The 142,479-nt window shown below is 45.5% G+C and overlaps 6 protein-coding genes across 10 annotated transcripts in view; 2 read left to right on the forward strand and 4 right to left on the reverse strand.

Moving 5' to 3' along the window:
• Positions 1–27,085: 27,085 nt before the first annotated feature.
• Positions 27,086–39,927, reverse strand: LOC129328348 (cholinesterase-like). 3 transcript variants are annotated; one of them, XM_054977350.1, is made up of 4 exons: positions 39,816–39,927; positions 36,437–37,906; positions 31,649–31,812; positions 27,086–28,299 (listed from the first exon to the last, which is right to left on the reverse strand). In XM_054977350.1, the coding sequence occupies exons 2-4, from the start codon at positions 37,896–37,898 to the stop codon at positions 28,243–28,245; spliced, it is 1,683 nt and encodes a 560-aa protein (XP_054833325.1). In that variant the 5' UTR covers positions 37,899–37,906; positions 39,816–39,927; the 3' UTR covers positions 27,086–28,242. The 3 variants fall into 3 exon arrangements, with proteins under 3 accessions (XP_054833325.1, XP_054833327.1, XP_054833326.1); XM_054977352.1 differs by having other exon boundaries at positions 36,433–37,906; XM_054977351.1 differs by lacking the exon at positions 39,816–39,927 and adding an exon at positions 39,031–39,331.
• A 3,983-nt stretch (positions 39,928–43,910) lies between these two features.
• LOC129326974 (cholinesterase-like) lies at positions 43,911–60,999 on the reverse strand. The gene is made up of 4 exons (XM_054975322.1): positions 60,865–60,999; positions 51,225–52,704; positions 48,019–48,179; positions 43,911–45,205 (listed from the first exon to the last, which is right to left on the reverse strand). The coding sequence occupies exons 2-4, from the start codon at positions 52,694–52,696 to the stop codon at positions 45,195–45,197; spliced, it is 1,644 nt and encodes a 547-aa protein (XP_054831297.1). The 5' UTR covers positions 52,697–52,704; positions 60,865–60,999; the 3' UTR covers positions 43,911–45,194.
• A 7,299-nt stretch (positions 61,000–68,298) lies between these two features.
• LOC129326965 (cholinesterase-like) lies at positions 68,299–76,178 on the reverse strand. Of its 2 annotated transcripts, none has more exons than XM_054975309.1 (4): positions 76,071–76,178; positions 71,498–72,992; positions 69,032–69,195; positions 68,299–68,406 (listed from the first exon to the last, which is right to left on the reverse strand). In XM_054975309.1, exons 2-3 carry the CDS (start codon positions 72,982–72,984, stop codon positions 69,036–69,038), a joined length of 1,647 nt encoding a protein of 548 aa, XP_054831284.1. In that variant the 5' UTR covers positions 72,985–72,992; positions 76,071–76,178; the 3' UTR covers positions 68,299–68,406; positions 69,032–69,035. The 2 variants fall into 2 exon arrangements, with proteins under 2 accessions (XP_054831284.1, XP_054831285.1); XM_054975310.1 differs by having other exon boundaries at positions 71,498–73,012; positions 76,071–76,170.
• A 2,659-nt stretch (positions 76,179–78,837) lies between these two features.
• LOC129328184 (acetylcholinesterase-like) lies at positions 78,838–93,053 on the reverse strand. 2 transcript variants are annotated; one of them, XM_054977043.1, is made up of 5 exons: positions 92,832–93,053; positions 87,241–87,669; positions 83,098–84,601; positions 81,957–82,102; positions 78,838–79,125 (listed from the first exon to the last, which is right to left on the reverse strand). In XM_054977043.1, exons 2-5 carry the CDS (start codon positions 87,251–87,253, stop codon positions 79,106–79,108), a joined length of 1,683 nt encoding a protein of 560 aa, XP_054833018.1. In that variant the 5' UTR covers positions 87,254–87,669; positions 92,832–93,053; the 3' UTR covers positions 78,838–79,105. The 2 variants fall into 2 exon arrangements, with proteins under 2 accessions (XP_054833018.1, XP_054833020.1); XM_054977045.1 differs by lacking the exon at positions 92,832–93,053 and adding an exon at positions 89,231–89,274.
• Positions 93,054–94,881: 1,828 nt separating this feature from the next.
• Positions 94,882–105,307, forward strand: RPP21 (ribonuclease P/MRP subunit p21). Its single transcript, XM_054977820.1, has 6 exons — positions 94,882–94,957; positions 97,074–97,176; positions 97,978–98,078; positions 100,602–100,684; positions 101,558–101,704; positions 104,427–105,307. Exons 2-6 carry the CDS (start codon positions 97,129–97,131, stop codon positions 104,576–104,578), a joined length of 531 nt encoding a protein of 176 aa, XP_054833795.1. The 5' UTR covers positions 94,882–94,957; positions 97,074–97,128; the 3' UTR covers positions 104,579–105,307.
• Positions 105,308–138,339: 33,032 nt separating this feature from the next.
• LOC129328581 (cholinesterase-like) overlaps positions 138,340–142,479 on the forward strand; it is a 10,335-nt gene continuing 6,195 nt past the window's right edge. The window contains exons 1-2 of the mRNA XM_054977734.1: positions 138,340–138,424; positions 141,077–142,479. The exon at positions 141,077–142,479 is cut by the window's right edge and continues 101 nt beyond it. Coding sequence (XP_054833709.1) covers positions 141,085–142,479 — 1,395 coding nt within the window. The 5' untranslated portion in view covers positions 138,340–138,424; positions 141,077–141,084. The remainder of the gene's footprint in view (positions 138,425–141,076) is intronic.

The raw sequence follows: 142,479 nt of genomic DNA on the forward strand, positions 1-142,479 counted from the left end.
ACCTTTCCTGGAGATTAAAACCTAGTCAGGAGTCTGCTTGGGAGGATGAATCCCTAGGCAATACGATAAAGGCTTAACCACTCATGATAAATAGTCAAATCTGGGTATGAAACTTGACATAAGTGAAAGCAAATTTGATCCAAGCAGGTGTGTGAGACTGGCATCATCACTTTAATGGGAGAAAACTATAGGCAGGCTGCTGCATTATCTTATTTCCAGTGTTCCAGCATATATTTTAAGGAGTCATGAATTGTGTCCTGTGCTCTGATGGCTTGCCTGGTTTGGACTACAGATGGGCATGAACCGCATTACGAACTTCAAAAACCCACAAAATTGGCGATCGTGCGATCACGATCTCGTGGTTCATGATTGTCCATGGCAAACGAACCAGCATTTGGGAGAGGCCTGGTTTGGTGCATTCAGCCCCAATTCGGGAAGCCAGACAGTCAGGTTCCAGCAATCAATTCCCCTGGCAACAGAGCCAGGGGAATGCCTGATCTCTGTCTGCGCTCCTTCTGTTGCCCTGGAAACCCGAATGGAAGCCCAGCCTTCTCAGAGGAAGGAGGGGCTTCAGAGGAGGAGACTTGAAGCAGCTGTGCTAGCTGACATAAAGCTCTCAGAGTATAAGAGCCTGAGGGAGGGGCCCTTTCAGCATGGCTTCAACAAGTTCTCTGAGCTGCTACTGTGTTGCCTGCACTTGCTCCTTGGAACTGTTTCTCTGACCTCCATCCCGGCTTGTCTTTGACTACCCCCTTGATTTACGGACTTTGCTCATTCCTAGCCTTGCCAACTGGTCCTTGTTACCTGTCAGCAGTGGTTTGCAGACCTGGCAGCTGCCTGAAGCAGGACACAAAGACATGGCCCCTGGAGGTGATGGCATTGTGCTGGCCATGGGAGCATTCCTGCACTTTGTTTGAGGCCAATTTGGGCCCCAAATGGGCTGAATCGGCCCCACACAGAGCACGGGATTGCTCCCACGGCTAATGCAATGATGTCACTTCCCATGGTGATGTTATCGCGCAAGTGCTGGAGTGTATGCTCAAAGCCAGGGCATAAAGAGGACCTTGCTAGCAGCATGAGGTAAGTGCCAGTGCTGCCACACACACACCCACGGGAGGGTATAGGGACTTGGCAACTCTAGTGCTAGGTGCCTGAAGTTTTTGAGTTGTAACCAGGGCTTTTTTTCTGGGAAAAGAGGTGGTGGAACTCAGCTCCCAGGACTGCACAATGATGTCACTTTGGGTCAGCTGGAACAAGGGGGGAGTTTTTTAAAGTTTAAATCACCATCAGCTAAAATGGTCACATGGCCAGTGGCCCCGCCCCCTGATCTTCAGACAGAGGGGAGTTTAGATTGCCCTCCATGCTGCTGGAGTGGCGTGGAGGGCAATCTAAACTCCCCTCTGTCTGGAGATCAGGGGGTAGGGTCTCCAGCCATGTGACCATTTTCAAGAAGTGCCGGAACTCCATTCCACCACGTTCCTGCTGAAAAAAAGCCCTGGTTGTAACACATTACTTGCTTGTACCTAATGGACTGATTGATTGAGCAATACAGATTTCTCAAGCCTCAGCTTAAATAGGCTGAGGGGTGATCTGGCTCAGCTACATTTGCTGGCAGGTGTTGGCACTCAGGATCCTGTGAGGAAGTGAGGGAGTAATGGACAGTGGAAAAGAAGGCAAGGCAAGGGTCAGAGAATGGAAATCTATGTAGATAAGAGGGGACTTAATGTGAAGTTCAACACGAGAACTAAATTGAATTGTGAAAAATTAATTCCAGATGAATATTAGAAAAACTCACAGTCAGGCTCAGATTTTGTTTATAATCTAAAATCTAATTCCAAGCTCAGGAATTGGGTGAAGGATTATATTTTTATTTTTTGAGTATCATGCAAGATTACAGTTAAATTTCACAGGCAAAGCTTGCTTTCTTTACCACCATTCAAATAAGTACATCTACATGTGTGCATGTACTGCTGCATCCCCCATAACAGGGATTCTAAGCCATTGTTTAATCCAATTTTAGAATCCTGGCTTCTAAAGGGAAGCTAATTTCATTTAACCCGTATGCATAAGTTACAGGTAGCCAGAGTTCATTTCCAATGGGGATCATGTTCTGCACAACAACCTGGCAACATTCCAGTTTAATGCCTGCCAGAATTCTAGCTTAACACTCACAAAGAAAACTACTACAGCGGTGCCCTTCTGAGCATGCCAAATTCCAGGGAAATTCCAGATTTCTGATTTAATATATGCTTTATTTCAATCATATTCCTCGCGTTCCCAGTGATTGCAGAAATCATGACTGGTACAGCAGGTGACGTTCACATTGTAGCCGATTCTGTGGTTGATCATTTTTCGCTTACAATCTGCAAGTCTGTAGGCACATCCCTCCATCCTGTACTGCATGACACCTTCTGCAGAGTGGGGGAGTAAAAAAAAGCAAAGACAGGCATGGCGATTCTTTGGATCTTATTGCAAAGCATACTAATAATGTGATATGATTAAATACAGCTCTTTGGGGCGAATTTATTTTTAGTCTTAATAAGTTAACAACAACGACAACATTCAATTTATATACCACCCTCAAAGACAACATAACACCCACACAGAGCTGTTTAGAAAGCATTTTATTATCAGGACTCACTTTGAGGGGGAATGCACCAGAACAGTGTTCCAGCAGTTCCCTCAAATCAGGTGGCCCCACCTACCTGACTTTAGGGCCATTAAGGCCTTGATTGGGGCCAAAATGGCCCGAATCCAGGCCATAACAGCACCAACCTGATCCCGGCTGTTTCGTCCCCAAACCAGGCTGAAACGGGCCCAAAATGGCCATTTTGGGCCCATTTTGGCATGAATAAGGGCCAAAATGGCCCAGATCAGGGCCAAAGCTGCCGATGTTGGGTCAGTGCTGTGTGGGGAAACCTTTCCCACCCAGCACCAACCCAGTCCCAGCTGTTTTGGCCCCGGGCCAAAATGGGCCAAAAATGGCCATTTTGGGCCCATTTCGGCCTGAATCGGGGCCGAAACAGCCAGGATTGGGTTGGTGCTGGGTGGAAGAAGCCTCCCCCACCAGGCAGCAACCCAGTCCTGGCCATTTCAGTCCCAATTCAGGCTGAAATGGGCCCCAAATTACCATTTTGGCCCATTTTGGTGCTGAAACAGCCTGGATCAGGTTGGTGCCTGGCAAAGGAAGCCTCCCCTGCTGGACACTGACCCAGTCCCAGCCATTTCATCCCTGATTCTGGCAAAATGCCCCCCAAATGGCCATTTCTGGCCATTTTGGCCCCAGTCCCGCTGGGATCGGGACCTGACCAGCTGGAATCGGGTCAGTGCCAGGTGGGGGGAACCCGCCCCTTCTCGGCACTGACCTTGTCCTGGCTGTTCCAGTCCTGATACGGGCCCAAACGGGGCCCAAACGGCCATTTTTGGCCATTTGGGGTCCGTTTCAGCCAGGATCAGGACCAAAACTGCCAGGACTGGGTCGGTGCCTGGCAGGGGACCCCTCCCCTGCTTAGCACTGATCCAATCTGGGCCATTTTGAGCCATTTTGGGCCTGTTTTGGCCTGGATTGGGGCCAAAAGGTCGCTAATTGGGCCACTGTCAGGTAGGGGAACACTCCCCCGTCTGGCAGCAGCCAAATCCTTCCCATTTCGGCCCAATCAAGGGGGTGTGGCATATGCTGATAAGTTATGCTAATGAGTTCCTGCAGCTCTTTTTCTACGAAATGACCTGTTTATTATTATCCTCACAACAATCACCCTGTGGGTTGTGTGCTGGCCCCACATCTCTTCAACCTTTTCATAAATGGTCTCAATTTCTCAGTCCTATTAATGGTTATCCACCTAAATTAGGAGGTCTAGCTGTGCCATTATTACTTTACACCGATGACACAACCATTCTGTCATGTACAAGAGTGGGCTTACAAAGATACCTGGACGCTTTTTATGATTATTGCCAACTTAACTATCTATCAACTACTCTAAATCTAAAGCTGTTGTCTTTTTAAAAAGCTGGCACCCACAGAAATGGTTCATTGGTAGCTCCCCAACTGAGCAAACCAAAAGTTTTAAATAGCTGGGTATTACATTTAACTGCAATCTTAGCTGGGTGACACATCGCAAGAGGACGATAAATCTGGCTATGTGCACAGCTTCTCAAACAATTTTATTTTACTAGGGGTAATCAATGTGACCCGGCAGCCATAAGAGTTTTTAAAGCAAAAACTTTAGCACAAGTTCTCTACGGTATACCTATTTGGATCTTGGCTTTTAATTGGAAGGTGGAGGATATACAAGCAGTATTTTTTAGACAAATTTTGGGCGTCCCTAACTGTGTTTCTTATTTTGCCCTGTGTGCTGAACTGGGTCAATCTTTGATTGAGACAAGGGCATGGACAGATACTTTTAAATTCTGGCTCAAAATATATTTTAAAGCTGAGCCTGTTAGTTAAGTTAGTAAAAGGGACCAATATTGTGTGTGGTCAGTGGGCATGCTGAGTAAATTTAAGCATATTGGATTAGCTGTGGATGATTTACTTACATCTGATGAGGACTACATCTTCAGTTGCGTTAAGCAGTGATTGCTAGTTTGGGAGCTACAGAAGCTATATTCAGCCCAACCCTATATTTGCTCCTCTGCTGCATTAGGTTTGACTATGCATTCTGACAGAATCCCTCAGTACTTTTACGATCTCGAGATTCCTGGTTGTCATAGGGCCTTTATGTTGGCCCGACTAAACGCCTTCCCTTCTAATGTTCTCCAGGGGAGATATCATCGAGTTCCCTTTTTGGAAAGACATTGTCCTTGTGGAGCCAACTGTCCAGATTCCATTCAGCATATAATGCTGGAATGCCACCTGTATGATAAGTTACGTGGAGGACTGTTTGAGAGGCTACCAATGTCCATTGAATCCCGGAACAATCTATCTCTCTGTCGTCTTCTGTTGAGTGATAATGATGACACAGTGATTTCTGGAGTAGTTGAAGAGTTTTTAGTGGGAGTTCTTAAGATTAGTTTAAGTTCTGTATAAGTGCCTAGCCACTTGGTATATAATGTAATTTTACAGTGATTTGTTTGTATTTTTAGGGTTTTATTATGCCATTAAAGGTATTTCACTTGACTTAACTTGAATCACCCTGTGAGGTGGGCAGGGCTGAGAGAGCTCTAAAAGAGCTGTGACTGACCCAAGGTCACCCAGCTGGCTGCAAGCAGAAGATTAGGGAATCAAACCTGGTTCTCCAGATTAGAATCCTGCCACTCTTAAATTAACCACTACACCAAACTTATTCTCTTAGTATTAAGTTTGTATTAAGGGCCAAACTAGACATTACAGATGATACAGTAAAATGTATGAATTGGGGAATTCACCTTAAAATCTCTCTGTTCAGCATCGGAGGACTGGAGTGGAGTATAATTCAGGCTTCCCTCCTGTGCCATTTTTTGCCAGAGGGAACAGCCATGGGAGCCTGGTTACCCTTTGTCTGGCCCCATATATCCTAGGAATGACACATGGCTCCAGAGAAAGTGGCAAACAGGGCATCCCACAGCCTTTTCCACTGGTGGAAATGGTGTGGGAGGGAAGCATGACGTCCTCCCCCCCCCCCATGCTGTGGAGCTGACTGAATCAACTGATCGCTTTTAAGGTTAGTCCCTCAGTTCATATATGTGGCTGCAAGTTGAGTGGGCTCCCAACTTGACTTGTGTCTCGTGTAATGTCTAGTATGGCTCAAAATCGTGACACAAAAGACTTTTCCACACCAAGTTTTTGCTGCAACTCAGCTTCTTATGCTGATTCTGTGAATGTGGGCAGATCTTGAGAGGGAGGGCAGGAAGGGATACCTCAGTGCTTAATTCTTGTAGCCCGTTCTTACATGCCCAGGGTAAGGCCGCCACCTTGGAGTCAGACAGCAATTTCCCCCAGGCCTGTTTGGCTAGGGAACCTGATGATGTGTTTTGCTACCTTCTGGGCATGGAGTAAGGGTCACTGGAGGCATGGCGGGGGGGGGGGGGAGAGAGAGATTTGTGAATTTCCTGCATTGTGCAGGGGGTTGGACTAGATGACCCTAGAAGTCCCTTCCAACCTTATGATTCTGTTCTTAACTGCATTGATTTCCCCCCTCTCTTACGCACAGTATCACTTGCAGGTCCATCACTCGCCCAGGCTTTCCCCCCTAGTTTTTCCCATGTTCTTTTTCAGACTACCTTAGATCCAGTCTGGAGGGGGGAAAGAGGAAACTTCAAAGAAAAAAAAACTGGGAGATCAATGACAAGCTGTGTAAGTGATGGGGCAAAGCAGGTGCAGCTAAGAAGCTGAGCTGGAGCAAAAACTTGGTGTGGGAAGCCAAGAACACATATTACTTTATTTTATAATGTTGCAATTACAATACTCTCTGTACTTGAAAAATTAATTTTTGTATGCTGGGGATCTTGCAAAGAGCTGAGCAGAGTTCAACATACATTGTTTTGGTCCATGAAGTTTAGCTTTTGGACTAACAAAATGCCACCTACATTTATGGGACTAGGGTTCAAAATTCAGCAAGTACAGGTTATTCTGGGGACCTAGAGAGCCAAGTAAGGTGAAACTAAGCTATAAATCAGGCTGCTCTCTCTGAAAAATAAAAAGCCTTCTGGGGCAGCTGCTTGTCCTAGTCCTCATGGCCTTCCTTTGTAATACGGTGAACCCCTTTGATTAGATTCAATCAGTCTTTATAGGCATATAACAAACAAAATAAGATGGTACAGAAAAAGAAGAACAAAATATATCCACAGTGACATCCACAGTTATTTCTGAAACTTCTCCTGACGCAGCTTTATAGCAAGTTGTAAAAACTTTGCTACCTTCTTAGTTTTATCGGAGGAGAACAATGAACACCTATTGGGCAGACTCAATGAGGGAGAAAGATGCTAGGGAAGGGCGTCACCCACTCTTTCTCCCCCTCCTCCAGTTTCGCTGCAGTTTAGCAACAACTGGAGTTTCTAACCCCAGATCTCCCATTAAAATTCTAGCACTGCTTTGGAATTTAAGAGCAGAACCACAAGTGACAAAAGGCACAGAATGGACGCTTGTCTGCTTCCCTCAAGTTTTGATGGGAAATGTAGGCATCCTGGTCTCGCAGCTTGGCTCTCTGACTGCTGTCCAGTGGACTTTTCAACTGTCACTTGTCCAACATTCCGCCAAGCTGCCTACATTTCCCATCAAAACTTGAGGGAAGCTGGCAAGTGTCCAATCTGTGCCTTTTGTCACTTGTGGTTCTGCTCTAAGAGAAGTCAGAGGGGAAGGGTGGCTATTTCTCTGCAGGATCGCAGAATCGTAGAATCATAGAGATGGAAGGGGCCGTACAGACCATCTAGTCCAACCCCCTGCCCAGTGCAGGATCAACCTAAAGCGTCTCTGACAAGTATTCAGAAGAGCCCAAATGAGCAGGCTCTATGCGGAGAAAAGAAGAAAGGGATTAAAACTGCTGAAAGAAAGAGCAGGACCTCCCAGCAATATTTGTTGTATTTGAAGCGGTCTATATCACAATGCATGGCCATCACACACTGTTAGAACTTACTGTAATAGATGTTGATTGAAATGCACGTGCTGCCAGGGTCAGTATTACATTCAGTAATTTTGTCACGGCAGCCTTTATGAGGAATCTCCCGTATACAGTACCTGCATTTTATTCCACAGACTGTAAAGGAAGCAACATAGAAGTGATATTCCAGATAATAAGGTTAGAGACAGAGAGGTGAACTACATGATTTTCCCCGTTTATGTTTCAGGTACGTAACCATGTTGGTCTGCAGTAGAACAGCAGGGTTTGGGTTCAGTGGCACCTTAGAGACCAACAGGATTTTCAGGGTGTGAGCCCTGATTCTTGAAAGCTTACAAGTGTATTTGTTTTTGTTTTTTATTTCATTGGGTGTGTGTGCAAAGGTAGATGCCAGGACTGCTTTAGAAACAAGGGAAATTTTGCAGGGATAGATAGAAAGAGCATTTCCTTAATGGCCAGTCTGCCCCTGGCTATATTGTAGCAATGGGAGGGAAGCGGGGAATATAGCTCCCACGTAGAAGCATCTTTGCTGAGGCTGCTTTGTGAAGTAGCTGGGAGATGAAGGGTCAAGGCACATTTCCTCATGCCTCATGTTGTCTGAAAGTAAACCTTGCTGTTTTAGATGCCCTCTGTCCAAATCCGTCTTTCCGGTAGGGTTGCCAAATCCCAGTTAGGAAATTACTGGAGATTTGGGGGTCTGAGCCTGGGGAGAGTGGAGTTTGGGGTGGGGAGGGAGTTCAGCAGGGCTGTGATGCCATAGAGCCCACCCTCCAAAGTTGCCATTTACTTCAGGGGAAGGGATCTCTGTAGTCTGGAGAGCAGTTGAAATTCTGAAGGATCCCCAGGCCTTACCTGGATGTTGGCAACCTTACTTTCAACTCAGAATTGGCACTTGCGCGGAGTGGAGAAAATTGGTTCAAAGGCTACCTGTTGCCTAAGACATAACATTAAAAATAGAACCTGTGGGATCAAGTTCATATATTTTGAGTATGATCCCGTCTAAATTTTTCATTAATGAAAGGGGAGGTGTAATTTCCACCCATTTCCCCTTCATGATGCAGCCCACAATTCACCCCTCATGCTGTTCCAGAGATTCCTCTGTCCCGCAGGAGCTGCATTTGAGGGAGATCAGTGGGCTGCAGTGAGGGGATGAGATGTTCTGTCCTGCTGTTTTGTACTGCAGACCAACATGGCTACGAAAAAGGACCAACTGTTCAGGGATGAAAAACCCCACCCTAAAGCCGCTTCCATCACCCCAACAGCAATTTTCTTACAAATCCCTTCCTGCCCTGCAGCAAAGACATACCTACAAGTGCAAAGGTGAGCACCGTAAAGATGGCAGCACAGAGACTTCTCATGGTACCCGAGGCTGAGTCTGTGGTGCGGCAGGTGTGGAGTGCATCATGCTCAAAAGGGAGGGATGCTAACCTTCATAACTAGGAAGTGAGTGGGCAGGATTTATCCGTCTGTGCTGGAAGAGAATCAGAACATCCTGACCACAGTTATATGCACCAGTTGTCCCCACCTCCTGCTATTTGCCGTGGAAGCGAAGGTTGACTTTGGCAGGCTAAGTCATCAAAGTGACAGGTCCAAAATTGGCCACCTGCTCCAGGATGCTGATGGGATTTGCAGTGTGAAAAAGGAAGGGAAGCTGACCATACTGGCACAGAATAGCTCCACAACATCCTTCTGCTATTTGCAATGGTAGCAAAGGATAACTCATGAGGAGCTAGGAAAATGGTCGAAAGAATCACCTCTGTGACAAAACAAGGGGGAGGGTTAACTTATCCTGATCTATCCAAGTCTGTGTGGTGTAGTGGTTAGAAGTTTGGACTAGGATCAAGAAGATCCAGATTTGAATCTCCACTCTGCCACAGAAGGTTGCTGGCTGACCTTGGGCCAGTCACATGATCTCAGCCAGACCTACCTTGGAGGGTTATCGTAAGGATAAAGTTGGAGGAAAGGATAATGATGGGGAGAAAGGCAGAGTGTGACATCTGTTATAGATCTAATTTTGGCTAGAGGTTGAAAAAAAGATTATCTCTCTTGCTGTTGCTGGGAGATGGATGGGTGTGTGCAACCCTGTTAATTCTTTTGCACCTTTTGGCAGTTTTTAACACCCATCAATCATGATATTCTTTTGGATCACCTTTCAGGACTGGGAATGCAAGGCACTGCTCAGTGGCATTTCTGGTACTGCCTCAAAGGTCGATTTTAGAGTGTAGTGCTGGGGGACTGCTGCTCCAACTCCTTTGGGTTCTTTGGGGTCCTACAACAAGGTTTCATCTTGTCCCTCATGCTTTTCTACATCTACATAAAGCTACCAGGAGAGGTCTTCTGGAGATCTGGGCTAAGTTGCTATCAATGTGTAAATGACACTCTGCTCTATCTCTCACTTCCATCAGATCCCAGGACAGCTGCAGAAGCTGCAAACAGGCACTCGGAGGCAGTTTTGGAATGGATGAGGGCTAATACACCAAAACGTAATCCTGACAAAAGAGGTACTATTGGTGACAGGAAGGTAGTCCCAGTAATTGGGATATCTCTTGTTCTGAATGGGGTTGCACTTTCCCTAAAGAAGCAGGCTCATAGCTTGGGGGTGCTGCTGGACCTGGGCCTCCTGTTGGATAAACAGGTGGCAGCGATGGCCAGTGGTACTTGCATCAGCTCAGCTGGTGAGCCAGCTACAGTCTTTCTTTGGTGGGAAAGATCTTGCCACTGTCACTGCGGTGCATACCCTGGTAAGGTCTAGATTAGATTATTGCAATGCACTTGTGTGGCTCAGCCCCTTGGCCCACATTCACCAGCTGGGCCAGGAGCCCTTTGGCATATTTCTCTTTAAAAAAAATATTTATCAGTGCAAAACAAAAAAAGAAACAAACAAGAAAAACAATGCTAGCAACAAAAACAGAGACACTGTTGGCAAATCTATACATATGCTTCTGTAAAAGGTTTCCATATATCTAAAAAGTAAATCCATACGCAATTGCTATCTGTAGGCAGTATGTTCAAAGTAAGTTTATAAATTCCTCAATGCAATTAGTTACAGGAAGTGGGCTTTTGTTTTTCCACTGTTGTAGTATAAGTCTTTTAGTGACTCTAAAGGCATAGAGGGTCGGTTTCTGTTGATCGTTGGTTAGGTTCCACTTCCAAGAAACAGGCAAACAGTTTAAAAGTACATTAACATCCTCAGTCCTCTCAGCACCAGAGATGGAGACCAGGCTCCAGGAGGGGCCTCAAAGACGTCCTGTGGCTGGGTCAGGCAGGCTGCCGCAGCAGAAAATATCCTCTTGTGCTAGCAATGAGCGGGTGGTGGAAGAAGTGGGGATGTGGCTTGCAGCACCAATGCTGCCACCGCTGTAGCCAGGGGGAGGCAATCAGTATGCGGATAACAGGAAGGCCCCAGGTTCAGCCTTTTTGGCTTTGGTGAGGACGTGTCCCGGCGAGACGGGGCCACAGGGGAGCTCAGTGAGGGCCAGGCAGGAGCAGCTGTGGCTATGGACAAACCCAAAGGCCTGTAGCACTCTACCAGAGGGCAGGAAATGAAGTTACCCAGTTGGCCCCCAGACTTGTCCTTTTACCAGAGATGGCTCCCCAAAGGGGGTGGTTGGAGAGCCCTTTAAAAGGCAGAGCTGGGAGAGGCCAGGGAGGCTGCTGGTGAAATAACTGATCACAAGGGAGATCCAGGTGCAAGCAGAACCCCTCCCCTCTCCCATTTCTGACAGCCATCCCTTGCCCCAGGCTGGAGAAGGTACCCCAGGAGGGGTTGCTGTCCCAGACTCCAACCCCAACACAGTAGAGTCAGACTAGGGCTGCCCTTGAAGACTGTCTGAAAGCATTGGCACAGAATGCTATGGCCATGTTGTTGACTGGAGTGGGTCATAAGAACCATACCACTCCAGTCTTGCTCTCTATTTGCTTCCAGGCTCAATTCAAGATGCTAATATTAAGGTTGCCGGTTTCCCGGAGGGGGCAGGATATCCCTTTCTCCCACCCTCTGCCCCCTGCCACCATTCACCTAGCTAGCGGGGGTAGGGGTCAGGAATGGGCCTCCTGGGGCACGCTCCCAGTGCAGCGCAACAATGTTACTCCCAGGAGTGCAGTCATTGTGCAGGCCATGGGCGTGCTCCTGTGCTTTGTGCCAGGCCAAATTGGGCCCTAAACAGGCTGATTCTCTAAGAATTGCATACGTGCCAGGACCATGCACAAAGCACACACATGATGACTCCCTAAAGGTGATTTCTGGGTAAACTTCCTCTCACCAGACCTGGTAACCCTAGCTAGTATTGACATTTAAAACCCTATACAGCTTGGGACTAGCATACCTTATTGACTGCCTTCTCCCATATGGAGCTACGCATCCACTCCAGTCATCTTTAATGGCCTTGAGTGCCCTGCTGTCTGAGGCTACACAGGTGGCAACCCAACAAAAGGCCTTCTCAGTCATGGTGCTTTGGAACTCCCTCCCCACGGAATTTCATCTCTCTCTATCATTGTCTTCTGCCAATAGGTGGAAGACTTTTTTCGTTTTATTTGGCATACCTTCAGTAACCTGGCTTTGGTGTTGTGTGTGCCTCTGTGTTTATATGTTTGTACTGAATTGTTAATAGTGTATTGGTCCAGGTCTTGTGCAATGCTGTCATTTCCAGTGTAACTATGTGGGATGCAGAGGTGTGTGTATAGCCATTTGCCTGGCCTGATTGCTGATTGTGGGTGATCTCTGGCCAGCCTGCCTCTTCCTGCTGATCACCAGCAATTGGTGGGCAGAGAGGTACCCACCATCAAATGTGTAGTTTAAAAAAATTCTGTGAAATCAACATGCGCTTCTTCAAGTATGTGCCTTTTCCTTGGAGACCACACAGCCCACCCATATAGATTCTGCGTTTGTGAGAAGGAGTTTTCAGGGCAGGGGATGTGACATGGCTCGAGCTTTAGCACCTCTCCCCTCTTCCTCCTAGGTAAGCAGATGAAAGGAATTGAATGTCACATGAGGACCTCTTAATGATCACCACATGTCCTTTCCTTTACCATTTAGACTTTAATCTCATGCAAGATATTCTCAGCTGGACACAGACATCATTAAGGCTGAAACATACTGATCTGCAAAATTAATTCATCAAGGGGAGCCTTTGGTGATAAGCCTCCCAGGGTAGAAAATACTTTCCATAAATAGACAATTATTTCAGATAGCATTCAGCAAGTGATGTACTCGTAGGCTGCATTAGGTAATGACACCCTGAAGAAGTGTGCAATTTTTTAAAAAAAATAAGAAGGGTATTAGGACTGTGGCTTCTGATGTTATGGACTACCTCTTCTACTTTTTGTGTATTGGCTGGGCCGGATCATGTTTTTCAAACGAATTGATTGGAAACTTAATTCTGGGAAATCTCCAGGCCTCACTTAGACATTAGCAACCCTTCAAGAAAATGAAAAAAATAAAATAAAAAAGCAGTAATAACCAAACAGCAGTTAGACAGTAATGGGATATCATATATACAAAAACCAAAAAGGTTTCAGATTTGCTCATTTTGTTCGTTAATGAGACCTATTTGCATTTGTTCTTTCCTGCCTTCAATTTGATTTTTTATTTGTGTCTTCGTTTACCTTGTTATTCATAGGAAAGTATTTTCTGTGACTTGTGACACCGTAAAGACTTAATTAATACGTGGTGGCTTTCATGAGCCAGAAGCCACAAAACCTTCTACCACAATCACAGCGCCATCTTGAGTATTCAGATGCTTAGAACCCAAGCTTAGCATTCTAAACATTGACTTCAGTAGACTTAAAAGGGTCTACTGTATAGGACTGCACTGTAAATGTGTTAGTGTTCAACTCTTCATTATTTTGTCTGAAGTAGGCTAACACGGCTACAATACCTGTCTCCTCCACACAAAAAACCATTTCTGGCTTTTCCTGTTCCCATACTATCCAACTATAGATAATGTTTGTGCACTCCATTCACAATTCAATCCTACGTAAATTTACTGAGGTCTAAGTTCATTGAAAGTCATTGAGGCACCAAAAAACTCATACTATATTTTAATTGTGTTGCACTGCAAATAGGAAAGTAATGAAACAGTCACATAGACTGTGCTAAAACTAGTACAAATAAAGGGTGGGGAGGGAAAAAACTAGGTCTCTCAACATATCTAAATTCCCTCTGCTTGCATGCGTCTTTATTTATTTACTTCGTTTATGCCCTGCCTTTCGGATTACGCTCCTCTGACGAAAGGTCTTGAGCAAAACAATACAGTTACAAATATAAAAGACAAAGCAATAAAGATTAAGATAGAAAATTACAGACAACTTAAAGAGACAACAAGGGCTAAAAATTTATTTCTAGGTTAATATCCGCCAGTAGGAAAGAAATCATGTGAGATTCAAGAGGCAGATGATATTTACTCTGGATTGCTTACCATCCAGAGGTCTCTGAGAGGGGTCCATCGGTCACAGAATAAAACAAGGTGATCTATTACATGAGATATGCAGCTGCAATCATGGTCAGAGTATTTACGTGTGTTATATTATATGTCAAGTCGCCTCCGACCTATGCAACTCTATAAATGAAAGACCTCTAAAACATCCTATCATTAACAGACTTGCTCAGATCCTGCATGCTGGAGGATGTGGCTTTTTTTATTGAGGCCGTTTTCACATGTCTTTAAAATAGTGCGGTACTCATGGAAGGCTGCTGGCTTCCTCGTGCGATTTTTGAAGCCATCCATTTACAAAATGCCACAGAAGCACTATCATCACTGCCTGCCTCTGTTTTGTAAACGGAGGAAGCTGGCAGCCTTGCGTGAGTATCGCACTCAGGGCTTTTTTTCAGCTGGAACGCAGCAGAACGGTGTTCCGGAACCTCTTGAAAATGGTCACATGGATGGTGGCCTCACCCCCTGATCTCCAGACAGAGGAGAGTTTTGATTGCGCTGGAGCAGCGCGGAGGGCAATCTAAACTCTCCTCTGTCTGGAGATCAGGGGGCGGGGCCACCAGCCATGTGATCATTTTCACCAAGGGCAACTCACTGAGTTCCACCACCTCTTTTCCCAGAAAAAAGCCGTGTATGTATATTTGCATGCATGCGTATGTGTATGCATGCACCCAGCGAGTCTTGATAAATCACCCTCTAAACTGAACAGCTGGCAAGACAGAGAGAGAAATCCTAAGCAGAGTTACTCCAGTCTAAGCCTATTAACTTCAATGGGTTTAGACTGGAGTAACTCTGCTTAAGATTTCACTGTTGATCTACCAAGCATAAAAGCGTGCCTATGGCCAGGAGCTGTAAGGAGGCTTAAATATAAGGGAAGGGTCAAAGAGGGTGGAATCCCCAGTGCAAAGATAGAACATACGCACCTTGCACAATCCTGTGTGCTGCTGTGATCAAACGCAATTATCCTTTTTTTAACCAGCCTTACATCTTCAATATAGCCTATATCTCTGATCAAAGCAGGAGAGAAGCCAAGGAATTCTAATCGATTGTTCACGTATTTTCCCCATGCACGTCTAAAGGAATCTTGCTTAAGTAGCTGTAGAAGGCCTCCCAATTATTGAGTATTGAGAAAAGGGCCTTCAGTCATAAGTTGAAAGCATCTGTCCAGGCTCTAGACTCCAGAGAGCACTGTGCAAATTTGACTCGGAATGTGGTCCCTGCTACACAATTTGACGCACCTGCTACCCAGCATAAAAGTTGAAGAAGTGGACGATCAGTGGTCTCAGAGCTGCTGTAGCGTAGTGGTTAAGTGGTCAGGATGTGAATCAGCACTCTGCTGGTTTGAATCTTACTACTGCCATGAGCTCTGCAGGGGACCTTGGGTGAGCTACTCCTCTCAGCCCCACCTCCCCAGCTGTATTGTGGGGATAATAATAACACTGAATTTGTTCACCTCTCTGAGTGGGCACGAATCTGTCCAAAAGAGTAGTACAAAAGCCCATTGTTGTTGTTAATCCACTCCCTGCCCCAAATAAATTCTGTGGGATAACTTGAGCATTGAAAACCTTGATGGCTGCAGGAATGTATCACCCTCCTTTGGAATAGAAAAAACATATGAAAGCCTTTATATTTGCCCCAGCAATCTTTGCTGTTGAATGAATATGGGCTTTCGAGGTAAGACTGTAGGTAAACGCTACACCTAGATATTTAAAATGGGTACCTGTTCTATTTTTTCCCATTAATAGTCCGCAACCTCTGTCTGATACAAGATTTTTTTGAAAAGATCGTTTTTTTAGATTTTTCATAATTCACTAGTAATCCTTTCTGAGAACAGTACTTGATAAACATTTTCCATACTTTATGCAATCCAGCTTCTGATCTGGATAACAGCATAGCATCGTCTCCACAGAGCAACTCTGCAATCTCTCGATTAGCTAATGGAGGAACATGGAATCCTAGTTTTTGCAAATAACGGATCATGTCATTCACATAAAGGTTGAACAGTAGAGGGGTTTCAAGAGAACCCTGTTTAACACCTTGCATGAGAGGAATAGGTGATAGTTGCCCTTCTGTACTACAGCAAATCTGTACAGTTGGGTTCTCATACAGTCTGTAAATTAACCACAGAAGCCTTTTATCTATCACTGTCTTAGCCAATTTTGCCCATAGGCATTCTGGTGGGACTGAGTCATAATCTGCACAGAGATCCATAAATGCTGCATAGAGATGACCTTTAGGAGAAGAATATTTCTCAGCTAGATGATTCGAAATGAGACAATGGTCAAGGACTGATACACCCCTTCCAAACCTTACTTGTTTGGGATACTTTATAGAATCCATTTCTATTTCCACTGGGGACCCAAATCATTCCCCCATCACTCTCCTCTTCTCCATTTTATCCTGACACCAACCCTGTGAGACACCAACTCTCACAGACACCTGACTGTGAGAGTGTGACTGGCCCAAGGTCACCCAGCAAGCTTCCATGGCAAGTAGAGATTCAAAGCTGGGTCTCCCAGATCCTAGTCCCACACTCAAACCACTACACCATGCCTCTACATGAATGCCAGCAACTGATCACATACATGCAGCCCATTCACAAACAATTACATGAAGCAAAGCAAATTTTAGAATCCAGAATCCTTAAAAGCACACAGTAAGTTTAAACCAACTCTATCTAATAGCAGCGACAAAAGAAAACTGGGTTGCCACTTTGTCTTAAATCAGTCCACTATTCAAAACCTTCCCAAAGCCAGTGAAGTGGTGCTACAATGGGCAGAAAATGGAAAAGGTAATTAGGACTGTTTGGCCAGAACATCAGCTAGTTAATCTGGTTGGATGGAGTTCCTGGTGTTCAAACCTGGAACTCCTAGTTCAACACCCTAACCAGTACACCACACTATCTCTGCGAGTAAAGTTCTATCTGCATATTCCATAAATTGTATTAAAGTTGCTGTGACTGGATGCTTTCAGTGGTGTCAAGTGTTTTCACCAGCACCTCTTCCTGTACTTTTCAGAGCAATTAGCTTCTAGACCTTAGCAGATGACATGTTTTTTGCTGTGAAGTTTCATCAGCTGATATCTGCCCATCATACTTCATGATCTAAAACAGCCTTTGCAAGGACAAGAAAGCCTTTTTTTCAGTTTTAGAATACAAAAGCAAAGGAATTAAAATTTCAAACCATGCAGTTATGAATATCATGTTCATTAATGACAAAATCAACACAAAGTAAGATTTACAAAACTGGAGCAAAGACACATGGGAGGCTTTGAAGGGGCATAAAACAGTCTTCTTGGAGCTCACTTTCAATCTGATAGCAGTAAATCAGTGACGAAGGAGGAGCAAGCCCAGATAGTAGACATTAAGTGGGAGCATAAAAAGATCCTGACTGACACTGCGTCTGATGTTCAGCCCACTCCAGAATGGCCAAAGCCCTTCTCACAGTCTGTTCTTTGTTTTTCCTCACACTTGGAGGTAAGTCCCAGTTTCAAGAAAATGAAAGATTTGAAATTTAAAAGGAAACTTGAAAAGCTACCAATCAGCTCATGGCATAACGAACCAATTTCTCCTTTCAGGGCCACCGTACATTTAATTTTCATGTAAGGAAAACCCATATTTTGGGTCCTGCAGCACTTCCCTCTATGGGACAGGAGTTCATCAAATCCCATGACAGCCCTAAATGACCCCCCAAAATGCTCCTCTTGGGGGACAGGGGACAGTATGAAGAAGGAGATCTGGGGTGGCTGGGAGGGCATCAATCCTTCCTGCTGGTAGTGGAAATTTTACATCGAATCCAAGCCCATGTAGTCAATACATGTGTATATTCGGAAGAACACGTGTGTTGATTGGGAAGCTTTAGCTCAGTGTGTCCATTCTTTGTATGCACAAAGACCCAGGTTCATACCCTGGCATTTCCAAGATTTCCAGGATGGTGAGAAAGATTTTTCTCTGCTTGACCTATCTTCCAGTTAGGTTAGACAATACTGAGCTAGAAGGACCAGCGGCCAGATTCCATATAAAGTAGCTTCAGATAATATCCATGTTTCCATGTGCTATGAAACAATCATTGGTGTCATTGATCAAGACTACAGCAATGCTCCTGGAGGCACAAATTTCATTTATAGTGTTTGTCAAGGGTTTGACTAACACATCAGTATCTTGTTATACTGTCCCTGAAGTAGCCCCTCCAGACTATGAGATTTATGATATTTTAATCTGGGCACAGTCCAATGGCTTATTCCATATTGGTTTGCAGCAGCCAGAAGAACAAGAACTCAATCAGATAAAGAGGCCTCTAGCTCACAAAAGTGCATGGCATAACGTGTGTCTTTTAAGGGGCTAAAAACTTTTTGTCTTATATTCTTTGATGAATCTGTTTGAACAGAAGCTTTCTGGTCTACCTTTTCCCTATTCTGTCTTCGTTGGCTTTGGAAACATGAATCTCTTTCTGTCCCTAGATAATTGTTCACACACCAGATAGTAAAAGAAGCAAATCTGGGCCTCTCATGCACTATTTGAATGTTGCTGAATTCTATTAAAGTGGGACAAAATCCGCAAGACAAACTGAATCAGCAAATTCTGGCTAGGTTTTACATTTTCATTAGACCCTGATTTAAATGAAAAGGCCATTTTATGCCTTACGGATGTAGAACAACACAGCTAAGACATACATTAGGCTAACTGGCCTGTAATTTCCTTAAGTGATGTCATTGTGCTGGTAGCGGGCACGCTCCTACACATCACAGGAGCCAATTTTGGCCCCAAATAAGCTGAATTGGTCTGCACAAAGCACAGGATCACACCTGCTGCCCACACAATGATGTCACATCCCAGAAGTGACATCACATCCCAGAAGTGACATCATCGTGCCAGGAAGGTATAGGGACCTGTCAACCCTAAACGGAGATCAGATTAGCTGTACTTATTTTTTAAAATGTTGCTTTGGCAGCTACTGCTACCACAGCACAAGATTTTCACTGCATGACTGAAGGTAAACTATGTATACAAGAAAATATTTTTAAATAATATGTTCATTTTAAAAGGCTTTGTTAAACAGCTTTTGTCTGAAATGCTGGAATTTACTGGTAGAATTAAGCATGACCTCACTCCCTGATATTTTGTGGTTGGCTCTACCTCCTGTGGCAGTAGGATTGCCAGGTCCCCTTACCCTCCTGGCAGGGCAAGGGGGCCTGGCACTTACATTCTGCAGGTTGTCTCTGTTCTCCTCGCGTGAGCACGGTCTCTTGCTGGTGAAATGATGTCACTTCCAGGAAGTAACATCATCACACAAGATGGGGAGTGTGCACATGCTCTCAGGGTGGCATGATGACATCAGTGATGTCATCGCACTGGCCCCAGGCCGGGAACACACCCAGAAGGCCTATTCTTGGCCTTCCCCCCCCCCAGCTAGGTAAGTGGTGGTGGGGTGAAAGATGGGAGCAGGGGAACCCTCACTCCCACTATGGGAATGGGAACCCTATGCGTCAGCCATTTTGTGGTTGACCTTGCCTCTTGTGGCAGCCATCTTGTGGTTGCACCCACCACCCTGGCCATTTCCACACGGCTTACCTTGTTCCGGAAAACAGCGAAACCTCGTGCAAGAAGATGCTGTTATCGCGTCTTCTTGCGCAATAACAACGTCTTCTCGTGTGATTTCGTGCAAGATTTCACTGTTTTCCAGAACAAAATAAGCCATGTGGCAACGGCCCCTGTCTCAGAATTCTAAAGGTGCCAACAAGTTCAAAAAGATTGAGGGGTGGGCCATTCTTGTAAATGATCCTGTTCAGAGTGCTGTAGAGCAGAAGACAGTGGAGAGGAGGAGGATCCTGTGTTACAATCCCTTCTCCTCTCCTCGATGATGCCTAGCAGGCCCTCTAGAGGTAGGAGACAGTCGCAAAGGAGGAGCCAGTGGTGGGCCAGGGCAGGCGGCCACAACTGCAAAAAAAGTATAATGGAATGGGAGGCAATAAGTTTCTTATTTTCACATGTGATAGATGCTGCAGCTTAGTTATTCATATGCAACCTCTGTGTTATGTCTCACCTTGCAGCCAGTGACCTGCATTGTAAACAATGTTACCTGGATATCCCCTGGATTGGCTGCCTCTCAAAAGCCACTGAATGTGTGGCCAAAGCTGGTGAAAAATGTGTGACTGTTATTATTTTGAACAGTAAGTTGCTAATGAAACAAATGGTGTGGGGTACGTGGAGAGAGTGTTCTGCTTCTTCCAGGGACCAAATCGAGAAATGGAGGAGCCTTCAATAATGCAATATAACACCGACAAAAGTGAACCACAAATGAAGGCAAAAACAATGAACCAATCAACAGCAATATATTACGCCATATGAATGAATCCAATGAACGAGTAAGATAATTGCCATAAATGCCATGGTCAAAAAACAGTTAACCCTTCTGTGTCTTATATGGCCAATACAAGTATAGAGTGAGCGCTCGGTCGCCATTAGGGACGCCATTACGGACCTTTTGATTGTTTGGTGCTGAAAGATTTCGTATGTTTGTGGTGGAGTTGTTAACTGCCCCCGAAGAGGTTTCAACAAAACATCAGGAACTTTGCTGGCCCTGAATATCGGGCTGGCGGGCTACATCCTCTGGGTGTCCCGGTCTGCAATCGACCACCTAAAAGGAAACAAACAGAACAAGGAAGAGAGAAAAGATTAGTGGAATTGTACTGTTCAGAGAACTGAGTTACTTACCTGCTTACCTGGACTTTCTTGCAGCTTTTGAATTTGTAGATTTTCTTGTACCTTTTGAATTGATAGTGTCCTGTTCTTTTCATTCTATACTGGTATATATAAGCATATAAGACACAGAACGGTTGTGAACTGTTTTTTGACGGTGGCAATTTATGGCAATTATCTTACTTGTTCATTGGATTCATTCATATGGTGTAATATATTGCTGTTGATTGGTTCATTGTTTTTGCCTTCATTTGTGGTCCACTTTTGTTGGTGTTGTCCTTCAGGGACCAGTCTACATGGCCGGTCCTACACAAACAGTTGAATTCTTCTCTAAAATGGCATCAGCAGCCACGGGTTAGACCCATGGCTCAATGTAATGTCTAGTTGGTCTCAGCATCATTATGTCAAAGTGATGGGAGGGGGCATTATCCTGTTACACGTGCCCCACCTCTCCAAGCAGAACTTGAAAGGCTCGTTCCTTTTGGAGGAAAGAGTACTGGAGAGCCTCATCATTTATGGGAGATCTGTTCTTGGGAATACTGTAAGTAGTGAAATCCACAAATGCAGATGTCTACTCAGTAGACATTCCCCACAAAATTTAACCATTTCCTGATTGCAATGATAGTGTGGTGGTGGCGCTAAAAACTGGAGACTGAGTCATGTGATCAAAGTATGACTAGCAAATCAGCGAAATCACAAGTCACAAATCTGCAAGCAGCAAGGTGACTTGTATCTTTTTGTAGTATATACTTTAGTTCAAATGTACAGACACAACAACAGTGGAGATAGGCAGCCACTCCTGCAAAGCAGAAGATCCACTCTACTGCATCAGATTCTCAGAAAGTGAGAGAGATCCTGTATTCATTCCTGGCTTCAGCCACCTCACCGCAGTGGACCATTGCTTCTTTCTCTGTCTTCTTCAGCATCTCAGCATTGCACTTCCTTTTCACACCTGTCTGCTCCTTCGCTCCAACTAGGCTGGAAGCTGACCTCCCCCAGAGCCAAGGGACACTTGAATATATCCTGACATTTGAGACCTGCCTAGATTTATCGCCATTCCCTTCGTCTTGTAGGAGGCACTGAAGCCACAGGGATCGGCAGCCAAACCCACAACAATATGTTATTTTATAGAACCACAGGGTGTTTGATAGGCAAGAGGGGGTCACGTCCCTCCACATTGATCTTCCAAAATGCTTCATGGGCTACTTGGTGGTTCTGGCTTTCGTCCTGCATTTTCCAGAGTTCATTGAGGAAGGTGGGAAATGATACCTTCTGATGTTGTCAGTTCTTTGATTTTCTCTCTCTACCTGCAGAAGGCATAATAAAGTACAAGATACAAGGCTGTAATGTCAACAGTGGGGCTGCTTGCGGAAGGATAAGAAGAAACAAAGTGACTGGCGAGTCCTTCTATACCATGTGTTGCCAGTCAGAAAACTATTGCAATAAATAGAAAAAGTCGCTCTGCCTCTTTAGCCCATCGTTTTGCTTATCCATTCCCTTTCTCTCCATTCACCTTTCAGCCCCATGGTGGCTAAGGGGATACCATGATTCCTTCAGAAACTAGGCAGTCACACAATGCTGGGTGCAGAATCCTGCTTTCTGAGAACCATTTTTAATGTCAGTTTTTGTCCCCTAAGGTTGACTTCCACAAGACAAATTTCACAGGGTTTGATATTTTGGTGAACCTGGATCCAACGTTCTCCTCTTCTCCTCAGACACACGATTTTTGCTCCAGTTGGGAGTGGGACTACAGCAGTGCACAGGGGCTTTGGCCTCCCCCTGTGCTGTTACCCCAAACAGAAACAGTCTGTGGGGGAGAGGGAATATTTGGACTGGTTTGAAGCTTCATTGCCTTTCTGCATTTGGCAACCAATGTCATTAACATGACCGATATTTAGAATCTCTGCCAATATAACTTCCAGTTCTGCTTTGGTTTTTATAACCTGTTTCTTCTAAAAGAAGACCAGAAATGTTGGTTCTTTTTGGAAAGAAAGACTCATGTGTTACTTGACTAACCAACTGTTTCTTTAGTATTAAATAGAAATACTCATGGGAAAAGGGAGACATGCCATATCTGCAAAAGACAACTTTAACAGATTACAAGGGTAATATTTTTATTTATTTATTTAAGATATTTCTATGCCAACCCTGCAGCTTGAAATTAAAACATCGCAATACAAAAAACAAGCCATTTTAAAAAGCCATTGGACATATCAGCACAAAAACTATCCATAAAACAGAATCCGAACATTAGGGTCAAACCACACGAGATGAAATATATTTGAATTACTCTCGAATTACATTCAGATTACAAAAGACACTCGAATTACTCGTGTAATTCGAGTGTATTTTGTCTAGTGTGGTGAGACCCTTAAACTGCTGGAAAGATAAACCTCCTAAATAAAAGCCTAGGTAATTTATGTTTTGGCCCAGCACCTGTAAAAAAGTACAGTAGGTGCCAAGAGAGCCTCAAGGGAGAGAGTATTCTAGAGGCAAGATGCCACCACAAAAAATGTCCTATCTCTATTCGCCACCTGCCTCACATCTGAAGGCAGGGGAACAGGGAACAGGGCCTGAGAGGCAGATCTTAAATGGAGGACTGAATACTACAGAAGGAGCTAGATCCTCAGTTACCCTGTCCCCAAGGCATTCAGGACCTTAAAGAAAAGAACCACCACTTTGAATTGTTTCCAGAAGGTGATGAGTAGCCAGTGCAGATCTTTCAGTATGGGGTGATACAATTCCTGTAATCAACCCCTATCAATAGCCTCGCCACCATATTTTGGACCAGTTGAAGTTTCCAGACAATTTTCAAAGGCAGCCCCACTAGAATGCTTCATAGCAATCTAAGTTGGATTTGATCAGAACATGGATCACTGTGGCTAGATCATGCTTTTTAAGGAATCAGCTGCATGGGTCTGGTGAACCATTTGGAGCTGATAAAAGTTGCTATGCATCACAGATGAGATCTAGGCCTCTAGTTTCAGCCCAGGATCCAGCAGCGCCCCCAAGCTACAAACTTGCTTTTTCAGGGGGGATGCAACCCCCTCAAGGACAGGCTAAATTCTCAGTCTTCAAGCGGCTTTGTCATTGGACAACAACACAACAATTAGACAATCCACAACAACCAACAACACCTCAGTCTTTTCTGGGCTTAGTTTCAGCTTATTGGCCCTCATCCAGCTCATTACCATCTCCAGGCACCTTATAAGGACATCTACAGGACCACAGATTAAGCTATTAAGGAGAAGTAGAACTGGTTGCCATCTTCATATAGTGGCATCTTAATCCAAAGCCCCTGAGGATCTCTTCCAGCAGTTTCATGTAGATGTTAAATAGCATGGGGGACAAGATGGAACCATATGGGCACCATAGCATAAATGCAATGGGGCCAAGTAGCAGTCCCCCAGCACAGCCTTCTGGAATCAATTGGTAAAGTAAGAAGGGAACCACCAAATCATGGTGTTCCCTACTTCCAATCCAGACAGCCTCTTCAGAAGGCTACCATGGTTGATGGCATTGAAAGCCACTGAAAAGTCCAGGAAAATCAACAAGGATGGATTCTCTCTGCCACTCTCCCAGTGAAGGTAATCCATCAAGGCAACCAAGGCCATTTCTGTCCCAAACCCAGGGCTAAAGCCAGATTTAAATGGGTCCAGATAATCCACTTCTTCCAAAACCATCCAAAGTTTTGTAGCAACTAGCCTCTTGAGCACTTTGTCCAAGAATGGAATGTTAGCTATCAGGCAGCAGTTGTTCAGGTCATCTGGATCCAGAGATGTCTTCTTCAGGTAAGACCTCACAACTTACTCTTTCAAAATGTTTGGAACTACATCTTCTCAGAGAGAGGCATTTATTACCTCCTGGATCTAGTCAACCAGCCCAGCACGATGCTATTAGCCATGAAGGGAAAGAGTAGAGTTGCCAGGTCTCCCTGGCAACCAATGGGAGGGGGAACAATACTTAGTGGACTTCTTCTTCATGTACACACTCTGCGTGTTGTCACATGGACTGCGGGAATGCCTTCACACTTCATGCAGGGCCAATTCTTTAAGAATTGGCCTATTTGGGGCTGAAATGGGACCTGTGCAAAACGCTGGAACACTCACATGGGCAGTTTGATAAAGTCACTTCAGGAAGTGACATCATCATGCCCAGCCAGGAGCACTGGTGCCACACATTTGTCCAGGATGCCTGCCAGTGGCGGACAATTGCCAGGGGGGTTGCTCACCACTGGCAGGTACCTGGGAACCCTAGGCAAGAGTTAAGACTGGATGTGGTAGGTTACACCTTCAAATCACCTTGTGAACGTCATCAGGCCTTACCATCTAGAAGTCATCCATGCAACTAGGACCAGAGTGTGGTCCAATATCATCCTGAGATTGACCCAATCCAACTGTGCTATCTAAATCATGAGGAATTGGAGCAATTTCATTTGAAAAATCTATCACAAAGAAATCACAGCAGGCTTGTATGTGTTCCAGGTCAATACCCTCCGGGGCATGAAATAAGAGCCCCTTCAAAATCCAGAAATGCTCTGCTGGATGACATGCAGATGCAATGGTGGCAGAAAAGTGAGCTCACTTCACTGCCGTCACTGTCAAAGATGTGCTGTCGGTCACATTTGGTTTGGGCTTTTCTCTATTTGCACTTTAATCTTCAACTAGATTGTTTCATCATCTGTTGCTCCACAGAAGACCAAAGGGCATTCCAGATTCCATGGAAGAAGAGGGGGCACACAGGGGCAATTGTGTGCACAGCCCAGGTCACCTTCGTATTCTACAGGTCAACCAGGGTTGCACCAGGAGTGCCTGGCTTGCTGACTGGAAAATACACAGGAAATCCTCTGGATCCATCAGTCTCCTGAGGCAACCATCTCTTAATTGTCCCCCACCCTTGCCAAGGGTTCCAGGTTTCTGTTAGTCTAAATCTCACTGAATAATGGTTAGTCTATGACGGGCAAAGTGGAAAATTCCCCCAGGACCAAACCACACATTTTATCCCCAAAGATAACCAAATCAAATGTATGACTCACTATGCATAGTTGTTAGAATGTTTTGAAACAGACCCATGGTTATCATGGAAACCTAAGTCATCTTGACACCCTCTGACCAGTTTAGGGACTCTGGTTCAGATGGCTCAGAGGAAGAGCCAGTGGAGCCAAGGCCAGGGAACCAGGAAGGCCAGAAGGATCAGAGAGAGACCGACACTGCACACCACACTCCAGCAGCGCCAGAGAGCCCACCCTGCCAGATTCTGCTAGGGAGACCTTGCCACCAGCATCTGAGATAACCCACAGGCCTCCACCAGATAAGACTCAAGACCAGGCCTGTGGCCTCCCAGTACCCACTCCACAAAAGCAGCATTGGCAGAAGAACTGGGCGGAGAGAGAACAAAGGAGGCAAAGTGCCAGACTAGCAGCACGCAATCCCCACCTGGATCCCGAACAGGGCTCTGAGAGTAGTGCTGTTTTGCTGGATCCCGGCCCAGGGGCAGCTCGGCTTCAGGACCCTCCATGCCTGTCAGCAAGTGCAGCTGAGCCAGATTAACTCCCAGCCTATTTCGGTTGAGAACTGGGAAGGCTGCATGGCTGGATCAACCGGTCTGCAAGACATAAGCCCTGTGCTCCATGCCTCCAGGACTAGTGGAGCCTCCCTCCCAGCCTCACTAGTCTAGCCTGAAGCCTACTCCAGGCAGGCTCACCTACCTGCTGCCTGCCAAGTGCAGGACAGCCATGAAGTATGGAGCTGCTCCTGCTAGTGCAGCCTCTGCATGTGCAGACTCCAAGGACAATAAACCTCACAGTCCTCAATGCCAAGTCTGAGATTGCCTCTGTCACTTGGGCAGGACAACTGTTGGTCAGGAGGATGGGCAGTCCAGCAACAGAATCCCTATTCTGTCCTGGGCCAGCTACACATACATGCAAAATTGGGGGTCTGGCTAAGAAAACATCTGGTGAATATATAGAATTCCCCCATGCATAGAGTGGGGGAACAAGAGAATTGATTGATGGCACCTTTCTTTTGTTTCTCTTGCTCCTTCTGTTGCTGAGCAGACAGCATGTACGTGGACACTAGTTTAAATCCTGGTAATTGTTCTCCATGCCACATAGACCTCCACCGTTTGAACATGCTATTTAAAATGCGTGCCAGGGCAAGGGAGGTGGTCAGTTGCTGCCCTGCTATTTCCTCTGGAGGGTGCAGGTAGCAATTTTCCACAGGTGTTTTGCCATCTTCTGGGCACGGAGCAGGGGTCACTGGGGCAGTCAGGGTGGGGGATAGTTGGGAATTTCCTGCATTGTGCAAGGGGGTGGACTAGATGACCCTAGAGATCCCTTCCAACCCTATGATTCTATGATTCTAAATGCAGCAAGCTGTCACCTTTGTAACCAGGCGTTGCATAGCGGGAGATGTGGGCAGTAGGCGGAGTCTTAGTACAGCAACGTGGTAGGGAAGCTGGGAGTACTGGCCCTCTTGACAGGTAATTCATAAAAAAAACTAGTTGGTGACAACATACGAAAGGAGAAGCAAGAGACAAAGTAAGCTCCCCCAAGGGTCCAGCAGGCTGGGAGAGTGACACATCATCTGGCAGAGACTCTGGCGGCTGCAGGTGCCTCAGTGCCTCAGAGGACCAAATGAAATGGTGCTTGCAGGTTAGCAGGGCCATTAAACCCCAGTCACTTAATTCTATTAAACCCCTCTGGTGGGGGTGCAGGTGGGAACATGGCATTGGGGGTTGAGCTCCCATGGTCTCTGGAGTGCCCCCAGATCATGCCAGGAATGATGTCCTGGTGCAATGTGAAGGCGACAGGTTGTGCCGGGGCCCAATTGAGCAGAAATTGGCTCCCAGTTTAGTATTTGGGGTTAATTTTTACTCAATTGGCCCAGCACCACCATTACTTCTGCGTCATGCTGGGAATTATGTCATTTCTGGCGTGATGGGGAGTGTGCTGGAGCCCCCAAGGCGAGTTTCCCTCAGTGCAACTCTCCCCCACAACCCTCTATCCCCCATTTTCTTCCCATAGGACTTGGCAGCCCTAACTTCCTGACTTGCCACCTCACAACCAAGGGGTTAAGAAGGCAGATGTGATCAGACAGACATATGATGTAGTACGAACGGCTTAAGCTAAACTAAGAGCCAACAATTCCATGAAAAGAGGTTGGAACTGACACCACACAGGGATTCAGTGGTACGCTTGTAACAGTGTGTGAGAAAGCAATTTTCCTCTCATAATCCCTGAAGGAATTGTCTTTATTTTCACCCTTCTCTTCCTCCAAGGAGCTCGAGTCACTGCACTTGGGAGTTCACAGGTGGTGTTCCATTCCAGTGTTGCTTAGGCCCACGTCCTCTTAGCTTCTTGGACAGAGTTGCACTGTGAGACTTCAGACCACTTTTTTGTAATAAAGTCTAGAAGTAGAACACAAATTGCACCAGGATACAGGAGCTCGGTTGTTACTAGAGGCAGACTGTGCAAGATATTAAAAGCACGTTGTAGAGAGTAACCCATTAAAAAAATGGCCCACTAGGCCAGTGATGCTGTGATCCTCACAAATAATATGCTTGAAAATCAAACTGACCATGATCACAAATAACCTCTGTTAAGTTCTGGTCTTGTTCCTCTCATCTTCTGGGAACAAACCTGCAAAATAAAAGCAGCTATTCAAGGCCACACAACCAAATGCTTACAAATCCCCAAAGAAAGAGGGGTTTATGGCAATGCTACTTATCCAATACTAAAGTGTTGCAATAGGTGACTTGGCACGCCTTGGACTTTGAGGAGCACCAAATGTCTCTCTGTGTCTACTACTCCCTTGATAAGTAAACTGCTTTTCTTTGTCTAAGAGCCAAGCTACAAGTGACGCCTGACACAGGTTGGACACTTGTCAGCTTCCCTCAAGTTTTGGTGGGAAATGTAGGCGTCCTGGTTTTACAGCTTGGCTCTCCATTACAGCTGCAAGACCAGGATGCCTACATTTCCCACCAAAACTTGAGGGAAGCTGACAAGTGTCCAACCTGTGTCAGGCGTCACTTGTAGCTTGGCTCTAAGGTAAGAACACCACCTGACTTCTCCACTCTCTCTGTTTCCTTTGAGAGATTCTCTCTCTTGCCTCATGGCCTCCAAACAGAGAGGTTGTATATACTTCTCTCTCCCCTGCAGTGTGGAATTTCCCTCTCAGAGCCAAACTACAAGTGACGTCTTACACAGGTTGGACACTAGTCGGCTTCCCTCAAGTTTTGATGGGAAATGTAGGCATCCTGGTCTTGCAGCTGTAAGGGAGAGCCAAGCTGTAAAACCAGGGTTCCTACATTTCCCATCAAAACTTGAGGGAAGCCGACTAGTGTCCAACCTGTGTAAGACGTCACTTGTAGTTTGGCTCTCACACTCATGCCGCCTCAATGCTGAACTAGTCAGCCATGGTATAAGGGAAGTAAGGCCTTAGGCTAGGAATCTTTCTTTCTTCTACAAGATATTGCTGTGAGTGTAATCTATCTCAATAAACTGTAAGTTCTATCTTTTCAACAATTTGATTGCTTGAAGGTTAATTACTAGGGGCATTCATCTAGAAATTTTTTGTTATGGTTCAGATCTGGGGCTGTTCAGTGAAATGTTTGACATGACTGGGTAGTTTTCAGGTGGGGCTTTGCCAAGACAGGGTCCAAATGCGTTAGTTTTTTTCCATTCTCATGATTTTCATGGCCATTCTTTTTAATGGGGAAAGGGAGGTAGAACCAACTGAAGGCTCTGGGGCAGCTGTTTTTCCTCTTAATGGCACCAAATTGTACAGAACACAGACCCCAAAGTAGGTGCCTCTCTGCACAGCCACACTTAAGTTCTCTCTACTAATTCCTAAAATGGCTGTCAAGCAGCAGCCAGCAGGAGAGCTCCAGCCAACCACCAGCATTTTAAAAAAAATTAAACCTTGTCTGTATTCATTTCATTTCTCTCCTCTTACAATGACTAACACTATTTTTGTTACCTTTCCACTGAAAACTTTGTGGATTTTTTTTCTTTTCTTGTTGTGGTTTGTTGTTTGTTTCCTTTCAGAAAGTGTGGAAGACTTCCATTGCAGACTCCACACACACACACACACACCAGCCATAATTGTACTTCTATTATTCTCATGGAGGGAATTGGGCGGGGGGCGGGGGGCTGAGTTGTCATTTTTCAACCAAATGTCACCAAAATTGCAGCGAAGTGTCTTCTGCCTGCCCTTCAAAGAACTCTCAAGTTTCAAGCAAATTGGGCAAAGGGTTTGAATTCCACAGGCCTCTGAACAAGCCAAGGCTTTTCTACTATCACATGAATAACCCTGTATAGTAATAATGTAACAGCTTCTAAAAAATTAATTGCACCTATTTGCTGAAACATCCCCCATGATCCCCTCTCCTTCCCTAAAAGACTGGCGGAGCTGTGGGTGATTTATAAAAAGAAAATTTTATGGGCCTGAGTCCTGCTGGATAGGAATAACACAATATCTTTTAACAAACGTTACTTTTAAAAACACCTTGTACTTGCAGAGCCCACAATCCCTTTTCCCTCCCCATCTAAAAGGAAGTTTTCTTCTGTTCCTAAACTAGATGGTCTAGGCCATCACAATCTCTTTGCTTTTGGAAGCTAAGCAGAGTCAGCCCTGGTTAATACTTGGATGGGAGACCACCAAGGAAGTCTAGGGTCGCTACACAGAGGCAGGCAATGGCAAACTACCTCTGGTCTCCTCTTGCCTTAAAAACTCTCTGGGGTCACCCTAAGTCAGCTGCAACCTGGCACTTTACATGCACATGATAATTTCTGCAGGCGATTGGCGCCTTTCCATCAACAAATGAAAAGAGTAACTGACTAGCACTGCATCAAAGAGTGGAAATACGCGTTGTGAATAACCTGGGGATGCTCAAGGGCAGGATTTTATGTGCGGTCCTCAATTCACATGCAGGCTGCGTCTTGCTTGGAGTCAGCACACATGCATGCCACATTCACAGGAGCTCACTTTGTGTGATTGCTTTGCAAGCGTGTGATTGCATTTACAAGTGATCGCATTTGCAAGTGAATCGGGAGGGCAGAGCTCCAATTCAACTCTGTTTTCACAGCGAGAACTCCCAGGGATAGACACTGTAGAGCAAGAACTTTAGGCTCCTCTGACTCGCCAATTTGCATTTCTTTAAGGTGTGAGAAAGTGTCAAGACCTGCATTTCAATGAATGGATGTGGAGGTGGGGGAATCTGGCAGTTGTAAACAGCCTGGGGTACTTTTAGCAGTTGAGGAAGAACTGATATTGAACGTGTGAATGTATTCACGCAGATCAAATTGAAGTGTGACAGTGGGAATGAGTGCATAGAAAGTTGGAGAGGTGAAATGAGGTTCACTTGAGCATCCCTCATCCTTCATAACGTGTATTCCCACCCAAAGTCCTGCAACTGTCCTGCTTCTCCTTCAGACATGAGAAACTGCTCATGCCAATAGTATCCTGCCCCGGAAAGACAAGTTTTTTACAATTTAAAATAAAGCAGGTAGGTGTTTGGGGGAGTGTTTTGTTTTTTATGGAAGGAACAGGCAGTTAAATATCTGTAGTATGCATAGGTAGAGAATGATATCATGTGGAAACATGAAAAAAACCTGCACCCGTCAGGTGTCTGACATGGGAAATCCTTGCTGTGAAAGCAGCCTTGGTTGCTTCAATGAGCTCTGTTCCAGTATGCGACACAATTTAGTTCTTAGACAGGGCACAAGGAGTCACAGTGGCCTAGCCCTGAGCACAAGCATGTGCAGAGCTGCTGAGCATGATGCTGTGACCAAGATGAACTTCGCCAGGGAAAATGTAGATGATCTGATCAGGAACTAATTGAACAAATTTGAGCAAGGTAAGTATCATGCTCACATCAAAGTTCTCAGCATGCTGACTTAAGACCCATCGACTGTAATGAGACTTAAGTCACTATTCAAGTTTGCTAGAATGTGCCCACACTTCCGTACATCAAGTGCTTGAACTCACTCTGTCGTGTCTCATCCAAAAAATGCTTTGCCAGGAAATCACAGTGCTGAGCAGGAGACGGCTGCAAAACTTGGGGGACTTCTGTGCTGATGCAAAAGAAATTCTGCTCTGTGGCATTGTAGAGCGGCCACTGTAATTCACCGGAAATAGACCCAGTAGGATTCCTGTGGAGGAAATAAAGGAATTGTTATCCAGCCACAGACTGTATTTCTAGGAGGTGGTTGTAGCAGAGAGGTTCAACTTTTTCATCCTTCACAATAAAGTTACCAACTCACCATTCTTTTAAACCCAAATTCTTCTTCTGGCCATTTACCTTGAAATTACCCAAGACATACATCTACATATTTTGAAATTAATTAGTATGTGTTAACTGTTTACTCCTGAGAATGAAGGCGACACCAGCCAAGTTATGGAAGCTAGGCTGTATGTAGCCAAAATGGTGTTAGAAATAAATTCTAATGGAGGCTGTGAGATGGGCGAGAGGTGATCACACTGCCCATACTGTGGGGATTCATTACGAGCTGAGGGAGAAAAAGGACTCCAATGTGCTTTAAAAACAAGATTGCAGCTTTACTGATCACAAAATATGTGGGATCATCAAGCAGGAGCTACACTCACATCCAAGCATCCAAGCATGCTCACATTCACATGCACAATCACCCAGATGGTTGGCTAAACTGCTTGGCACTGATAGATCAGGAGAGATCTGCAAGGGAAGGTCTCTGATAAAAATCCAAAGGGCTGGCCAAGCCTTTCCATGCTGATTGATCAAGAGAGAGCTTGAAGGGAGGATCTCTGCCTCACTTCAGGCATCTCTAGATTTTATAGTTCAGTCTTTCTGCCTTTGCCTTCCTATCAGGGAGTAGCAATCTAGACATCAAAGGGACAGCACCACAGCAGTGAAAAGGGTCCTGGCTTATCTATCTCTCTGGCTTTATAGCCTCCACCTTCTGAAACTAAGAGACATCACACGGTCCTCCACTTCCAACAGGCATCCTCTCTCAGGTGGGCAGCTAATGGTTTACTGAGGGGCTGTGGACAATGAAAACACAAAGAAGAAGCCTAGAGCAACAGACTTGGGACAGACCTGAGAAGGCATGGGATGCCACAGCCTGCCGACTTACCAGCAGGCCAGTTTGCGGGGCAGCAGGAAGGGTGGCTGGCGGAAGCTCATGGTGGTGGCCTGGCTTGGCCCAGGCAGCTCCTTCCTGGTCCATGTGACCTGGCAGGAGCCTATCACCCGTTGGAGCCCAGCCAGCCAATCAGAGACAGCTGACCTGGCCAGGGTGTGTGCCCTGTGCCTTCTTGTGAGCAGCCACCCCTCACTGCCTTGCATTTTGCCATGAGCCAGTGATCCCACTCAGCCCTCCTTCCTTCAATAGTGTTACTTGCATGCAGTTTCTTTTGGGGTTGCTTTGGTTGTTGGTTATTTACACTGTCACAACTTTAATGATGGTTAACATAGCCTGCATGCTCTGTTTACCAATAATGGGGATATTTTTATGGGATCTGGGGAGCGGAGCAAGGCAGTGACAAGCCCATCTCAGGGGCTGTCTGATCATGCTCACTCCCTGGTGACAGGGGAACCACACAGAGGCATACGCCCATGTGCATTCCTGCTTACTGTCATTCCATGGTGCTTCCCCTCAGCTGGTGCCCTGAGGGGGTGAAGGGGTGATCGGCTGACAGGCAGATCAGCTGATAGGGAATCCATGCCCTATGCAGCACCAATGCTCTGTTAAGCTGTAAACAATAAAGTTGTGGCCTTTTATGTTGGAATAAATCACTGTAGCCTAATTTGAACAGAAAGAGTGAGGAGTACTTGCAGATGGAAAGGAGGCTTGATACTTTGTATGGTGTCAGTTTGTTTATCTGTTGCTATTGAACTGGCCCCTCCCTGCTGTGAATGAATATTCCTTTTGTGTCAGTTAAAAAAGGTCTGTTACTGTAACTCTCTATCTTATGTACAAGTCATGAACAAGTTTTCTCTCATAGTTCACTGTTTGCTTTGCTGTATGTAGTTATTAAATGAAGTTCAATATTATCTGAACAAATACGTCTGCAGAATGATATTACTTCTCACTGGAGTCAACTATTGACTCTGATATATGTATATGTATATGTATATGTATATGTATATGTATATGTATATGTATATGTATATGTATATGTATATGTATATGTATATGTATATGTATATACATATACACACACACACTCCACATATATATATATATATATATATAAAAAAGTGGAGAGTGTGTATATATATATATACTCTCTTATATATATATAAGTGGAGAGTATATATATGAAGATGGAATATCCTGCACCTGGTGAGTGAAGGGATATTGCCCCATAATGAGGATTGACTAGGATATTTATATATGTCTCACTCACATTTTATATCTCTGCACATGGTCTCTGAGTCTCCTTTCTCTGCCTCAGTCCCCTCCTCAGGCTGACAATGCAAAGAGCTCATATGATGATGATGATAACAACCCTCGATTTATATACCGCCCTTCAGGACAACTTAATGCCCACTAAGAGCAGTTTACAAAGTATGTTATTATTATGTTCACGACAATCACCCTGTGAGGTGGGTGGGGCTGAGAGAGCTCTAGAAGAATTGTGACTGACCCAAGGTCACCCAGCAAGCTTCAGGCAGAGGAGTGGAGAACCAAACCCGGTTCTCCATATCAGAGTCCCACACTCTTAACCACTCTTTGGTAGTGACGACAGCAAAGAATGAATATTTCTCTGCACCATTGCATCTGCATAAGGTAGACTTGTGAAACTCTTCTGTGAGGCCTAGAAACTATTGGATTCCAGCCTACAGGAGGAGATGGACTACTCTTCAGCCTACTGTGATAATTTTGCTCAACACTTCACTGATAAAATCTCTCAACTACTCCAGCATTAGCAGTGAAAAGATCAGATGGTCCCATGGTGCCAACTTGTCCAGTTGTTTGGGATACCATTCAGTTTATGCGATCTGAGGATGTGGACAGGATTCTTGGAAGTTTGAGACTTTACTAACAGCTTATACAACCTTTGGCCCTCCTAGCTGCTTAAACCTACAGTGGGGGGCAGATGGACTGGGCCCAGGAAACAGTAAATGCCTCCCTGAGAGGGAATGGGGGGTCACCCCTGCCTTGAAATGGGCAGTGTTGTATCCATTCCTAAAGAAACCTATTCTGGATGATAGTTGAATGAGTACCATCCAGTATCAAATGTACCATTCTTGAGCAAGGTGATTGAACGAGTAGTGGCTGGGCAACTTCAGGGATTTCTGAATAAACTGAATCGTTCCATTCCCATCTCATTTCAGGCACGGTCATGAGATTGAACCAGCTTTGGTCGCCCTGGTGGATGGCCTGCTCCAGAAGATGGATAGGGAGAGTACAACCCTGTTATTTTTATTTTGATACCATCAGTTGTGGTATCCTCTGGACCGCCTTTCAGGGTTGGGACTGGGAGGCACTGTTTTCAGTGGTTTGGGTCCTACCTCTAAGGTAGTTTTCAGAGTGTGGTGCTGGGCTGATTCCAGGGAGGCCGTGCAAATTGTGAACATATATCTGGATGGAGTTTTGGGATGGATGAAGGCTAAAAAGACTGAAATTTAATCTCAACAATATGGAGGTGCTTATTCATGGAGGGGACTTACGGTGACCCGTAAGTCAACTCTGTCTTTAAGGCACTCTCCACCACCATTTGTGGGAAGAAGGCTTGATCCAGTAATTGGAATATCTTCTTTTCAGGATGTGGTTGTACTCCCTCTAAAGAAGCCCAGACTCTCATTAGACAAAGAGGTGACCAGGGTACCTTTCACCAGCTTTGGCTTTTCCTGGACAGAAAAGTTCTTGCCACAGTAATGCATGTTCTGGTGATCTCTCAATTAAATTAGTGCAGTTTGCTCTGTGTGGGCTTTCCCTTGAAGACTATCCAAAAGCAAGTTGATACAGAATGCTGCAGCCAGAGTGTTAACTGGAGTGGGTAATAGGGACCATATCATTCCAGTCTTGTTCTGTCTATGGAGTGGAGTGGAGATTGCCTTCAAGTCATAGCTGACTTATGGTGACTCCTGGTTGGGTTTTCATGGCAAGAGACTAGCAGAGGTGGTTTACCATTGCCTGCCTCTGCAGCCCTGGTCTTCATTGGAGGTCTCCCATCCAAGTACTAACCAAGGCTGACCTTGCTCAGCTTCTGAGATCTGATGAGATCAGGCTCACCTGGACTATCCAGGTCAGGGCTGTTCTCTCTATACTGAATCCCAGTTTGCTCATGACCCAATTCAAGGTCCTGGTATTTATCTTTAAAACCCTATAAGGCTTGGGGCCAGCATACCTCAAGGACCACTTTCTCCCATATGAATCTGTCTACTCCAATCATCTTCAGAGGCCCTGCTTTGGGTGCCCCCCGCAAGAGGATAGAAAGGCAATGCAAAAAAAGGCCTTCTTGGTTGAGCCAAGACTTTGGAACTCCTTTCCCAGAGAGATTCATCAGTGTCCTACTATTGTTGGCTTCTACCAGAGGGAAATTACAATTACAATTGATACTTACATGGAATACAGTTCCTATCACCCCTCCACTACAAGAATAAAGTCAGTCATTTAAAGGAATGGACTTAGAATGACTCTGAAGGATTGCTGAATTCAAAATGTTACAACATGCTAATGTAAAAGTTCTCCTATGTTTGGGAACAAAGCATTCATGTCTCACATTAAGTTCAAAATCCAGTCAATAAAATGGAGAGATCTATGAGAAAGAGGTTAGTGTCTTACCCACTTCTGGCAAATTCTGTCCAGTACCGCATCATCTTGTGGCTTAGCGCAATGTCAACCTCAGTCAATGATTGGTTGGTTCCCAGCACTGTCGACAAGATTCCAAACAGGTAAGGCAGCTCAACACCATGGGCTGCCCCCATCCACTCATGCCAGATGAAACCAGAGATATGGTGGTTGAAGGAGTAAACATATACAGAACTTCCAGCTTCTGCTGTCTTGGCAGCTAGTTCAACCAGTGGGCATACAAAAAAATAATCCTTTGAGAACTGGGCCAAAGCCCGACGGTAGTGTTCTGGCCCATAGCCATTTTCACTGTACTTCCGTGCTATAGCCTTGATGTCCTTTGCAATGCGCTTTTGCACTGTTCTCTTCAGCCCTTCCAGGAGCTGCTCCCAGGTCAGCTTCCCATCGCTTTCTATAGCACTTGGAACAGAATATAACACATAGACAGACCCATCATCGCCTGTGACACCAGCGAGAAGTGGCTTGGCCTGAATCAGCCCACTGTCCAGAAGATTTAGCGGATGACCAGGAAGGAATTCACCATCTATGGTGGGCAAGAAGAGGAAATCAAACTTATCAAATCTATTGTCTTTCATTTCCATTTCCTGTAGGCAGCTCACAACATTACTATTGTTTTTGTTAGGGCAGCCTAGTAGGTGACCAATCTTCAAGGTGTACTGTTTGAGCTTTTCGGGATCCTTCCAAGCCCAGGGGGCATTAGGAGCTCCACTCTGTAGCACAGCCCGAGCAAAAAGGGGCTGGCTTGTCGGTGACAGGAGGTGGAAACCCACAGAGGCTGCTCCAGCACTGTGGCCAAAGAGAGTCAGCCGAGCTGGGTCACCACCAAAGATGGCTGCATTCTCCTTCAACCATTTCACAGCCAGCTGTTGGTCCCACAAGCCCATGTTCCCTGGGGCATCTGGAGGGAAGAAGAGAAAACCCAGAACCCCCAAGCGGTAGTTCATGGAGGCCACAATGACATTCTCAGTAGCTGCTAAGAACGCTCCATTGTTCAAATCAAGAGAACCTGCACCGGCAATATATCCCCCACCATGGATCCAAACAAGGACAGGAGCGGGTGTTGTGGGTTGAGGATATGGCACCCAGATATTGAGAAACAAACAGTCCTCTGAAAATGGCTTATTAGCAACCCAAATTGTGGAATAAGGTAAGGAGTAAGACGTTTCCTGGTGACATGAGTTGCCAAAGTTGGTGGCCTCCAAAACATGGCTCCACGGCTGATGAGGCTGGGGCTTCTGGAACCGCAAGATCCCCACTGGAGGTTCGGCGTAGGGGATGCCCAGATAGGCAGTCACAGCTCCAGAACCAACCTGAAGCCGCTTGCCCTTAAGAGGCCCATTGCTGGTGACCACCACAGCTTCCTCTTCAGTGGCAGAACTGGGATCCAGTAGGAAGAGGAGGACAACGAGGTATGAGAATGGAGGAATGAGGCTGAGCATGGCAGCCGCTGAAATAAACAAGCCCCCAAAGGAGTTACATGAAACGCATCTAGGCTCGGATCCAGTACTATGTATACAAGGCCTCTTTCTAAAATCCCAACAATAAGCTGTTTATAGGAGAAAGAGAAGGAGGGCTCTGAATTTCTCACCACCACTGCACAGCCATTCATTGGGATTTTAGGGTCCCCCCCCCCACAATGTCAGTACATGAGTAGCACCAGATATGAGACAGTACAATGCCCATCTGAATGTCCGTTTGGTGATGGATATTTGAGTGGAAGCTCCACAGGGCAATTCCCCTTTCAGGAATGCCTACAACAAATCAAGTGCACAAAAGGCCAAGTTAGCAGCTGCAAAAACAGCCAAGACTGCCAAGTGCTAAATACAAAAATATGGATTATGGTATGGAAAGGTGCTAGCCTGGAATGATGGTGTACCTAAGCCTGTGGGTTGGTTCAATATGGTTGGCTGGTGCCTTGCAATTTGCAGCTAATCGCATTTACTTAGACATAACCCTTTCAGTTTAGTGGCATGTAGCGCTACCACCCCACCTACCCAGTGAATATGTTTAAGCTGCCTTGGTCTTGATAACATCAGTTGTTCAATTCATGTGGCATCTCTGCTTTCATGTTATGTTCCATTTATCACATGCCTAATACTGAATCAAACCCCTTGTCCATCAAAGTCAGTATTGTCTACTCCGATGATCACAGCTCTCTGGGGTCTCAGGTCAAGGTCTTTTTCATGGGGCGTGCTATATGATTAATTTAACTGGAGATACTGAGGATTTCACATGGGACTTTCTGCATGCCAAGCAGATGCTCTACCACTAGGGGGGCCCCAAATGTCAGTACATGAGTCACATTAGATATTAGTACAATTTGCACAAGAGTCTCCACTCTGCCAAACACGTTTCTGAGAATGCTGTGTTTCATGAAGAATGAAATTCACATTGGCAAATTATGCAAGCATCCAAAAATTCAGAACTACAGATCAATTAAATGTAGAGAGTCACCTAAATGAGATTATCAGAATTCATAGTGTGATACATTTGATTCATGAGGAATTAAAATTGTTTTTGGATAGTCATGAAATTCATTTGGGACTATCACCATTCAGAGGATACACTTACATGAATCTGCCTTTAACTGAGGCAGCCTGTTGGTCTATCAGGGTCAGGATTGTCCGTTCTGACTGGTAGCAGCTTTCCAGGATTTCAGGCAGAGGCCATTAACGTCACCTGCTACCTGATCCTTTTATCTGGAGAGACCAGGGATTGAGCCTCGGATCTTCAGCATAAAGTTACCAACTTCTGGGCAGGATCTGGAGATTTCTCAGAATTACAGCTGCTTTCCAGAGTACAAAAATCAGTTCCGCTGGACAAAATAGCTACTTTGGAGGGTGACATTTATGAGACCCACCACCAAGGTCTTCCCTCCACCTTTAAAAAATCCCTCCCTTCTCAGGTTCCATCCCCAAATCTCTAAGAATTTCCGAACACAGGGCTGGCAGCCCTAGCAGTCACAGGCAAGCATTGACCTTATCAGATTAATTCCTGACATTCCCATCTTTTCAAGTAATTCACCGGTTTTAGCCAGAGGCTGGGCTTTTTCTGCTTCCATGTCCTTCCACTGCTATTTCCACTCCTTTAAAAAACCAAAAAAAAAGTCTTCCAGATCACAACTCACATCCGTGGGACACTTCCACAACTCCCAAACAACTAAGGAACTAGCAGTGTCATCCTAGTTAGAGTAACCTTGCCTAACATTGCACAGTTGGTAAGAAGGCCTAGTGCTAATACTCAGAGCTCCTCAATTTCATTCTGGTGTTGGCTCTTCTACCGTTCCCCCAAAGACCAATTGCCAGCTCCAGTCTCCTCTTAGAGAAACATACCCTTTCTGCTCGTGACACACTCACCTCCTTTACGTCCAAATGGTGTTTTGCTGTTTTCAATGTCTCTCGCCGCTTAGACCAAAGGAAAGAGGTAAATACCAACCCTATGTGTTGCTTGCAGCTCTTTCAAATAAGAGCAAGGTTGTGCATATACGTATGTCAAAGGCAATGACCATCTGGGCTCTGCCCGCTCAAAGGGAGGAGGCTACTTCTCTTGGCAGGGTAAGAGCACATGCCACAGTTCAAAGAGGCCTTGTTTTTTTGCAGGCAATGAAGGGCCACATATATTCAAAATCTTCCTGACATTTGATCATATGGAAATAGGCTATTGCAACATGAATATAGACTATTGCAACATATGAATATAGGCTATTGCAACATGGTCAGGGCTTCATTGAGCACTATTGGTTGTTATTATTGTACAGTTACACCACAAACACATGCAAGAATATCTGTTATCATGATAGGAGAGTCAATGTGAAGTAGTGGTTAGGGAGTCAGACTAGGATCTGGGAGGCCCGGGTTCAAATCTCCACTCTGCTATGAAGCTTGTGGATGACCTGGTGCCAGTCACTCTGTCAGGCTAATCTACTTCACAGGGTTGTTGTGAGGATAAAATAGAAGAAGAAAGAACGATATAGACTTCCCTGAGCTACTTGGGGAAGGGTGGGATACAAAAAGTTGCTAAATATTTCATTAATAGGTGGTTACAGGTGGATGACAGAAGGGAAGCTACTGCACACAGAAAGAACATTTTCAAATAGACATGTCCAAAATTTCCCCAAGAGCAAAAATAAAACTGGGACAGAGGTTTCCTAGACATGGCTATCAGAAAATAGGTACTCTCCCAGTAGCACCAAGAGCATTCAGTAGCTATGCCAGAACTCAAGCACTTGGAGAAGAAATCAAGGTGAATTGTGACTGGGGACTAGTTTTCAGACTTCTTATTTTGTTTCTTCGAACATTATCATGAAGTTAGCATCTGCTTACAATTGCACAATGACATGGATCGCAAACTGTGTGAGATTCACCCAAGAATTTTGGAGTGTATTTTCACCATAATCAAGCACCTCTATTTTGCCATGTGTTTTGTAATATATATGTATCATTCAATGTTTTAGTTGATTGGAAGAGCACTCAAAGTGGGGAAAACGGATATAAACAGCTGCTGATACTGAATCAAAGTATGGTTTCATTGGTTGTTGTGGGTTTTCCGGGCTGTATTGCCGTGGTCTCGGCATTGTAGTTCCTGACATTTCGCCAGCAGCTGTGGCTGGCATCTTCAGAGATGTGGCACCAAAAGACAGAGATCTCTCAGTGTCACAGTGTGGAAAAGATTTTGGCAGGTCATTTATATCTGCTCAGGAGGGGTGGGGTTGAGCTGAGTCATCCTGTAAGAGTTTCCCAGGGTGTGGAATGCTAATGGCGGGAGGCTTCACTGTATCCTGAGGAGGTTCTTTTGCATATGGATTGGTGCTTGATGTGCTAATCTTCTCTGCAGGGCTATTGTCGGGGATAGAATGTTTTGTTAGCCTGGTGTTTTTCAGAACTGGAAACCATGCTCTGTTCATTCTTAAGGTTTCTTCTTTCCTGTTGAAGTTTTGCTTATGCTTGTGAATTTCATCCACAATGGTTTCGTTGTTATTGAGGCTTTAATAATCATGTACTCGGCACATAAATGACAATGGCACCCACTGATCCCATCCCGTGGACACATCTGCCTTCTCTTGAGTCAACCCATTGGTCTATCGGGGTGTGCTGTCTATTCTGACATCCGCAGCAAGCCTGTTTAAGGGCACACATGATTTCTAGACTTAATTGGGAATGCTGCAGAAAAGCAGGGATCTAAGTCCTGTGTCCAAAGCCTCTGTGTGTGCATTTGGTCACACATAGAGCTCAATGCAAATGTTTAGTTGTTCAGCTGTGTGCACAAATATCTCTGGGGGAGGCCAATGAGTGCCCCGCTTCATATGTATGTATGTACAATGTACACAGTTCTAAACACCCAAAAGAGTGCAGAATGTCTACAGTTCTGTGATACTTCAAGCAAACATCTTTTCTGTTTCAGGGTCAGACGACCTCATAAGCCCATGTTCTCTGGGGCATCCATTGATAAGAGAAGAAAACCCAGGACCTCCACACAATTGTTCATGACCACCACAATTAGAGATAGGCACGAACAGCAATTCGAACTAAAAAACGCCACGAACAGCCCAATCTGCTGTTCGCGAATAAGCTGTTTGTGAGGCCCCATTCTAAGAGCCAAGCTGCAAGTGACACCTTACACAGGTTGGACACTTGTCAGCTTTCCTCAGGTTTTGATGGGAAATGTAGGCATCCTGGTTTTACAGCTTGGCTCTCCATTACAGCTGCAAGACCAAGATGCCTACATTTCCCATCAAAACTTGAGGGAAGCTGACAAGTGTCCAACCTATGTAAGGCGTCACTTGTAGTTTGGCTCTAAGTGAACAGGTGGTCGTTGCAAGCCTTGTTGGTTGCTGTTCCTCAAGCCAGACAGTCTGGCACCTGCAATCAATTCCCTTGGCAACCGGAGGCAGGGACTGCCTGAACTCTGTCTGAACTCCTGCTGTTGCACTGGGAACCCCAATCTAAGCCCAATTTAGCTTGATAGGCAGGTCTTCCTTTCAAGTGTGGAGCTCCAAATTTGTTACAAGGAAGCAAAGAGCAGGGGGGAGGGGAGCTCCCAGCTCTGCTTTTGCAGACAGTGAGGGAGGGACAGTTGCTGTTGGCATTTTGAGAGAGAGACACAGAGAGTGCATTAGAGCTTGAATTTTCTTTGTGTGTGGTGGGATAGGGATCTACCTCTTCAAGTTCCAGGGCTGCTGCCAGGCTCTGGGGCCAAGCTTTTATTTATTATTGGTACATTTCCTGCTGCCTGCTCAGGTAGGGTTTCTGGGAGTGGTGTGGTAGGGATCTTGATGGCTGGAAGAGGGCCTGCTGGCCCCCATGAACAACGAACAATGAACATGTTCATGAACAGGTCATGTCCGTCAATGTTCATTGTTCATTGTTTGTGGATGGCAACGAACAATGAACATCATGTTCGGTTTTTTTTCTATTCACGTCCATGTCTACCCACAATGACATTCTCTGTAGCAGCTCAGGGGGCTCCATTATACTTATCCAGTGAGGCTGTGCCAGTGATAACCTCCCCACTACCACTACCATGGATCCATATTAGGAAAGAGCTGTTGTGGATGATAGTGGATGGGGCACCCAGGTCCTTTGGAAGTGGTGACTTAAAAGCTTATGTCTGCATCTGAGAAACCAGTACTTGAAATGTAAATTGAGGGGCCTCGGGGTGTATTGTGGTTGGGGGTTAATATACAGGCCCTTTACTGTCTTTCTTAATACATTTTCCAATAATGGATGCCAGTATGGTGTGGTGGCTAGGATCTGGGATAGCCAGGTTCAGATGCCCACTCTGCCATGGAAGCTTGCTGGGTGACCTAGCCTGCCAGTTGCTCAGGGGCAGTGAGCCAGTTTCCACCTCCAGGCGCTACTCTTTGCTCCAGCAAGAGTATTGGGGGGGGGGGCTGTCACAGGCCTTTTCTCCAAACTGAGAGAACCCACACAGCCTATAATTTGGGGGAACTTGGTTTGTTTTGAAATGTAAACCTTCCCCTCAGTTGCTAGATGTTCTTAGGGCGGCAAGTGTAAGGGCTTTAGATTCTTTGCCGTGAGGTAACTTTTGTGATAAGAAGAACTCAAAGATCACTGAAGCAGGAGGTTTAACTAAACAACAAAGAAGATGTATTTATGTACAGGTTGTTTTTAAAGAACAGATCAGCAGCCCAAGTTTCCTAACCCTGAAAGGAGAAAACTGGCGGAGGCACTTCTGCAATTTAAGGCTTCGGGTTATGGTCTGAGTTCTGTTTAATGCTTGTGATTACAAACAGGCTTTCACTGCCTACCCACCAGGTTGGAGCCTTTCATATGCACAGGATTCCACCCATATTGGCCAGCCCATTCCCAAGAGTCAGACCAAGGATATGAGGACTACTCTTTCACAACCTCTGAAAGAGCTTATGAAATTAAAGGTCAAAACAGAAAAAAAGAAAAATTGAGTAGAAAGAGGACTCAGTCAGTAAAGATGACTTCATAGATAGATTTTCTTTTTATTAGTAGTAGTAATGTTAATATATGAGAAAGCATTACAATTGTACACATGGTGTGGAGAAAGCATGGCAGAGTTCTGTAATTCCGGTCTAGCTGGTGTTTGTTCTGCTCTTTTTAGCTTTGGCCCTTTTAGCTTTAACCTCATTCTGTTCCTATCTGAATACTTTTTCTTTCCTCAATCAAAATTTATCTCACAGTGCATACAGGTGCCTTTCCTTCCCGCCTTCCTTCCTCCCTGCCTCCCTCCTTCCAAAAGAAAGAATGATCTTTGTGCTTACCCATTGGGAACACCTGCCCTCTTGCTATGGGGGAGGCAGCTAAATGAGTGGTCCCTTCAGACAGAAAGATGATGGCTTTTGACACTACTGAAGTACATTCTGCTTCAAAGAGATCCCAGGCTCCCCATGGGGGTGGGAGATCCCTGCTCCCACCCTCTGCCCCCTCCCATCAGGTACCCATCCTCCCGCCAGGAGGGTAAGGGGACCTGGCAGGCGGGGGAAAAGGAGGGAGAACTGGCTTCCCGGGTGTGCTCTTGGGGTGGCGCGATGCTATCACTCCCCAGGAGTGATGTCATCGTGCCGCTTTGCAGTGAGCAGGTTTGGCCCCCAAACAGGCAAAATTGGACCTGTTTGAGGCCCAAATCAGCCCCCTGCGACACACACTCATGCTTCTGTTTCTGTGTGATTATGTCACCCGGAAGTGCCATCACCAGAAGTGATGTCATCACACTGGCACAGGATCATGCGCGTGTGAGGGACAAAGAGAAGATGAGTATCAGGTACCCATCCTCCCGCCAGGAGGGTAAGGGGACCTGGCAACCCTACCCAGGAATGACATTGTCACACCTCCCTGGGAGTGCTTCCACACTTTGCAGCGGGCCGATTTGGACCCCAAATGGGCTGAATCAGGCCCATTTGGGGCCCAAATCAGCCCATTGTGAAATGTAGGAGTGCTCCCAGACCCTGCATGATGACATCACTTCCCAGGAGTGACATCAAAGCACCACACCGGGAAGACATCCTCAAAGGTGAGTGCCAGCTCTCTGCCCTCCCAACAGGAGGTAAGGGAACCTGGCAACCCTATGTTTCAATGAGACGGAGAAAAGCCTTGATTGGCTCTTTGCTTTAGGTAAGAGATACTTCAGAGCAAAAAAGAAGTCAGCATCATGAAAGACATTGGTGGGCATGACACTGGGAATCAACGTTAATCCGTGGTTTCTTTCCATTGTCCTCCTTGCCAATGCCAGATGAAACAAGGCTTGTTTTAGGACTTGTCTGCAACGGAAAAAACAAATGGAAGGGGAGGATTTAATCTATTGAGTACAATTACATAACCTATTAGAATAGAAAAGCAGATAGATCTTTTAAACCTCACAGGCTCTGAAATGCAGGAACTTTTCACTCTCTACTTTACAAATATGCAAACATTAGTCACTCTTAGAATTGCCAAACTCCAGGTAGGACCTGGATTTATCCCAGAATTTTATATACTAACAGTCAAGAAGACCTGATCTGAGGATATTTAAATCAGGAGCTTGGAGCCATGAACGAACAAGATGGATCTTCCTACACACCTAAAAAATGCCCCAGGTTTGCAGAAAAATCTGAAATGTGTGTGTGCACGCATGTGCGCATGCACACACACACACACCCACACCCACACACACATTGGGGATTTTTAAAAAACTCAAAATGATAAAAGAAGCACATTTAACCAGATGCACTCAGTGGCTGTTGCTAGGATCCATAACAGTTTAGCCAGTATTCCAGGCTTGACTTCTGTCAGGAAAAGGCAGGAGAAGAGGGATGGGCCCTTTCCGGGTCTTTTTTAGCCTTTATGGGAGGACTCAATGGGGCCAGGCCCAGAAGCAACCACAAAGCAACTTGATACCACATGACATACATTGCTCACTCAAGTCCAGATGTCTGTAACTGTTCAACAGCTGTCACCCCAAGCCAGAGTAGTGTAGTGGTTAGAGTTTCAGTGAGGGATCTGGGAGCTCAAGGTTCAAATCACCACTCTGTTATGGAAGTTCACTGGGTGACTTTGATCCAGTCACATAGTGTCAGCCTAACCTACCTCTCAGGGTTGTTGTGAGGATAATATGGAGGCAAGAAGCATGACATAATTTGCTTTGGGTCCCCACTGTGGAGAAAGGCAGTATACAAATGAAGTAAATTAATAAATATTGATGAAGTTAGGAGGTAGACAAAAGGTTAAGTTGCATAGTGGTTTTGAAGGAGAGAAGTGGGGAAAGGTGAGCATATGAAAGCTTCTGGGAGGAGGGAAAGAGGAAATAGTGTGGAAAAGGGTATGCAGGAGGAAGTGAAGTGTCCCCAGGAAGTCCTTGCAGGTTCCCCACCATGCAACCGGGCCCAGTTCAACCGGCACCACACCACTGGGCCATCAGAGGCTGCCAGGGGAGGGGGAGAGGGAAAGGTGAAGACAGGGGGCAGACAAAGGTGGGTGTGAAGGAATCAGAAAAAGGGGGAGAGGCTATGGAGGGCATGGCAGGAAAAGAGGACTTGGTGGAGGAGAGAAAAATGAGATGCCCCTTGCAAGTCTTTGCGGTTTCCCCACTTGTTACAAATGATCACCAGACTACAGGGATCAGTTCCCTTAGAGGAAATGGCAGGGGGCAGGCTCTATGGCATGACATCCCCAGGGAGCTCTCTCTCCCCTCTCCATACTCCATTCTATCCTGCAACTGCCAAATCTCCTGGAACTTCCCAAGCCAGAGTTGTCAATCCTAGGCGGTCCAGCTCATTTTTACTCTCACCCTTCTGCTATGGAACTCATAGCTTACACGGTTCTCCCTCATTTTATTTTCACAACAACCCTGTGTGGTAGACTAGTTGACAAAGAACACCTAGAGTCTTCCAGCAAGCTTCGTAGAAGTGTGAGGATTTGAAGTTAGGTCTACTAGATCCTGAATCATTATATTACACAGGCTGTCAGTCTGCAAATATCATCTATAGACATTTATCATGGAGTCATGATTGGCCATGGTTCCATGTTCAATATGTATTTGGTTCCAGAAATAAGGATTATTGCATGACCTTGGATCCTCATATCTGCAGGACCACCTCTCCTCCTATTATGTTCTCTATCTGTCCAATGGGCAAGATCCACAACTGTTCATACATGTTTTCTTTGTTGTGGAACCCAATTTGTGGAATATCCTGCCTCTGGAGATTGGGGGGGCTTCTGTCATTCTGCAAACTACATTAACTGGAGTTGTAAGATAATGGAGAAAAACTATAACAGAATAATTCAGAAAGGTGCTTTATAAAGGGAAAGCAACACTGGAATATATCACTGTATAGGACGTATTACGTTGTGGTTGCTTAATTGTTTTCTGCTGATGTAATAACATTTTTCTACATTATAGCCACATGGTTTCCAACTCCAGGTTGGGAAATTATTAGCTATTTGTAGGTGGAGTTTGGGGAGGGGAAGATTTGAGAAAGGAAGGACAACTATAGAGTCCACCCTCCAAAGCAGTAATTTTTCTCTAGGGGAACTGATCTCTGGAGATCAGTTGTAAGTCTAGATCTCCAGGCCCTGCCTGGAGGTTGGCAACCCTCTATGCATATTCTGTATTGTTCATATTTCAGTAATCATAGTCCAAATACATTGGTCATTAGTTGTCTCATAAATATTGTATCAACCTACATCAGGCTTATTAGATGTCGTTTTGTATGGAATGGCATCAATTTATTCCATGTATTCTACTTCGTATCTCAGTGAGAAAGGCAGAGTATAAATACACTAAATAATAAATAAATATTGTCCAAAACAGCCTTCAGAGATGCCAGGCCCAACATTTACATGCCCCAAGAGAAAGAAGAATCTAGAATACACTAAGGATTGCCAAATGTTTTTTACTTTAAGGAAATATTGCCTTTTCCACGTTGGTACTTAGCATACTGGATGTACTTTGTTCCAGAATTCTTTAGATTTCTATAAAAAGATGCCACATTTCCAGAACATCCCTTTTGATTCCTACTCAGATCTAGAAACCATCCAGATCCAATTTGCTGCAGATACCGACATATAGGCTCTTATCCCAAAGATGCAGACTCACTTGTGTGTCTTGTATGAAATTGTTCTGCTAGGAAATCACAGTGCTGAGGAGGTGACAGACGCTTAAGGCTGGGCACCTCTGTGTTGATGTAGAAAAAGTTCTGATCCGCAGCATTGTAGAGTGGCCATTGCACCTCATCAGGGGTGGACCCGGTGGGTTTCCTGTAAAGGAAATAAGGAAATCAGTTACTTGGGGGAACCACTACATTTCCTCTGAGGACCCAGCAGATGTTATTAACATTTTTAGATGGACTCTGCTCGTCTTCTGGAGACTATGGGTGGGATGCTGCAAATCTTTCTGGTATTCCCCTGTCCCCAGCAGCCATTCCTGAGCTGTGTAGAATAATATCCAAGTGGGTTGGGAGGGGACAGGAGGGAGAGGGCAAAACTAACGCCTCCTGCCCAGGGGTCATTTCGTAGAAAAAGAGCTGCAGGAACTCATCAGCATAACTCATTAGCATATGCCACGCCCCTTGCCAGTGCCGGAAGTGTGTCATTAGCATAACTGATTTGCATGTCACACCCCCTGACCTCACCTCTCCTGACTGTTTTGGACCCAATCCTGGCCATTCAGGGCTGAAACTGGGCCCAAAATGGCAAAAAGGGGCTGAAAATGGCTGAAAAGGGCCCCACAGTGGTCAGAATTGGGCCACTGCTGAGCGGGGAGAGTGATCCACCACCTGTCAGAGGCCCGATCTTGGCCATTTTGGGACCAATCCTGGCTGTTTTAGGCCCAGTTTTGGCCATTTGGGGCCCAATCCAGGCCAAAATGAGCCCAAAATGGCCAAAAATCAGGTGGGTGGGGCCACCTGACATGTGACCTCTTTGGAGAACTACCGGAACTGCGTTCCTGGGCGTTCCCCCTCAAAATGAGCCCTGCTCCTGCCTTTGTATGAATGGAGCTCTGCTGGTGGAAGAGGAACAATTGAGTGATGTATGTTACCCAATTCCCCCTCCCCACTACAGCCCCTTGATTCATGTGGCTATTATTCCACATGGGTCCCGTGACCCTGGGAATAAACTCTCCTAAGGCCAGAACCAACTTCTGGAGGAAAGGGAAAGATAGAAAAATTGGGGATCCTGGTGCAAACCTCACAAAGGGCTTTTCTGCACACTCGACTTATTCCTGATTTTTTAGCAGTTGATCCTCAAGCACTAGAATCAGTTTGAGTACTGATCTTCCACACGTCTGCCTTCCCTTTGAATTTTTACAGTTCAAAGTCAGTTTATTTTATTCTGGACGTTCCTTAGATAATCAGGATTTTCAAGCAACGGTACTGTTGTCATCTGTGGCATCACTGGTGACGTCACAGCACACGCATCATTTTTATTTTTTGTATATGTTTATATTGATAGATGAATCGATCGATATAAGGGCTGGATTTTTTTTAAAAATGAACATGAATACACAGGGAAGTCTTTGCATGGAGAAGCCTAAAAGAGGAGTAGCTCTGACACCCATACCTGAACCCCACCCCCCACCCCATCCAAACCCAGAGCCAGGAGGCTGAAGCCGGCACCAGTGGGACAAACCAGTCTCTTTTGAAATAGAGCCCAGAGAAGCAGCAGCGATGTACTTTTCAAACAGAGCTGCTTTTTCCAGCACTGGAAGTGGCCACCCCCGCCCCTTTCCCTTTCACCACCCCCAGGGTTTTTGCAATTTAAAAAAAAATTCATATTGATATATCAACCTATTGTTGTAATAATAGCAGGTTATCTGAATCCCCGGATTTCATTTTTTTAAAAAATCTCATCTTTAGCCCCTTCCATTGCAGAGATATATCTTTCTCCTTTTATCTCCACAAAGGGAAGGGGCTAGAAACTTACCTTTTAAAAATAAAAGCTGGGAATTCAGAGAACCTGCTGCACCTTTAATTACAATGTTAGGTCAATCTATCAATTAGATATTGACGATTTTTTTTAAAGTCTCTAGTCCCTTGCGGAGATAAAAGAAAAAAGGCATATCCCTGAAATGGAAGGGATTAAAGACTTAATTTTTAAAAAACAAATGAAACCTGGGAATTCAGAGAACCTTCTGCACCTGTTATTATAATGGCAGGTCAATATAGCAACATGAAATTGACAATTAAAAAGAGATCAAAACAAAACCTGGAAGGGGAAAAGGAAGGGGGGGTTAGACTATGATGAATATCCAATCATTAAAAAGTGGATTGGAGGTGGGTGGGAATGGGTGGGACAAACAAAACTGAAAGAAACATTACGTATGAGGGGAAAGGTACTCAAAATCAGTTTCCAGAAAAAGATTGGGGTAAAAGTGATCTCAAAATAACGGGGAAAACCCTGAAGGAAAACCAAAAAAACCCTGAAGTGAAAACTAAAAGCAAAAAAATGCATGCTGAAATTAGGGCATAAATCAAAAAACCTGTGCAGAAAATCCCACAGTCCTTGCATTAGATTCAACCCTATGTTGATGAAGACATCACATATTATTTGTTTTTATGTGAGGCAACATAAAAATACTTTGATAAGGCTACATCTTAATATTGACTACCTTGAGAGCTTACAAGTATTTTCCCTTCACTATGAAGAATTTGCTCATATTTAATATTTTCATTTGATGGAAAAAACGGATGGATTTTTGCACGCTTTCTATTTATGTTACAGTTTAATGGTTGTATTATTTCCAGTGTATCCCTATAGCAATCTCTTATGAATGTTGTAGAATGTTACTGAATACTCCAATAAGCTTATTCTTTCATATGTCATGTTACCAAAGCTTTTAGGCCCTTAGTCACTGTTTCCTACCGGCTCATTTCCTTGACCACATGATAAAAGGTTCTCCAATGCTTGGTGATCAAGTTAGTTCCACTGTTATCACTGAGGGCCTAACTGCATGTTACATTTTCCTGGCATTCTCCCCAGATCCACCTGACCAGATATGCACTAAGAAATGAGAACTATGCTGGAAACTTAATCTGCAGGCACTGTGGCATGTGGATATGAAGATACTTAAGCCTTCCGATCTGTTCTATTTTCCGGACCTGAAAAGCATTCAAGAAGTTCCATTTTGCCCTCTTGGGGAAACTTGCATGTAGCTTCCGTAATGGCAGGGGCAAAAAAAAGCTCCATTTGGTAGTGGAATACTCAAGTCACATCTCACAGCAAAGACCAAAACTTCCGTTTTAGAAACAAAAGGGTATGCATTGGTTTTAGGGAGCAGATCAAGGAGAATAGTTAAAGCCTTACCCACTTCTGGCAAATTCTGCCCAGTAGTGCATCACCTTGCGGCTCAGAGCATCCTCGGATTCTGGATATGATTGGTTGGTTCCCAGTAATGCTAGGGTTCCAAAAAGGTAGGGCACCTCCGCTCCATGGGGTGCTCCAGCCCACTTTGGCCACGCAGAGTGAAAAGCACGGTGGTTGAAGATGTAAATATAGACAGGATTCCCAGATTTTGCCATCTGTGCAGCAAATTCAGACAACGGGCATACAAACCAATAATCTCTAAAATAATGGGCCAATGTTGACTGGTTCCATGCTGCTCCATGGCGATCTTTGCTATATTTCAGTGCTATAGCCTTGACTGCACTGCCTTCAATTGGCCTCCACAATGTTTCATTTATTAGGCTCAAAGACTGCTCCCAGGTCTGAGTCCAGTTATTTCCTTGAGCAGAAAGAGACACAATTAACGCATAGAGAGCCCCTTCATCAGAGGTGACACCAGTAAGAATTGGCTTCATCTGAAAGATTCCAGACTCCAGAAGCTTTTGTGGCTTATCTTTGAGAAATTCCCCATCTATTGTCAATGAAGATGAACGAGTTATGTACGGAATCACTCTCTCCTGAATGTCCGTCTCTTGTAAGCAGATCACCACAGCAGTGTGATTTTGCTGAGCACACCCCAAAAGGCGGCCCACATTCACAGCATTCTCTCGGGCCGTATCTGGTTCCTTCCAAGCCCAGGGGGCATTGGGAGCTCCACTCTGTAGCACAGCCCGAGCAAAAAGGGGCTGGCTTGCTGGTGAAAGGAGATGGAAACCCACAGCGGCTGCTCCAGCACTTTGGCCAAGGAGAGTTAACTGAGCTGGGTCGCCACCAAAGGCAGCTGCATTTTCCTTCATCCATTTCAAAGCCAGCCATTGATCCCATAAGCCCACATTTCCTGGGGCAGCTGGTGGCAAAAAGAGAAAACCCCAAAACCCCAGGCGGTAGTTCATAGAAGCCACTATAATATTCTCTGTGGCCGCTAAATCTGCTCCATTGTATACATCCAGTGAGGCTGTGCCAACAATAAATCCTCCACCATGGATCCAAATGAGGACAGGAGCTGGTGTGGAGGGTCGTGGATGGGGCACCCAAATATTGAGAAAGAGACAGTCCTCTGAAAGGGGGGTATTCACTTCCAAAAGATCTGCATGAGGAATTCCAGAATTTTCAGATTTTATTTGTTGACATGAGTTGCCAAAGCTGGTAGCCTCCAAGACACCACTCCATGGCTGATGTGGCTGGGGCTTCTGGAATCGTAATTTCCCCAGTGGAGGTTCTGCATAGGGGATGCCCAGATAGGCAGTCACTGAGGCAGAGCCAACCGAAAGCAGCTTGCCTTTAATAGGGCCACTGCTAGTAACCACCACTGTGTCATTTTCAGAGGCACAGCTGGGTTCCAGTAAGGAAAAGAGGAGGAAGAGCTCCCAAAGTGAAAAGCGGTGATGAGACATAACAGCAGCTGAAAGAATCAAAAGTTGTTAGAAAAAATAATACTTCTGTTAGGAATGCCTGCTCCCTTTTTACCACATAAAGGTTCCAGAAAAGGAGTCATGTGTTGTGCAGTTGTTAGAGACTAAGGTTCCTGCTCCCCCCACAATTTCCTCATTAACACTGGACTAGTCGTTCCCTCTCAGCCTTATTTACCTCATAGGGTTACTTGTTTGTTATGGGACAAATGGAGGAGAGGGAATTTATATAGACCATCTCAATGAAGAATGGACAGCATGTGTTGCTGTCTCTTAAGATTACCTACCTGGTAACAGTCAGGTCATGTACTTTTTTCTGGTAAGTATAGCCCTTTGGAATAACTTAACAGAGTAGGTGCAGGGGGTGCCTTCACCTTCAGCATTTAGGAAGATGGATGTTTGTTGGAGGGCAAACCATTGTGGCAGATGTCTGTGTTTTTATCTTGCATGGGTTTTTTAAAAAAAAGTGTTTCATGTTTCTAAACTTTTGTTGCTTTGTTAGCAGTCCAACTTACATGTATATGGTGGGATATAAATATTTTAAAATAAATGTCTGTTGCCACACAAACAATCAAAATGATTGTTGATCATTCAACTCAACTAGCCAAGTTGAGTTGAATCCATCTAAGTTCAATGAAGGCCACTGGCTTAGAAAGGTGCAACTCTGCTTAGGATTACCATGAATGCCGTGCAGTGTGCAAACATGGGATGTACCTAAATATATTCAATCCTGTGGGCTCACAGATGTTTGATAGTGGCATCCTTTTAAGATTAATAGACCGAGAGTCAAGCTAAACATGCAGGTTCCCTGCAGCTACATGGCAGCTTTGGGGAATAGCGGTTAAAAAATAAAGGAGAGCCCAAATGGCCTCAGAATGCCTCCACAGGGGGACGAGGGGCTCCTCCCTCTTCCCTCAAACTGTTTCCCTGTGTCAAAAGAGCAAGGGGGGAGAGTTTTTCCCTGTTTTTCCTGCTCCACATGAAGTATCCTGTGTACATGGAGTAGTAAAAACAGGGGGAGAAAACTCCCTCAGTGCTACTTTGACATGGGAAACAACTTGAGAGCAGAAGGAGGAGCCCCTTCTCCCCATGTGGAGGCATTCTCAGGCTGTTTGGGCTCTCCTTTATTTTTTAACAGCCATTTACTTTTTCACTCCTGTATGGCTGCAGAAACCCAAGTTCAACTCTTTAAAAACCTGCACATTTAGCTTGAATAAGAACTCTGTTTTCTGGATATGTTCCATCATCTTTTAAACTCCCATTACTTCAGTCTGCTTTTCTCCATTCCTATCACATACCCCATGTATATTCATCAAGGTTTATTGTTTCTTGAGTACTGAAATGAACAAGACATTACACAATACTGAAGAAAGAACAACAGAGGTCAGACGCAAGCACTGAAATCTAAATAAGCAGAAATACAAAATGATATATGAGGGAGAAGGTAAAGAAGGAAGAAATATACAGAATCAAGATAGCTCATTTAATTATCAAAAATAATAAGGCGCTTCTTGAAGGAAAGGAGCTGGAACATGTTCTGTCTCTGAGGGTTGATGAATTCACTAAAGACAGTGCTGCCAAAGAAAATAAAAAAAGATGTGAGATAACAGTTGTGTCCTTTAAGTTAAAACTGAGGTTGATATCAAAGTAATGCAGAGACTAAGGATGAATATGACTTCCAGTACAATCCTAAACAAAGTTACACTTTTCTAAAACCATTGACTTCCATGGATTTAGAAGAGTGTAACTCTGTACAGGATTACAGTTGTCAATCTCTCTGATTATAGAGGAACACAATTCAAGAGTTTTGACATAGAAGACACAGCTTCAAAAGTGGTACTATGAAGGAAATAAAGTCTTTACAAGAAAACAGGACAGAGAAAACATGGGCCGTTTCCACACGGCTTACTTTCTTCCAAAAACTTCCGAAAAACAGCATCTTTGCGCACGAAATCGTGCCAGGAAGACACTGTTATTGCACGAAATCGCACGAGAAGATGCTGTTATTGCGGAAGACAGCGTCTTCTCGTGTGATTTTGCACAATAACAGCGTGCAAAGACGCTGTTTTTTGGAAGTTTTTGGAAGAAGTTAAGCCGTGTGGAAACGGCCATGATCATATTTGTGGCCAAGAAAATGAGACAAGCTGCAGACCAAAGAATGGATTTCAGTGGTTTTAGCTGAATAAACAACAATAATGAAGCCTAAATAAAATAAGAGAATGATCAAGTTTAAGTAGTAACTTTGTAGAGAAATTAATGTTTCAAAAATATTAAGTGGTATTGACATAATTTTGAGCAATGAAAAATTAATTTTCAGTAAACAGAATTAAAGCATCTGAATGAAAATACCACCAAAAGGTAAAGAAATTAGAGGAATTGACCAAGCACTACCATCAGCTTTTTGCCTTCGATGAAAGAGGTCCTATACAATTTCATGTCACAATAGGACTTTTTTTTTTGCTATTATTTCTGTCATATTTGGATAGCTAAGAACAGAGCTTGTTTCTTTTTTGCAAGTTACAGCTGGCCAACCTCCAACTGAACCCTCTACAACAGCTCAAAGATAATAACTCCGGTTTATTAACCTTGAACTCCTTTAATAAACAAGCCGCAGTCACTCTGAACCCCGTACTCTGGCTGTGATCAGCTCCTTGATTGGCCTTTTGTGCAGAGACTTGAGTTGTGGTTTCTAAAGTTCTTAATATAGTCAGCCCATCCTTCATTTCTATAAACCTCTACACCAAGATGCAGAACTTAGAGGGAGATTCCATATTGATATCCTGTGGAAAATGATACCCAGTCAAGCCAAATCTTCTGAAACTTTTCCAGGCAAACACACTATACCAATAGTGTACTCATTCTCAGTATATCAATAAGTATCCTATTTGCACATAAGAGGCATGTGTTATACCTAACAGTGGATTACAAAATGTACTATCTCTAAAACTTGCCCTTGATTTTGCTGTTCTAAATTACTCATTTCTGTGTATGAAAAACAGCCCTGTATCCACCAGTATTTCAGATTTGATTTCTGGAAATTGCCTATGGGCCCGTAGCTTTCTGCTTTTCATTCAGTAATAGTCTGTATCTTCTAGTTCTGGACAACTGAGGGCAGGAACATTTGTGTGCACAAGAAAGCATAATTATTCATTTAGAGCATTTTTATTTATACTTTTGTTTGCTGCAGTTCTTTTGTGTATTAAGGTACAAATATTTCTGTATTATTATTATTATTATTATTATTATTATTATTATTATTATTATTTGCATACATTCACATATATGAATGCATTAATGTGTGTTAGGGTTACCAACCCTGGGTGAGAAAATTCCTAGAAATTTGGGAGTGGAGCCTTGGCAGGATATGGGGTTGTGCATGATGAAGTCTATACATCCTGTGGTGGTACAACCTCACTGACCTGCAAGCACTGCCCCTTCTTGCCCTCTGGGGTAACCAGTGACAGTTCATGTCTCCACTTGCCATATGCCTCCCACGCAGTGTCCTCCTCAACCCTAAGAAGGGCTTCCACTCCTTCTCCCTTGCACTCACTGCCACCACTTGGCCTTTGAGGAAACTGCCGGTGGAGAGGGCTAAGACTTCTACTCACACTGCCTTGAGTCCAGTTTCGTGCTACCCAACACCTGGCTACTGCAAGGACTGTCTATTGCACTTGTGCACCCCTGGTGGCAGATCAGCCAGTTTCCAACAGACCACTCCTTTCCCATGGCACCTGTTTTAGGTAGCGTAGTTGAGCAGTGGGAGTCTGTGTGATACAGAGAACTGCTACCAGTATTTAATAATTTAAAGGCATTTATTAAAGAAAAAAAATATTCTCTCACACAGCACCAGAGTAAGCAAGAGAATTCAAAAAGAAATGGGTAAAAACGCAATTCCTCTGTGCCTCCATTTATACATGTCTAACTTAGATCTTTTGTTTAGGTGGGCTCTCCATCTTAGAAAGTTCCAGTTTATTGAGATGTCCTCATACGTTTTATGGTTCAGGCCTTCAGCTTCCACGTGGTCAATGGCTGCAATGCTTGCAAGGAGTCAAGTCTCAGCTCCCAGCTCAAATCACCCCAAAAGTCCCTCCTTCCTGTGCCAGGAGGTTTTATTCTCTCCCTTTCCCCACCCCTTAGGCAGGTCAAAGATGCCCGTCAGAGAGGCTTTTCCTAGAGGTTCCAGGAAGAAACCTTTCTGGTATTTTAGACCTCCAAGTCTCTGTCCACTCCCCCCCCCACACACACACACACACACTGGAAGGGTTAGCTTCTAGCAGAAAACCTTCTGGCCACATCTGCCTAACTAAATTCCAAGGCTAGGTGCAGCTTGGAAAGCATCTGGCTTTCCTTTCCCCCTCCTACTTGTTCACAGCTAAGAGATGCTTTTTTAAATGGAGGGGGGGGGGTTAACACACTCCAAGCATACAAATAGAAAGCATTTTTCCACACCTCCCACCTGCAAAGTTGTCTATAATGGGGAGCTGGTCAAGAAGGCTAGGGTCTACACTTTTATGCAGATCCCATCTCCTAGCCTCCAGAGCCCTGCCAGCCACCTAATACAGGCAATTTTTTTTTTTGCTTCCAACATTCCCTTTAGGTGCTCTTTATCAACATGTGGGAGATGCTTGGGCCTCTGTCTCTGTCCCCCTCTCCAAGTGTATGCAATCTTACTTGGCTAACAAACTATACGCCAGCTTTGTCCCATTTAGCAGCTAGCACAGTCCCAGGTATTAAAATACTTTATGCCACTGATTAGTTGCAGTGATTGGCAGAAGGGTGATGGTGGCTGATTCAGTGACCCAGTGGCTGGGGCATTGCCTGCTCTGGATGGAATTCTGCTGTCCTTAAAGGAGCAGGCTTGAAGCATGAGAAAGCACATAGGTCCATCTTCTCTGCTGAAATCTTAGAGCGGAACTACAAGTGACAAAAGGCACAGGTTGGACACTTGTCAGCATCCCTCAAGTTTTGATGGGAAATGTAGGCATCCTGGTCTTGCAGCTTGGCTCTCTGACTGCTGTCCAATGGACTTTTCAACTGTCACTTGTCCAACATTCCATCAAGCTGCCTACATTTCCCATCAAAACTTGAGGGAAGCTGACAAGTGTCCAACCTGTGCCTTTTGTCACTTGTAGTTCCGCTCTTAGTGTCTATAGCCATTTCCACATGTCCTTAAAAGGATGGCCCATTCACTGAACACTGCTAGCTTTCCCCCTGCAGTCAACATGTGTCCGATTTCAAAACAGTAGCTGGCTATTTGGCTTTCATTTTTCGGCACCTTTTCTGAGAACACATTTTCCTGCATTCCCCAAAAAGGCACTGACAAAATGGAAGCCGAACAACCTGCTACCGTTTTGAAATTGGAGACGAGTAGAGTGAAGGGGAAAAGTCAGCAGCATTCGGTGAGGCGGCTGTCCCTTTAAGGATGTGTGGAAATGGCCTATGATTGAGGGTGTCCTAGATTAGATCTGCTTGATTCACCACTAGTGGAACAGAGATCTGGTCAGTGATATCCATATCTTGATTACATCAAGTATAGAGGGAAGGAGTAGGAAGAACATATTTTGCCAAATGTGTGAGTTTACTGCGGCCAGAAGCATGAACCAAAGGGCTCTCAGCCCCTAGCTCCCCGTCTGTGTCTCTGCATGAGCCAGCCAATGAGATCAGGACAGGCACAAGATGTAGTTGTTGGCTGGCTGTTGACTATGTTCTTTTGTTTTTTATACAGCCTTTTTTCTGTTGTCAGCTGCCAGAAGAAAATAAGGAGATGATAGATAGATAGATAGATAGATAGATAGATAGATAGATAGATAGATAGATAGATAGATAGATAGATAGATAGATAGATAGATAGATAGATAGATAGATAGATAGATAGATAGATAGATAGATAGATAGATAGATAGATAGATAGATAGATAGATTAGACTACTATAAATGCATTCTGTGTGGGGTTGTCTTTGAAAACTGTTCAGAAAATATAATTGGTTCAAAATGCAATTGGACAGGAAGAATATTTCACTAGCGCTCCCCCTCCCCCCAAAATACATTGTTCACTGCCCATTTGCTTTTGGCCCTACCCAAGTTGCTGGTTTTAAACTTTAAAGAATTGTTGTCATCTGCTAAATGTTATAAACAGAGGGCCTGCAAGGACTTACAGGGGGTATCTCATTTTCCCTCCCCCCACCATGTCCTTTCCCCCTTCCCTGCCCCCCATAGCCTCTCCCCCTTTTCCTATTTCCTTCTACCTTTCCCACCCCGTCTTCCCCTTTCTCTCTTCCTCCAGCTCCAGGTAAGTTAGACTGACAGGGCATGACTGGATCAAAGTCACCCAGTGAGTTTCCGTAGCAGAGTGGCCATTTGAACCTGGTTCTACCTAGGGTTGCCAGGCCCCCTGACCCTTCTGGCAGGAGATCTGGGGCCCAGTGCCTACCTTTGTAGTTTTGCTTTTCACACACATGCACAGCGTGCACATGCTCCCAGCTTGTGAGATGACATCACTTCCAGGAAGTCACATCATTCTGCGGGTCACAAGGTACCCTGGGAGCTCTCCCTGCTCCCAGCTCCCACACTCCTGTGCTCTCCAGGGGGCCAATTGGCCCAATTTAGGCCTGATTCAGGCCCAAATTGGGCCACTGTGGAGTGCAGCAGTGCTCCTGCACTACACAGTGGCCCAATTCAGACCTGAATCTGGGCCGATTCAGGTCAAATCTGGCCCAAATTGGCCTGAATCTGGCCGCTGCAAAGTGCAGGGCACTCCTGCATCCCACAGTAGTCCAATTCAGGCTGAATCAGGCCTGATTTGAGCAGAATTGGGGCCAAATTGGGCTGCTGCGGGACACGGGAGCATAGTGCACCGCACCACCAGAGGGTACACCCGGTGAGGGACTGGCATCCCTAGTTCTACCACAGCCTATTCTGAATCTGTAACCACTACACTACACTGGCTGGAGGGACAGCTGTTGAACATTCGTAGATGGCCAGGCATGGGTGACTCATACAGTTTAAAGCTACAGGCACTCCTTTAATCATTTTGGTGTTTTTTTTAAATCTCCAAATGTTTGTTTGTTTGTTTTTTAGTTTTCAGATTTTTTAATGGAAACCTGAGGCATTTTTCAGGTGTGTAGGAAGGTCTGTCTTGTCCGTTCATGGATCCAGTCTCCAGATTTAAGTATCCTCAGATCACAGTCACTTGGCTACTAGGATATAAGATGTTGTCATCTTCTAGGAGTTGGTATTCTCAAGAGATGCTACAATATTATAAACCAATTGGAAACATCACTTATTCTTTGAAAATACAAATTAAGTCTTGCTTATTCTACCAGACTTTTAATACTTTTATGGGCTTTGTAAAAGTTCTAAGGAGCTCTGATGGTTTTAAGTGATTCTGATTGTATTTATTTATTTATTTAATCAAACTTATACCCCACCTGCCCCGCAAATGTGCTCAAGTGGCTAACAAGATATATAATTAAAACCATATACATATCTTTAAAAAACATAAAAACAATACAAACAAATTAGTGCCATGATCAATTCAAGCTATAATAAATATCTCAAAAACCATGTACATAACTGTGGCACAGCCCAGGGCTGCCCCCAGCACACAGGATATGTCAAACAGGAAGAGGACAATTCGCTGGTTCTTAACCAAAGGCCCAGCAGAACATCTCTGTTTATTTTTGATTGATCCCAGTGGGAGTTTTATTCAGTCCCTTAATTAAGGGGTTTATCTGATTTCAATATATTGTCTTTTTACCCGTTTGAGACTGGTTTCATCTTTTACAGTTTTATCATTATGCTGGTGGCCTTTATTATTTTTTTATAAACTACTTTTAATCCTTTTAAGTATAAAATAAATAAATAAAAATAAATGAAAATACTGGGCACTTTAATATCTGTTGGGATCATCCTGTTTTGTAGAAACACTGGTAAACTCTTCTGGTTGGGTGACATTCCTCTCAGGTGTTTAGCTAAGATTCTCTCCTCTGTCTATGTCCCCTTTTCCTCAGAAAACAATCACTGACAACAGGAGGTAGAACAACAGAGGTTAATGTTTCTAAAAGCTACTGAATGTGGGGTATTACTGAAGTTGAATTAGTAAAGACTGGACTTGAATTTTCATTAGTTGTCCCACATTGCAATGACAGACTCACCTCTCTTTTTCCTGGTGCAATTTTGGTACTCCTTTGGTTTTCCACAGCTCAGACTAAAGGGAAAAGTGGATACTGAGGATTATATGTTGCTTGCAGTTCTGACAAATAAGAGCTGGGGTTCAGGCGACTGCATGAGTACACGCACGTGAAGGGCAATGACCACCTGGGCTCTGCCTACTCAATGGCATCAGGCTGCATCTTGGCAAAGCAAGAGTACATTGCAGAAGTCAACAAGACTGTTTTTGCATAGTATGCAGTGTTGTATTCAAAAACTGGCTGCAGTTACAGAAGCTTTTGACTGCTACAAATGGTTCTCTTGCTGTTCCCCTAGCAATATGTGACAGTAAAAAAAGAGTCATGAAACCATTTAAAGACGGGAATCTTTAAAAACACCTTTTTGTTTTCCTGCACACGTTAGCATAGCAATGCCTCTGCAATTTGTCATATGTATATTGGCTGAATAGTGTTCCTTCTCCAATAGCTGCTATCAGTGTCCCCCACAGAGAATAAGCATGGGTTGTATAGAAAGGAGGGGCTGTGAGCCACAGAACTATAAGAAGGTAAGCTTCCACCAGACAAGAGTGACCACAGTCCACGCCAGAAAAAGCTGTTGACTCCATTTTACCAATCTCCAACCAGTTAAGAATACTAAGTTCTAAATACAACCCTGAAGAAAACAATGGGGAAAAGCAATTTCACTTTTTAAATTTTAGTTCTGAAGCTTTATGGTTGAAGAAAACTATTTTCTTACTCCTTCTCTCCATTTCCCATCCCTAGAAGCTTCTGATATACACCCCTGGCTGGGGACATGATTGTTCTCTTTGAATGTTTGAAAGGCTGTCATTTGGAGGAGGACAAGGAGCTGTTCCAGTTGGCAGCAGAGGGTAGGAACTGAAGCAATGGGCTTAAATTACATGCACAAAGGTACTGGCTGGACATTAGGAAAAACTTTTTCATGGTCAGAGTAGATCAAAAGTGGAATCAGCTGCCTAGGGAGGTGGTGAGCTCCCCCTCACTGGCAGTTTTCAAGATGAGGCTGGATGAATATTTGTCAGGGATGCTTTATGCTGATCCTGCACTGGGCAGGAGGATGGACTAGATGGTCTGTATGGCGCCTTCCAACTCTATGATTCTATGAGAAGAAAATAGCTGGAGAAGAAAATAGCCCTCCCCTTCTTCTCTAGAGCTACTGAAAGATTTGGGCTCCCTGAGAGGTAGACAAATGAGATACCCATCAACTCCTGAATTCATATCATCAGCTCCTGAGATAACAGCCCTCTATAGACAGTAGAATGGTGTTCTGTTCGCATTGTTAAGTATTGTGATTAACAGCAACTTTATTGAAGACTGGAAGCAGACAGACTGAAACCAGGCTCAACAGGAGCACAGCGATTGAATTATAAGGCAACCGTTATGATTGGCCGTTAACAGTGCAAAAACACATGGTGCTAGAGACACTTGTTCTGCAGGACTTCAACATTTGCCTGGGCCAGCCCAGGATTTTGTAACTTCTTTAGCTGTTATGGATCTTTCTGAAGCCATGATGAGACCAATACAAGAGAAAGGACTTAATCTTTTGCACTGAGCTTTTGATGGATGGTCTGGTTTCAGGGTTGGAGCTTCAGCCTACACCATGGCCTGACCACTGTTTACTCAAGGATATGACACTCCTCATGGGGTATCAAAACAATCTGCCCACAAAGACATAGATCCTACTGGATTCCAGAATGGTCTGAGGGATTGGTCTGTTGAGGCTATGGTAGGAGTTCCTAGAAGTTATTGGCAAGGTTGCCCCTCTCGACCTCTCCCATCCTCGGGGTGGAACCTGGCCCCATGGTTTACCATAGAGTTGGGTGTCCGGAAGAGGGCCATTAGACACCTAGAGCAACACTGGTGAGAAACTCATACTAGATCTGACAGATGGTGCTATAGAAATCATTGGAAGACCTATGAAGCAGCAATGACAGCAGCAAAGAAATGCTATTTTTTGCTGCCATTGCATCAGCTAGCTCGTGTTTCAGGCATCTCAGCATCTGCTCACTCTTAAAGCTAAGCTTTTATTGCTGCAGGAGTAGACCATTAGTTATGATGCTTTTGCAGAGTTTTTTGCTGATAAAGGCTCCCAGATATGTTCCTGTTTGGATGAGGGTTGTAACATAGACAGAAGAAATGTCTAATTGTCTGGTCCATTTATGGACCATTTTACTGTGATGGATGTTGATAGGTTCTTGGGATCTGTGAAGGCCACTAGTTGTGCTCTGGGTCAATGTGCATCCTGGTTGCTGAAATCATATAATGATATAAGGACTACATCATCATAAATCAACCACCAACTCAGAGTGCCTTTCCTCTTCCACTCAACGAGGCAGTTATTCATTCACCTTAAAAAAAATCCCTACAGAAAAATGATGTGGCCAGTTATCATCCAGTTTCTAATCTGCCCTTTCTTGCCAATGTGATTGAGAGGGCAGTGGAAGACCAATGCCAGGTCTTCTTGGATAACTCCAATAGCCCTGGACCCTTTTCAGTCTGGTTTCAGGGCGGGCTATGAAACAGAGACTGTGCTGGTGGATTTAGTTGATATTCTCTGTCTGAATTAAGACAAAGGGCATGCATCTTTGTTGCCCCTATGATCTATCTGCAGTAGAGATGGGCATGAACTGAAATACAACCCAAAGTTCGTCATGAACCAGGGTGGTTCGTGAACTGGCAGTTCATCAGAGCCCATTTCTGACGAACCACCACGAACTTTAGGGCGGTTAGGTTCATTTTCCAGTTCGTCACTGCAGACAGGTTGGCGCCGATCGATCAGTTTCCTAGGCAACTGGGGATGGGCTTTCTGCAGACCTTCTGCTGACACGGAAGTGACCTTCTGGTGACCCGGAAGTGGTGATTTGCTGGCCTGGAAGTGGCATTTTCACGAACCAAACAAACTGGTTCATGAACCAGGGCAGGTTCATGAAAGTTCGTGGTTCGTAAAATGTGACAAACCACAACCTGCATGGTTCATTTTTTTCTGGTTCATGCCCATCTCTTATCTGCAGTCTTTGACACTACAGACCATGCTATTTTCTTGAGACATTTAGAGGCAGAAGTAGGGATCAGGGTGTGTGCTTTGGACTAGCTTAAATCATTCCTAATGAACCAGACTCAAAGAGTTGCCACTGAAGACCAATTGTCATCCGTGTGAGATTTGTTTTGTGGGGTTCCACAGGGCACAGTCCTATTTTCCATGCTATTCAAGCATTATGTAAAGCCCTAAGGAGAAATAATTTGTAGTTTTGGAACTGGAGTATAAATAATGTAAATCAATCAACCAATCAATAAATATACTGACAACTCCCAGTTCCATATCTCTTAATGAAATCTTCTGATGGTGGTAGAGCTACTCCCTGAATGTGGTGGTTAATTGGCTAAAGATGAACAAATCGAAACTTAAATCTGACAAGGTAGAGGTAAAACTGGTTGGGAAGCCTCAGGTCTTGAAAGGCATTGTGCTTCCCATGTTGAATGGAGTTCAGTTGATCCTTACTGGCTCAGTAAAGAGACAGGGGACTGGAAGTTTCTTCTAACTTCATGTAGCCCAGAATATGGCCTTGACTCTGCCAGTCTGGCCACCTAGATTCATACCATGAAAACGAGATTTGACTATTTTAATGGGTCTGCCCTTGAAAGCAACTTGGAGACTTCTATTAGTAGAGAATGCTGCAGCTCAGTTGTTATTAGAAACTAGGTGGAACATACATATTACATCCATTCTGCAGTCACTCCATTGGCTGCCAATCAGGAACCAGATCCAGTTCAAGGTACTGGTTATCCCATATCATGGCCAGGCTTGGACCCTCATATCTGCAGGATTGCCTCGCCTCCTATGGTTCACCACAGGAGCTTTGTTCATCTGAGGAAAGCCTTTGGAAGATGCCACTCTGCAAGCGGGTAAGGTCAATAGCTGCCCGTCCATGTGCATTCTCTGCTGTGGCCCACGCCATTTGGAATGGCCTGCCTGAGGAGGGCAGGAGGGCCCCCACGCTTCTGGCATTCTGCAAACTAAGCAGAATGCCAGAAGTGTGGCAGGATATTTGGATGGTTGCTTTCCCCCATAATGATCTGAGGGAAAGCATAGAGGGAGTCCTTCAGGCTTACATTTCAAGATGGAAGTGGAGGAGCAACCAAATGGCAGAGTTTGAGGGTATCAGCTGGGCTCACTCAAATCACAATCTCTCTCATAGCGCTACCCCAAGTGGCCTCTGTGGCTTGTGCAGAGAATTGTCACAGGACAGCATCCATACAGATAAAATGTGCCCAGTCACTGGGATAAGCGTTTTACCACAGGGAAGCTGATACTCAGGCTCTGACTCTCAAAAGTTCATACCCTGAAAATCTTGTCAATCTCTAAGGTGCCACTGGACTCATATCCTGCTGTCCTATTGAAGACCAACATGGCTACCCATCTAAAAACATCCCACCAGGTGCTCTTTGACAGTCTTTGGTTCTTCTTAAAACCTGTGCTGCTAGTATCTTTTTGTGCATCCCCACCCCCACCCCATGTACTTTTAATATGCTCCTGCAGTGTCCTGGGCACCCTGCATGGCCATACAGCAGGCACCTTTGTGGCTTATAATTGTAATTAATACATAATCCCCTATGTTTACCATTTTGGAGTTACTTTTTTGGAATTTTCCACCTTGGACCCACCACTCTTCAGGATAAGTCATATGTTTTATTCTTGAACCCATACCTATACATACACTAGCACCCTTAGGAACATCTAAAATATCGTATCAGCTTGGAGATCTTGTGGGTTATGACTGTGTATGATTTATAACTGTTTATGATGTGGAAGGTTCACTCACATACTTCCTTTTCTATTACAAAAATAGGCTTCCTGTGCCCCCTGCCCATATATTCTGGGCTAGGATGTCATATCTAGTTTGGGCCTCAGATACTCCCACTATGTCTCTCATCTGACTGGATTCAACTGTTCTTCAATGGGACAGAACAGAAGGCAGCTACTTTCTACCTAAATTCTCCATTATCCTGCCATATACAGCAATTCTGTGGAATATCAGGCCACCTAGTGGAGACACTAAAGAGTCAAATTAGTTGGTGGGCAGGTGTGGGTATATGCAGTAGGGTGTTCAACCCTATCTCTTGTGCAGCTTCCCCAGTCCGAGTTACCCCATCCAGTTAGCTTTGCAAGGTGAAGGCTATATGTATTTGTATTCATTTTCCTCTGTGACGATTAAGTAGCTGGTGAGAGGAATGTTTTAGATTCGGATCACAGTGCAAGATAGGGTTGCCAAGTGTCTATACCTTCTCGGAAGTGAAATCGTTGTGTTCCTGTGCTTCAGCCGGGGCCAATTCAGCCTCTTCAAAGGCAAAATAGACACCTGTGAAGCGCAGGACCATGCCTACCGCTGGTGAGATAATGTCACTTGAGGAAGTGATATCGTTGCACCCCACCAGGAGTACACCAGCTGTGTGCTTTCCCGGGTTGCCTGCTGGTGGCGGCCAAACACCAGTTGGTTTGCTCTTCCTTCCAACTGCAACACGGCAAACCCCCTGGGAGATTACCCACCACTGGCAGGCAACTGGGAACCCTTGCACAGGAGGTGTTTAGCTTCTCCTGTCTCAGCACCACCACTCCAATCAAATTCAGTTCCAGAATGTATTAAAAGCAAAAAATCTGATAATTCAGTCATGGATCTCCTCTTATGAGGAGGTCTTAGTGAATATGGGGCCCTGGACAGAAGTCCAGGATGGGCCCCCCGAATCACTGCCAACCCCCACTGGGGGTCCCTGCAGGCCCCTCCTCCTGGGACCATGCAAAGGGTGACTCTTGCTTCATGTGAGGCAGGTCTGAGAGTTCACCAGAAGCTGATTGCCTAAGCCCCTAACGGAGTGGACACAAGCAGCCACCGCAGAGCCAGCTGCCCAAGCCCTGGATGGGATGGGCACAAGTAGCAGCAGCAGCAGGAGACTGTCCTTTTTCCTTTTTTCTCCCCTCCATCAGGAGGGTGGGGCCATGATCAGTCCCCCCCCACCCCCCCACACACCATGGGGCTTAGGGCAACTGCCCTGGTTGCCATTGGCTAAGGCCACCCCGACTCCTGCACAATCTATTGTTCGGCTAGGTTTGCCAAATTCCAGAGATGGCTGCGGATCTCCTGCTATTACAACTGATCTCCAGGCTACAGAAATCAGTTCCCCAGAAGAAAATAGCTGCTTTGGAGATTGGAGTCTATGGTATTATACCCTGCTGAAGTCCCTTCCCTCCCCAAACCCCACCATTCCCAAGTTCCACTCCCAAACCTCCAGATATTTCCCACCAGGAGTTGGAAACCTTACGTTTGGCACATGCCCAAGAGAGATGAGTAGGTGTCCTTAAATGCCTGCCTGTCTGCAAAGCTAGATTGCATTTGGACTGGTGGAAACAAATTGTTAACCTTCTGCCAAAGGTCATTTACACACGTGCTACTTGGTCTGGGTTGGAAGCTATTAGGAAGTAAATTTTTCCGCCTGCTTCCACACAACTTCATGATGCATCTGTGCACCTTCTGGGCCGTTTCCACACGGCTCCCCGCTGCTCGTAACAACCCGGAATATCGTGAAAAAAATGCAGGAGATCGTGTTTTCTTGCGTGAGAAAACGTGATCGTCCGTGTTTTTTTCACAATATTCTGGGTTGTTATGAGCAGCGGGGAGCCATGTGGAAACGGCCATGGTTTCCCCCTGACTTTTCGGTCTACTTTTTAAAACTTGCTGAACTACAATGATTTTGCAAAGAGTGCAGCAAAGCCAGGGAAGTCACATGGACTGGGAAGATCTTTCCCAGTCTCATCCACATCAGCAGCATTTTCCCTTCCCCAGTCCAGCTAGGGGAAGGGGTAGTCCTACTGTTTTGTGAAGGTTTTTTGAGCATCCTAGCAACTGTGTCTGTAGATCACTACCAATACCCATGCATTGCCTAGAATATATTCTGATGCTTCTTTTTTTGTTATATAATTTTTGCTTCATCTTACCTGTTCTGCAAGAGTGGTCACATTATAAATACAGGAACCTGGGTTTAACTCTGACCCAGATAAATTGCACTGGAACTTCAAGAAACATTTATGGGATTTTGAAGTGATCTGCAGGTACAGCCACCTCTAGTGAGCTAGAAAAACCTTCTCAGAACAGTGGAATGTCTATGAGTGATTCCGCACACATTGGATAATGCACTTCCAATCCTCTTTATAGATCATTTGGAACAGATTTTTTTGTGTGTGGAACAAAACATCCACCTCAAACGATTGATAAAGCGCATTGAAAGTGCATTATCCAACGTGTGTGGAATCAGCCTATGTGGCTGAAGCCTTTAGAAAGTGCATCAAGAAGCCATGGCCTTGTGTTTTAATTAGACCCTTGTTAGTGAGTTTGCAGCAAACAACCTCTGTACAAGAAATGAATCTTTATTACTCAGCAGGGAACATTTTCCTGTCCTTTCCCAGACTTCTTGGAAACATCTAGTCCTGTCCTTAAGGAGTATAAAGTCCATCAGTACCTACAACCAACAAAAGAACATGGTGTGATCAAAACTGCAATGTGGGCAGATTAAGAGACCTGTTCAGAAACCAGATATATACAGAAGGAATGGCAAGAAATCATGTGGGTGAACTTTATGTGTTAAAGTTCCCTTGACAGATAGCCCTGCATTTATGGCATCTCTCTTATTTAAAATGGTAGTTTCTTATTCAAGAACATTCCAGAACATTGAAGAAGGGGGCTTGGGCAGGAATGGATCCAGAAATGCCATAAGGCTGGAGGGGTGAGGCACAAGGAACTGTCTATACAGCTTAAATTTGGCCAGAGAAAGAGAAAAATGTTTTTAAAGGTCTGGAATTTTTTTTTGAAAAGATTACAGTTAAAAAATCTTGGAACTGCTGAACTAATTTTTTAAACCACTTCTTATATTGGGACATGCTTGTTGCCTATTCAGCTGCTGAGATTTGTATGCAAACAGCCCCAACATCTGAGGGATGGATAATGAATTAAAGCCTATAAATTGTTTCACATTTAGGAGGCACTAGTTCCAAGCCAAGCCAAATTTTCTAGAAAAATTTCTCTCATGAGATATCAGGCCCCCACAATCCAAAATCACACAGTGTGAACATAACAGTTGAACGCACTTGGTTACACAACATTCAAAACCTGGGTTTTCCAGAAGCAACAACGTCGGGCAGGTGATTTCTGTAAAATTTGGGGTGGTTCAGTGCCAAGGAGAAAGAAGTTCTTCTCTGTGGCATTGTAGAGTGGCCACTGAACCTCATTGGCTGCTACCCCATTAGGATTCCTGTGCAGGAAATGAAAAAAAAAAATCTTAACACAGTACAGGATATTTTGTGTAAGCTGTGCAGCATACTGAAATTATTCATTCTTTTTATGTTAAAATGTATTTCCTGCAACATGGCATGCTCAAGCCCAGAGAAAACCTTACAATATTCGTATCTTACTAATGAAAACAATAAGGAATTACATTGCACGTGAATTACTTACACCTCAACGTAAGTTTGCTACCTAGCTCAATTTGCTAGTTCAATGCATTGGAGTTAGCCGTGTTAGTCTGTAGTAGCAAAATAGTAAAGTGTCCAGTAGCACCTTTAAGACTAACCAACTTTATGGTAGCATAAGCTTTCGAGAACCACAGTTTTCTTCGTCAGATGCATCTGACGAAGAGAACTGTGGGGTTCTCAAAAGCTTATGCTACCATAAAGTTGGTTAGTCTTAAAGGTGATACTGAACTCTTTACTATTTTTAATACATTGGTAGCTCAAAGAGATTCATGGGGTGGCTGAAAACCATAACATAGCAGGCATACAGTTCTATCCAAAGCAGAGTTACATTCTTCTAAGCCCATTGACTTCAACAGATACTCAGTTTAGAATCGTGCTAATAGGGTTGCCGGTGCCAAACTCCAAATGGAGCTTGGAGATCTCCCAGCATTATAACTGATCTTCAGGCAGCAGAGATCAGTTTCCCTACTGGAAACATTAGCTTTAGAGGGTAGACTGGAAGTGCATTCCGGCTGAGGTCCCTCCCATCCCCTGCTGAGGACCCAACCCACCTTCCCTAGGCTCCATCCTCAAATATCCAGGAATTTCCCAACCTAGTGTTGGCAACCCTATTGCACTAAAATAGATATAGCAGCCATGAGAGCTGAAACTCATGCCCCTAAAAAAAAAAAAGACCCCTGATTAAATCTGAAAGTTTTAACCCACCTCTTGAAGTCTTGTAGGGAAAAAGATGTATGGGCTCACATAGAGTTTTAGTTGTACCAAATAATAATTACTTAAACTTGTACATCCTTAAGATTAGCTAATGAGCAAATTTAAATTGGCATTCAGAAGTATTAAATCTGCATACACTGCTAATGTTAATGAGTGTGCTTTTCTTCTCAGATATTTGATTAAATGCAGGGGTCCTCAATATTTTGGAGCCTGTGGCCACTATTGGACTTTTGTGAGGATGTGGTGAACACCACCCCAAAATGGCTGCCGCAGGAAATGGAACCAATGTAAAATGGCTGCCTTAGAAGGCAGAGCCAAACACACTGACTAAGGAAAGGCTGGGAGACTACCAGTCCTCATGATCTTCTCGCAGTTGCCTGCAGCTGCTACTGCAACTGTGAGAAACTCTTTCATTTGAATGTGGGCAGCCTATAGCGAACCCTGTCTTACAGTGGTCTGCCTACTTTCATAACGTTTGGTGGGCGTCAGGGGAAGTAATTGCAGGTCACATGGTACCCATTGGTGCCACATTGAGGAACTCTGGATTAGAGTTATCTACTTTCCTGACATCTATGTAATAAATATCGGATAGTGATAGTAGCTTATGTTCATGCGAACTGGGAACACACCAACCATGTGTATCGGGAGCATGCCATCCCCGCCATTCATCCAATACACCCAGTTCCCATTTTACACAAAACAGAGACTGCATATATCAGATGCGTTGCAGAGACCTAACACTTCTGATACCTACGGTTGACAGGCTCTGGATTCACATGAAGGTAACATCTGATGAGGACTGTTTACCTCACATCAGAAGTTTTACATGCACATTCTTGATACCAATTCTTGCATATCAAGGCACAGAATCAGGCCACCTCAGTTTTCTTGTGGCTTGTTGGCAACCCTAGATAAGATATCCATTTGCTGCCACCCTGGGCCCTGTATCATGGCTGTGGCTGTGGTTTGTATGGTCTTTCTATAATGGCGCCTGGATCCGGGATTACTGAATTGATTTTTATACTTTTATGATGTTTTCAATTTGTATTTCATGTTGTTAGCTGCCCTGAGCCTGTTTGCGGGGAAGGCGAGATATAAATTTAAATAAATAACTAAATATCTCAGGAACATACTGCAAAACTTGGGTCATGCCATAGGTGCCGCATATTACCCACAGATAAAATATTGACAGCTTGCTTGAATTAAACAATCTTATCTGGGTGCCATTTTGTGTGCTGCTTAATACAGAGATTTGTCTTAGTGAAGGGATCGGTGTGCATTTTCTTTCACATATTCAAGTCTTTTTCTAAAAGGGGCATGACTATTGAGGAAAGCAGAAGAACATGAGCAGAGAAGTTAGTGCCATACCCATTTCTAGCAAACTCGGCCCAGTATTGCTTCACCCTGTGGCTCAGCGCAGCCTCATCCTCCGTGAATGTTTGGTTGGAAACCAGCACTGACTTCCAGGAACCAAATAAATAAGGCAGCTCAGCTCCATGGGGCGCCCCAATCCACTCAGGCCAAACAGAACCAAGAGTGTGATGTGAGAAGAAATAACTGTACACAGGACTCCCGGCTTCTCTCAACTTTGCAGCAAATTCTGCTATTGGGCATACAAAGAAGTAATCGCTGCTAGATTGCACCAGGGCCTGGCGGTAGCGTGCTGGGCCACGGTCGTCTTCGCTGTACTTCAGTGCCACAGCCTGAATGACTTCTTTTGTGGCCTTTCGTACTGTCCTTTTCACTCCCTCCAACAGCTGCTCCCAAGTTATCAACCCATCTTTAGCATCAGGAAAAGCGTACGGCACAAAGGTAGACCCTTCATCGGAAGTGGTACCGATGAGAACTGGTTTCGTCGGAATGCTCCCAGCCTCCAGAAGCTTTTGCGGGTCCTTTGGGAGGAACTCTCCATCAGTTGTGGGAAAGAAAGGAATATCCAGAAACATTGTGTTGTTAAGTGCAGATAACTCATACTGACTGAATTCCGCTACATCCTTTCCCTGTAGGCATGTCACCAGAGCAGCGTCCTGATCTTGAGTGCAGCCCAGGGCCTGGCCCAAAGTAAGGGCTTTCTGTCTGGCCTCCTCAGGACTCAGCCAAGCCCAGATGGCATTAGCAGATCCACTTTGCAGCACAGCCTGGGCAAAAAGGGGCTGGCTTCCTGGGGAGAGGAGATGGAAATGCACTGAGGCTGCTCCGGCACTCTGTCCCAAAATGGTCACCTTAGTGGGATCTCCTCCAAAGGCAGCTGCATTCTCATGTACCCATTTCAGTGCCAGCTGTTGGTCCAAGAGACCCCTGTTCCCTGGGACAGTTGGTGGTAATGAAAGGAAGCCTAGAATCCCTAAGCGGTAATTCAAAGAGACCACTATGAGATTCTCCTCAGCAGCTAAGGATGCACCATTATACAAAGCCAGAGAAGAAGAGCCTGTGATAAACCCCCCGCCATGTATCCAGACAAGGACAGGAACTGAGGTAGGAGGCCGTGGATGGGGTACCCAGACATTCAGAAAGAGACAGTCCTCTGATAGTGGTGGGTTGATAGCCCACATATCTGCGTCAGGGAAACCATGAAGAGAGAACTGGGGACAGGAGTTGCCAAAGCTGGTAGCCTCCAAGACTTGGCTCCAAGGCTGATGAGGAATGGGCTTCTGGAAACGCAATTTCCCCAAAGGTGGTTCTGCGTAGGGGATACCCAGATAAGCAGTCACAGTGCCAGAGCCAACAGGGAGGTGCCTGCCCTTGATAGGGCCGCTGCTGGTGACCACTACGGTGTCGTCTTCTCCGGAGGCAGAGTTGGAATCCAGTGGGAAAAGGAGGAAAACGCACAAGAATGAAAGGCAGAGACCAGACATTGCAGCAGCTGGAAGGAAGGGAAAAGTCCTAGAGGAAGTTACATGAAATATCAGACTGTTGCTTCAATCTAACCCATGATTGGTTGTGACGGAGAAAAAACTTTTTTTTCTTACTCAGAATTTTTTTTTATGAATGGATGCTGGATAAATGGAACCTCCATGTTCAGAGGCCTTTGAATATTAGTGTTAGGATACAACAAGAGAGGAAGGCTTTCTCCCGCTTACCTTGCGTGTAGGCCTTCTGGACTAGATGCACTACTGGTCTGACCTATCCAGCACACCTGTTTTTAACAGTGCAACTGTGAGCAGAGTTAGGCCCTAATCTAGATAGCCTAGGCAAGCCTGATCTCATCAGATCTCAGACGCCAAGCAAGGTCTTATACCTTGTAATCCATTTTCTGTATGGTTTATACAATACCTTGCCTTAGACAGTTTACTGTTCGCACTGTTCCCTAGTTCTGAGACCCTAATCCTATTGTATTGTTCATTTGTTGTCTTGTGCTTTCTGATTTAGGGTTGCCAGGTGTCCATTTTTCCCCAGGACAGTATTTTTGCAGACTGTCCAGGGGAAACAAAGTTGAAAAACTGGATACCTGGCTCTCTCGCACACCTGGGGAGGTGAGCAGGCTGGCCTACCATGCACTTGGGGTGCAGCTGGCCTGCTCACCAGAAAGCAGCTGGCCCCACACACTCAGGGCCAAGCTACACATGACGAATGACACTTGAACAGCAAGTGGATTGAGTGGAGGGCAAGTGAACAGGGAGAAATACACTTGCCGTTCAAGTGTCATTCGTCATGTGTAGCTTGGCCCTTAGTTGTCTGGCCTCCTGCACAGCATGCGCCTAGCCTGCTTGCCCAACTGCCTGGCCTGCCACACACCCAAGGAGCGGCCGGCCGGCCTGCCTGGCCTCTTACGCTCCACTGATGATGTCTCAGAAGTGACCTCATCATGCTGGAGTCAGGAGTGGAGATATACGGGGAAGTAGACGGGGGAGGAAATGGCTGCTGCGAGGTCACGGTCAGAAAAAAAAATGGCCGTTGTGCGGGTGGGACTGAGAAAACCCAAAGTTTTCTCTGGCATTTAGAGTTGCCAGTTCCAGGATGGGAAAATCCTAGAAATTTGGGGGTGGAGTCTAGGGAGAACAGGATTTAGAGAGGAAAGTGAACTCAGTGGAGCGTAATGCCATAGCGCCCACCCTCCAAAGCAGCCATTTTCTCCAGGGGAACTGATTTCTGTAGACTGGAGATTCACTGTAATTCGGGGAAATTTCCAGGCTCCTCGAAGGCTGGCAACCCTAAACTTCATGCTTTCCCCAGGAGGCCGTGGCCAAGCTTCCCGAGTGCTGCCCCTAGTGGGCACAGACAGTAATCAGCAGGCTATACCAAGTATTTACAGTTCAGCTCCCAGCCTGAGGACTGCTTTATTTATCTTTCTTTTTTTAAATCTATCATTTTGGCTCTGTATCATGCGCTTTTATCCCCTGGCTTGCTATTATTGGCTGTTAACCTGGATTGTTTTATTGATATGTCTGTATTGCTACTATTTGCTCGTATTGTTTTTGTTATCTGCTAGGTTTTGTTTTATTGTTGTGAGCTGTCTTGCTCAGATCTGGAGGGGCAAGCAGATTTTCTAAATAAATAAATACTGCATGTACAAAATATTATCTTAGCTCTGTTCAAACCTTTCTTCCAGCATACACTGACTGCGTATAGAAGTCAGGCTGGCATCAGCATACTCTGAGGTGGGGCAGCTGCCAGGGCCCAGGGCTTCTGGCACACCCATTACCGCTTATCTCCTGCCTGTGCACCTTTCCCGTCACTCACCCTTGCAGCCTTCCCCCACTTGTTCACTTGCAAGCCCTTGGCCACCCATATTCCAGGCTGTTGCTTATCACAGTGTTATGTGTGGGAGGTACACAGCAGTGTTCCTGGAGGTCATGGTGGCAGAAGTCCCAACTACATGTACTATCCACTGCTGTTGAGGAAAAAGTATGTGGGCAAGTGTGAACATAGGACATGCGGGCAGATGGGGGGCATGCAGGTGGGTGGACAGTAATAGAGGAGCAAATGAGGCGATGATAATTGGCAGAAAGGGGAGGGAACCCCAGGAGACTCTGTGCCTGCCCCCCCAACCTGGAACTTGCCCTGTATAGAATGGAGCAGGATTACACCTGCTTGCCTTTCCCATTCAGCTCAAATTCTGAACAGAACTCTGTGTGTATACGAGTGGACACACACAGATTCTGCACGCACATTCAAGGACTTCTGCAGGTTTCCCCATTTTGTGAAAAAGCCCATGCACAGACACTCTCCCACTTCTCACTTCTTCTTCTGGTATCTGAAGAAGTGAGCTTTGGCTCACGAAAGCTCATACCCTACCACAAATTTTGTTAATCTTACAGGTGCTACTGGACTCTTGCTCTGAACTCAGTGGGATTTATTTATGAGGACACGAGTTTAAGACTGCACTCTATGCCATTATACTACTAAATCCAAATAAACCATGCACTGTGGCAGATAATCACTATCCTTCACCTGTCTCTAAGCAGGGGAAAAACTTACGAATCCTAGATTGCAGACCTACTGTAGAACCCATGTACCATTCAGATTTCACAGGGAGCTGTCCAGACTAGAAGTCAAATTCTCTGAGGAGGGTCAGACTATGGAAAGGGGGGGGGTTGTATTTCAAATAAAGTTGCTGTAATTCCAAGCATTAACTAGATTACTGACACAGCTCCCCTGTGTTAACAGCAAAAGGTAACCCTACCTGGAGACAAGGGTCACACAAGCCAAGGTGAGTCCTGGGTAGCACAATGACGATTGTCAAGCACTGTGATCCAGAGACTGCAGAAACTGACCAAGCTGAATTTTTTTGAGCTATGTCATTTATCCAAAGCTTCAATGGTAGGGGGCCAAACCAGATCAGCTGTGTTCCAAAAATCCACAAGGGGAGCTAGGGCTTGCACGGCAGGCAGAGAAGGTGCTGGAGATCAGTGTCCTTGCTTTGATTTTTGTTCCAGATCCCTTTCTGAATCACTGTCTCTTTCTTAAAGATTGGTCAATTTTCTGGACTGTGTGGACTTACCTTCCTTCTCCCTGATGGACTTTTGCCGCTCCTGCACAGCTCAATCCAAAGTGAACCTGAGGGTAGCTGATGTGCTCCCTGCCGCTGTTATAATAACCAGGGAGCAATTACATATATGTAGCTACGGAAAGAGCAATGACCACTTGGACTCTGCTCATGCAGTGGGAGGAAGGGTACACATTGGGAATGGAGAAATCCATGCAAGGGTCAAAGACTTTGCTTTGATATAGAGCACTGAAAGAAAGAGGATTCAGTTACTTGAAATGGAATTAAGCTCTGCTTTCAACACAACACAGCTCAGAGCCAAGCTAGATATTACTTTTTTCTTTAACTTGTGTTGCCTATGTCTACACAGTGGTGGAGAGTGCCATCAAGTCATACCTGGCTTATGGTGACCCCTGGTGGGGTTTTCATGGCAAGAGACTAACAGAGGTGGTTTGCCATTGCCTGCCACTGCTACCCTAGTCTTCACTGGAAGTCTCCCATCCAATTGCTAACCAAGGCCGACCCTGCTTAGCTTCTGAGATCTATCGAGATCAGGCTCTCCTGAGCTATCCAGGTGAGGGCACCTACTTGACAGCTGAAAGGAACTGCTTCTTTGAAAAAAGGGGAAAAAAGGATAGCCCAAACAGGCTCAGAATGGAAGGCTCCACTTCTGCCTTCCCCAAAAGACATTTTCCCCTCACAAAAACAGTGTTGGGGGAGTTATTTTCCCGTTTTCATGTACACAAGTACTCCCCATGGAACAGAAAAATAGGGAAATAACTCCCTCCAATGCCATTTTCACACAGGAAAATGAATGGGGGGGAGGAAAATGAATTGGGAGGGGTGCCCAAATGGGCTCAGCAGTGTTCTGAGCCCATTTGGGTTCTCCTTTTTTTAGAAGCCATTCCCCATAGCTGCTGCTGTGTAGCTGCTGGGAACACATTGGCTCTGTGGCAAACTCATGAAAAAGTAACAATTAGCTTGGTTCTAAGTTCAGCGTTTCCTCCTCTCCTGCTTTTATAGGGTTCTTTTAAAGGGTTCTTTTCCCAGCAGAGGCACCATGTAGCTTTATAAGCACAGAACAGCTCAGCAGGGAAAGGGAAATGGACGGGGAAAGAAGGGTTGCAGGGCTGGGTGAGAGCGGTCTGCCACAATCTATGTCGTGTCTGTGTTTCGCAAATACGACAGAGCAGAGCAGAGGCTGCAGTGAGCAGTTTAGGGATGGGGTATACAGATGCCAGAACCCGCTCCTGCACCAATAATGGCTGCTGCCCAAGTATGGAAGCAGCCAATGCCCCTTAGTATTGATGACAGTAGACTTTAAAGACAAGAGGCTAAAGAGAGCAGCAGTGGACATAAGCTGCTGCAGGCTATTGGAACATGTAGTCAAAGTACCATCATCAGACGACCAAAGGGATTTCCATGGGACCTTGAGTGCACACTCCAGATTTTTCTCCTCCCAGCCCAATACTCTACCAGGCCTAGAAAATTCTCGTGGTGACCATGAAATCATCTGTTCAACTGCCCTAGAGGCATATCTACGTCCCACAGCTTCTGAGGTCAGTCATACTCTGACTACTTCCAAACAGGGGACATGGTATGGGAGCAGCAGCAAGCGGCACCGGAACAGGCAGGATCGGCATCCATCCCATCCCCCATTCTTGCACTGTTTGCTCTGCTTCTGCCAGCAGCAATTCAGCAGTGGAATCGGCTGCCCAGGGATGTGGTGGGTTCCCCTTCAATGGCAGTCTTCAAGGAGCGGCTGGACGAATACTTCTCGGGGAGGCTTTAGGCTGTTCCTGAATTGGGTGGGGGATTGGACTAGATTGTAAGACCCCTTCCATGATTCTACAATACTAAGATTCGTATAACTGAACACACAGGTGTAACAGAGAACACAAATATTCAGAGTGTCTTCACTGGTTGTTGCTTGATACCTTTGTGGAAAGCAAAGGTCAACTTGTTATTAAGGAGACTGCAGCTCCATAACCTATTAGAGGTAGTCTCTCTCTACACAAGACATCTTAGAGTCACTATACACGAGACACATTACACAAGGATAGTTTAAAAAGACAATGCCAGCAGAGTGCTCCTCAGAGAGTTTGTTAATTTCATCTTCACCTCCCTGAAGGCTCTGTTAATTTAACTTCCCCTTCTGGGAGGCAAAGATGGAATTAACAAACTCTCTGAGGAGCAATCTGTGCAGATTCTGTCTTTTTAAACTACCCTCCTGTAGAGAGGTGAAATTGACAGAGCCTTTGGCTCCATCTTTTTAAACTATGCTTCCCTGCTAACATTGCATCTCCCTACACTTGAGCGTCTTTATGTAGGTCTCGTGTAGAGAGACGAGTCTTTCAGGGGAGTCCTCTTGATTAAAGAGACTGGAAACCAGACTTCTGCTTTCAGCTTGAAAAATACAGCCCTTACTCAAGGCAATAAAAGCGCAGAAAATGTTTATCAAGCTTCCAGCAACCAGCTTCTTCCTCCCCTGCTATGTTCCAGACTCTGCTCTACTGGGCTAAATCAGCTAGTTTAGGGGGGTTACATTTACATAAATTAACCTTCTCCTGATCTTTATATAAATGTGTGACAGTGTGTCTAATGCAAGTTACAAAGCAGAAGAAAACCATTTGTCATGCAAACCAGCAGTGGGGCGGGGGCAAGAAGATTTTACATTTGCATCTTGAGGGGAAGCTCCACAACAGCTGGCGTCAAGAGAGCCTGTTCAGACGTCAATCTCATTAAACCGACAAACTCAGAAATCACAAGACTTCAAACATTATCAAGGTTGCTAGCATCTTTTTATTTGCTTGTTCATTTGAGATATTTAATGCGAGTGCTGAAATCACATATGAAGCCTTTGTTAATGAGCAGGAAGGTTTGAAGCCCATCTTTTAAACAGAAAAACAGGTTGTCAAAATTTTGTTTTTCTTCACAAAGTAAAAAGTTACTGCAAGAAGCTTGAAAAGCCAGAAAAGTTGCAGGAAAGACGCCCCGTGCATTTTTGGATACTTCACCAAGAGAGGATTTCACTGAATTTTATTGAATCCTTAAGTCATCAGGTCAGAGCCTAAAAAATAATAAAATGTGTCTTGTTAAAGGAACTGAAGAGCTTTGTGATTGCAAACCTAATTCCCATCTGCATAGTAATGTCCATCCATTGTCTGGTTTAAACATTATTTATTTAAATATTTATAGCTTGCTTTTCCCCAATGCATCTTACATCATTCCCCCCTCTTCCTTTTTATCCTCCCAACAACAATCTTGTGAGGTAGTTTAAGCTGAGAGAATGTGACTGGCCCAGTGACCTTCCATGGCAGCGTGGAGGTTTGAACCTGGGTCTCGCAGATTCTAGTCCAACATTCTGGGTCTCAGAAATGCTAGAGTTGACTATTCATCCATGCTGATATATCAATGTGGAGGAATCCCAGTAAAGATTACCCATTGGTGAGTGCTGCAATTATCCCCACAGCCAGCCTTTCACCTGGTCTAGTAAGAGATCCAGGGATTCATGCACACAACAGCAATCTAGTATGCGTAAGATGTTCACAGGCTGCTATGTCATGTATCTTCCGGTCATATCCTGTTACTGCAGTCATTCTGAAAACAATCTTGTAAGGCAGACCAACCTTATTATCCTCTTGCTGCAGATGAGCAAGGAGGAGACACTGGCCAGAGCCAGCTAAACTAGGCTAAAAGTTGAAGCAGAGGCTCCAAATCATAGCTTAAAACTCCTAAACATTGTACCACCTTGGAACACCATCAACTACTGGATGAAGATTTCACAACATATTTCAGATCATGAAGGAATAAAAGCTTCAGGCCCCAAGACTCAAAAATCTATCTATATTTGAAAATGCAGAACAAGATGCCTGCCTATTGAAGAAAGGCAGCTGTCTTTTTTTTTGGCACAGCTACTGCAAGATGAGCAGAAATTTAACTTCTGTCAGAAGAACAGAAATTCAGCATCATGGAGTAGCACTGCTGGGCAAAACTTCAGAGCCAAGCTACAAGAGACGAATTACATGAGGAGGAGCACGTGAAGGGAGTGCAATGTTAGCCAGGAAGCTGAGTTTTAAAAGAGATCGGAAGGCTTTGTTAATTTCCCCTCTCTACAGAGCCAGGAAGATGGCTGCTCAGAGGGTTTGTTAATTTCCTCTTGGCCTCTTGAAGGCTCTGTCAGTTTCACCTCCCCTTCTAAGAGGCCAAGAAGAAATAAACCCTCTGAGCTGTGATCTCTCTGGCTCTGTAGAGAGGGGAAATTGACAAAGCCTTGGGATCTCTTTTAAAACTCAGCTTCCCAGCTAACATTGCAACTCCCTTCATGTGCTCCTCTTCGTGTAATTCATCTCTTGTAACTTAGCTCTCAGTTCTGCCTTACACTGACAGCCAATTCACACACACTACATGTTACAGAGTCTACGTGGTGCACTCATAGACTGTCAAGTCTGTAAACTTATATGTAGCCATACGAACATGCTTACATACTTACCATAAAATCCACGCCACTGGGATTTAAAATATAGCTCATGATCTTACTGTGCTGATGGAACTGGGCCCATGTGCAAAGGTGCCATGAGGAAAAACAGACATTTCCAGTAATCACATGTGGGGAGGGGTGTGTGCTTGTTTGAACCGCTTATGCCCCATACTCTCTAATCAATCTGGTACCCAATTTACAATTTTGCAGGGCGATCAAGAGGGTGGGACTCCTAGAGCATCATCACAGTGTGGTGATGTCGCTTCTTGTTTTGGGGCAGAAATAACGTTATGGTATGTGCAGTGGCTCCTCCTCCTCCCTCCCCCTGACCAATTTACCAGCAGTGGGCAATAAGTTGCAGTAGCAGGCAATTTCCTGCCACCAGCTGGTAATTGGCACCCCTACCTCCAGACTATACAGATGGCATCGTCAGATAACAATCTCATGATAAACAAATGGCAGCTTCATATAATAATGCTTTTTGCAAGAAAATTTTGCAACAATATTGATATGATCTATACTTACTCAAGCTATTTCTCCATATTTTTAAAATCCTGCATAGTTTTAATCCTGTATATTGATTTTATAATAATAACAACAACAACAACAACATTCGATTTATATACCGCCCTTCAGGATAACTTAATGCCCACTCAGGGCAGTTTACAAAGTATGTCATTATTATCCCCACAACAAAACACCCTGTGAGGTGGGTGGGGCTGAGAGAGCTCTGAGAGAACTGTGACTAGCCCAAGGTCACCCAGCTGGCTATAAGTGGAGGAGTGGGGAATATTAACAGCAGATAAGCTATTATCAATAAGGACCAAGAAAATCAGCCAACCAATCACTGAGCAAACATATCAGCAGAATGGCAGCAAAACCAATGAGTCTTAATTGGAAGCTGGAAGGACATTCCATAATCCAGGTACCACAACAGAGGAAGCCTTAGCTCCTGCACCCACCCAGAAAAGAAAAAGAATGGAGGCATCTCAGAAGCAAGATAGTCCCAAAGTAATGTATAGTGTCCTCCTCATTCACGAATCTTGCTACTGTACAAAAATAAGCAGGTGTGTTCTGGCAACTTAAAGACTAACAAGTTTTTATTCTATCATAACCTTTCATGAACCAATCTGTCATATGCATGTAGGCCACCCTCAGTAGGCATTCATATATAAGTTTATGAAGGGTGTGCAAACATCAGCCATGAAGTGACTGTAATAATTCTGAGCCCAGTACATTAAAAGTTTGGAAAATTTATTTGAACTGAAGCCGGGACTTTGTTGGCTCCTGCTTCGGCATAACTAACTACAAACATCCTTTCAAGCCATTGCTTTGGCCCAAGAGACCACATCAAAACGGCTGCAGTTAAGCAGACGAGCATTCTCAAATTCACCATTGCCCACGACTTAACGATCACTTACCTCTCAGGTTCCCAGTGGCCAACAGCTCCCAGAAGATACAGTAACCAGTAGGTATCTCCTCATGGTGAGCTGGATCTGTGCTGATCTGGAAGAAACTTTCCCCTGTATAAACAGGCCACTCCCCCCACCTTTCCCCATCAGGAAACCTGTGAGGGGAAGAAAAGTTTACCAGTTAGGTCCAGATGAGGGAGGTAAACAGGGGAGGGAGACAGAGAAGCAGATGATGGACAGACTCTTTTTAGCTGAAGCTCTGGCATAACCAATTAAACCAGTTTTAGAAGTCATACATGTCTGCACATAACCAGTCCATCTCATGCATTTGAAGAAGAAATCCTATCCAAGAACGTGCATGCTATGATAAAAACGTGTTAGTGTCTCAGCCACCTGGTTATTTTTCCTGCAACAGCCTAACACAGCCACTCCTCTGGAATTAATAACTGTAATGCCATCCTTTGTTGAACTCATATATTTGTGGCATGTCCACAGAACTATCTATCATTTCAGTATTATCAAAAGATGTTTTAATTTGCCAATATCGGAAGTATTCCAAGGGTAATTAACAGGCACGGGAGTTCAGGTGTGTTTCAAATGACTTGGATCCACGGGAGTTTTTCTGTGCACTCAAGCATTTCTGCCCATGGAGCATGACTTTGGGTAAGTGGTGATCAGGTACTGATTCTCCTCAGTGGTGGCACTCTGGTTGCAAAATATTCTTTCTAGGAACGTTTGGTTAATGCCTACTAGGACAGATTTTAAGCACCAGGTGAACACAAATTTATTCTCCTGAGCTTTCAGTGGATGATATATGCTTCCCGTTGTTTTTATTTTTGCCGATTTGCTGTTTTATCATGGTAACTTCTGTTGTTCGCCACCATGGAAGCATCAGCTAAAAAGGAGGTTAGAACTACCTCATCAACTAGCTTTTCAAGGCTTCTGCTGTGTTAAGAATGTTGCTTTCTTACAACTTAAGAAAGTGTCAGTGAAAGTGACAAGGATCAGAGAAGGTAAGTAAAGTCAACAGATCTGGATAAGGAAGAGAGATCAGTGTTAAAACTGGTTTTTTTCTGCTCAAGAAGGAAGAGGGAGGCGGAATGAAGACAAGGATAATGAAAAGAGGGTAGTGATGGAGAGGATAACTTACCCAGTCCTTACAAACTCTCCCCAATACTGCATAACCCTTCGGCTCAGTTCCACCTCAGCTGGTGGGTATGTGATGTTGCCACCTGCCCCGGACAGTGGGTCACCAAACACGTAGGGCAGCTCAGCACAGTGGGGCACCCCAATCCAGTCAGAGACAACAGACACGAAGGAGGGGCGGTGGCTGAAAGAGTATGCAAAAACCGAGCTCCCAGTTTCTGCCATCAACCCGGCCACCACAGCCACAGGGCACAAAAAGAGATAGTCCCCAGAAGCTCTAACCAAAGCATTTCGATGCTGCGCCTCCCCCTGCTCCCCCTGACAGTAGATGAAGTCTGCCGTTTCAATGGTGTTATCAGATGCATCTGGAAGCAGGAGACGGAGGCCCTCCAATAGCTGCTGGTGGTTGATCAGGCTGCTATTGTATAAACTAAAACCAGGAGCACTTGATGAGAGGAACAGGGAACCCTCAGTGGAAGTGAAGCCAGTCAGGACAGGTTTAACTGAGGAACTCCCAGTGTTCAGAAGATTCCTGGGGGTATCTGGGAGGAATTCCCCATCTGTTGTTGGCACAAAGACAGTATCCAATAAAATCTTCTGATTTAAGATCGGTGATTTCTGCATTATCACTCCTGGGTCTTTCCTCTGCAGACAGTTCACAATTATTCTGTTGCTGTTCCCATTGCAGCCAAGAATCTGGCCCAGGGTCCTCCCTCTCACCTTGGCCTCCTCAGGGTTCACCCAAGCCCAGGGGGAAATGGATGCTCCACTTTGTAAGGTGGCCTGAGCAAAGAGATCTTGGCTCACTGGAGAGAGAAGATGGAAGCCAACGGATGCAGCCCCAGCACTTTGACCACCCAGGGTTAGCCGAGTTGGATCCCCACCAAAGGCAGCCATGTTTGCTTTCAACCAGCTCAATGCCAGATGTTGGTCCCACAAGCCAATATTTCCTGGAGCATCTGGGGGTAATGAGAGAAAGCCCAATGCACCTAGACGGTAGTTCATAGAAGCCACAATGATGTTCTCAGTGGCAGCCAAGAAGCTTCTGTCGAGAGAACCACTCCCACTGAAGAAACCACCTCCATGAACCCAGACAAGAACAGAGGCTGGTGAAGAAGGCCGGGGATGAGGCACCCAAATGTTGAGAAAAAGACAGTCCTCAGACAGTGGCAAGGTGGAGTCTGATTCTGAATATAGTTGTTTTTCATAGCGGGAATGGTCTAACCTCTGCTGGTAGCAGGAATTGCCAAAGCTGGTGGCCTCCAGGGTATGGTTCCAAGGTTGGTGGGGACGGGGCTTCTGAAAACGCAGGTTCCCCACAGGAGATTCAGCATAAGGTATGCCCAGAAAAGCTGTCACCATGCCAGAAGATGTTGTGAGGCGCCTGCCTCGGACAAGGCCACTGCTTGTAACCACCACGGTATCTTCCTCAGAGGCAGAACTGGAGCTCAGCAGGAATAGAACAAGCAGGCTTGAAAGTACTCGGAAAAAACCAGATGTCATGACAACTGTAAAGGAATTAATCCTAATAAGTTACAGAGGGTGAAATATGATTCACAGCTTGGGGCTTCCTATGTGCTCTTCTTGCTTCCCAAGATAAGTCCAAATCAGATCAGATACAATGAGACTTGGGGAATCATGAAGCTGTCTAAAAACCCCATTGCGGAAACAGGGAAACTTTCCATTATGCTCCATGTAATTTTAATACGTATATATTGGCCATGACGCTTCTGTGTAGGCTGACAGAGTATACTTTAAATTTCTACTAATGCCCTTTAAGATGAGAGCTGAAACCATTGCACTAGCTGAGCTCGGGCCTCTTCACACATTATGGTTATGTTGTCAAGACCAATAAACCTCCATTTTCTCTGTATCACTCCCTACCATTTTGACTAGGAGCTGGTCAGATTGCCTTTGTCAGATTCAGGAGTCTGCCAGATTTTACAAAATTTCTAGACCAAAATGGAGGCAGGCTGATAAAAAGGAATATGAGACTGGGGCTAGCCATTCAAGATGCTGGAATCTGACCCCCCTAAGACAATCACTGGATCATCAAGGAAACACCTACAGTATACTAAGATCTTTAGAAGAGCCCTTTCAAGCTTACCCAACCCAGCACAATCAAGGTACCATGGCTATTGTGACCTGATTAAATAATCAAGGCTATAGTCTAGGCCAGTGGGACACAGAACTAGTCTAGATAAGGTGCAGGGTTGTCATAACAATAACTAAGAATTAGCTCTCCCTCAATCCTCATGTCCACCTGCAAATATGACGTTCCATCTCCTACTGACCCTACCTGCCACGGATTATCCATTTGTGAACTTTGGACATGCTGGTAGTAATAATAGAAGGCCTGTAAACGTATAAATTCCCTTCTTCGAAAACATGGCCATTTTGCTTCTATCATGGTGGGACCCAAGTTCTTTGACAGATTAATTGGTGGGATGTAAGATTTGAAAGGTTGAGAACCACAGGCCTAGGCCAGAGCTGCTGTCATTCCCATCGTACCAAAGATTTCTTTGCACCGGCTCTTGTTCAAACAGGCCAATCAAATCCTTTACAGCCAGCTCTTATTCAAATGGACCAATCAAGAGTCGTTCATATCTCCAGTCCCTCCCTTCCTTCTCTGACTGGAAGAGAAGCAAGCAGCCTTGGATTCTTATGCCAATCAAAAATGTTACTTCCTGTTTTCTCAGATTTTTTCCTGCCATCAGCTTGTTAAAGTCAACTTTCGTTTTCTGTTGTGCTTGATCCCTATAACTGAGCACTCTTTCCAGTGGTATTCCCCCACCAGGGGACCTGGCAGCCCTACATTCCCATCTTACACATGCCACCCTCTGCACATGTACAAGTGACTGCTATCTGTGTGCCCCGGCTTTTGACACAAGGATCATACCCAGCCTCACTCCCTCCTGGATTTATAGGCAAGAACTGCTGCTTGCCAAGCACCTTTCTTTGGACCTCCCTCCAAGTTAGAGCTGGTCTGCTTGTCTGAGGATCAGCACAGCTAGACCAGCCTAGACAAGTTCCCAGTGCAGAAAACGTTAAGTAGTATCCTCCACCCCACCCAGCGTTTTCTTTCCTTCTTCTGCTTATTCTCCCCACCCCCCATTCTCTGAGGTGACTACTGGATGGGTAACAGAATGTGTTGTTGTGTAGTGGTTAGAATGTCAGGTGAGGATTGTGTAAACCATTTTATTCCCCTCCATCTGAGCTTTCAGGCTTCCCCTAGGCAACATTTTCCCAGCCTGAAACTGTTCTGGACCTGTTGAGGAAACCCATATGTGGTAAGACTGAGAAAGACTGACTGGCCCAAGGTCACTTCACAAACTTCTATAGGGATTCGAACCTAGGTTTCCCAGATTCAAATCCAGACTCGAACCATTACACTATGCTGGCCCTATGAGACCATTTTTCATATGTCCATTCAAGGGGTATACTGGACCTTCCACTTTCTGGGGAAAGTTCCTAGGGAGGCACTACCCTACAGGGCTGCTCACATCACCCAGCCAGCCGTAGTAACGGGTGTGGGCCCACACATCACCAAAGAAACAGCTTCAGCCTGTCATAGCTCCTGCTTGGCTTGGCTTGCCAATCCACCCCAGTCTAACATGTATAAAGCAATGTATTATCTTAGCAGTGAGGGGAGCTCAGGGTAGAGGGCCACCACCATTTTATTCCTTATTTTCTCACAATCTACTGGCCCCCTCCACTTTTCTTCCACCGCAACACCAATATCAGGAGGAATAAAGCAAGATCAGGGGGAAAAAACTGGATGACACAAGACTGACGAGATAAGATTGGGGAGATGGGGTGTTCAGAGCTCCAGCTGTATCCTTCTTTTACTAAGACACATATTTTCCTCACATACATAACTGCTTTATCTGTCACTGCAGCAGACACCTGAAAACTGTGTCTTCTGTTGCTTCTAGTCAATGGTACAGTTAGGTAATTTTTGGAAGTAAATGTGTTATGAGGGCTTCTCTTTAGATAGTGATGTATGCTTCATACAAAGCTTTGGCAGGGGCTACCAAACTTGCAAACAGGGCCTCAGACTTCCCCACCAATAGGACCAATGTGTTTGGCTTGGCCCTGAGCCATTTTGAATCCCTGAGATGGGCAGGGGCAGATATAATAGACTCACCGTTTGCGTCCATGACTGGAGGAGTTGCCGTTCTCAGCCAAACTCACAGCCCCGTTTGGAAAACTCTGGATCCACTGAAGTATACACTCTGTTCTGCAATTATTGGTTTAAGAGCAAACTCCACACTAGTTGTATCTTGAAGTTAGTTGCCAGGTCCACTGATAGTTAGCTGTGGAGGTGCCATATCACTTGTGACTTAGGGGACTATGCCAAGTCAGGGTTGAAGGCTCAGAAAAACATACGCCTTCTTGGATTAAAGTCCAAGTAATTGTTTCTTAGATAAAAGGACTTCTCAACTGCAGAGTGTTCTCTTAACTTCATCATGGTATCATTGATAATGAATACAGAAAATTGATTGCAGCACTGAGGATAGGAAGGGCTCTCTTCAGGGCTTAGCCCCAGGACCCGTTTTCAGGACAGAGTTTAGTTCTGCAAAGAAAGCCAGCATAGTGTATTATGGCATTTTAGAAAACCTGGTTCAAATCTGCCATACGGCTACAAAATTCACTGGGTGACCTTGTACAAATATTCTCTCATCCTCCTAACCCACCTCTTGGAGTTATTGTAAGGTTGAAATTTTATTCAGCTCCTTGGAGTATGGATGAGATACAAATAGGATTGCCAAGAGTGGGGGGGGGGGGCCTAGGGGTACACAATTCTGGGATATGGCTGTTCACCTTGAGGGCCCATTAGGCATGCCATTTGCCCACTTTGGGCAGACATTCTTCCTCTGCTGGGCTGTCCCACCTGTCCTTGTCCTCTGGGGCCAACAATAGAACAGTTGGGGAAGGAAATGAATGATGTGGAACCATGTGTCGACCTTACATCCAAGTGAAAATCTAGACGTGACATCAGTGCATCTGCTGACTCTAGAGTGTTGGCTAACGTATTCAGGGTTTCCCCTGGTTGTGGCATCGACACATAGATCAAAGTCATGTCTGCCCCTTGCCCCAGCCCTGAATCTCCTAGGGGCTCCAGGAAGCCTAGCATTCTTATGGAGCTGGGCAAGTCATAAGATTTGTTTTCATATGATGTTGGCTTGAGTCTGTATGGTATGAGGGAGAATTTGTGTCTGGGAGCCCATTGTGGTCTCAGCATGTGCATCAAATAAATCATTGGGAGCAGATTGGCCATTATGGAAAAATCCTGGCAAGCCAATAGCCTGGAGGTAGGACTGACAACTCTGCCTTGGGAAACATCTGGAGATTTGTGTATGATGCCTGGGGAGGGTGAATTTTGGGAGTGGAGAAAGGCCAGCTTGGATGTGATGCCATAGACTCTGCCCTCTGGAGTTGACATTTCCTCCAAGGAAATTAGCTGTCTTATCTGGAGAGCATTGTGATTTTGGAAGAACTCCAGGTCCCACTTGAAGGTTGGCAAGCCTAACTGGAGAGCCATCCCTCCTGAGCTACCCTGCGGGGGGGGGGGGGGGAGCATGAGACCCTGCTGGGTGGAGCAACCAGTTTGGCCAATCAGTCCAGGGAGGCAAGGTGGCCCCCATACCACCATTTCAAAGGAGGGAGGCTGCAGCTGCAGAGATATAGGGAGAAGGCAGCTGGGGAAGGAAATGGCTGCTGCGGGATTACCGTCAGGGGAAATGGTTGTTGTGAGGGTAGGATTGGGAAAATCGAAAGTTTTTCCAGGAAAAAACTAGGAAAAATTCAGGAAGTGCACAAATGCACCATGATGCTGTAAGGAAGCGGGGGGGGGGGGGGGAACCACTTTCCAATAGCATTCAAGCCCATGTAAACAACTGTGAGAAGTGAATTCTCCTAGTCTCAGATTACAGAGGGGGGCTAGATAAGAGTCACAGTGATAGAAGGGTCAGGACCTTTCCATCCATTCTATCCCTGGTCTGGAGCTATCCCTTTGAAGTGCAGACTGTTAGGGCTTCATTGCATACGGGAAAACTTGAGTTCCTGCAAGCCTCACGTGTAGTGTCACTTACGCGTCAGCTGTTTCCCATCCCCTACGCGTGTTCAGTACTCACGCATGCTCACATGGATGGACATGCAGCCGCTTCTGCGAGCGTTCATCCACCAAACCACAGAGACAGCAGCACAGAGCGTCCCTTTGTCTGGACTACCCATCCGTGAAACCTCGCTTCCTTGCTATTCAACCGGAAGCGTACAGGTGGCGCTGTTTCTTTTCCTATAAATGGTGAAACATGCTTATAGCCCGTTCCCAAAACACGTTTTTATTCGTCCAGAACCTGCGTGTGCGTTCTTTTCCTCTATTGATAAGCATAACAACACAGGCCAATTCAAACGGTTCTAAGCTCTCCGCAAAGAGCAGCAGTTTTACTGTTTGTTGGAAGTTTGAAGCAAGGGGCTGTGAAGATAAGTCCTGCAGTTTTAGTAGAAAAATCAAGAACAGCTATGTGGTCTAGACTACAGGCTAAGGTGTCATGCTTCTGTCACAGCTGGGGGTTGATTCCCTGCATGATGATTTTTTTTTTTAAAAAAAAAACATAACTGGCTCTATAGCAGTTAAATTACTTTGACTAATCAGTCTTTTCCTACAGATATACATGCCAACAGTTTATTTTTGAAATTTATCCTGGTTATTTTTTCCTGGATTTCTGCTATTATATTACCACCTTGAAAATGCAAACCTTTTAAAATATGAGAATGAAAACTTTTTAAAAATTTGAGCCACTGTGGAAAAACAAGCATGTGTTATTAGGTCTGCAGCTCAGATTCAGGGAAAGAGTAGTTTCTGTAATCCAATAAAAAATTCATCTGCGTTGCATTGTTGCTTCCTTAGAGTGTGGAAAAGAGCTGAATTTTTTTTTAAGTTCACCATAAATAACAGGGGTTACAATACCATCTACCAAAAAAGCTGGAGTTTAGTTCTGTGGGTTAGGTGTTGCACTATTAACACTGCACCAAGCGTTTGATTCCCTAATCATAAACTATTTTTTTTAATGTGAAAAAACAGAGGCTTACACATTGTAAAGGAAAACATTGTCAGTTTCAGAAGCCATGGTACCAAAAATCTCCCTAAACTAAATCAAACACATGAAACCAAAAGGTCAGATTTGCAGTTTCGTTTGCCAATCATTCTCCTGTCAATTTGAGCAGGCAGCCAGTGGGGCAGGGGGAAGCATTTACTCTCTGAAAATGGGTGGAATGGGCCCTATGTGAACTTTCCCCTGGTTTCCAGTGGGTCATGAGGGGTTCTTGAATGCAATTGAGATAGAAAAAAGAACACAGTTTCGAAAGCAAGGGGGGATGCTCACTGAAAAAGTAAAGCCTGATCTAGAAAGTTTAAACATGGCCTCGTAGGAGTTCAATAACGTTCCGTTACCTGGTACAAGTGCATTTTATGCAAGGCGGATCCCAACTATTGTTTTTTTCTACCCTCTTAACCAGTGTTAAAGCCATGGGTGTAGGGAGCGTTCTGTGACCCCACTCCCCCCTCCTTTGCTTCCTCCAAAAATAGAAAGATAGAAAAAAATCAAAACCTTTTCCTTGCAATAGCGCTAACATTAACATTTTCTTAAACCAATTTCATAAGATGCTTCTCCTGCCCCCAAATACTTCTCACCCCCCCCCCAATTTTTTTAGTTGCAGTAGTGAGACTCAAACAAACACTGTAGCTGAAGGCAGCACAAGTATTAAAAGTGCCCACACAAAACCCTCAGTGCATTTCCAAACTTGGAGTAGGCTGCCATACCAGGCGGGGAAAATTGTAAAAAGGAGCAGGGGGGGGGGGATGTAAGAGGATGATTTTTCCCAGAGAAACCATAATTGCCATGCCATGGAAGGGGTTGAAGAAAAATGGGTTGGCATTGGTGAGCATGTAAAGATATTTCCAGAATTAAGGGGGGGGGGGGGACCAACCAAAAGTGGTGAAAAGGAAAATAGAAGGGGGATTTGCATTCCTATTGGCCCTTGGCCAATGTGCATACTCACCCAAATTTAGAATTGCTGGTCTGTCTCTACCAGAGTGGGGAAAACAGTATGGCTGATTTAAAAGATTTTTTTTAAAGGACACCTATATTTCTGGCACCCATACCCACAAATACTTGAGGGGGGGGCTGTGTCTGAGAGGAAAGTCTCACACAAAGACAGCCACTGAGCTCTTGAGAGCATTGGGACTCTAGGCACAAGAGCAGTCAAACCTCCAAGGACAGGGATAATCTACCTTAGCAGCAACGGGTCCAAAGGAGGGGATGTTCATCTGCCTCCAAAGTATGTTGGAAAGATTACAGAAGCGTGTTGCGTGCCTATTTGCAGTAGCTCAACAGAACTTTGAAATAGGTAGGACTCAACCAGAGAGGGACAAAGAGTTTGGTTGGGGGAAAAAACAATTTAAATGAAGCACTTATATTCCTGACACCCATCCTCACAAAACAGCAGGGGGGCTGGGTCTGAAAGTCTCACACAGAGCCACCTTCGTAGATCATGGCAGTAGTGGGATTCAAACCAGCAACGGACTGATTTTCAGACCAGCGACTTAACCATATCACCAAAGAAGCTTTACAGAAAAAGGTGGTTGATATCACAGAAACAGTGCTTAATTTTCTTGTTCCTAATGTGCCTTTCCTGAAGGGTTCTCAGAGACAGTGTTTTTAAAAACCTGAAAACCTTTCCCACAATCCCATATTTCTTTTCTACAGCTTAAACCAGGTTCCATGTGGAAGTTTGTCCTCTGCTCGCACTCTCACTCACACTTCACACACATGCATCGCTGCTACCACTATGCTACTCTGCTAACAACCACCTATGTGGAAAGATTAAGGCACTTGTTGCACATTTCATTCACTAATGATAAACAGATCTAGGGATGCCAACTCTGGCTTGGAAAATTCCTGGAAATTTGGGGACAGTACCTATGGAGGGAATAGTTTGGGAAGGAGATATGTGGGGTGCGATGTCATGCAGTCCACCCTCCAAAGTTGCCTCAGGGAAAATGATCTTTGTAGTCAGGAGACCTCCAAGCCCCACTTTGAGGGTGGTAATCCTACAATTCCAAACAACTGTGGTAAAAGTTTTCAGGCAAGCCAGAGGAGCAGAGCTTGAGTTGAAGAGGTCATCGCAAAATTGCAAGGAAGCTGCGGCCTTGGACGTGAAGCAATCAATACTGAGGTGAATCGCTGTGTAAACAGAGCTGTTCATCCTCAGAACAATGAACTTCAGCACAAACAAAAAGACTGTCAGGGCATCTTTACACACCGTGACAAGTTTGATCTAGCACTGCGTGAAACTGCACGATGCTGAGTCAGACTCTTTGGGCCAAGCTCAACATGTTGAGAATGGCTTTTAAAAAAATAAAGGAGAGAAAGGGCTCCTGCCTCTCTCCCGAGCCTTTTCCCTGCACTGAAACAGTGCTGGGTAGCTATTTCCTATATTGCAGCTGTACGTGGAGTATTCTGTGCACATGGGGAAATATCCCTCCCAGAGCTCTTTCAGTATGGAAAAATGGTTTCGGGGTGAGGAAGGCAGGAGCCCTTTCTCCACCCATGGCAGTATTCCAAGCCCAAACTGGCTGTCCTTTATATTTTAAAAAAAACTTTTTCAACAGCTTCTATGTGAAGGGCTGCCAGTTTCCCTTACCCTCCCAGCCAGGGGGGATCCAGCACTTACCTCCTGTCTTGCCCGCGATCCTTTGCCCATGATCCTGGCGCTTGTATGATGACATCACTACACCAAACTTGTTTTTCAAATCCAGCTGACACTGTTGTGTATCTATTGCAATCTTTTCTGTGTTGTGTTACTTTCTTTTCCCTGGCCTGAATTAGGGCAATTTTTTTCACTTGAAACACAATCAAAGTGCTAGCTGTGGTCAAACAAAGCACTGTGGAAATTTCCTAAGGCTTTTGGCTCTTCACATTTTCCTCCCTTCCCTTTTGTTGTTTTAAAGCAGCTCCTGATTCTTAGCCTAACTAATTACTTCATTTCCTGGAATGAAATTCCAAGATGAATTCATAATCAGTTCATGTAGTCCGGCAGGCCCTAATTACTGCCTTTCATTTATACTGGATCATAAACACCACAATGGCATAGGTTCATCATGTGGTTTTTTTTAAAGCATTGTGGGTTTGCTAAAAAGAAAAAAAAGCAGTAATTAAAGCTTCTGACACAGGCACTACCCAAGAAAAGGACCTAATTACTGTTCTGGAATGCTACATGAGTGAACAGGAAGCAATGAAACCGGGAGAAGCAGCTACAGCACCAAAGATGGAAGTAAGAACATTTAAAGGGCTAACTGTGGGGAGACAGACTTACATCGGAGTAAACATCTGACAGCCTTGTCCCTGGGGACTTTAAAATAGGGACTATCCCATTATATTAGATGCTGTCTGAAACCAGTTTCAGTGCTGCTTGCAGATGAATACTAAAAACAGATCTTCAGAGGTGAACAAAGATTGTAGTGTGTTACTTGGCTAGCTAGTATTTTTATTGTCTGCTTTTGTCCTTAACAGACCACCAAAGAACCTTTCAGCAAATAAAAGTACAATCAAATATAATAAAAGAAATACTATTTAAATAACAACTGAAGTCTTGGGGCCACTCCAGAATCTAATGGGTTGGTTGTCCAAGGCCACTGAGCACGAGCCACTGGCTAAGGGCCAAGAGGCCTTTGGCACTTGCCATTCAACAAGCTGTTTGGCCACACCCAAAATCTATATCTGAGATGGGCAAAGCAAACAAAAGCACAGCGAAGACATTGCAACTGGCAGCCGTGTTTCCGCCACTCTGTCCTCCCCAGGTGGATTTTTCTCCATGTTAACAGTCATGGGATGACCCCACAGTATTTGGGGAGCATCTGAGCAGGATTCAGGCAGCCACAGCTCCTTTGCATGTCCTTTCCCTTCTCTGCAAAAAAGTACACAAACCTACCCAGGGCCAGGCCTTGTTTTAAACCATTCCAACCCTCCTAGCCAAAATTGATCTCTTCTCTTCTGATATTGCACGTGGCCTGCAGGCAATCACTAGGACAGCTTCATGAGCTTCCTACATGAAAAGGTACGTGCCATGTTTTGTACAGAACACCTGCGCCTATTTTGCCTTGTGTAGGCACATGACAGAGTACACAAGTGTGAGTGTGCAGCATTTCCTCAAAACAAGAAACCAGTACTCTGGATAGCTGAACTATGCAGGATCCACGTTTGCTTGCTTACTCCAAATGGGTAGGCCATTCCATAAAAGGGGGGGGGGGAGATAAAATGGAAGAGAGGAGAACAGTGTAAGCTACTTGGGAAATTCCTGGAGACTTTGGGGGTGGAGCCAGGGTGGGTTTAGGAAGGGAGGGAGTACAGCTGGGTATTTTGCCATGGCATAGAGTCTCCCTTCTCTTGTCTTCCCTCTAGTCACGTTGATGGCAGCTGGAAGCCATGATGGGTTCACGACTTAAATCTAGCCAGGATCTCTAGAGGGTGCTCCATTTCAGATCTTCTATCGGTATTCTAGGAAGAAAAAAGAGAGAACATGAATGCCGAGGGAGCAGACAGTGGTATGATTGTATAAAGGTGTGTTATTTCGGAAGGGCCCATGCACAGAGCAACAACCATTCCTCTTTTCGTTACTTCCCTTTCCATATTGTAAAGGAATCGTTTCGCGCGCGCGTTGAATTGACAGAAGCCTCACTGAAATGCATTGACAGGGAAGAACTACATTTCCCATAAGTCTTTGGGTTTCCCCCCAAAAACCGGAACAAGGTGCGCGTTCCTTCCTTCAGCTGGGAGAGACAAGGTTGCTCGTTCGCGGTGGTGAGTACCTTCGATTCGATAACTTGGGGAAGAGACTGAGGCAGATAGAATCAGCGAGGCATATTCATGAGATAGAATCAATGAAAGTATTCGTAGGATTGTAGTTTCAGGTGAGTAGCCGTGTTGCTCTGCAGAAGAGCAAGATTCGACCCTACTCGCACCTTAAAGACCAACTTTGTTAGAATATGAAATCCCCTCTAGTCAATGAATGGGACATTAATTAATGCTTAGTTCCAGGGAACTCTAGATGAATTCGCGTTTGTAGGTATTCTCCCTATCCCCCACCTTCTCCTCCGCATTATGCGAAGAGCCGAAAAGATCGACAAGCATCCAAGGCCATCTAATCTCTAGCCATTTCTTTTTCAGGCTCTCATCTTGTTTCATTGCCTAGACTAGTCCCTTGTGCGTTGTGACTGAGCATCTGACTAGTAATTAAAATAAAAACTGCCTTTGCGCAAGTGTAGAGAGTATTTCCTGAATTACAGACTTTTAAAAATTAAACTGAATTCAAGTTTTCTAATTATATCTCTTTGTCTAAATTGCTTGTCAGTGTTCGAAGCTGGTGAACAGCTCAGCTGCAAAATGCACGATATTTTATTCGTTATTTATAGTCTGCTTTTCTCACTGGGAGTCAAGGTGGATTGTATACTCTAAGTCACATATAATCAACAGGATGGGACATACAATAGACAGAGCGATAGGATCGGACTTGAAAAAGTCTGGAACCAACCAGAGATCAGAAACAGTGGTGAAGCAAAGCAGAAGTATTAATATGCAAAAATAGGGACCTACTTACAGGAACAGATAGTACACTATCATAGTGGTATAGTTATAGTCTTTAACTCTTTACCCCAGGCTTCTTTCTAAATCATTTAGTTACAGTACAGCCCTATTTCCTTTGCAAAAAGCCTCCGTGAATAATTGGTTTTACATAGTTTACAGATCCAGAGGAGTTAGCCGTGTTAGTCTGTAGTAGCAAAATCAAAAAGAGTCCAGTAGCATCTTTAAGACTAACCAATTTTATTGTAGCATAAGCTTTCGAGAATCAAGTTCTCTTCGTCAGATGCATGGTACAGAAACCATGCATCTGACGAAGAGAACTTGATTCTCGAAAGCTTATGCTACAATAAAATTGGTTAGTCTTAAAGATGCTACTGGACTCTTTTTGACATAGTTTACAGAAACCCAGGAAGGTTGGAGGCTTCCTGGCCTCAGCAGGTAGGCCATTCCATAAGGTGGGGGCCGCAACAGAGAACACAAGCGTATGGTAGCTCTTGATTTTGCTCACTTGCGAGCTGGCATCTGCAGAAGACCCTGCTCAGATGAGTAAAGCTGTCATGATAGAGCATAGGGGGAGATACTGTCATACAGATTTGAGGGACCAAGGCCATGAATGGTTTTGTATATGACAGCCAGTACCTAAAATTGAGCCCAGTAACTGACGGACAACCAGTGGAGTGACTGCAAAATGAGAATAATATGCATTCTCCACCTAGCTCCCAATAGTAGCTTAGCTGTGGCATTCTGTACCAACTGGCGTCTTCTAATTGACGTTAAAGGGATACTTATGTAGAGAGTATTACAGTAGTTTAGTCTCAGTGTTACCAGAACATGGACATAAGTGGCCATATTGTCAAGATATCAAGGTATGGGCCATCTTCTGGGCTAGACTGATTTGGAAGAAAACACCCACTATATGTTGTTATGATGATTATTTATGAATGTAGAGGGAGAGATTTTACTGAGAGAAGTTTTCTTGAGAGTGGTATAGTGTACATAGGGGTTGGATCTGAATTAAATTTCCCATCAGTAGAATGGAACTTTCCAGCCCCCCCCCCCTTGCCAATTCCACTGATCTCCACAAAATAGCGCTCCTGAGGAACAGGGAACACTGCAGAAGACATAATAAGGGAGGGGGAATCTGCAGTAGGAAGAAAGAATCAGTGGAAAGGGCCAGTATAGCCTAGAAGCCGGCTGTAGAGAAACAAGGCCCACCCTAAGGTTTGCATGAGTATTTCTACATTTACGATCCAAGAAGAAGATAGAAGAACAGCCCTGTATAGGTGTATAAGATAGGTGAATATTGTTTGTTCCTAAAAGTGCTTCTTCCTTCCAGGTTTGTGGCCTGTTGTCTCACCCCAGCTGTCTTGCTTAGATTTCTCCCATCAGCCATGATAAAAGACAAAGAAGCATTCCAGAGACTCAGTTTCCTTTACCAGGTGAGAATATAGCACCCTGTATATTAGTAGTATGCATTAATGGATGTGGGGGGGAGGCGTGATCCTTGAGGGCTTCTTGTGGACTTTTCCCTTCTTTTTCATAAATGAACACAGAGTTTGTGTCTCAAATATGTGCATGCATACATACACAAATTTCTTTGAAAACTGAGAAGGATGGGGCAGATGCATCGATAGGCATATCTTCGTTATATTAAAGGCATGGAGTACACTATTGACAGGTAGAGTTCTCCAGACAATGATTTCTGTGCTGAATCCCATTATATAAAGAGCAAGATCGTGAAGCTTGGACTCAGTGATGCCTGGGAGTGATTAGGTCACTTCAGAATACAATTGTCCCATTTTAGATGGGTGTGCAGATTATTTATTTTCTCATGCCAGTTTGCCATCATCTGTGGCTGCTAAGGAGGAGTGGGTCATGCCAACTCAGAGTGGATCTTGTGTTCATTGGCGCCCTCTTCGCTGTCCCGCCAGTATTTCAGCAAACCTGGGAAAGATGTTTGCCTATCTGTGAAACTTTTAAACTAAACCTGGGACTTTTTGTATGCAAAGCAGATGCTCTGACCCCTCTTCCTCACCTCTTGCTGTCTCTTGCATTCCCTGTAGGCAGCATACCTTACTGGACCCATATGTTTGCATATATACTTATCTCCTTCTAACAATGGTAACATTTTATTTGGCCTTTAAGACTAGTATGGCTAACCCTCTGGAAAATCCCATTGTGCAGTGTACCTATGGGGACATAGAACATGCATGCTCACCTTTCTTCTGTTTCCTCAACAGGCAGCACATTGTGTCTTAGCACAAAACCCAGACAACCAGGAACTGGCTCGTTTCTATTGCCATACACAGAACAGCATCAGCCGACGGCTCGTCTTAAGACAGTAAGTGCTGGGATGGGAATTAATGGAGTATGGGTATCTTTTTGGCCTAAATGCTAGTTTTAGTATAGTTCAGAACACCTGTATCTGGAGTTGTTTCCATCTCTGTTTTCAAAGTTATCTCCTCATTAATCTTTAAATTTTTGCTCCAAGCTGATGCTTAACCTCTCTTAAACCATTATAATCATCAAAAAACCTGAATCATCTAGAAACCTGAAATCAGTGATGAGGCCCTGCTTTGTGTTCCAACTTATTTTTAAAAAGCCAGTGGGGCACTTTGGATGTTGCACTAGGATCTGGGAGTGCCAGGTTCAAATCCCTGCTCTGCTATGAATGCTCACTGTGTGATCTTGGGTCAGTTTCTCTCACTGGCTGATTCTACACATGTTGGATAATGCACTTTCAATTCACTTTATCAGTCGTTTGAGGTGGATTTTTTGTTTCGCACCCGAAAAAATCCGTTTCAAATGATCTATAAAGAGGATTGGAAATGCATTATCCAACGTGTGCGGAATCACTCTTAGTGTAATCCGCTTCATGAGTTGTCGTGAGGGTAGAATGTTGTAAGCCACTTTGGGTTTCCGTTGGGGTGAAAAGTGGAGTACAAATATCAAATAACTAGAGACTGAAAGAAGTAAAGATTTCTTAATCACATTGCACAGGTGTCAAGTAGCACTTTAAAGAGTAACAACTTTAAATTCTATATTTGCGAGTTAGAGCTCACTTTTTGAGATGCATAAAGTATACAACCATCAGGCCTGGTTTTATATACAGCAAGAGGAGGCCACTATAAAACAAGATTTGGTCTTGATAGTTGGCCTGGAATTATGGAACTCCTTCCTGTGGTAAAGAGTACAGACTGAAGACTAAAACTGCATTGCAATTCCTCCCTCATCAATTTGTTTCACCCACTGCTCTCTCTGCTGGACTTTGGTGAAGCTGTTAATGTTCCTTTCAGATGGGTTTTGGGAACTAAGACTCAAATATGTTGATTTGGTTGTTCCCTGCCCTTGGATGCTTTGTGCCCAGTTAGTTGTTCTCTGTTTTCTTCTTTATAAGAGAGGTTTTAATTGTTTTGAAATTTGCAGTATTGTACATCACTTTGAAATCTTTTAATCAAAAGCAGGATAAAATGTTGTGATCTAATTAGTTAATGAATGAATAAGTCTCACCCTCCCTCTTAATAACCTTTTAGGGCAAGTTTCTTACAAATGCCAATCCCCCAAAATGCTTCATTTACATTCTTGGACTAAAACTTTCCAGGAGGAAAGCTTAGTATTGTTATCCCCATAGTGCAGGTGAGAAGTCTAAGCAGTAGCTTCCCAAAGTCCACCAAAGTGCGTTTGTGACTGCACTGAGATTTGAATTAACTCATCGTTTAGGCTCATAACCACCATGCTGCACCAGTTGATCTGCCTGCTTAACCCTGCTCTTTCCAGGCAGTATTTGTTTTCCTTCCCAATATGGACTGTAAACCACTACAGCATGCACAGAGATTGTGTCACTGCTGTAATCTAGCATCACCATATTGGCTCATCTAACACAGAAGTTAAAAGTGGGATTTTCCCACAAAAAGTGGGAAATCCACGGTTTATATCCTACCTGGGTCATGACCTGAGTGGTTGGGCAAGCCACTATCCCCCTTTCTTCCCTACCTATAATACAGTGGTTTATTTATATATATTTAATTTAGATAATTTCTTTCTCACGTTGCTCCGTGCTGGAGTCTCAAAGTGACTTATAAAGAAGTACAAGATGTAATCGAGACAAACAAAAGGAGGGGAAATGCAGCCTAATTCCAGCATCTAAGCTGGTCTTGGATTTGTTAGGCTGATTCATCAGGACCAGAGGCTGTAAGCTGTGGGCTAAGATCCAAGGACCAAGACTCTTTTGGCCTGGGCCTCTGACTGTGCCCAGGCAAAATCCCTAGAACAGGAGCTCAGCCTAGTTCTTGTTCAGTTGGCACAAAGACGTGCTTCTCAACCTTCTCCCACTCATGCTGCATGTTGACACTGGTCTGCTTTACAGGCTTGTTGGGATTAATATAGTGTGTATAGGGATTACTGTGCTTTGAGTGCTAGGGGGAAAGGGTGCAGACTTTTTTTAATTGTTCAGAGGACTAGGCAATGAGGTATGGCCATCGCATTAATAACAAAATGTTACGCCCTTGCACTACTAAATTACATCATGCACAACCAGTCATGGTCAACCCTACCCACTGTATTTTTTGTTGCTGGGACTGAAGTCCAGGGGGCATGTCAAGAAGATAGAACTACTAGAGTAATAAGTATTCATATCTCAAAGCTCATGCCCATACACTACCTCCAAACCCCTTTCTGAACCTCTCAGTTGTTTCTCATTGGTGATAGTTGGTAAGTGTGGACACCAGCATCACTTCACAAGGAGCAATATGTCTCGTGAAGATTTTTTGTTGTTTCTTGAGCCCCAATGCAGCAGAAAGGGTTTTTGGAGTCCCATGGCTATGGCATGCCCAGGCTTGTCTTTCTGTTTCCGCTTGTCCTGCAGGGACCCCTCTGTGAAACGAACCGTCTGCAAATCCTGCTTCTCCCTTCTTGTCCCTGGAGTCAGCTCAACTGTACGTCAGAGAAGTAAGTGTCCTGTCACTTGTTCTCATTTGTAGCGGTGGATGAGTTCTTCTGAGTTCTGACCCTTGCTCTGGAGGGGTGACTAGTTCTGGGGCAATGTTTTCCCACTGTATATATGGATGGGAATGTTGGGTATACCAAAGACAGGAGGGAACCGTCTTTTCCCCAAGCAGTAGAATGTTTTATAGGATCAGTTGATTTAGAGGAAAGAGAGAGTACTGAGGAACTAAAGGCCTTTTACAGCAAGGTGTTTACTTATAAACGCTTAGGTTAAACAGGTATTGCAGGAGCACAAAACACACGCATGCAGTGAGCATCTCAGAAGCAGCATCAGCAAAGAAGAATCTCACTAGCTGCTTCTGCTAGCCAAATCCAATTTGTTCCTATTAATCTTTTGCTTTCAGAGATGTAGAAGAAGGCTTTAAATGTGTTTCCAGGTGAAACTTCATAGCATCCCCATCCTGGCTGATGGGCCTGTTTGTGTACCAGTTGCTTGGAACAGTCAACTTTCCATTAGACTGTTTTGTTCTGATGGAGATGAGGCCACACTCAGCATTTGAGCTAAACAAGATGTCAGTCGGCCCAGCAAACAGAAGAGCTTGGCAGCAGAAGACTTTTTCCTTTACTTTTTCCAGGCTCTGTAGCTTTCCCTTCTTCCTTTCCAGTCTTTGTAGCTTTCACCCTTCCCTAACAAAAGGATCAGCTTTTGCTCTGAAGTGGAACATTTTGGACAGAGTCTTTGAAGCGAGGTCAAGCGAGATGTAGTTGGGGACCGCCGATCTAGAGGACTGAGAGAAACCGAATCTAGGGAGGGGGGAGTAAGATCAAGTTTTCAAGGCTTCCCTGTCTCCTTCATGTTCTTGCCTTCTCAACCAGAGCGCCGAAATCAACGGTGGACAGTTGTGAGATGTCTCAACTGTGGGTTAACGAAGCGGTTCCTCAGCAACCCTGATTATAAGTTGTGGTCGGAGCAACCAGAGGCATTATTGGAGAACCAGACTCTAGCCAGTGAAGGAGCAAAAGGTAAAGAATGTCCAGGTCTGTGGAGAGTGAGCAAGTATTGGGAACTTGGGAAAGATGCTGCTTGCTTTGTAGGATTGTTCAATACGATTATGAAAGGATGATCATGAAGCCCACTCAGTTGAGCTGAAATTTACTTGGAGGACAGATAAGTTGTGGCATTAAATATGAGAGAACCGGAAATGGGAGGCTTGGGGTCAGAAGGAAATGCTGAGAGAAAAGCCATGGTATTGATATCAAGGCCAAAGAAGCTTGGAAATGTTGCAGGTCAGTGGAGGAAGACTTGGAAATTTATGAGGATGGGGTAAGAAGAGGTGAGGTTTGACTGGAAGTAAGAGGGAAGAGAGCTGAGAAAGAGCAAGGCCAGGAGAGAAGTAGCTGGCATTCAATACCTCAGGATGCACTCTAAGTTGGCTGGAGGTCTGTGGCAGTGAAGTGAGAGGGATGAGACTTAAACTGAGGACTTTTTGTTGGGGCTGACCGGACTTGGGAACCAAAATGTGCAGAATTGTGGAAAAGGAGACCACTCTATTGTGGGGCAGAAAAGTTGAATGTAGACAGAGCAGAAATGTTGAGGAAAGGGAATAAGGGGGAATTGAAGTTAATGATGGAGTCTGGTTGGAAAGCATTCCTAACTACATGCATCCTTTCATCCTGTGAGGAACGTAAGATGACCCCTGCTGGATTAGATCAGTGGTTCATCTAGTCCAAGCATCCAGCTTCACATATGGCCAAGAAACGGGGCATAGAGGCCATGGTCTTCCCTTGACATTGCCTCCGAGGACCAGTGTTCAGAGGTTTGCTGCTACTGGCTACCTTTAGTCATCAGAGCTAGTAACCATGGATGGACCTCTCCTCCATGAATATGTCTAACCTCCTTTAGAGCCATCCATGGCCCTCACTACCTCCACTGGCACTGAATGCTACAATTTAATTACTTGTTAAGTGAAGCCGTATTTCCTTTTGTCTACCCTTAATGCCCATCAACTTCACTGGGTGGTTTCAAGTTGCAGTATTATGGAAATGGGAGAAAAAGTTCTCCCTGTCCACTCTTTCTACCCATGCACAACGTTAGAAACTTCTAGCATGTCCTTCCTTAGTCGCCTTTTTCTGTAACTTTAAAAGTCCCACACTCTTTAGACTTTCCTCATGCTGGTTGCCTTCTTCTGTACTTTTCCCAACTCTGCGATGTCCTTTTTGAAATAGGGCAACCAGAACTGCACACAGTATTCACCGATGAGACCACACCATAGATCCATACAGGGGCATGGTCATATTAGTCATTTTATTTTCAATCCCTTATCATCCCTGGCATGGAGTTTGCCTTTTTTGCTTCCAGTTTGTGCTAATGCTTCCACTGTACAGAGAGTGAATGGAAACTGAGGGACTGCCCTTGGTCCCTGCATCCCAGTTCCCCCAATTCTAATCCAGTACTTTGATCGCTATGGATCAGGGCTACTGCAAATAAGAATGGCTGTTGTTGGAGGAACAGGCTTGAGTTGGGCCAAGGGTTGCCAACTGCCTGGAGGAAAAAAGTCCTGTCTCTTTAATGGATTTTGTGTGATGTTCTTTACCAGGTGATGTTATGCCATGAAAAGCTTCACCTGTCTGTTTACACACATTAAGCCTCTATTAAAAGTACAGGACATTTTTCTCCGGGTCTGTTGTGCAGCTGAATGAAGGCAAAGTGGAAGTATGTGGAGGAGAGTGGAAGAGTGGATAATACCAATTCAGACTGCCAATGAGGACTACTTTTTTCAAAGTTACCCCTACATTAACAGTTCCCTGTAAATTGAAAGCATAGTTCAACATACCAGCAGCTAAGATAGAACATTTCCCCCAGATGTGCTATTTTTTATTTGCAGGGAGTTTTTGCAAAACTGAATTATTCAAAAAGGCTTTTTACTCAAATGGGAGGGCTGTATTGTAGGGATGGGATCTCCGATGCTTCACTAATGAATTAGGGACCATAGACTTCACCACTATGTTGCCTTACATATTATCTGCTGCTTTAAATACGTACTCCTATGTACTACCTGTGCTTTATGTTGTCTAATGTCAATCCTAGAAGTGATTATGCTCTGTTTCAGTATTTTCTTCTGCTTTGTATTGGATTCTAGGTAACGCTATGCCTTTTTAAACTTGTATCTGTTTACCCTATGGCATTGTTTATGGAAATGTTCTTGATACTGTATGGAAATGTACTTGATATGGATTGTACTAATCTCATACTGTGTAATCCACCTTGCGTCTCAGTGAGAAAGGTGGACTATAAATGACATACATACACACAGCCTTTCCCCAGATTTCCCAGAAGAGTTGCACATGTTACTTACTAGGCCCTTCCGGTCTGTGCAGATTAGTCCCACTCCTTCAATTTGTATAGAATCTTATCACTCCATCACATTCATCCAAGGCCTGCTCTACATATATAGAAGAATGTGGTTGCAAAATGTAGAGCAGGCCTTGGATGAATGTGATGGAGTGATAAGATTCTATACAAATTGAACGAGTGGTACTAATTTGCACAGACCAGAAGGGCCTAGTGAGTAACATGTGCAACCCTTCTGGGAAATCTGGGGAAAGGCTGTATGGGAGAGCAAGGATATGAGACCACCAGAGAGGCGGATAGAGTGAGGCAGAAAACATAGCTCTGGAGGACATTTTAGGAGGCTGCCTTACTGGAATTATCCTGTGCCCTTTATTTCATTGTCTCTCACTCCAGGCCAGACACCCGGACCGATGCAGCAACCCCTCAAAGCTTCCCCAACAGAGAAGACAACAGGTTTGCGTGCTGAACCTAACAGTCATCCTGCCTCTAAGAAGACTGCAGTGGACACCAAATCTAAGGAGAAGACCGACCCAACTGGGAAGTGACCCCTTTCCTTAAGAACAGAACTTCCCTACTCAGTTGTGGGCAGCCCATGTGGTAGCCCCCAAGCTGAGGATAAAGGAAAGCCAATGTGGCTAGCAAGATTATTTGAAAGGAACTGTGGAGCACATTTTTGCAAGCAAAAGCCTGGTAAAGTACTTGCAGGAATTAAATGGCTCACAAATGATGGACTTTGGAATAAAGGTGTCTTTTTATATAAGGCCCTTAAGGAAGTTTTTAGGTAGAAAGCAGCTAAGTTCCTCCCGCTGTAGCTAAAAGGGGTCTGATGTCAAGCCACCTCCCATCCCCACTGCCTTCATTCCTTCCTGCATCCTCTGTCTTCTCCACTGCTCCAAATAAATTTTCTTGTTTTTATTCTCCCCCCCTCCCCCGCATTCTTTTCTTTCAATTGGCATGCCTTGAGGGCTGGGTTGGATTTAACCCGGATTTTACCAGTTACTGGCATCCATTATTGAGCATATGCAGCTACAAAACTCCCAATTTTGAGGGGAGAGATGAGTAAACTGCTTTTGGACTTAGTGAGGCATTGCTCCAAGTTCTCATTTTTATATGGGAAAAGCTAGTAGTGAACAAATTTGAAATAAACTCTTGTTTCAAAAAAGTCTCTTGTAGGCTTCCCTCTAGCTGGCTGGTTGAATTTTTACCATTTCTGCTGAAATATTAGCAAAGGAAATAGTGGTTGTTGTGGGTTTTCCGGGCTGTATTGCCGTGGTCTTGGCATTGTAGTTCCTGACGTTTCGCCAGCAGCTGTGGCTGGCATCTTCAGAGGTGTAGCACCAAAAGACAGAGATCTCTCAGTACACTGAGAGATCTCTGTCTTTTGGTGCTACACCTCTGAAGATGCCAGCCACAGCTGCTGGCGAAACGTCAGGAACTACAATGCCAAGACCAGGGCAATACAGCCCGGAAAACCCACAACAACCATCGTTCTCCAGCCGTGAAAGCCTTCGACAATACAAAGGAAATAGTGCTGGACAAAAATGAAAAAATGAAATGGTCCTGTGGTGGGTTTGGGGAATAAACTTTGTCTTTAACTTCTTTCCTTTGCTGGGCAAAAATATGTTTAAATGTGAACAAGAGGGAAATTCAAGTAATACAGTGTACAGTTTGTCAGCCTGTTTAGAAACATTACACATATGCAGCATGTATATGCATGAAGTATACTGAAATGGTCTTCTCTTTAACCTGCAGAGGGGATCAGAGAGCATTTGGGATTGAGCCAGACTTTAAAATGCTGGCTTTTGCACGAGAATACCATATAAATGGTGTTATGAAGTAGACTATAGTCTGCATAAATCTGGATTATTATTTTTTTCTGGTGTAGAAACAATACATATAAAATCCCTACGAAGACGGAGGTCTTGTACTTGGGTCATGGGGTGGTGGATACAGGGATCGAGCTCCCTGTTTTTGATGGGGCACCATTGGTGCCTGTCCCATCAGTAAGGAGTCTTGGCGTAACATTGGACTCCTCTTTATCAATAGAGGCCCAGGTCACGGCAGTTGCCCAGTCTGCCTTTTTCCATCTTCGGCAGGCCAGGCAGCTTGCCCCCTATCTTTCAGCTCACGACCTAGTGTCAGTGATCCATGCAACGGTCACCTCCAAATTGGACTACTGTAACCTGCTCTACGCAGGGCTTCCCTTGGGCTTGACCTGGAAATTGCAGTGGGTCCAGAACGCTGCTGCTCGGGTCCTGACGGGTATCCCATACAGGGCACATGTGACTCCCATTCTGCAGCAGCTACACTGGCTCCCTGTGGAGTTCCAGATCAGGTTCAAGGTTTTGGTCTTAACCTATAAAGTCCTAAATGGACTGGAACCAACATACCTGAGGGACCGCCTCTTCCCATATATACCCCGGAGGGCACTTAGATCAGCAGAAAAACATCTACTGGGAGTCTCGACTGGCCAGGGAGGCTCGACTGGCCTCGACCAGGGCTAAGGTGTTTTCAATCCTGGACCCAACCTGGTGGAACTCTCTGTCGGAGGGTACTATCGGAGGAATTTTATGCAGCCTCCATTGCATCAGCCAGCTCTTGCCTGGCTAAATTGTTCAATGTGGTTCGTTCATTGATCTCCCTTTCAGGTAGAGACCAAAAAAATTTGAATTCGGCCATAAGCTGTGAGGCTTTTGCAAGCTTTTTTTGCTGATAAAATCTTGTCTCTCCGTTGCAATTTACTGACCACAGTTGACACAGTATGTGAACTAGAGGCTCCTTGGCCGTCTTCAGGGGTGATATTTGATAACTTCAGCCCCCTTTCTGGGGAAGAGGTGGACAGGATTCTGCGGGGAGTGAGGTCTACCACATGCCTCCTGGACCCGTGCCCATCATGGCTGGTGAAAGCCAGTGTTGACGGATTATGAGATTCCTTGGTGGCCATTGTCAACCTGTCCCTGGGCTCTGAGGTGTTTCCCAGAGCACTTAAGGAGGCTGTGGTGAGGCCTCTTTTAAAGAAGCCATCATTGGATCCAGCCGACCCGCTCAGTTACCGCCCGGTCTTGAACCTCCCGTTTCTGGGTAAGGTGATTGAGTGGGCAGTGGAGAACCAACTGCAGAATTTCCTGAAGGAGACCCCAGCCCTAAATCTCTTCCAGTCTGGGTTTCACCCGGGACATGGGGTGGGGACACAATGTTGGTCGCCCTCACAGACGATCTCTGCAGACACCTGGATTGAGGTGGATTGGCGCTGCTGATTTTATTCGGTCTTTCAGCAGCGTTCGATGCGGTCAATTATGATCTTTTGACCCACCACCTCACTGACATGGGAATTCAGGGAACAGCGCTACAGTAGCTTGTCTCCTTTCTTCACGGTCGGGGACAGAGGGTGGCGCTAGGAGATAAGTTATCGTCCCATTGGCCACTAGTATGTGGTGAGGCGATACTCTCCCTTTTGCTGTTTAACATCTATATACGCCCCCTCGCCCAGTTAGTGTGGAGTTTCGGGCTTGGGTGCCACCAATACGCAGATGACACCCAGCTATATCTGCTGATGGATGGACAGCCTGGATCTGCCCCAGAGGTCCTGGAGCATGCTTTTGAAGCCGTGGCTGGATGGTTGAAACAAAGCCAGCTGAAGCTAAACCCTGCAAAGATGGAGATCCTGTACTTGAGTTGCAGAAATGTGGATTTGGGACCCCGGCTTCCTGCACTCAATGGGGCGGTGCTTACGCCAGCCCCGAGAGTCAGGAGCCTGGGGGTGATCTTGGATGCCTCCTTGACAATGGAGGCCCAGTTCATGGTGGTTGCCAGGTCCCCATTCTTCCATCTTTGACAGGCTAGGCAGCTTGCCCCCTATCTTTCACCCCTTGAGTTGACTACAGTCGTCCAGGCAACGGTCACCTCTAGGTTAGACTACTGTAATGCGCTCTACACAGGGCTTCCCTTGAACCTGATCTGGCAGTTACAGCTGGTGCAGAATGCTGCGGTGCATGTTATCACGGGCTTGCCAATTCGTGAGCATATAACACCAGTATTGCATCAGCTGCACTGGTTACTGGTGGAGTACCGAATCAGGTTCAAGGTTTTGGTATTAACCTATAAAGCCCTATGCAGACTGGGACCGGTGTATCTGTGGGACCGCCTCTCCCCATATGAACCCCAGAGGACCTTCCGTTCTAGTGAGAAACTGTTAAAGGTCCCTGGCCCCAGGGAGGCCCGCCTGGCATTGACCAGGGCCTTTTCCGTTCTGGCCTCAGCCTGGTGGAACACTCTGTCTGAAGAGACCAAGGCCCGGCAAGATTTGTTGTCTTTTCGCCAGGCCTGCAAGATGGAGCTGTTCCACCAGGCATATGGGCGGTGGTAGGTGGAGCCCCCCCTGGCCGGTTGATGATGGATTTGGCCCTCCCCACCACCAATACCCCCGTTTTAAAAACTTTTTTACTGCAAAGATGCTCTGAAGTTGATTTAAATCTGATCAGTGGAATTCTGTGCTGCTATGTTGATGTTTATATTTATACTTTTATTTTAACTGTGTACATTTGGATGTTTTTAGTATTGTTAATTTATAACTGTTTTATATATTTTAACTTTTATGTATTTGTAATCCATCCTGAGCCTGCTGGAAATGCGGGGAGAGCAGAATAAAAGTTGAAAATAAGTAAATAAATAAATACATACTTGGGCCTGCCAAGACCTTGTGTCCTTTCGGCGGGCCTGCAAGACAGAGTTGTTCTACCAGGCGTATAGTTGAGGCCAGCACTTAGATGTACTGAATTAGCCTCCCTTCCAGTCTCCTATTAGCGGGGGGGCCATACGATCAGTTGCCCCCATGTATGAGTTGTGATTTGGAACAGCAATCTCACGTCTCCACTTCTCCCCTCCTTTTTGGGTTGCGGGGAAGGATGAATGGAATACTGTCCTGGGGTATTAGAAGGGAGATTGTAGAGTCTGTTTTATGCTGCTGAATCTGAGTATGAATTTGTGATTTTATTGCTTTTATTATAATTTATTTGTATGTTGTAATCTGCCCCGAGCCCATTCGCAGGGAGGGCAGATTATAAATTTAATAAAAAATAATTTAAAAATCCGGATCCCAAAATTTCATCACGTTGTACCAGGACATCACATTAAAGGGTCAGAGTTGTAAAGAAAAGGGCATTAGTAGTTCCCATTGAGTTCTATGGGAGAAGATAAATAGGTTTGGGATACAGTCAAGACCGACTCCCCTCCTTGGTGATGGGGGTCCCAAAGGACAGCTTTTGTTTATTCTGCAATATCCCCTTGTGCAGCTGGTTATTTTCTTGCATGTAAATAAATGGCTGTCATTACTTATGGTATATGAATACAGTTCTGAACTTACAAGCCATATCTCAGTAGAGTGAATTCATCCACCATTCTGCGAGTGGGTGTAACCCATCCCCTACTAACAGAACCTTATAGGGGTTAGATCCAGAGGAGTTAGCCATGTTAGTCTGTAGTAGCAAAATAGAAAAGAGTCCAGCAGCACCTTTAAGACTAACCAACTTTACTGTAGCATAAGCTTTCGAGAATCACAGTTCTCTTCATCAGATGCACGGAGGGTAAGAAGAAACTGGTCAGATATATAGGTGAAGGGGGGAGTAGATGCAATCAGTAGCTTCCAATGCTGGGGTCGGTTGGCTTCTGATAATGAAATCAGTTACTTCTGATAATGAAATAACCATTCATAGTCCCTATTCAGTCCGAGCCTGACTGAGTCAAATTTACATATGAATTCCAATTCAGCAGCTTCCCATAGGATTCTGTTTTTGAAAGGTTTCTGTTGAACTACAGTGACCTTTAAGTCCTTGATAGAATGCCCTGGTAGATTGAAGTGTTCTCCCACTGGTTTCTGGATGTTGCCATTTTTAATGTCAGATTTGTGTCCATTTATTCTTTTGCACAGAGGTTAGCTGGTTTGTCCAATGTACAGAGCAGATAGACATCATTGGCACATGAGGGCATATATCACATTGGAGGATGAGCAGCTGTAAGAGCCAGAGACAGTGTAGTTAACACCATTGAGTCCTGTAATTGTATTTCCTGGGTAGATATGAGGGCAGAGCTGGCATCTGGGTCTGTTGCAGGGTTTGGTGCCTGTTCTGGTGACTCTGCTAGCCAATTCATGGTTGTAGGTGAGAAGTTGTTTAAGGTTGGGAGGCTGTAGGCAAGGAGAGGTCTTCCACCCAGGGCTTGTGAGAGTGAGGCATCATTTTCCAGGATGGGTTGTAGGTCACTGATACGTTGGATGGGTTTGAGCTGGGAACTGTAGGTGACAACCAGTGGTGTTCTGTTGTTAGTTCCTTTAGGTTTGTCCTGGAGCAGGCTGTTCCTAGGTACTAGTCTGGCCCTGTCGATTTGTTTCCTCACTTCATTAGGTGGGTACTGTAACCTCAAAAATGCTTGTTGTAAATCTCTTAAGTGGGAGTCCCGATCAAGAGCATTGGAGCAGATACAATTGTAACGTAATGACGTGGCGTTGTCAGGTCTGCTGAGCGAGAGCTCAGGACCACGATTCTCGTGTCTTCCTTGAGGCTCGGTTACCTGAATCTCTAAGCCCCCCCTGGAGAGGGGGGTGAAGCTGGAGCACGGCAGGTAGTCTCTGGAAGAGCGGTGGCTCCGCTAGGTGACTCCCAGCCAGCTCGTTGGCAGGAAGACAACGAGGAAGCCTCCAATGGCTCATTAACTGCGAACTCCGAACCTTAAAAACAGCGTGATTGAAACTGACAAGCACCGTAAAGGCAAGATCTGCGGCAGTGAACTTTACCAATTTGCTTCCCTCAGCTGGGTGAGATCCAACTTCTTACCAAACTGTTTAAAGCGGCCATCAATCTAAGGAAAGTTCAATCACCCCTTTTTTCCCCTCTCTCTCTCGCTTTCCTCGTATCTTAACTGTGAATTCCTAAACCAGCAACTTGTCTTCTCTAAAATCTAGGGGTGGGGGGGAGGAAATCAGCTTTTGAGGATCTAAGGTGCCATAAAGGACACATTTTAGCATATCTCATAAGTTGCGAAAAATTGAGATCTGACTTTTTAAAAAAGAAGAAAGAAGAGGCTTATTTGACTTTTATTTGGCTTTTACCCACTCCAATATATGGTTTACTTCTATGACTTTAGAAATGTCATTGGATTTATAGAAAAGGAGAAAGATCCCTGGATTATTGGATTACTGGAATTGATTAAGATTCTTTGGATGTACATTGTCTCTCTGTATTTTTTCTCCTGTGGCTTTGTTTTTTATATTTTTCTTTTTCTCTGATTTATGCATTTTTTCCAATTTTTAATTACTGTTGGCCTTCATATTGCTAACATCTGGTTGGATTATAGAGCTGAGAAAACTTGGGATTGGATTTAACCCCTTAGTGGATTATAAATTGTTTCTTTTTTGAGTTTTCAAAATGGAATACAGTGTGAGTTGAACTGCGTAGTGGCTTGTTCATCTTCTACAGCTTCAAGGAGGAGAAGATCTTCAAGGCAACAACTTCTGGGACATAATTGGGTGAATGAGAGAATGTTGATTTCTCCCCCCACCCCCCACCCCAAATGATGTGTAAATATTGGCTGACTGTTTAGGTTTGCTGGGTTGAAATTTTTTGAAAACAACGGGTGAATATAGAGATAGGCACGAACCGCATTATGAACTTCAAAAACCCACGAAAATGGCAATCGCGATCCAGCGGTCCATGATTGTCCACTGCCAACGAACCAGCGTTCAGAAGAAGCCTGGTTCGGTGTGTTCGGCCACAGTTCTTGAAGCCAGACAGTCAGGCGCCAGCAATCAATTCCTCTGGCAACGGAGCCGGGGGAATGCCTGAACTCTGTCTGCTCTCCTTCTGTCGCCCTGGAAACCCGAATGGAAGCCCAGCTTACCTTGATCAGCAGGTCTTCCTTCCAAAAACAGAGCTGCAAAGCGGTTACAAGTTGGGAGAAGACACCTAGGGGAGGGGGGGAGGGGGTGTCCTGTAGCCACGGGCACTCCAATCTCATCCCTGCAAACCCTGATAGGCAGCTCTGACAGCCAAACACAGACCTCCTGCGTTGCTCAATGGGACCTGTGCTTATGAATAGCCGTGGGCTCCCAGGCTGGGTTTCACTTTCAGCAAGCAGTGGAGTGGGACAGAGCTCTTGCTTGCCACTTGCTAGGCTTTGGGGAGAGAGACTGAAAGTATAATTGAGCTTGGATTTTTGTGGGAGTTTCCTGGGGGTCTTGGATTGGAGAGGGTATAACTCCAAGATCCCTTTTGCAATCTTGTCCAAACTTGGGTGATGGCTGTAGGAGAGCCTGCAAAACACTCCCCGGGAATATGGGCTCTCTAAGTGCCATGGGGACAGTTCCGCACCCCATGAACCGCAAACCGGTTCGGTAACGGAAAATGTTCATTGCAGTTTACGATCTCGGGATCGTTGTTGGCACCAAACTGTGAACTGCTGGTTCGTTAAATTTTTTTGGTTCGTGCCCACGTCTAGGTGAATATTTGGGAAAGTTGTGGTTTGTGAAACAAAATGTTCCTCTTGTTTCCTAAGCTGGTAGAAGTAGAGGAGTGGGGCAAGTTAGGCTTGATTGTTATTGTTATTGAGTTGAGGAAGATTGTAAAAATAGAAAAGTGGGACCACTTGCTCAAAGGTAATGGCAGGCAAGGAAAAGGGCCCAAAGCCATCTCCTGGGAGCTCTAGATCAGTGACATCAGCCATGGCTCAGGTCCTTGTACCTTCACAAACATCAACTCAGACAATACAAACATGTCTAGCCCAAATATTGGAGCAAATAAAGACCATGAATGAGAAGTTTGAGAGGTTCCAGACTGAGATGAGAGAAGCTAAAAAGGAAGCAGCTGAACTAACCAGCAAGGTCCAAAAAATAGAAGAGAAGACCCAACAAACGGAAGATAAGGTAGGGAAAGTAACAAAAAGTCAAATGACAATGGAAGCTAAACTGATAACTCTCCAGAAGGAGAAGGCAGCATCGATGTTGCATTTGCAGAATGTAAAAGAGAAAGAAGGAGAAAATACCTTAATGTTGGCAGCTGAACTATTGGCAACAGCATTAAATATTCAGCCAGAAGAAATGGAAACAGAGATAGACGTGGCCTACAGGGTAAATTCATCCTTGGCGAAGAAGAACAAAGGGAAATCCATGTAAGATTTATTACACATGGAATTAGATAAAATGGGTAGTAAAATTCCAATCAGACATACTTAATTGTCATTTTCCTCATTATAGCCTGCTTATAATTCTAACTTTTCTGCATAGAAGCAGCTGTATATATTCTAACAAATACAATGTTCTAGTTTACTAATTAAGGTTCAGGGGTGGGAAAAGGTTAAGCATTATGTTATTTCAGGTTCAGCTCCATGAAGTATTATGGCTCTTCTACCTTGGTAAGTGATACCAAGTACCTGAGTGGGGTATATACCCACAAGGTATAGAGAGCTGTTTAAATAACATGATCAAGTGATTTAAGTTTAACTGTAATTGATTAGTGAATCTAGCAATTTGTCTCTCTCTTTGTAGGGGGAGGGGGAGGTTAGGGAGGGAAGGTTTGTTAAGGATGGAGGAGGGGTGGGCAATTTCAGCAGGAGGAAGGGTAGACGACTGTTTACATAAATGTTAAGGCATGTTGGTAAAATTTTCCAAATCTTTGTACAATACCTTATTTTGCTATTGAATATCTTCCCTTTTGTTGTTATTGAAAAAGTTTTAAAAAATTTTTAAAAAAAGACACCCTTGAAAACAATACAGCAAAACTGAAGATAAAGATACTCCAACACAAGCTTAACTTGATGCTAACGGAGATGGAGAAAAAAAATTAAATTTGCAAAATTAAATTACTTTGAAAATACAAATAAACCTACAAGATGGTTAGCCTATAAATTAAGAAGAGAAAACCTTAAAAGACAAATAATGTCGCTGAGGGATGAAAAAGGCAAGGAAAAAATGCTTCAGGAGGAAATAAAGGTGGTGGTAGAACTTTTCTATAAGAAGCTTTACAGGAAAATGACTGTCCAGCCAGAGCAACAAGAAGCCTATTTGAAGAAAATGGGATTGAAGAAATTCAACGAAGAACAGAGAAAAATGTTAAACAATCCAAGTACCATGAATGAAATATCACAGGCATTTAAAAAACAAAATAAGGGAAAATCTCTAGGACCAGATGGCATCCCAGCTGAATTTTACCAGTGTTTTGAAGAGATCTTAATGCTTCCATTTAAGTGCTTGATAGAAAAAATATGGGATACAGAATCCTTACCAGAATCCTGGAAAGAAGCCATGATTTCTTTAATACCAAAGGAAGGAACGGATTTGAAAGAAATCAAAATCTATAGACCAATCTCCCTGTTGAATGTGGACTACAAAATTTTTGCAACTATACTTTCATGGAGAATAAGGAATTAAGCTGAAAGCGTTGCAGGATACAAAGGAAAAAGCTGGTCTTGCCTTACTGGATTGGCTGTTATATTATAAAGCTTGTGCATTGATTTGGCTGAGAGATTGGATTACTTTGGAAAATGAAAGACTTTTAAATCTGGAAGGACATGATTTACTGATGGGCTGGTATACATTTCTCTGGTATAAAAAATGGGAATACCATAAATACTTCAAAAATCACTGGATAAGGAAGGCATTCGTGTCGGTCTGGGAAAGAGTAAGATACACCTTCTATGAGAAAATTCCCCTATGGGTGTCCCCAATTGTAGCATTTACAAAACCCACCTTGAAAAAAGAGGGGAAAGCTCTGTTGCCAAGTAGGCCCCCTCCCCTGCTTTAAAGCCTGCCATGAACTGTGTTAAAGTTTCCTGCGTTGCTGTTTTACTGCTGCACCAAAGACTGCTTTGCACGTGTGTGTTCTGATACACGTGTCAGTTTCCTGCCTGCGTGTCAATTACCCTGCTGCTGTAATAGACTGTGTAGTTTACTGACTCCATGTTTGGATAACTGCACAAAGGACTCTCTTTCTGGGCAACCCTGCCCTGACCTGTATCTGGAATTCCCAGTGTGTGTTTGGACTCTGTTACAAGTGTGCCCCGTGCCTGCATTGCCATCTGCCACGGACCGTGCCTGTTCCCTGCTTTGGACTGTGTTTTAAAGTGTTGTTCCCCCTGCCTCCATGGAAGCCTGCCTCATACGGGCCCAAGCCGCTGCTAGCAGCCGGGCGCCTGCCGGGGAAACCTCCAGCGAGCCTGGCTAGGCGCTCCCTGGTCAGTTCCCGCCTGGAGCCTCCCGCGAGCCGGCCCCCGAGCTTGCCCTCGCTACCGGGCAGCCTGCTATCCAGCCCCAGCTATGCCCAGCCGGCATCCATGTTCTTAGGCAGCCAGAAAACCCTGGGAAGAAGACTGCTTTGAGAAGCCATTTCGGCGAAGCGGGCACACCACGTCCGCAGCGAGAGCCCCTCGCCCCGCTCTGCATATCTTAGGAGCCGCCCCAGAGAAGGAACTAAGTGCCGACCATCCCAAGCACTTAGAGAATGCATCTCAAAGAAACCTCCGCATTCCAGAAGCTGATGACATCAGGACAAGCCCTGTCCGTTGGAACATCCTTTCAGCCCACTTGGATTTCCCCCTCCCTCTTTTGTCCCCTCTTCCTGAGGTGTCACTTATCACAATCTGATTACCAAAGTGGCCCATCCACGCCATTCAGCAGCCCATTAGACCCTTTGTTTTAATCTGTGAGAACCACCAAGTACAGCACCAGCCCCAGGGTACGTTTTGGGGTATTTAAGCTGGTCTCCCAGACCACTCGGTGCCTCGGCCATTCCCTATCCAGACCTCCTTGCTGTCCGTCTGTGGTTCCAGTGCTGGCATTGGGCTACCCTCGCTGCCGTGTCTCTGCTTCGCTCCAGGATAAGTGAGTATTCCCCCCTATCATCGTTGGGAACCAGCTAATGCGAACGTCTCTGTATTTCATACCCTGTATTTCTTAGGTCTTGTGTGTTCTCTGTATGCTTGTGCAAGTTTAGGCATTACGCCACACTTAATACACGTGTTTGGAACTTATTCGTTGTCTGCCTCTTTTTCACTAGAGTGTCTGGGATCGGGACCTCCGTAAACATAGGTTATGATCCGCGCTTAATATTTAGGTTACAGACTGCTATAGCTAATTCCCCATTATAATAAAAGAGCAGTTCTGGTAACAGTTTACTGGTGGAGAATGCGGGCATAACCCGGTTCGTGTGAATCCACGTGAGTCGACACGCGTGTTTTCGGCGAACTGACGTAGAGGAAAATTTTCCAGACCTCTGTGTAAAGAGCGCAATTTAGCTCAGGGAATTAAAAGTGTGAGTGTGTGTGGCTCTAGCGAGCAATTCTATCTTGTGGGTTGGCTTTTCCCCCATTTCCTCCTTCAGCCAGCTTTGGACTACTTGCCTTTTGTGGTGCACCGCGAGGCCCTCCAGCCGTTATAACCGGTGTACTGTGGGTGAGGACCTCTGAACTGGTGAAGTTCCTGGCCACCTTCCGGGCCGCCTAAACACGTCTATGTGGGTGGGATCCCAGAAGTAGGCTATAGATATATACGCATATATACATCCTGAAGCAGCACATATAAAATTCTTTTCCGCCCTCCCCCGTCTCTCCTAAGTCCGTCCAAACCCCCCGTTCCTGCCAGCACTTAGGCTTCAATCCCCGCTCCGGAGGAAACGTGAAGGGATCGTTAGTCCGTTCGTTTTAGTTTAGCTTTGGGAATCTAAAGCCAGGTTCCTGAAGCCCCGCGGCAGCCGGCCGCACCGTGTTTAAGAGTTTTAAGGTAGACTCTTGGGCGCCTTTCCGCTTGCGAGTTTTAAGTCAGACTCGTGGGCGCACCTCGCTTGGGAGTCAGTGGGACTCTTGGGCACACTTTTGCTTGGGAGTTGTTAGAACTCTTGAGCGCTTTTTCCGCTTAGGAGTACCGTAGCTTTACTCCTGGGCACTTTTGCTTGGGGACTTGCAGAGGCAGTCCTTGAGCGCTTTAGTCTTTTGGTCTTGGCTTGGAGACAATTTAACCGTTTGTCTCTGAGCACGAGGCCTGGGGACACTTTTGAGTATAGTTCTTGGGCAGAGAGCTTGAGAGCATTTTGGCTTCTGAGCAGAGGCTTGGGAGCATTTCTGGTTGCCTGAGCAGAGGCTTGGGAGACCCCTTAGTTGCAGTTTCCGAGCAGAGGCTGGGGAACACTTTTTTGGTTTTCTGAGCACATAGGCTTGGGAGACCCCTGAGCTTTGGCTTCTGAGCAGAGGCTTGGGAGCACTGAGCGTTTTTGTTCTTGGGCTTAGAGAGCTTGAGAGCACCCTCTGAGCCAGTAAACTTTTCCTGGTCCCGTGGCTTGTAGGCAAGCTTGAAACGGGAATAGGAATTTTCCCCTCTCCCCCGGAGGAGAAGGATTGAGTGTAGAACCCTTAGAAATACCCTTGTGAACCTAAAAGTAGAACCTTAAAACCCCCCGGTAAAAACCCTTGAGGACCTGAGGGAAGGATAAACCTCCCAAAAGGGACATAGAGAGGAAGAAGTTGTTAAAACCCTTGAGCAGCTTTAATCGCCCCACCCCTGGTATCGCTGATCCACTCTTTAACCTCCCCCGAGATCAGCCTTAAACGAAAGTAAAAATGTACCGGGCAAACCCCACCGTGCCCCGCCTGGAGAAGTGGCTAGTTAAGAAGGGAGATTGCCCTTGGGAAGCCGGTTCCTTCAAGGGACCCGACCCACTCCAGATAGTTAGAAGTGCCTTCCAAGATTTTTGTGAGAAAGAGAAGCCCAAGTCGAGCAAGAAGGACAGATACGGAGCTTGGGCACTTTTTACTGCCTTACAGGACAGCGTGTCCCTGATAAATAAATTACAGATAGCGCAGGAAGATAGTGAGCAGGAAATAGAGAGGCTCAGACTAGCCCAAGACAAAGAGAGGAAGGAGCTAGAGGAAAAAGCAAAGCGAGAACAGGACGCCCTGCATCTAGAAATCCAGAGTTTCAGGGCCAAACTAGCCGAACAGGAGAGAGACCATGAGGAAAAGGCAGTTGAGTGGCGCGCTGAACGTGTCAATTTCATACTAGAAAAGCAAGGACTAACTACCGCCCTCCAGGACGCTCAGCACAAGGCTGAAGCGGCCACCGCTCGTGCCGACATGGCCGAGCACGCATTAACCGAGGGACAAGAGGAGATTACTAAGCTCACCCATGCCGCCCGGTTCATGGCGGACCACAACCAGTCTAAAACCGCAGCCGCGGACCATTCAGCTTGTAAGAGGGAGCTAGAGGCCCTGAAGCGACACTTGGGGATGCAACAGGCCGTAATTTCCGCCGTGCACCCCTCAGCCCTCTTGGCCCTCCCAGAAGATAGTAAGGATAGCTGGACATCTCAGTCGCCCCAGCCCGAGGAAGCTCCACAGCCCCTCCATCCGATAGCTACCAAAGAAATTGTCACCACAGACGATGATGGCAGGAAGACAGACCGAATAGTTAAAGAGACCCGCAATTGGAGGCCCGATGAGCTCCAAGCCATAGCTGACCGCATGGGACCCCTGAACCGAGACTCAGCTATACAATGGTTTGCTCACGTGACCATGTCCCAGCCCTCCGCCAGTGGCTCCGATGTAGCTCAGCTGGCCCGCCATTGTGCCAGCCCCGAAATAGTCACCTCTCTTAATGCATACATTTCTAACTGGAGACTAGCCACCCGCAGTCAGTATGGTGCCATGAAAGAGTTGTGTGCCTTCCTCTGGCCTACCAAGAGCTTGAAGGCCTTATACATTGCAGAGTCTCAAAAACCCGGAGAGGATCCAGAGGCATATTTAGCCAGGAAACAGCTCCTAGCCGAACTAGCAGACGAGGTAGATTTAGATTTGAGCGACATGCCGGACTTCGATGACTTAGAATTCAGGAGGGCAGTTATAGATGGACTCAACAGCACCACTCGCCTAGCCCTAGCAGGAGTCGAGCCCGGGAGCATTACATGGGGAGAGCTGGAATCCCGCATCAGGAGCATTGCTGGCCTGTTGCGAGAGACCGGAGCAATCCGTCATGTGAAGTCCCCGGCCTCTCGTAGAAAGGAGAGCGAGCCGATAAGTGCAGTCACCTATGCCAATCATGGCCCCCACTCTCAGTACCGACCGCAGGGACGCAGCCCGTACCCGGAGGCAAGGGGAGGGATCCTGAGGGGAAGGAGCAGTAGCTTTAACCGGGGAAGAGGACCAAGGGACTACCGCCCGGGAGTCTCCTTTGCGCCCACCCCGAGTTACAGTTCCTCCTCCCAGCAGGGACCCCACGAGCCCCGATTACAGGATGCGCCCCTAGCCCCTTCTCACTCGCGAGCCTCACACCCGTACAACCACCAGGTCTACCCGCCTCCAGATCAGTCTAACGCTTGGGGAGCATCGCAGGGCGACCACGAGGGCTACCGGGACCGCGGCAGCACGCCCCAGTCCAGGGACCCCCTCCGGTGGGAACTTTGGATGCGCCTCAAAAACATTGGAGCGAACATGGAGCTATTTGACGGAAAGCCCACGTCCGTTCTGATGAAGGCGATCATGGAGTGGGAAGACCAGCAACAGCCCCCAGTACCTCCGTCAGCGCCCCCTTTACCGCCTGACCCTCCCTTCTCGAGTCCCCCGATAGCTGCGGTCCGGGAACGCCCGAGCCCCAACAACCCCTTTAGAGGAAGCGCCGCTTCCACTGACCAGTGTGCAGGATCAGAATAGGGTTGCCCCGAGTCCCAGTCTCCCTCCGTGGGCATAGTTGCCAAACTAAAGCCGGACACATGGGGGAGACCGACAGTGAAGGCAGGGATCGGGACTCCCGGGGAAAAGAAGAAGCCTGCCACCCTCCTCATAGATACCGGAGCTTCACTTAATATACTCCGGCCCACCTTAGTCACTAAGGGCACCCAGACCCCCACAACCATGCAACTCGCCGGTTTTGGAGGCGGCATGCAGGAATCCCAGGTCTGGCAGGATATCCCCCTCTCCGTTGGGAACCTGGCCACCAGGATTTCGGCATGCGCAAACCGGGGAGAAGATGATGGACTTTTGGGCATGCCATTTTTCCGTGCCGAGGGACTGACCATTGACCTAGCAAATGGGCTCCTGTGGCGCATCCCAGGAGGCCCAGACTTCGTCAATGCAATCCATCGGTGCGCAGCCCTTAAGGCCCCCCTTCCTCTCGCCCCCATCACAGGAGACCCCTGGGTTCAGGACTTTCCCGAAGTGTGGGTGACAGACAAGGCCGAGTGTGGGATAGTGAAGGGCGCCTGCGTCCTGATTGAAGGAAAGGACCCCCCTCCCCAACGACAGTACAAGTACCCAGCGGAAGCTGAGGCAGGGATAGCCAAGACTATAGAAGGACTCCTTGAGTGGGACGTCATACTCCCGATGCAGTCCATCTGCAACGCCCCATTGTGGCCAGTTCTAAAAGCAGATGGAGTGACCTGGAGAATGACGGTCGACTTCCGTGCCCTGAATGCCACCACCCCTCCAGTTGCCCCGGTTGTGGCCAAGTACAATGAGATCCTAACGGCCATTGCCGCTGGGTCCCGGTTCTACTCGGTCATAGACCTGGCCAACGCTTTCCACTCCATCCGGTTGCATGAGTCTTGCTGGTACAAGTTCGCGTTCACTTTCCGCGGCCAGCAATACGCATTCAAACGGACACCCCAGGGATTCCACTCCAGCCCCAGTATTTGTCATGCCCATGTGGTTCAGATGTGGGAACGCCTCCAACCCTCCTCGAGGCCCCACATACTGAGCTACGTGGATGACATTTTGGTCCACGCCCCCACGGAAGAATTAGCCCACCAAATCACCAGGGAAGTCCTGGAACTCCTCCGCGAGACTGGGTTCAAGGCTAGCAGGGAAAAGGCCCAATTGGTTCAGACCAGCGTCAAGTACCTGGGTCTGACCCTGGGACCCGAGGGTCGCACCCCGGACGCCCAGCGAATGGAGGTCATTTCCAAGCTGCCTGCACCCACCGATGTCCCCTCCCTCAGAGCCCTTCTAGGAACTTTTAACTTTTCCCGAGACTTCATCGAGTCCTTTGCAGACAAGGCTCGCCCCCTTTATGCTCTCCTCAAGAAGAACACTCCCTGGGAGTGGGGACCGGAGCAACAGACAGCCTTAGCCGAGCTGAAGCGCAGTCTGGCCGCAGCCCCGGCCCTAGCCCATCCAGATGTTACCCAGCCGTTCTTTATACAGTTAGCCGTGTCAGACAAGAGCATAGGAGCCACGCTCACCCAGCAGCAAGCGGGAACCGCTAGAGTGGTAGCCTATGCCTCTCGCAATCTAACTTCAGTAGAGACCAAGTTTAGCCCATGCGAAAAGACTTGCCTTGCTCTAGTTTGGAGTCTGACCCATTGGGAATTTATCATAGGAGGGTCACGTACCATAGTTCAAACCACTCACACGCCTCTCAAATATATCCTGTCGGGAAAGATACAAGATGGACAAGTCTCGAACGCCCGCATAGCACAGTGGACCCTGGCCCTGGTCAACCGCGGAGTAGAATTTAAAAGGGAAACCACCGAGCCACCAGCCCCCTATGGCCTGTTAGTGACCGGGACTGAGCACGAGTGCCCCCTGGACCCGCCACAGCAGGTTGTTTGGCCAGTCACTTGGGGAGTCCCGCTAGAGGAAGCCCGACTGAACGGCTTCACATGCTGGTTCTGCGACGGCTCCTCCTTTCACGTTGGAGGCTCCCCTCGGACAGGCTACGGCGCCGTGCGAGTGAGCGACGCCCATACTCTTAAAGGTCCAGCCCGCCCCCATTCCAGCCAAGCGGCTGAGGTGCAAGCGCTTCTGGCAGTGCTTGAGTTTGAGCCCCCAGAAAGCCCACTTGCCATTTACACAGACTCGGATTGGACGGCCAAAGCCGCCACGGTCTGGCTCCCGGTGTGGCAGAATCAGGGGTGGAGAGCTAGTGATGGGAAACCCGTAGCCCACCTACAGCTATGGCAGCAAGTAGCAGCACTCCTTCAGTCTCGCTCAGGCCCAACGCAGGTTACCCATGTCAAGGGACACCAGAAGACAAACTCAGAGACCGCTTATTGGAATGACCAGGCAGACCTTGCAGCCAAGGCAGCCGCCACTGAAAATGCTCCCCTATCGGAACCAGCCACTGATTGTCCCCTGTACCCTGTCACCACTCGCGCACAAGCCCGCAGCCAAGCTCAGGGAACCGCAGGGACACTAGACCTAGCACAACTGCAGCTATCTGACCCAGAAATAGCCGACCTCCTAGCCGCAGGAAGGGATCCGACAGGGAGACTCATGATCCGAGAGGAGGAAGGCATAGTTTGGGCAGTAGATGCAGCCGGCGAACGCCACTGGGTAGTGCCACTGGAAGTCAGGGCCGACCTGATTCAGTTTGTCCACGAGCAGGGACACCGAGGCAAGGACCTGACTCTGGAGAGGGTAAAAGAGGTTGGTTGGTGGCCTGGCATGCGCACCAAAGTAGCGCAATGGGCAGACAACTGTCTGTCCTGCGCTATGGTCAATGCAGACCCCACCGGACCTAGAGCTCCCCTCCAGCATCACAGAATTGACGGACCCTGGGCTCGCATACAAATTGACTTTATCGGCCCCCTTCCCCCCACTCCTCGCGGCAATCGCTACTGTCTCACTGTCATAGACCCCTTCAGCAAATGGGTCGAAGCGTTTCCGTGCAAGCGCAACAATGCAGCCACCACAGCCAAACTACTGTTCAACAATGTCTTTTCAAGATGGGGCATTGTGAGAGTCATGGACTCTGATTTAGGCTCACACTTCATCGGAGAAGTCACACAGGAGCTTTGCAAGGCGCTAGGCATCCAGCAACGCTTCCACATAGCCGGCCACCCTCAAGCTTCGGGCGCCATAGAAAGAACCAACCGGACCCTCAAGGAGGCTCTCCGCAAAATGGTTCGCTCCTCCGGGAGAGACTGGGATGAAAAACTCCCCATAATCCTAATGGCCATCAGGGGCACCACTGCAGTTCACGGGCTCACACCCCATATGGTAATGACAGGGCGAAGAATGCAGCTTCCGGAAGCCTTCTGGCTAGATACGCAGCTCCCTTCTGATATGCAGCCCGTAGTGATTAATGACGCTTGGGTCCAGGATCTGCTCTCATCCATACACGCTGTCCACATGCAAGTGGCCCAGAAGCTGGGCACCGCTCAGAAAGATATGGACCGCAAATTAGGATGGGTCAGGAACCCCAGGCAGTGGGAGGAAGGACAGCTCGTTCTGTACAGGAAGTTCTCGCAAAAGGCGCATTCACTAGCAGCCAAATGGCAGGGCCCAGTCCCCATCACGAAAAGAGTCTCCCCAGCCGTCTATCAGGTAGCTATCCAGAGAAAGACAGGAGGCACTTGGTTAAAATACTTTCACGCCTCTCAGTTAAAAGAATGGAAAGGGAAGCCGCTGCAAACTGCCCCTCCTGTGTATGACCCTGGGGGAGCCGCCACCAGCCCAGCCCCCCTCTGCCCAGTGATTCGCCAGATATCCCTCCACCCTGGGCCAGAGATACCCTGTGTCCCCTTAGACCAGACCTTTGTAGCCTTAGTATAAAAGAAACAGTAGAATATGTAGATATAGGTGTGAATGTCAAAAGTTTTTCCAGTTCTATTCTTTAACTTCATTAGGCGGGCCCCACAGTTGGGACCCTTGGGGAAGACACGGCAACCAAAGCCAAATAGGACCACCACCGAGAGTGATTCTTAATTGGATTGTAAGCCGCATGTTCGGAAAAAATTGCACAGGCAAAAGAGATTTGCTGTGTGTGAAAGTGTTTGGAGAGGCTTTAGCCCAAAAGTGAATGCAGTCTTCCAACGTTGAAACCACCAAAAAAGGTGATTTCTTTGTTTGAAAACATTTCACCCGCCGTGCTGGTGAAGATCCCGCATCTACGTAGATTCGGGGTCTCACCTGCCAGACCCACGCTTTCGCATGATGGTCGGCTTTGGCTTTGAGGGCCGTGCCTCCCCTGGAAAAGGACCCCCAGGGAACCCAACATCCCTCTTTTACTAATGTTCATACCCTTCATGGTGAGTTGCTATACGGCGCCACCAGCCAGTACGCTTTAGTGCAAAAGTAAAAGACCCGCCAGTATTTTGTAAATATGTTACCTCTGGAATATGTTATTGGGGTGCGTTCGCCACGCACAAGGGGCAGCGTGCCTCATTTACATAGCCAGGATCCCCCACGCCAAAATGACCCCCGAATAACCCAGACCCAGTGGCGCCGGCAGATCTCGGCCGCCTCCGCCGCTTTTCGATAAACGCCGCCGAGCGCCCTCGGCTCCACTTCGTCCCTTTCCGCCAGCAGCCGCCCGCCCCACGTAATCTTTTCCCTTGCCCGTACCGTACAAGGGAAAAGAAGGGGGGGGGGAGACATATCGAAGTTATAGTGAAGCCCTGCCAGGCCTTCCAAGCGAGGGCAACCTGAAAATACCCCACACCCGTATGCTTCTTGCTCCTTATATTTTTCTTGCTCAGTGTATTTTTCTTTTTGCCCGGTGTACCTTTTTTTATACCAGAAAACGGGGCCTCCCAAGGGAGTCCCTCCAAAAATTGGTTGTCCTGCAAACATATGACGAAAGCCCATTTTTGAAAATTAAAGCGAGGGCCCCCGTCTGCAGCAACCCTTATAGTTAATGGAAGCCGCTCTTTAGTTTTTTCCTTTCAAAGCGGCAAGGCCAGGCCGAGCCGGACCAATAGCTCTCAGCCCGCAAAATAAAAACAGCCCGCCACCAAGCCAGGGGCACCTGAAGGCCACATAGTCTAGGCACCCGGGGACCCCTGGGGCAAGTTTGCATAATCCCGCCTAACGCACAGCCGACCCTTGCTCGACGTAAAGACGTTCCCCCTAAAATATACACGCTTTAGGAAGAAACCTCCGCATAGGAGTCCCCCAGAGCAACAAGCTGGAAGGCTCGCTTAGTGCTCCGGGACTTCTCGTTCGAGCCCCACCTAATAATAGTGCTGGCAGAAAAACTCTCTCCCTTTTTCTTTTCCTCCTTTACGCCATTTATTTTGCTGCAATAAACTCAGGGAGCCTGTACTTATATCCGCAGGTCTCCCCAGGATATTTTCACCACAAAAGGAAAAGGAAGGCCAGGAGATGAGGCACCTGGCTACTCTGTGTTTGCTCGTGCTGGCAGGCACCCTAATAGAGGGACGCCCGTCCAAATTAATGCCCTACCCCCACTGGAGATGTATCAATACACTAGCAGGGAATGAGATGATGGTCTGCAAGGTTGTGCAGCAGATTAATATGACCACCCCTACGGATCGCACAAACTTCCGCAGTTGCGAAGAGCAGTGGATCCGACCCCCAGAGCTTGTTATTTTATGTGTGGGAGTGAAAACTATGTCCCAAGAATTAGTATGCTATTCACCTACTGACACAGTGTCACCACTTGCTCCGATTCCTTGTATGTTTCTCCCCCGCATAAGGCCAGCCCCCACCGCAGTCCCGGTGGTAGACAAATATACCACCCCTGCCAACTTCGAAACCTCGCCATTCGTCACTGAGGCTTTCGGACCATACTGTGAAGTTATTTTAGTGTCGGCCGCAGTATGGAAGGCAGGAGACCCCTTTAGAATGACCATCCTACTAGGCACCACTGCCACTGAGTCGGCAGCAGTCACTATCACGCCCCCTTCAGGCGCAGTTCTCTCCTTTGCTATAGAGCGCTGGGAGAACCTGACCTGGATTGTAAAAGAGGAAGACCTAGCCAAACATGGCCCACCCGATTGGATACTGGTTCAACAGACGCCCGAATGCCAAACCAAGCCCCTAGTAGAGAAATTTCACCGGCTTGGGCTGCTCTTTGTAAATTTGACTCATGAACCAGGCAATTATTCCCTGCTGATCCGGACCCAGGAGACCCACACCATCCAAATTGACCCTTTGATTGCTAGCAATGAACAATTAAGCCAAGGCGGCACGCATATAGTGGGCTCCCATGTTTTGAAAACTGACATTCGAGAGAGAGTTCTAGTCCGCCCGCAAATGTCTTTAAAAGAGATCCGCATAGACTTAGCTGAGCTGAATGTAACCCAGAGGCTGCCGCAGTGCGCTCCCTATCTGGAGGCCGGTAGCAAGGGTTGGAATGCATGGCTACAACTGTGGATCGATCCCTCCCCCTCTCTCTCGCGTGCCAGACGAAGCATTGCCGACTGGACTGCTCCCGCAGCCGGAGGCTTAGCAATCATGGATTCGGTCAATATTGAGACTCTTGCTAATAAGTTTGCCCATGTCACGACTAGCATCTCCGACTTAGGTAAACCGGTGGTGCAGTCCCTAAATTCCATTTCGAATGGGCAACACGAGATCAGCTCCATTTTAGTTAACTGGGAGAGTCAAATTGAAAGAGATTTTTCTCTGCTGCTCAAAGGAACGCAGTCTTTTGAACGCAACGTGTCAATAGCCATGGCATGTATGCAAGCCCAACAATTAAACCAGGCTGTGGCCATGGGGCTAATTCGGCAAGCCACGGACGGGCACTTGCCCCTGGAAATTAAAAGATTGATTACGCCCAAATTGTCACCCATTGAGCTGGAGCTTGAATCCTGGTGGTCTCTCGTAAATTCCTCATTCTCACCGACCACCCAGGAGCTTAAATTATTTTTATTAACGGCCAGTGCGCACGAGTCATTCCACGTGTATCCAGTCGTGCCTCTGGGACTCCAAGTCAGCGACACCGAAGTCCTCTACGCCCGCCACCCCGACCATTGGGCCCGCTTCACCCCGACCGGATGGCAGCTCGTCAGCCTCCAAGGGTGCCAGCATCGAGACCAGACCGGCTTCATTTGCCAGGACCAAGCCTTTGCACCTCATCACCCCTGTGTAGCCCCGCAAGTCGACGCCCTCAACGAGTGCTCTTTTGAGGTCGTCCGGGAAAACAGCTCCGCTGTGGTCTACCTTGGGAAAGGATGTGCCTGCGTGCGAACGGCCTGCGACTTTGTGATCCTGAACTCGTTCCAGCTTAAGCCCGTGATCCCGGGAGTCAACCGCTGCTTCTGCAACCTGTCTTCGGTGGCAGCCTGCGACTTCACCTACACGGTACCGGTCTGGACCCAAGAAGAGATCCTGGTGGCACCCTCCATCTATCGACATGTGAAGCCCATCTCCCTCGGCATCGGTCTGGAGCTAATCCACGAGCTCCTGGCCCACCCGCAGCTCCACCGCACCCTCCAGAGCATCCAGAGGGACGGGGACACTACTGCTTTGGTTGTGTCCCACAACGGAAAGGAGATTTTGGATCTGGTCCAGCGGATTAAGACCACCGGCGAGCATTCGTGGTGGGAGACCCTCTTTGGCTGGAGCCCCACTGCCACTGGAATTTACAATTTGGCGTTGCACCCGATCGTTGTGATTTTGGCCTTTCAAGTTTTGTTGTGTGCCTCACTGCTTTATTTGGGCTGTTGGAGCCGCTGACAGCTCCAGCAACTCCAGCTGTCTTACCGTTTGGATCAGTACAATCCTGACCTCCTTCTGCCCTAATGGTCATTCTTGGCGCCCTAGTTTCCTCCCTTACTTGTGTCATTGTTTATGGTGTTATGAACTATGCTTGCGTTTTACTACGTGTATGAATCCTGCACCGGCCCCATGGACGCTTTGCTGCCGGATACCGCTCCGAGGCCCTCTTGTGGACTAGGGGGGGACATATTTCTCTGCCTCCCAGCCCACGGCCCTTCTCCAAACGACCGCCAGCAACGCCACCGCCATGAGGACTAGAACTGTGTGTCCGAAGCCCTTCTCGCCGCTCATCGACCCTGCTCTGTGGTTTGACGCAGACAGCAAGGGGGGGTGGAAGTGTGTTTTGGAACACATGGACTAAGTTTGCTTGTTCCTGTATATATGCAACCCAGTCTAGCAGCTGTACTGCGGACTGAGCCGTCTGTGATCTTTGCTGCTCTATTGTTTTATGAATTTGCTTTTTATGAATTTTACTCCCATGAATTTAGCCCCGAACTAGTCCCTCCCTCTATCTACTGCAAGTGCGCCCATGATCCTCCCATGAACTGGGACCCTTTTATCACCCCCTATTAACTTTATCCCTATGAATTTGATTTTAACCTTAGGAATTGCCTTTTTAACATGACTCCCTCCGCCGAGGTAATTCTAGCCTATTTATCATTTTATGAATTTGGTTTTAATCTGACTATATGAGTTAGCCTTTTAATTGCGAAGTTTATTTTTCTGCCCCTATGAGCCCTTCCGCCGCTTACCCTCATGAATTATTTCCTCGAACTTGCTTTTACTATTGCGGCTATCATCTATGAAATTGGTATTAACTTCCTGAATTATTGTTTTAATCCTATATATGTATTTATGATTTTAACCATCTATGAATTGTTCCACCCTTGATGAATTGGTCTATGCCTTGCTTGCACATCTCACTTTTATCCTGTATGAATTGCTTTTAATCCTGCATTCATGAATTGATCCATGAATTGCCTTTGCTTTTAATTCTATGCCTATGAATTAATCCATGTATATGAATTGCTCCTGGTTTTTAGTACTTTTAACCCATCATGAATTGCGTATGGAGTATTCCCATGTATGAATTGATCAATGTACACAAATATGAATTATTGCTATTTATATGCATGAATTGCTCATTGCTGCCTGTATCACTATGAATTGCTATTACCTATGAATTACTGCTATTTATTCTGACGATTGCACTTAGCACACCCCCTGGTGTGAACCCAGAGACCTGCAGCCCATTGGCTGATCTAAATTGCACTTATTCGGTTAGGTGGTTCTCCAAACTAAATTTTTGAGTGACGCCTCCCCCTCCTTCCCTTCCCACTCCTTCTTCGCTCGAAGCTCGACCACCGGACATTGCCGACCACCTCGCCTTTGAAGTCAAGTTCGGAGACCCGCGCTCCTGACGTCACGGGGACTCCGAGGGGGGGAATTGTTGCCAAGTAGGCCCCCTCCCCTGCTTTAAAGCCTGCCATGAACTGTGTTAAAGTTTCCTGCGTTGCTGTTTTACTGCTGCACCAAAGACTGCTTTGCACGTGTGTGTTCTGATACACGTGTCAGTTTCCTGCCTGCGTGTCAATTACCCTGCTGCTGTAATAGACTGTGTAGTTTACTGACTCCATGTTTGGATAACTGCACAAAGGACTCTCTTTCTGGGCAACCCTGCCCTGACCTGTATCTGGAATTCCCAGTGTGTGTTTGGACTCTGTTACAAGTGTGCCCCGTGCCTGCATTGCCATCTGCCACGGACCGTGCCTGTTCCCTGCTTTGGACTGTGTTTTAAAGTGTTGTTCCCCCTGCCTCCATGGAAGCCTGCCTCATACGGGCCCAAGCCGCTGCTAGCAGCCGGGCGCCTGCCGGGGAAACCTCCAGCGAGCCTGGCTAGGCGCTCCCTGGTCAGTTCCCGCCTGGAGCCTCCCGCGAGCCGGCCCCCGAGCTTGCCCTCGCTACCGGGCAGCCTGCTATCCAGCCCCAGCTATGCCCAGCCGGCATCCATGTTCTTAGGCAGCCAGAAAACCCTGGGAAGAAGACTGCTTTGAGAAGCCATTTCGGCGAAGCGGGCACACCACGTCCGCAGCGAGAGCCCCTCGCCCCGCTCTGCATATCTTAGGAGCCGCCCCGGAGAAGGAACTAAGTGCCGACCATCCCAAGCACTTAGAGAATGCATCTCAAAGAAACCTCCGCATTCCAGAAGCTGATGACATCAGGACAAGCCCTGTCCATTGGAACATCCTTTCAGCCCACTTGGATTTCCCCCTCCCTCTTTTGTCCCCTCTTCCTGAGGTGTCACTTATCACAATCTGATTACCAAAGTGGCCCATCCACGCCATTCAGCAGCCCATTAGACCCTTTGTTTTAATCTGTGAGAACCACCAAGTACAGCACCAGCCCCAGGGTACGTTTTGGGGTATTTAAGCTGGTCTCCCAGACCACTCGGTGCCTCGGCCATTCCCTATCCAGACCTCCTTGCTGTCCGTCTGTGGTTCCAGTGCTGGCATTGGGCTACCCTCGCTGCCGTGTCTCTGCTTCGCTCCAGGATAAGTGAGTATTCCCCCCTATCATCGTTGGGAACCAGCTAATGCGAACGTCTCTGTATTTCATACCCTGTATTTCTTAGGTCTTGTGTGTTCTCTGTATGCTTGTGCAAGTTTAGGCATTACGCCACACTTAATACACGTGTTTGGAACTTATTCGTTGTCTGCCTCTTTTTCACTAGAGTGTCTGGGATCGGGACCTCCGTAAACATAGGTTATGATCCGCGCTTAATATTTAGGTTACAGACTGCTATAGCTAATTCCCCATTATAATAAAAGAGCAGTTCTGGTAGCAGCTCCTACATAAGGTATTACTGAAATCAGGCAGTTTATTAAAAAACTCAAAAGAAATGGCAGATTTAGATATTGAGTTGGGATGGTGGGACCAGGCACAATTGGAATCTAGATACAAAAAAGATAACAGGTTTCTATGAAACAGATGAGAATATTGACATGATAATGTGTGGTACTAATGTTAAAATGATAAAGAAAATATATGGTATGCTTCTAAATGTAAAACTACAGGGGGAAGAAGTTAAAGATACTATGATAAAATGGGCAGAGAATGTGGGGCACACAATAGATTTAGAGCAATGGTCGCAAATGTGGAAGGGCAATTTAAGGATGACAAAATCGGCTTCTTTGAAAGAAAATATATACAAAATGTTTTATAGGTGGCATTTAACTCCCATTAGGATAGTTAAAATGTCTTTAAATATGTCAAATAAATGTTGGAAATGTGAAAGTATCCCGGGTTCATATTTCCTTATGTGGTGGATGTGTAAAAAAGTGGTGGAGTTCTGGAAGATGGTCCACAGAATGATTCAACAGATACTTAAGATCTCTCTGCCCTTGAAACCGGAACTCTTTTTATTAAACCACATATTGGTTCCAGTCAACAAAAACCAAAAACACCTGATTTTGAACATAATTACAACAGCCAGGATTTTATACGCGAGATTTTGGAAAATGACAGCCATCCCAACACAAGAAAACCTGATTGAAAGAATACTTGAGACAGCTGAAATGGATAAACTTCCAAGTTTATTGATAGCATAATACTTGACATTTGAGAACCATTTTACAATTGGATACAAAAGAAGTTTGAAGAAACTTAGCTTTTCGTTAAGAAGAAGACCTTTATGGACAATACCAAAAATAAATGGAAAAATTTGCAAATAAATAGCTGTTCTGCAGAATATAATGATGTAATAAGAAATATATTAGATTGAACGGTGCAATGTATTAGATTTGTATAATATGAATCTCCCTTCTATTCTGTATTCCTTATTTTCTAGTAAAAATAAAAAACTTAATTTTTTTTAAAAAAAAGTCTTGGCCTTACGTTGCAACCCGTATTGCAACATATCTGCAGAACTCAGAAATTTTTCAGTGTTTCGTCAGAATGGCAATGGCTTTGATAGAAAACAACAGACGTCTTTCCTCAAAGATTGAAAACAACGGATGTCTTTTCTGGAAGATTATCTAATATACGCATATTGTGAAATAAACACACTTCCTTAAATGCCAGTTTATAAAATACCTTAGCTTTGCATTAAAGGGTTTTATAAGGTGATAAGCAAAAAGACATTTCTGATTGTTCTGTTTCTCCCTAGGCAGAATTCATAATATCTCTGTGTTCTTTTCTCCATGATGTTGGGAGTGTACAGAGGGAACCAGCAGCTGCACAGGGAGTTGAACTGCATGGCCAATGGGATCCCTTAATTAGCATTTTAATTCATTAAGGAAGATGAAGTTGAAAGAGTTTCCTGCTCTCCGATAATTCCTTTCACCAGCTAATCAATGAGCTTGGGATCTAAGTTTCCGGTTGGTAGAGGTGATGTTCTGTAGTAGAAGAGCAAGATTTGGGTCCAGTAGCACTTTAAAAACCAACTAGATTTCCAGGGTATGAGCTTTTGAGAGTCGGAGCTCAGGGAATCTTGCTCTTCTGCTACAGACCAACATGGCTACCCACCTGAAACTATCTTCATGGAAGCTGTGTGGAGTGGAAATTCATCAACCTTACAAAAGAACTTGCACAGGTACATGCATCTGACGAAGAGAGCTGTGGCTCTCGAAAGCTTATGCCACAATAAAGTTGGTTAGTCTTAAAGATGCTACTGGACTCTTTACTATTTTGCTACTACAGAATAACATGGCTAACTCCTCTGGATCTAAGTACAGAAAGGTATTACTTTTCTTACCAAACGCAAAAGACTGGATATTATACCTAAGGGACTGAGAATTAAAAATCTACTACAAACCACTCATCCTGCAAACTATGGGGAAAATTTATGCCACATTTTCTCCAAGAAACTGCTTAAACATCTGATCAGTGTTTTGTACTGCAAATAGAAAAAGATGAAAGAACCTTGCTGAACTGGACATTTCTATAAAGAAGTAACCAATTTGCTAGGATTTTTGCAAAAAAAAAGCAAACCGGCTACAAGCATCTAATGTAAGGGAGCTCTGACTCTTGAAAGTTCATACCTTGGAAATCTAGCTTGTCTGTTACTGGACCTAAATTTTGCTCTTGAGCTCTAAGATAATCTTGATTTCTGAAGGATTAGCTGAAGCACTGCAAATTGCAATCTCTGCCTCCTTTCTTGCAGTTGCTGCCAACTTTCAGAGTTGTTCCAGTCTATAGTCTCAGATAAGGATAAGCTCAATCCTGTAGTTCACCCTGCTAGCATCTTCTTCGTCTGTAGTCTAGTCAGCCTTATATAGACCAACACAGCCTGCACATGACCTTATAACATCCATGCTTTCCTGGATCACAGTTGGTGCCCCAGTTGGCCAGACAACTGTAATGTGGTATTGCCCCTTTTTGTAGCGGCAAGAGAAGCCATGACATCTGATGTTGCCTTAATAGCCATACCTTCCTCCTTGCCCTCTAGAACTGTTACATTCTTCTGTAGGTCATTACCCTGCTCAGACTGTCACTTGTCACAGCCACACATGAAGCTGCTTTCTACTGAGTCAGGTCTATCACGATCTGTATTGTGTACTCTGACTCGCAGCCGCTCTCCAGGGTCTTGTGTTAAAGTCTCATGTCACCTACTATCTGATCCTTTTAAATTGAAATGCCAGGGATTGAATCTGGGGCATTCTGCAGGCAAAACATATGTGCTGCTCCTTAGCCATGGCACCTCTCCCAACTTTGCTTTGGGACGATAAGCTAGAACGAGGGACTTCCTACTTGGTTGGTAAACGTTCTGTTAGGATCAATTTTAAAAGCGCTTGAGCAATGAATATAACCTGCCAAAAACGGCTGCAGAGGGCACGCCACTATGCTTTTGCAATTTCTCAGATCATCAGGAAATCTTCCAATATGCAAGTCGTCTTGTGGTCTTGGTATCAGATTTTGCAATATTATACTGTATTTGTGTATGGTATATTGCATTTCAAGTGTTCAATGAATTTCACATCTTTATGTCAGTAATCCTTGTAGTAGCCTTGTAACATACACTGGTATCATATATTCCAGACAGGAGGTTTAGGGAATAGGACTTGCCTGGGGCAATGGTGAGATCTGAGCCAGTAGCTGTACCACAGTACTGCTTTCCAAATGACTTTGCCTCTGTCTTGAAATCTGTCGATGTAGGAAGAATTCTAATATGTTATTTTGAATAATTTTTAAAATCTAGGCACATACCTGACCCCTGCTTCCTGTGCTGCCTGCTAAGAGCCGCAGCCACTGCCAACCTTCTTTCTTTCTTGGATCATAGCAGAAGCTATTACCTAACTTTCTGTTTCCAGCATTAGCTAGTCAACACACCTTTGAATGCTCATAACGGTATAAAGTTGGCAACCTTCCCCTTTTGTTTGCTGCCAGCATTCTATGGAGAAATAAGTTCAGAGGAGGGCAATGAAGATGGTCTGGCAAACAAATCCTGTAAAGCTCATTGAAAAACCTGTAATTTGGTGGTGACAGTGACGAAGAAATCCTACTTCCCTGTTAGCATTGCATCAGCTCGTTGACGCCCAGAGTTGTGTAAAGCATTTTATCACTTGTTGACTCCAAAAACCAAGCTTTTAAATTCTCAGGAACTGATGATTAGTTGTGAATCTTTTGCAAAGTTTTTTTTACTGAGAAAATCTTTCAAATACATTTTGATTTGGATGCTGGTTGTAATATAGCTGTGGATCTACAAAAGTCTAGCACACTGGTTCATTTGTAGAACATTTTGATCCAGTTAATGCAATGGAAGTCAGGATCCTGAGATCTTATGAAGGTCAATATTTGTACTCTGGATCCGTGTCCATCCTGGTTAATGAAACTATATAAGAATCGCATCACTGTGTCGCTGATGGCTATCATAAATCAATCACTGATTTGGGGCACCTTTCCTTTGTCATTAAAACAGGCACTTATCAGTCATCTGTCCACTACTTAAAAGAAACCATTGCTAGAGAAGAGTGATGTGGCTAATTATCACCCAGTTTCTAATTTGATCTTCCTGTGCAAGATAATAGAGAACGTGGCAGCAGAACAACTCCAGGTCTTCCTAGATAATTCATCTGCCCTAGACCCTTTTCAGTCTGGTTTCAGACCAGGTTGTAGGATGGAGGTGATGCTGATGGCCTTAGTTGATCACTGGCTGAAAGTAGACAAGGGTTTTGCTACTTTATTGTTCTTACCGGATTCATTCATTCATTTAAAACATTTGTCTGCTGCCTTTCTAACCAAATAAGATCCCCGAAGTAGCTAACATTAAAACATTAAAAAAAATTAAAACGACACTTTAAACACTTTAAAACATTTAAAACAAAAATTTAATAAAAATGCACATATGCAACACCAAGAACAGGGAGGAAAGCCAATAACAGTTACTGAGGGTGTGCCTGTGACAGGACCCATATGGCTCATGATAGGTACTACCTAGAACATCTGGGTTCCTGGGTCCCTGGGGCTTACATGAGAATAATACTTTCTCCTCCATTGCACATTGGGGCTACCTGGCCAATTTAATCTTTTTTTGACAAAGGACAACCAGTTTTGGCCAGATTCCTTTTTTGTTATGAAAGTGCAGAGCCATTAAAATGGCGGGACTAGAGATGGGTACGTACCGGGGGGGGGGGAGACAAACTGTGCAGTTCATGGTTCATCATGTTTCATGAACTATGAACTTTCACAAACTTGCTCCAGTTTATGAACCGATTCGTTCGGTTCGTGAAAACGTCACTTCCAGGGCTGAAGAAAGCCCATCCCCCCTGTTGCCTAGGAAACTGATTGGCGCCAGGCTGTTTGCAGTGACAAACCAAAGAACAAACCAAATGAACCGGCCTAAAGTTCCTGGTGGTTCGTCAGAAACAGGCTCTGACAAACTGCCATTTCGTGAAGCTCGAACTGGCCCAGTTCATGACGAATTTTGGTTCATACCCAGCTCTAGACAGGACCATCCTGAAATAATTCTCTGATTGGTAACAATAGTCTCTGACATCAGTGACTGAGCTTTACTTGGGACTGGGACTATTCAATTTCACTGAGGAGGCTGGCTTAGGTCAGACTCCATTGCCCATAAGTATCTGGGAGCTCTGGACTTTCTAACTGTAACAGTGCCATACAAAACAAAAAAGTCTTCAGCAAGCTCTGATACAGTGGAGCATGCCTTCTTGCTCATCTGTTTAGAGGTGTTTGGAGATTAAGGGATATGCCTTGGATTGGTTTAAATCATTCCTAATGGGCAGGACTCAAGGGGTTACTGTTGGAGATCAGCTGTCAGCAGAATAGAACTTGTCTTGTGGGATTCCACAAGGCTGTCTTATCCCTCATGCTATTCAATCACTATGTAAGGCACTTAGGAGAAATCATCCCTGTGTTGGAATAGGTGCCCATTCTCACCCATTCTCAATGGAGGTATCTAGATGTTCAACCCTTGACCACCATTTCTAAGCGCTGAACACAGCCACTCAGAACCCCTAGTGAGGAAGAAACTAATCAATGCTGAGGTGTAAATTCATGTACTGAAGAGGATGCTGTTATTTATGGCTTGAAAAAGCGAGACAACACAAAACGGGCTGCTATAACTGTTGGCACACCCGTTGCCAACTGCCCGGGAGACCTTTGTTCCCTCTTTGGTTCCTGGGGCATCCATTCTGTCTTCTCAAACCGACGGCGCTTGCCTGCAAAAAGAAAACAGAAGAAAAAACAGATTAATTATCGGACTTTGAGACGCATATTATTGGTCTTCATTAGTTCAGATGATGCCATTGTGCAATTTGTATGGTTCAGCATTGAGTCTGCTGTGTATATGTATGGAGTAGAATCTATAGAAAATTCTTGTTCAATATATTGCACTATAGCACTTGCACTTTCATAGAAAAAAAAATTGTTATTGGTCTTTTTGGACCTTTGATCCTGTCAGTCTACAGGTTGCTGAGACCTTTCCCCTGTTTTGTTGGATCTCTAGAGAAGGGTCTTTCCCAACTCCTGCTTCTTACTCTTCTTCAGTTCCCACAGTGTGCAATATAGAAACATTCAGGAGGGCACTCTGAGGGCCACTGATTGGCAGATGCAAAAAATATTGCTTTGGCAGCAGCTGCCACCCCAGCACAAGGATGTTCACTATATGAATGAAGGTAAGCTGTACGTATGCAAGAAAATATTTTTAAACAATATATTTATTCTAAAAGACATCCTGTTAAGCAAAGCTTGTGCTTGAAATATTGAAGACTTATTTTTAAAGTTATGTACAGGGTTCATTTTGAGGGGGAGCACGCAGGAACGCAGTTCCGGTAGTTCTCCAAAAAGGTCACATGACATGTGGCCCCGCCCACCTGATTTTCAGCCATTTTGGTCCCATTTCAGCCTGGAGTGGGCCCCAAACAGCCAGGATTGGTCCTCAAATGGCCAGGATCAGGCCTCTGATGGGTAGTGGATCACTCTCCTGCTCAGCAGCGGCACAATTCTGACCATTTTGAGCCCCTTTTCAGCCATTTTCAGCCCCCTTTTGCCATTTTGGGCCCAATTTCGGCCCTGAATGGCCAGTATTGGGTCCAAAACAGCCAGGATAGGTGATGTCAGGGGGTGTGGCATATGCAAATCAGTTATGCTAATGACACACTTCGGGTGGTGGCAAGAGACATGGCATATGCCAATGAGTTATGCTAATGAGTTCCTGCATCTCTTCTTCTACAAAGTGACCCCTGGTTATGTATTATCTCACTCCCTGATATTTTTCCGTTCGGCTCCGCCTTCTGTGGCAACCACTTTGTGGTTGCACCCACCACCCTGGGTCAGAATTCTAAAGATGCCTGCTGGCTCAAAGAGGTTGGGTACCACTGGAATAATGGATCAGCTCAGGAGGTTGGTTCCATAAAGCATAGCATTAAAGTGTTGCAGTGTTTATTGTATGTATCACACTCTCCTCCACCTTTTACTGCAACTCAGCATCTTCTAGCTTTGTAACCCTATCTTTAGTATAGTATGTGTAACTTCAGACAGTTCTTTGGCCTACATTGACAGTTTTCTTGCCTTAAGACAGTTTTCTTTTTCTGTTTCGCATGCTCTGTTTTTCAGTTCTTGGCCCTTTCGCACGTCCATAAAGGGACAGCCCACTCACCGAACTCTGGCGGCTTTCCCCCTTGATTCCAGACATCTCCGTTTTCAAAATGGTTGCAGGCTGTTGGGCTTCTGTTTTTTCGGCACCTTTTCTGGGACTATAGGAAGTGTGCTCCCAGAAAAGGCATCAAATAGACATGGCAGAGATCAAACCTGTACCCTTCTACATGCAAGCAGGTATTCTAACACTGAGCTATATCTGGCTCCTTACCTAATTCTTCTCTGATTATGTAAAAGAGTGCCAAAGGTTTCTTATTTTGTCCAGAACACTTTTATTTCCACCTTACAAGAATTCTCTCACATTTGGCAATGCCAAACCTTGGCCTGCTAGGAAATCTCCTGCCCCACCCTTCCCCCTCTGAAAATCTGTTTCAGTTGTAGGAATATTACAGCTAGCGTACATTATACAGTCTCCTCCCACTGTGTATGGCAAGGCCTGTTGAGTCATTTCTATCAAGATAAATAATGACAGTTTCTTGTTCCATCCACATGGATGGATAAGTGAACTGATACAGAGAGAGCAGCAAAACGACATTGCTGGGAGCAGGGGCAAGAGAAAGGTGAGTCTGCTGTATCAAAGAACTGCTTGCATCGGGTGACAGGAAAGAGAAAGGGGAGGGATTCTTGTCAATGAGACCCAGCAATCTGTTTTCCAAGAGAGAACAGAAATACATGTTGTGGATTACCTGGGGATGTTCAAGTGCAGGTTTTTATGTGTGGTCCTCAATTCACATGCAGGCTGCTCTTGCTTATGAATCCTGCTTTCCCGGGAGCTCCCTTTGTGTGATTGCATCTGCAAGTGTCCCCGGAGGCTCCTTTGTCTTGCCAATTTGCATTTCTTTAAGGTATGAGAAACTGTCAAATCTGCATTTCAATGAATGGATATGGAAGGTGGGGGAAACTGGGATACTTTTAGCAGTTGAAGAGGAATGCATGAATGTATTCAGGCAGATCAAACTGAAGTGTGACTATGTGAGCGAGTTCATGGAAAATTGGAAAGGGAACACATGAAATGAGGTACAGTTAAGTGTTCCTACATACTTAGTAATGTATATTTCCACCCAGAAGCTAGTAGATTGCTGACTTTCACTCAAGGGCCGTAGCGTTCTGGTAACCAACTACCATCATCAGTGAGCTAGGACCTAGTCTACGCATGCAGTGAAGTGTGGTGTTGAAATGGCCTATACAATTTCAGAGCACAGGGGAGGGATGAAATTTTTAAAGTTTTCAACAGTTCCCTACAGACAGAAAACTAGCCCAGAAGGGATCAGGTAGATTAAAACCTTTCTTCTTGCTGTTTGTTTCTCTTATGTGCAAAGATGCTTTTGCACAGAAGACCGATCATCTCATTGGTTTACATTGTATAATCCACCTTCAGTCTCAGTGAGAAAGATGGACTATAAATAATGTAAATAAATAAAAATGGAATCACCAGTGGGCAGTGAGTGACACCCACTTAGATGGTGTAGTGATACAGTCCCTCTATATCCATCTATAAGCCCCGTAGAATTCTTCCTCTCCATTCTATGGAAAATATAGACCAGACCTATGGCCTGAGTTAAATTTGGAACTGAAGTGAAAACTGTCTTCTATGTGACTTTGTAGCCTCATCCCTGGGGTTGTCTGCCCAGCTTGGCTGCCGTTGAGAAGAGCTTTTTTGCTTCTGCACGGCATTTTGCTGCTTCCAAGTACTTCCTGGGTTTTCCCCTATCTTTCCTGAAATCTGCTTTTACTTTTATGGTCTGTTTGTGGAATTCTCATCTGCCCCTCCGCCTTTCAGTGCTATTTTCACAGCTCTACCATCTTACCTCGTTATATTGATCCGAGGACTTCACAGCCTAATTGCCTGCAGCTGGTTACCCTCGCCACTTCTCAGCATTTTCTTAGAACTTCACTGAATTTCATTTTGCAAAACTGGATTGAGTTAATGCCGTTTCTCTCCCTTTGTGCAATTTCAGTGTTATGTAGTGTTATTTTTCACGGAGATACTGTATAATTACAAATCTTGTTTTGAATATTCACGGAGGTTATTCCCTTGGTCTTGTCTCTGGGCGTGCTTCCTTTTGCTTTTGGTGTGTCTTCAGTGTGGTAGCCATTCAACCCCCCCCCCCCCCCTTCGGTTGCGTTACTGAGTCAGTAGGTCGGCAGGCGAGTGTCCCAATCTTTCTAGGTTGCTCTTAACCATACGCATCCACCTAGGCTAGTAAGGATCTTGGTTTATTAGAGGGAGAAGGCCTTTTTGATTGTTATATATCTTGAGCCACTGATAAACAGAAGATAGCAATATTTTGGCTTCAATTCTCATTTGGCCTGTTTCTAGCCATAGGAGGGCATTTGGCTCTCTTGGGGGTACCTGTAAGACGGCACGGATAAATTTGGACTGAATCTTCTCGAGAATTTGCAAATTATCAGCAGATATGCCCAAATTAATACCATATAGGAGTTGTGCAAGGGCTTTAGCTTGATACAGCCTCAGTGCTGCCGGGACACATCAGCCCCCCTTAGATCGGAAAAATCTCAAGATAGCATGCACCACCCTTTCAGCTCTCTTCGCCATCAGATTACAGTGAGCTGTATTAGCCCCTGAATCCTGTATAACCACCTCCAGGTAGATAAATTTATTTACTTGTTGAATTTTATTCCCTTTTATCCTCCAGGATCGCTTCTTGGGGTGTCTGCCAAATGCCATCACCTTTGTTTTATCAAAGTTGATTGTTAGGTTTTTTTGTCGCAGTATGTTGTGAATCTATCTAACACCTTTCAGAATCCTAATGGGGTCCTGGCTAATAGGACTGCATCATCTGCATAGAGCAGAACTGGTAAATGGCGTGAGCAGGTGGTATTTTCATAGCCCAGTCAGGATAATGGTGAGGAGTTATTGAGTCTCAACTGGGACTTGTGTGAGCGAGGGAGTCTGGAAATCCAAGATATACATACATACATACATACATACATACATACATACATACATACATACATACATTATTGAATAGTCTGCCTTTCTCACTGAGATGTTTTTATATTGATGATTTGTCATTTTCATGGTATGCTGCCTTGAACTGAACTCTGGAGAGGCAACACAGAAATCTAAATAAATAAAGTCTATCCTTAACACCTAGGATGCTCAAGAAGTAGGGTTGCCAGCCTCCAGGTGGTGACTGGAGAACCCCCGGAATTACAACTAATGTCCTGGTGACAGAGATCAGTTCCCCTGGAGAAAACAGCTCCTTTGGGGTGTAGGCTCTATGGTGTAATATCATTCTGAGGCCTCTCCCCTCTCCAAAACCTGCCTTCTTCAGGCTCCACCCCCCAAATCTCCAGGAATTTCCCAACCTGGACCTGGCAACCCTATCAAGAAGCCTAGTGCAGCTGTTACCACGTTGGTCTTCCTGTTCCTCAAACTCATGGGCTATCTGGCCTTCAGAACCAAGGGTAGGGTTAGCAAGGGGAAATGTCTTCCATTTGTTGTAGCTTCTTCTGGGATGCTTCCCTTTCAGGTGCTGCAATGATTTGTCTCCTCCTTTGGTTTTTGAGCTTCCCGGTCCTTTCCCGACTGGAACCCAAGTCTTCTGCAGAAGATGATACTATAGTAGTCACCAGCAGTGGCTCTGTCCGGGGAAAGCATCTCCCAGCTGGCTCAAGAACAGTCACAGCCTATCTGGGCATCCCCTATGCAGAGCCCCCTTTGGGCAAATTGCGTTTCCAGAAGCCTGTGCCTCATAAGTCATGGAGCCACATCCTGGAAGCCACCACCTTCGGCAATTCATGCCCCCAAATAGTTCTTTCTAACTCTCCTGATGCTGAAATATGGACCGCCAACACACCCCGTTCAGAGGACTGTCTTTTCCTCAATGTCTGGGTTCCCCATCCTCGGCCCTCCACACCAGCTGCTGTTCTTGTCTGGGTCTATGGTGGGGGGTTTTGTGTTGGCACAGCTTCCTTGGTTGCGTATAATGGAGCATTCTTAGCTGCCACTGAGAATGTTATTGTGGTCTCCATGAACTACCGTCTGGGGGCTCTAGGCTTCCTTTCATTGCCACCAGCCGCCCCAGGAAACGTGGGCCTGTGGGACCAACAGTTAGCCCTAAGATGGGTGAGGGAGAATGCAGCCGCCTTTGGAGGAGACCCAACTCGGATAACTATTTCCGGCCAGAGTGCTGGAGGAGGAGCTGTCGGCTACCACCTCCTCTCACCAGGGAGCCAGCCGCTTTTTGATCGTGCTGTGTTGCAGAGCGGGACAGCCATTTCTCCCTGGGCTTGGGTGAGTCCTGAGGAAGCAAAGAGGAGAGCCCTGGCCCTGGCCCAGCTAATGGGCTGTGCAGGAGATGAGGGCAGTGCCATAGTGAGTTGCTTGCAGGGGAAAGAAGCGGAAGAATTTCAGAAGCTCGCATTCTTTGTTGTGGATCCCAAGGGCATTTTGAGTCTTCCCTTCATACCAACAACAGATGGAGAGTTCCTTCCAGATGATCCACAGGCACTTCTGGAGTCCAAGCACTTTCAGTCTAAACCTGTTATGATTGGTGCTACCTCTGATGAAGGGTCCATCTTGATCTTCTATGCTGGTCCTTTCTTACATACATTCAACGACAGCCTTTTGACCTGGGAACAGCTCTTGGAGGGACTTAGGTTGTGTGTACCCAATGCAACAGATGACTTCATCCAAGCCATTGCTGTGAGGTACAGTGAAGAGGAACCTGAGGGCCCAGCCCGGTATCGTGATGCCATGTCCCAAGCCTGTGGAGATTACATGTTTGTATGTCCAGCAAATGAAGTTGCCACAAAGATCACAAAGAGCGGAAGCCCTGTGTATGCATATACGTTCACCCATCGCAGCATTGGCTCAGTATGGCCTGAATGGATGGGATCGACGCATGGATCTGAGATCCCATATCTTTTTGGA

Source organism: Eublepharis macularius, chromosome 4 (assembly GCF_028583425.1).
Source record: "Eublepharis macularius isolate TG4126 chromosome 4, MPM_Emac_v1.0, whole genome shotgun sequence".
Classification (NCBI taxonomy): domain Eukaryota; kingdom Metazoa; phylum Chordata; class Lepidosauria; order Squamata; family Eublepharidae; genus Eublepharis; species Eublepharis macularius.

Excerpts from the sequence above, each read along its gene's own strand:
- LOC129328348 (XM_054977350.1), bottom strand. The coding sequence starts at position 37,898 with ATGCTCAGCCTCATTCCTCCATTCTCATACCTCGTTGTCCTCCTCTTC. Across the intron at positions 31,813-36,436 it reads CTGGACAGAATTTGCCAGAA|GAATCCTACTGGGTCTATTT; the intron begins GTGGGTAAGACA and ends TTTCCTCCACAG. Across the intron at positions 28,300-31,648 it reads TTTGGATGAGACACGACAGA|GTTTGTTCCCAGAAGATGAG; the intron begins GTGAGTTCAAGC and ends TTTATTTTGCAG.
- LOC129326974 (XM_054975322.1), bottom strand. The coding sequence starts at position 52,696 with ATGTCTCATCACCGCTTTTCACTTTGGGAGCTCTTCCTCCTCTTTTCC. Across the intron at positions 48,180-51,224 it reads GCAGAATTTGCCAGAAGTGG|GAAACCCACCGGGTCCACCC; the intron begins GTAAGGCTTTAA and ends TTTCCTTTACAG.
- LOC129326965 (XM_054975309.1), bottom strand. The coding sequence starts at position 72,984 with ATGTCTGGTCTCTGCCTTTCATTCTTGTGCGTTTTCCTCCTTTTCCCA. Across the intron at positions 69,196-71,497 it reads GCCGAGTTTGCTAGAAATGG|GAATCCTAATGGGGTAGCAG; the intron begins GTATGGCACTAA and ends TTTCCTGCACAG.
- LOC129328184 (XM_054977043.1), bottom strand. Across the intron at positions 82,103-83,097 it reads GGAGAGTTTGTAAGGACTGG|GTTTCCTGATGGGGAAAGGT; the intron begins GTAAGTTATCCT and ends TTCCCCTCACAG. Across the intron at positions 79,126-81,956 it reads GGCCACTGGGAACCTGAGAG|GCTCTGACCTGATGACTTAA; the intron begins GTAAGTGATCGT and ends ATTATTTTTTAG.
- RPP21 (XM_054977820.1), top strand. The coding sequence starts at position 97,129 with ATGATAAAAGACAAAGAAGCATTCCAGAGACTCAGTTTCCTTTACCAG. Across the intron at positions 97,177-97,977 it reads GACTCAGTTTCCTTTACCAG|GCAGCACATTGTGTCTTAGC; the intron begins GTGAGAATATAG and ends TTTCCTCAACAG. Across the intron at positions 101,705-104,426 it reads AGCCAGTGAAGGAGCAAAAG|GCCAGACACCCGGACCGATG; the intron begins GTAAAGAATGTC and ends CTCTCACTCCAG.